General features: G+C 38.0%; 18 protein-coding genes, 1 non-coding gene and 3 pseudogenes across 22 annotated transcripts; 9 read left to right on the top strand and 13 right to left on the bottom strand.

The window, feature by feature from the left end:
- The first annotated feature begins 9,654 nt into the window (after positions 1-9,654).
- Positions 9,655-13,709, top strand: LOC114732504 (zinc finger protein GAI-ASSOCIATED FACTOR 1). Its single transcript, XM_028919778.1, has 4 exons — positions 9,655-10,934; positions 11,021-11,417; positions 11,526-11,803; positions 12,316-13,709. Exons 1-4 carry the CDS (start codon positions 10,811-10,813, stop codon positions 13,104-13,106), a joined length of 1,590 nt encoding a protein of 529 aa, XP_028775611.1. The 5' UTR covers positions 9,655-10,810; the 3' UTR covers positions 13,107-13,709.
- Positions 13,710-18,292: 4,583 nt separating this feature from the next.
- On the top strand, positions 18,293-22,083 carry LOC114732505 (probable protein phosphatase 2C 55). Of its 2 annotated transcripts, none has more exons than XM_028919779.1 (5): positions 18,293-18,531; positions 19,399-19,801; positions 20,027-20,351; positions 20,805-20,954; positions 21,583-22,083. In XM_028919779.1, the coding sequence occupies exons 2-5, from the start codon at positions 19,428-19,430 to the stop codon at positions 21,871-21,873; spliced, it is 1,140 nt and encodes a 379-aa protein (XP_028775612.1). In that variant the 5' UTR covers positions 18,293-18,531; positions 19,399-19,427; the 3' UTR covers positions 21,874-22,083. The 2 variants fall into 2 exon arrangements, with proteins under 2 accessions (XP_028775612.1, XP_028775614.1); XM_028919781.1 differs by having other exon boundaries at positions 18,294-18,531; positions 19,421-19,801.
- A 1,853-nt stretch (positions 22,084-23,936) lies between these two features.
- Positions 23,937-26,765, bottom strand: LOC114732526 (vicilin-like seed storage protein At2g18540). Its single transcript, XM_028919811.1, has 3 exons — positions 26,124-26,765; positions 24,406-25,437; positions 23,937-24,317 (listed from the first exon to the last, which is right to left on the bottom strand). Exons 1-3 carry the CDS (start codon positions 26,763-26,765, stop codon positions 23,937-23,939), a joined length of 2,055 nt encoding a protein of 684 aa, XP_028775644.1.
- A 98-nt stretch (positions 26,766-26,863) lies between these two features.
- LOC114732524 (vicilin-like seed storage protein At2g18540) lies at positions 26,864-28,453 on the bottom strand. The gene is made up of 4 exons (XM_028919810.1): positions 28,153-28,453; positions 27,549-27,724; positions 27,353-27,433; positions 26,864-27,181 (listed from the first exon to the last, which is right to left on the bottom strand). Exons 1-4 carry the CDS (start codon positions 28,451-28,453, stop codon positions 26,864-26,866), a joined length of 876 nt encoding a protein of 291 aa, XP_028775643.1.
- A 2,807-nt stretch (positions 28,454-31,260) lies between these two features.
- Positions 31,261-33,864, bottom strand: LOC114732523 (vicilin-like seed storage protein At2g18540). Its single transcript, XM_028919809.1, is given in 6 exon segments — positions 31,261-31,841; positions 31,844-32,351; positions 32,447-32,746; positions 32,927-33,007; positions 33,123-33,298; positions 33,564-33,864. Coding segments are annotated over 6 exon segments (1,947 nt in total).
- Positions 33,865-36,457: 2,593 nt separating this feature from the next.
- Positions 36,458-40,049, top strand: LOC114732522 (scarecrow-like protein 15). Its single transcript, XM_028919808.1, has 2 exons — positions 36,458-36,539; positions 38,761-40,049. Exons 1-2 carry the CDS (start codon positions 36,458-36,460, stop codon positions 40,047-40,049), a joined length of 1,371 nt encoding a protein of 456 aa, XP_028775641.1.
- Positions 40,050-44,391: 4,342 nt separating this feature from the next.
- On the top strand, positions 44,392-72,605 carry LOC114732506 (aminopeptidase P1). 3 transcript variants are annotated; one of them, XM_028919783.1, is made up of 18 exons: positions 44,392-44,396; positions 46,371-46,375; positions 64,964-65,085; positions 65,249-65,312; positions 65,814-65,953; positions 66,046-66,330; positions 66,501-66,623; positions 67,293-67,607; positions 68,053-68,139; positions 68,279-68,346; positions 68,542-68,677; positions 69,698-69,832; positions 69,918-69,998; positions 70,189-70,243; positions 70,334-70,438; positions 70,549-70,620; positions 71,153-71,277; positions 72,171-72,605. In XM_028919783.1, the coding sequence occupies exons 3-18, from the start codon at positions 64,993-64,995 to the stop codon at positions 72,330-72,332; spliced, it is 2,046 nt and encodes a 681-aa protein (XP_028775616.1). In that variant the 5' UTR covers positions 44,392-44,396; positions 46,371-46,375; positions 64,964-64,992; the 3' UTR covers positions 72,333-72,605. The 3 variants fall into 3 exon arrangements, with proteins under 3 accessions (XP_028775616.1, XP_028775615.1, XP_028775617.1); XM_028919782.1 differs by lacking the exons at positions 44,392-44,396; positions 46,371-46,375 and having other exon boundaries at positions 64,769-65,085; XM_028919784.1 differs by lacking the exons at positions 44,392-44,396; positions 46,371-46,375 and having other exon boundaries at positions 64,771-65,085; positions 68,611-68,677.
- Positions 45,121-46,959, bottom strand: LOC114732508 (homeobox-leucine zipper protein ATHB-40). The gene is made up of 3 exons (XM_028919785.1): positions 46,785-46,959; positions 46,359-46,669; positions 45,121-45,562 (listed from the first exon to the last, which is right to left on the bottom strand). Exons 1-3 carry the CDS (start codon positions 46,867-46,869, stop codon positions 45,335-45,337), a joined length of 624 nt encoding a protein of 207 aa, XP_028775618.1. The 5' UTR covers positions 46,870-46,959; the 3' UTR covers positions 45,121-45,334.
- Positions 56,280-58,691, top strand: LOC114732507 (probable NAD(P)H dehydrogenase (quinone) FQR1-like 2; annotated as a pseudogene).
- Positions 72,606-74,338: 1,733 nt separating the features above from the next.
- LOC114732521 (UDP-glycosyltransferase 72E2-like) lies at positions 74,339-75,777 on the bottom strand. Its single transcript, XM_028919807.1, has one exon. It carries the CDS (start codon positions 75,773-75,775, stop codon positions 74,339-74,341), a length of 1,437 nt encoding a protein of 478 aa, XP_028775640.1. The 5' UTR covers positions 75,776-75,777.
- A 5,960-nt stretch (positions 75,778-81,737) lies between these two features.
- On the bottom strand, positions 81,738-83,728 carry LOC114732541 (anthocyanidin 3-O-glucosyltransferase 5-like). Its single transcript, XM_028919823.1, has one exon. The coding sequence runs from the start codon at positions 83,495-83,497 to the stop codon at positions 82,049-82,051; it is 1,449 nt and encodes a 482-aa protein (XP_028775656.1). The 5' UTR covers positions 83,498-83,728; the 3' UTR covers positions 81,738-82,048.
- A 3,193-nt stretch (positions 83,729-86,921) lies between these two features.
- LOC114732539 (anthocyanidin 3-O-glucosyltransferase 5-like) lies at positions 86,922-88,757 on the bottom strand. The gene has a single exon (XM_028919821.1). It carries the CDS (start codon positions 88,546-88,548, stop codon positions 87,019-87,021), a length of 1,530 nt encoding a protein of 509 aa, XP_028775654.1. The 5' UTR covers positions 88,549-88,757; the 3' UTR covers positions 86,922-87,018.
- A 6,457-nt stretch (positions 88,758-95,214) lies between these two features.
- Positions 95,215-97,010, bottom strand: LOC114732520 (UDP-glycosyltransferase 72E2-like; annotated as a pseudogene).
- Positions 97,011-99,643: 2,633 nt separating this feature from the next.
- LOC114732544 (uncharacterized) lies at positions 99,644-102,232 on the top strand. Its single transcript, XM_028919827.1, has 2 exons — positions 99,644-101,681; positions 101,801-102,232. The coding sequence occupies exons 1-2, from the start codon at positions 101,436-101,438 to the stop codon at positions 102,122-102,124; spliced, it is 570 nt and encodes a 189-aa protein (XP_028775660.1). The 5' UTR covers positions 99,644-101,435; the 3' UTR covers positions 102,125-102,232.
- A 373-nt stretch (positions 102,233-102,605) lies between these two features.
- LOC114732545 (anthocyanidin 3-O-glucosyltransferase 5-like) lies at positions 102,606-103,330 on the bottom strand. The gene has a single exon (XM_028919828.1). It carries the CDS (start codon positions 103,328-103,330, stop codon positions 102,929-102,931), a length of 402 nt encoding a protein of 133 aa, XP_028775661.1. The 3' UTR covers positions 102,606-102,928.
- Positions 103,331-106,525: 3,195 nt separating this feature from the next.
- Positions 106,526-108,744, bottom strand: LOC114732519 (uncharacterized). Its single transcript, XM_028919806.1, has 2 exons — positions 108,651-108,744; positions 106,526-108,423 (listed from the first exon to the last, which is right to left on the bottom strand). Exons 1-2 carry the CDS (start codon positions 108,742-108,744, stop codon positions 106,526-106,528), a joined length of 1,992 nt encoding a protein of 663 aa, XP_028775639.1.
- LOC114732518 (anthocyanidin 3-O-glucosyltransferase 5-like) lies at positions 108,744-109,714 on the bottom strand. Its single transcript, XM_028919804.1, has 2 exons — positions 109,444-109,714; positions 108,744-109,408 (listed from the first exon to the last, which is right to left on the bottom strand). The coding sequence occupies exons 1-2, from the start codon at positions 109,712-109,714 to the stop codon at positions 108,744-108,746; spliced, it is 936 nt and encodes a 311-aa protein (XP_028775637.1).
- A 2,184-nt stretch (positions 109,715-111,898) lies between these two features.
- LOC114732543 (BES1/BZR1 homolog protein 2-like) lies at positions 111,899-114,021 on the bottom strand. The gene is made up of 2 exons (XM_028919826.1): positions 113,632-114,021; positions 111,899-113,078 (listed from the first exon to the last, which is right to left on the bottom strand). Exons 1-2 carry the CDS (start codon positions 113,854-113,856, stop codon positions 112,344-112,346), a joined length of 960 nt encoding a protein of 319 aa, XP_028775659.1. The 5' UTR covers positions 113,857-114,021; the 3' UTR covers positions 111,899-112,343.
- Positions 114,022-116,243: 2,222 nt separating this feature from the next.
- LOC114732540 (uncharacterized) lies at positions 116,244-120,331 on the top strand. The gene is made up of 5 exons (XM_028919822.1): positions 116,244-116,311; positions 116,409-116,583; positions 118,106-118,729; positions 119,166-119,341; positions 119,571-120,331. Exons 2-5 carry the CDS (start codon positions 116,492-116,494, stop codon positions 120,170-120,172), a joined length of 1,494 nt encoding a protein of 497 aa, XP_028775655.1. The 5' UTR covers positions 116,244-116,311; positions 116,409-116,491; the 3' UTR covers positions 120,173-120,331.
- Positions 120,332-121,922: 1,591 nt separating this feature from the next.
- Positions 121,923-121,994, bottom strand: TRNAD-GUC (transfer RNA aspartic acid (anticodon GUC)). Its single transcript has one exon. It is a non-coding gene; the product is annotated as a tRNA-Asp (tRNA).
- Positions 121,995-124,228: 2,234 nt separating this feature from the next.
- On the top strand, positions 124,229-125,920 carry LOC114732542 (UPF0496 protein At2g18630-like). The gene is given in 3 exon segments (XM_028919825.1): positions 124,229-124,259; positions 124,567-125,423; positions 125,426-125,920. Coding segments are annotated over 2 exon segments (1,131 nt in total). The 5' UTR covers positions 124,229-124,259; positions 124,567-124,591; the 3' UTR covers positions 125,725-125,920.
- A 3,186-nt stretch (positions 125,921-129,106) lies between these two features.
- LOC114732537 (UPF0496 protein At2g18630-like) overlaps positions 129,107-129,883 on the top strand; it is a 1,673-nt pseudogene continuing 896 nt past the window's right edge.

Here is a 129,883-nt window from a genome sequence, read left to right as displayed (position 1 = left end):
ATTGGGGTTGGCTCAACATTAGAACTACTTTCGGTGCTTATAATTTTGATGGGCATTTTCAATTTATCATATATGAATTATTCATATTTCATTTAGATAGTCAGAATTTGATTTTTTCTATTTTTATTTGTTTAAAATAATTATTTTAATATAGATAAGTTTAAAATAAAGATAATCTCTTAACTATTATTTTTTCAAAAAATAATTTTTTATATTTATAATAATTGACTAAAGATTTTAAATCTAAATCGTTCAAATCAGATATAGATAGTCCAAATTTAATGAGTTTAGGGTACTCACAACCAACGAGTGCTAAAAGTAATTCGTAGTGAAGAATATACTGCTGCTACAGCACAAATAATTACAAATGTGGGCCATAGTTGAAACTAACTAGGGTAACCCAGCATCTCATTAAAAGGGGAAAAAAAAAAAGGAAAAGATAATAATCAAAATCATCATAATGGAATGTCGTCCCATTTTCAAAAGAGTTTGCAAAACATGGCCATGCTTCTCACCGTCCACAGGACATCTCCACTCTCATCCGCCATCTCCCTGGTGGGGGAGCTTCGCTCGTGAATGCGATTGACTGGTCCTTCCCATATCATATCCTTTTAGGCAGCTTCTGACCTGGAAATAAAAATTAAATTAAAGCGAATGTGAAAAAGGCGATAGGAAAGGGACGTTGCTGCCCACACAAATTCGATCGCCTTATATCAGTTTCATCTTTCTTTCTTTCTTCTCCCACGATTAATTGTCATACTTGGAAAGGAAGGAAGAGGACATATTCACAACAAAGTGAGAGTGATGATAACAACAGAGAAAAGATGTTCATGATCTAATGATAGCCTCAACGCAATAGTTAGTCATCAAAGCTGTGACAGAATTTACTGATACCTCTTTTGGCAAGCTAAAAGGAAAATAAAGGCAGGCATTTTTCTGCATATATCTATATGCTATTCTTCACTGGTACCTGGTAGGCCAGTGTTTTTGAAATGGATTGTACGTTGGGGGAGGTTATTAATTAAAATCAATCATGTTCTGTGGCGTGCTAGAGTAAGAAAGGGACCCTTGAAATTAGTAGCATCCGATTCTCAAAACCAAGTCCAGATGGCTCCATTCATTCTTTACATGTCGTTGTAAGAGGAGTGCCCAAAACTTGCACACCTACGTTTCCTTGTAAAGTTTGAACTTTTCCTCCTCTGTGTTCCTATTTTCTCGAGATAAATAACGTTGATAATGATGAGGCTCCAGAATTTTCTTCGTTATGCTAAAAGGAGTTCGTTGGCAATTGCCCCCACATTTCCTGCGCCTACCCCAAGGCTGCGTGCGTGATTTTTACAACAACCGAGTACATGTTTATGGAGCCCAGATTTTATATATCTGCATATGAATCAGATATCTTCTCATCAGATTATTTTATGAATTCAGGAGATTGGTAGGATCCAAAAAGAAAGACGTGAAACTAACGAGGATATGTTACTTTAATTTAGTTTGCATCCGGCTTTATAGATAAAGAATCCAATCTGTGTATCCATATATAAAAGTAGAGATGATGCGTTGCTACTAAGATGTTCAGCCACGTCATCCTGTCCACGTGGCATACATGTGGAGCCCATCGTAGCATGGCCACCACTCATCATGATATGAGATTTAATCATATTGAATTTGAATATGATCCGAATTTATCTTTTCTAGTTCTATATTAATCCAATGTGTATAAATTAGAAGCCTAAAAGTCCACAGTGTTGTATACTTGTATGTATGGAACTGCACCAGATCTTTTTTCACCAAGGCCTTAATTAATTTTGAGTACGCGTGTATACAATATACGCATGTACGTAAATAAGAAAATGATAACTCATTAAAAGATTTGATAACAAATAGATGTTTCGATATTATTGAACGTGATCATTTTACAGTTGACGTATATTGTATTTTCTTTTAAAAAAATAATTTCACTGGATACAGCAAGATAAATCGGAAGGTTGTCACGTCATGCAAAAAATAATAATGCGGTGTTTGAACTATAAAAGAAATGCTATTTCTATTTATGTATACAAGTCAACGATAACATGATGAAGCATGCAGACAGGAACGGGAGGGAAAAAAATTGAAGACGAAAAATAAAACATAAAATAACAAATGTGCCGGCCTTTTTGGTTTTACTAATATTAAAACTTAAAATCATCAATCTCTCTCTCTCTCTCTCACTCAAACCTCGTTTTTGTTTTAGTGTGATTTTTTTTTTCTTTTGCTATTTCAAACAAGTAATGAATATTCAGCCAGCTTACATTTATAGTAGCACTTGTGTGACGTATCGATGAGTGGAGAATAATATATTTTTGGCATAAAACGTCAAGCGCACCACAAAAGCACTCGCCACCTGCTAGGTTCTTTAAAGTGACCAAATGCAGCGAACTAAGGGTTACAAGGGGCTTGAAAAAGACAATTAAACCGACCCGAGAGGTGCAGTCCCAATATTTAAATTTAACCTTCTTAATTTAAAGAAAAAACTGATAAGCCCTGTTCATGTTTGTTCAGTTGGTCATCGTGAAGACGCTAGTCGAGGTGCTTCTGATCACAAAATATGCTGCAACTAACTCGTTTTCCCTCTCTTGCTCTTTACCTTTTTATAACTAAGCGTGGTATTTTATATGTCGATATTGTTTTGCATTGTTATTGATTTTTTTTTTCTTTTTTTTTTTGTATGTGCTAGATTATCAAGTATAGTAAAACTTGAGACTAATTATTCAAGCCTTGGAAAGAAGGTTGAAGTCTTGGTAAATTCAAATTTAAATTCACATCCTGTATGGTACTCTTATAATTACTTAATTAGCATGAGTAGATTAAAAAATTAAATAAATTATTTAATTCTAAAAAATGTGACATGATTGCTCGAAAACATTTTTTATAACATTGTATTATATATCAGTTCATAAATTAAATAAATTAATTTGAAAAGTAATAAATATAAAAGAGAAAATGAATGAGAATGTTATATTTATAACGAAATCGATAAATAAGAGTTAAAAAGAAATTTTAACTTGGCGGGCAGAAATTTGATGTTCTGTATAGGCTGCAGCAAATTGAAGTGATGAAGTGTGCCTGTCGATCACTACGCACAAAAACAAAATGCTCCGTCGACTTGATGGGAGAGTGTGATCTTGTAGCCTCTATTAGTGCCTCAATGTCATCCGGATTCTTTTAATAGAATAAATAATCTGTCCCCTCTTTTGATCCTTTTTCCCCCCCTAAAAACGGTTTAATTAATTTGGTCGTTAAATGACTATGTAATCATTCAATTTTTTTTTGCAAAAAAACTTTAGTCTGATCTTCGGAAGTTGTCCAAATGATCTCTAAAAAATAGTTGCATACACGTTTAGAATAGCGGTTTCAAATTAAAAAATAAATAAATAGATGAATTTTTCTAGCAACAAAGGATTAAGAGAATGTTATTCCTGTGTGAATTAAATATAGGGAAAATCCTAACTAAATCCTGCTGAAATACTTAAATTTAAATTGAGGCCTACACTTTTAACAAATTCTTAATCAGGACATAAGACCTAATTAAGAATTGCTGAATATTGTTAAATAACTATAATGCCCCTCTTTAGTTAAAAATAAAAATTATTTATTTATCCCTCTAAAGTGGTTCATCATCTCTTATTATTAATATTTAGCAAAAAAATATAAATATTTGTTTAGTGTTTGAAATTTTGTAATATAACTAAAATCTTCAAAATATTTTCATAAAACATTTCAAATTATAATATAAGTAATCTTTAAATAAATATTTTTTTCGGGTCGTAAATATTTATTTTAAAATTTTAAAATATTTTAATTATAATAAAAATTTAATATTAAATTGTAATCATTTACGTTTTCAGTTGGATCCAACATTGTTTAAATAAACAAAACTAACGTAAATTATAAAAACTGAAAATTTAAAAAATTTATTTAAACTTTACTTATATTTGTAATTTAACATGTTTTATTAAAATATTTTTAATAGTGTAAGTTATATATACAAATTTCAAACATTGTAAAATTACTTATATGTTTTTTGGTCTAAAAAAAATCATAAGAGATGAGGAATTACCTGGGAGAAGTATATTAATCAAATTTTCTTTTTAATTGAAGAAGGGCATTCTGGTTATTTAACAACATTTAGAAATCCCTAATTAGGTCTCATGGCCTGATTAGGAATTTGCTAAAAGTGTAGGCCTAAATTTGAATTTAGGTATTTCGGCTGGATTTAATTGGGATTCTCCCTTAAATATAATTATTTTGTCTGATGTAAAATTAAGAAAGACATTCAATTATAGGGTGTTTTTTTTTTAAATATCCCACTGCCCGTTTCAAAATACTACCTCCGGTCCTTAATATAAAACCATGTCTGACTTTTAGTTTGATCCTAAATATAAGACCCCAATCCACTTTGTCTCTCATATTTATACATTTTTTTCAAAGTAACCCTTCTAACAATAATAGTTCTAGTCAATACATTTGATTAGCAAAGATATTTTAGAAAAGACAACACCTATTTAGGACAAATAACTAACTCAACTTACTTCCTTAATCTCCTCAAATTAGTTAACTGGTTCTTATAATTAGGATAGGAGGTGTTAGTAATTATTATTGTTTGTTATTATACTGGAGAGAATATTAACCATGAAAGAAAGGCTATCGTCATCCTTTTTCTAGAAAGTGGAAAAAAGACTTTTGATAATACTATTAATCGTGAAATAACGCGGGTTATTTGATCCATCGCACTCACAGTTCTCAAGCACTGTAGAGGCTTGGGGATGGGATTAAGAGGTGTAATTACCTGTACTTAACATCATTAAAGTAGTAATGATAGCCCGCTGGGCATGTAAATGCCACTGTATTTGAACTAAATGCATCAATATGTTACATCTGGCCATAAATAGAAGATATTATTTATAATCAATAAACAAGAACTGAAAATAATGCTTTCAATGTCTAACAACTATTTTAAAATATCTTCGAAATTGTATATAGGCTGGTAGCTGCTTATGGTTTAATGACTTAGAGCTAGTTTGGATAAACGATATAAGCATTTATAAATATTTTTATACAAGTTGAGATAAAATTTTTTTTTATATATATAGTTTGTATTCCATTTCAAGAAACCATTTCGAAACTACCTATATTTTTTTTTTCAAATTTTAATTTGGCACCTATGTATTTTACTCCTTAGTTATATAATTAATATTATTTTATTAACATCATTAATCCTTATATAGACACTAAAAACACTAATAGAATAAAGTTATAAAAGCTAATGCTGCTAAAAAATAAAATTAAAATATTTAATTAAAAAAACACATAATATCAAATTAAAAATTTAAAAAAAAAGTATAATATGCTTTTATCAGTTGTCTCCAACAAATGTGTGGCTCTAAAGTACGCCAATAAGTCATTGGCCACCTTCCAAATAACGTACAATAGCATATCTCTGCAACTTGGGGCCACCCATTAAATATGTTGTGGCCTACTTCTCCGTGCCGGCCAACTGGACCACCCACACTTGCTTGAATTTCCCAAAAAAAAAAATCCAAAACAATCAGATTAAAAAAAAAAAAAATCATGTAACTCACTACCGCGCATTCTCGGATATCCCCTCCAGTCCCACAGGGTCCAGGTACAGGCACAATGACAAGTCGATTTAAACACCGGCCGTCAATTGAAAAGCTTGTTAAAATATGTTTGATTTTTATTTTGATATTAAATATAAAATTTTAATTTAATTTATTTTTTATATTTATTTATTTTTTTAAGATAGTCTTATAGTGATAGTAATTCTAGTCAATACACTTGATTAGTAAATATATTTTAAAAAAAACAACACCTATATATTACAAATAACTAATTTAACTAATTTCTTAAGAGACATTTGGTATTAGACAAAAGTGCTTTTATTTAACTTATTCAAATTAATTAACTAGTTTTTATATTAAAAATCAGTATGTATATTTATAAAAACTCAATTGTGGGTTTTTTTAAAATATAAATAGACTATTGTTCCATTTTAAAGAACTCATGGAGTGTTTGAATTACCCAATAAGTGTTTTTAAAAAAAATATTTTTTTATAAATTGAGATAAATTTTTTTACATATTTATTTCATATATCATAAAAACACTTTTAAAATTATAATTAAATCAACTTACATCTCTTATCACCGGAGCATTTTTTTTAAAGAAAACAACTCTTGTGATTCACATAACACCAACATTCTTATACTGTAATTATCTTTAAAAATTACTTTCACACTCTACAAAATAAAAATTATTTTCACTTAGAAAATAATTTTCATATTGTTAGATTACAAGAATTTAGTAAAATAAGTTAAACCAAACGCCCATGTTCCCAGCAACATATATTTATATATTCTGGAGCATAATCTTTCTCGTGTTGACTTTCTCCCTCCGTTGGGATTTCATGTACGGTTTACAGTGCACGCAACAAAAATTATTTAACTGGCATTACGTGCTCTTCCATGACAAGTTTAATCAGTAGTTGAAAATTAGATTTAAAAAATATATGTGAAAAATTTTTTGTCTTCATTTACATATAAAATATTTATTAAAATTGTTTTTAAGAATTAAGAGTAACTAACCATCCTTTTTAGGAGGTGTTTGGCAATTGCCAAGAACATTTTTTAAAAACACTTTTTTGTAAAACGAGATAAATTTTTTTATATATCTGTTTTGTAAATTATAAAAACACTTTTAAAGATTTATATCCAAACACTTTTTTAATTTCTAATTCAAAACATAGTCCCAGACACAGGCAGTAAGATGGCAGAAACCCATGTGCCAAAGAGGCTGACAAATAGTGAGGCACTCATGGTTACCGCGAGCCTTGCAAAGGAAGGGTCAATTTCAACCACGGTCCAACTGAACCGGGTCGGCGCCCCCTTCCTGAGGGACGCGGTAAAACGTAAAACGCCCCTATTCCATGAAGAACAAACTCTATTACAGAACGTTTGACACAATTTTCACCGCAAAAAAATTATGATTACGAATGTTTCTACTAGCGTCAATTTTTATGGTAAACTGTGAAAATCTTGGCCCCAGCCTACACGGTTAAAATGGTTCACGTGCGGCGGTGAATGATTAGTGAAAAGCCCATTCAACTCGACTCGGCGGTTTGGACATGTTGGACTAATAAATTGGTCTGAGTTGGAATTATTAAGTGCTGTCTCCTTCTTAAAGGGGCTTCTTCCTTCCTTCCTTCCTTATGACAACACCAACCAGGACGACCTCCTTTTGAATATATAAATATATATATCCCATAACGTTCTCTAAATTAATTAGTATTAGTAGAATTTTAAAAAGCAGATAAATTCCCTAGGTGTATAGTCCTCATTAAAAATTTATTATGAGGGTGAATGAGAATTTATATTAAAGACTAAATTAAAATTCTAAAACAAGTTTTATACTACTGCTTCCGGTTTTTAATATAAGACGTTTTTTTACTTTTATTTTAATCATAAATATAAGACCTCAATTCACTTTGTCTCTTATTTTTATGTATTTTTTTCAAGATGATCCTTATAACAATAATAGTTTCAGTCAATATACTTGATTAGCAAGAATATTTTAAGAAATAGAACACCTATTTATTACAAATAACTAACTTAACTTCTTTTTTTAATATATCAAATTAATCAATTAGCTTTTATAATTAATTATTTAAAATCTCTCTATATACGTGGGACTATGAATTTTTCCGATAAGAGTATGGGACTATGAATACTCTGGGGCTAACAAGGCAGCTAGTTTTTGCTGGTGAGGAGGGGAAAAAAAAAGGTAGCTAAAACCAGTGCACTGCATAAAACCAGCAAATCAAATCAAAATAAAAGTAAATATAGATGGTATAATTACGTCACTTATAAGTTAAATTTAGTAATTTAATATTTATGGGTTAAACTTTCAAATTATAAGACAACTACATGTAATGCATAAGTCAAGTTTATAAATACTCATTGCTGTTGCAATTCATATAATTCAAGACAAATAAATTTGTTAAGATTAGTTCATGATCTTGAAACTGTCATATACGTAAAAAAAAAAAAATTAAGTGCACTAAATTCTAACTAATATTAATCACATCTTGTGGTCACTTTTTTCACTGTAATTACTCAAAATCACCTGCATCTGCGGTGCTATAAAAAAAATATTACTCGTTTGATAAATTTTGTAAAATTATTAATACTGCCCCACATTAATTCCATCGTGGTAAGGTAAAGTCATGCGATCAGTGTAGGAAGGTAATTTAGTTACAATCTTAGAAAGAAAATGGAAATATCTTGCCGAATCTTTCATTTCATATATGAAATGTTAGCTCTCCTCCCACTGTATTGCAGTTTCGCCTAATCTTCAGCGCTTCAGAATAAATTAACACGGATATTTTTGAAAACGTGCTATAGATGTTATATCAGGAGCAACACAAAATTATGAAAACCAAAAACAGACCCGTAAATGAGAATGTATATAATATAAAATATTACTTCCACCATTAAATTTCACAATGGCGTGTTAACAATGTACTAACGATAAAAATGAAAAATAATTATGTGTTCATTATTGAAACCAAAAAGAGGACAGTTAACATGGGATACGAAACTTAATATAAGAGGAATTGTAGCGTGTCAAATTTTGGTTACATTCAACAGACGTGCATGCGTCTGTCAAAAACAAACTCCAGATTATTTAGAAAAAATCACAAAAAAAGATATTAAAAATTTAAAAAATGCATACAGGGATCTATTTATAAAAATTGTTGTCAAAATCCATATTAATATTAGAATAGGTTTTTATTTATAATTTTTTTTAATTTTTAAGATCTTTCTTTTGTGATTTTTACAATTATTTATTGTATTTTTTTTTCAACAGCAATAATGTTACGTACTTTTTCTACAAAAAAAAAAAAGAGTGAAAAGATATAACGTGACTTTATTATTTGAATTTAATGGGAGATGGACACACCAGACCAGTCAGTCATCTACACATCCTCTGGTGGAAACAGGCGTGGAGCAACGGAATTGTCCACCTCATTAATTTTAATGTTTTAAATATATTTTTATTGACTTATTTAGTGTGCATAATAAGATGAATATTGGGAAAGTAAATTTCCTTTTTTTTTTGTTTTTCTTAAAATAAAGAAAGGAGAACCCGTTCTGCAAGAGACAGAGCAGAACACTGCCAGCTGCCTGGCTCATTGAAGGATCCGGATCATGTCGGACGCGACTTAGTGTGTCAATTGCCTTATTTTCCTCCGTTCGATTGATCTGAAGGTTTGAAGGACCAGAGATTTTTCCTTCCTAAAACAACACCGCGCCCCTGGTCAACCTTCTAGAAAGAGGAAAACGCTTTTGCCCAACCTCCAGTGTAATAAAAATAAACCCTAATATTATTCAAATATTAATTTTTGTCTTTAATTTTAATGAGCCTGGGTTTTAAAATGAGAAATAAGATAGTACCAAGAACAAATGGGGATCAAGGTAAAGGAAAAGAAAAAAGAAGAAGAAGAACACATGGTGAAAAATGGCGGCTTCCATAAAATAGCCAGTCATTCGGACCAATCTGATGGAGGAGAACCAAGCAATTCACACACTCGCCATTTCTTGCATTTACATTGATCCGCCAAAAAAACAAACAGGGTACTGCAAGAAAAAATGAAAGAGCACGAGAAGCAAGGGCACGAGGGCAAATCCTGACTGAAAAGTTTATATTATAGATTAAAGTTCTTTGACTTTGTGTTCCTCTAATAAAAATTGAAGCTGATTTAATCTTATTTTTTTATTCATGCCCTCGGAATGGCCCTGTCGGTTTCCACAGGAATACGGATTCAAACAAAACGCTAAACGACAAGCATCGAAGCAAGCAGTCGTCCGACACTGTGCTATGTTGCGTACCTAAGGACGAAGTAAGAACCATTCCATCGGCCTCGACATGTGATGTGGAGGATACGAACTTGGACACGAAAAGTTCCAGCTAACCTCGCCAGTCGCCACTCCATTTTCCAAAACTCGGTCCCCAAGAATGCGCACTCATCGATCACCACCCTTACTTTAACCATAACCACGCTCTTTTCCGCTAATTAAACTCACGTAATAGTTAAACATCTATAATTTTATTGGCTTTGCGACTTTCCCATTTTATCATATCTTCGTCTGCCGTCTGAAAAGTTGAGAACTTGGAAAGAGAAAACAAGAAAGAGATTGAGCTCAACCCCAGCCGCTTGAGCTAGGCACACACTGTCTCGGTGACGCATAAAGCCAGACGGCCCCAGCGATTTCCGCCGGGATCTCTTTATTTGGGCTTTTTTTCCGGTTCAAGTTTTGTGGATGATTTGTTCGTCAATTTGACGGTTAGATCACAGGTCATTTGCCGGCGAGAGTTTTCTGGTGGGTATGATGTGGGTCTGACTTTCGTTTTGTTTTCTGAGCCGAGAAAGCTTTATTTTAAGGTATTGGCCTATTGGGTTTAATCATTGAGTTCTTTGGTTAATGTGAATTTTGGTCAGACACCCATAAGAGCTGTTAGGTGGTGGGTTAATGAGATAAAGGTGAGGGGAAAAAATTTCAGATTGACTGGTAGATGTAGAGAGGGAGAGCCAGAGAGAAGCTGAGATAGAGGAGAAACCCTAAGGAAAAAAAGGGAAGAATTAGAACTTCATTCCCAAAAGGTTGCTTTGCAACTCTGAGGTAAATCCCTAAGATTTTCCCTCTTTGTCCGCTAGATTGATTTCGTAGCAACCCAGAGAAATTTTCGGTCCCCATGCCAGTTGATTTGGATAATTCTTCAACAGCTTCAGGGGAAGCTAGCGTCTCTTCCTCTGGCAATCAGACTGCTCCTCCAAAGTCCACTGCTAAGAAGAAGAGAAATCTTCCTGGAATGCCAGGTAGGAACAAATAAACTATCTGTGATTTAAATATCTGTCCGTTACCTTTTCTTTAACTGAATCTTCGGTATTTGGGGATGATTCAGATCCAGACGCGGAGGTGATTGCACTGTCTCCGAAAACCCTTTTAGCGACGAACCGATTCGTGTGCGAAATCTGCAACAAAGGATTTCAAAGGGATCAGAATCTTCAACTACATCGACGGGGCCATAATCTGCCATGGAAGCTGAGGCAGAGGTCCAGCAAGGAGGTGAGGAAAAGAGTCTATGTCTGTCCCGAGCCAACCTGCGTTCATCATGATCCCTCCAGAGCTTTGGGTGATCTCACCGGAATAAAGAAGCATTTCTGTAGAAAACATGGTGAAAAGAAGTGGAAATGTGACAAGTGTTCAAAGAAATATGCGGTTCAGTCAGATTGGAAGGCTCACTCGAAAATTTGTGGCACCAGAGAGTACAAATGCGATTGTGGGACTTTGTTTTCAAGGTTTTTGGGGCTATCCTTGCTCTTATTCCTCTCTCTGTTTTCTGCCGTCACTTTTTGAGATTTGGGGTTTGTGAATCTTTTTCTATGGTTGGTTTTGATTTTTTGAAGGAGGGATAGCTTCATCACACACAGGGCATTCTGTGATGCGTTGGCAGAGGAGAGCGCAAGAAATCAGACTCAGCCTCAGACTCAAACCCAGACGCAAGCTCCTGAGAAGCCTAATTCAGAGTCAGACCCAAAAATGATGAGCGGCGATTCATCCCCTACAGTTCCTGCGCCGGCGCCGGCGCCACCGCCACCGCCGCCTCCCCCACCACCTACATCCCCGCCTCCTGCTCCTCAGTCGAATAGTGCCATCCCATCTACCTTGCGGACGAAAAATCCAGGTAGGTATAAACCGATTTTGGATAATATACGATCGTTTTGGTCCGCTTTCGTCTGATGTGATTTAGTTAAACCAGACAACAGAACATTTGTTGTTTGTTTCTCTCGAAAACCTTTGGAGTTTAGTAGTTTTTGTCTGTTATCGTCCTTTGTTTTCATCTGTATATCTATCATAACAGTGGAGTAGGTGATCTGAGATTCGGAAAGCTATTAAGTAACAAAAACGAACTGCCAAAATACGCTGTTCGGAACTGTGATCTAAACTATGCAATTGTTGACAAAGGAACTCAAAAGATTTAAAAGTTAAAAAGAGAAAAGCCTTGTTTTTGTGGGGAGAGGGGGAGTGGGTTTTTATTAAAGGAAACTATTATTTGTTCGTTTCTTCTGAACTTTAACATATAAAAAACAAAGGCTTAACCTTTTCCAAACTTGTACGTTCCCGGTGGCCGCTTTTGCTCCTCTCTTTTCTCTGTTGTTCATCAGTCGTAACTTTAATGTGGTTATGGTTTTTCAGAGATGCCAGAAAATCATTCACAGATCATAGAGGAACCACAGGCCACTACTGCACTAAATGGTAGCTGTAGCAGCAGTACTAGCTCAACCAGCAATGGCGGCACCAGCAGTACTGTATTTGCAAGTTTGTTTGCTTCCTCCACTGCATCCGGAAGCATGCAACCTCCTCAACCTCAAGCTCCTCCTGCATTTACTGACCTAATACGGGCCGTGGCTCGCCCAGATCGTCCTGCAGAGCTCTCAGGGCCTTCATCTTCAGAACCCATTTCTCTCTGCCTCTCCACTAGCAATGGGTCGTCAATCTTTGGAACAGGAGGGCAAGAACGTCGCCAGTATGCCCCACCACCACAGCCAACTATGTCCGCCACTGCCCTACTACAGAAAGCCGCCCAAATGGGTGCGGCAGCAACAAATGCTTCATTGCTTCGCGGGTTGGGTATAGTGTCATCGTCCTCGCCGCCTTCATCATTAAGCTTGCAAGATAACGTGCCATGGGGTCAGAGGCAAGTAGAGCCAGAGAATGCCTCTGTTCACGCAGGGCTTGGGCTTGGACTCCCATGTGATGGTGGATCTGGACTGAAGGAGTTGATGATGGGAACGCCCTCCATGTTCGGTCCAAAGCACACGACCCTAGACTTTCTGGGATTGGGGATGGCTGCTGGTGGTGGCACCCCTACCGGTGGCTTGTCAGCACTCATCACTTCTATTGGCGGTGGTCTGGATGTGTCTGCCACAGCAAGACCCTTTGGTGGCGGAGAGATTTCAGGTAAAGATATTGGGAGGAGCTCGTGACATTTTCTGTTTGTAATCTTCCTACAATCTGGGGTAAAGATAAGATGTGATGTGATATGCCCCAAAAGCTGGAAAGGACTGTGTTCATAGTAAATGAAAACGGCCAGATTACTAAGTACGGTGGATTGCGGATTTGTGCAAGCTTATATAAAAACCCGATTGTGTTTAAGTGTTTTTGCAACAATAGGGCATCTCTGATGATCAGGTCTACTCCATATGTATGATGGGCATCTGCAATTTTGGTCATTTTGTGAATGCCAATAATGAATCATTTGGTACATAGCTGTAGCTTTGTAGGCATAAAATCAGGAAACTTTGATGATGTTAGTTTCCGCCAAGTGTTGATTATTGTTGTCACAAGGTGGATTTGGACGTATGCCCATTGGCGGTAAGTGTTTTAATAATTATTTTGCTGGAGAATGCGCCCTGTCATCATCTAGTGTGATAGAGACTTTGTATAGCATTGAGCTTCTGTTGCCTTTTTTTCCTATTTCAATTTTCCCAGGGAAAGAGAAAAAGAAAGGCAAGACTGATGTGAGCTTTCTCCCTTCTCTGCATGTTTTGCTTCATCATCAATAAAGCTGTTAAAATGTTAATGGAGTCTTTGACCTGCAGTGTCTCCTGTGGAACACACAGCTTCGTTCTCTTGCCTTTAGCCTGATTCAGTGCACCAGGGATGTGTGCATCCAAAGTGCATTTAAGAATGATGATGATGATAAAAAAAAGTAGAGAACATTTAGTTCCTTCAATTGACGACACATTCCTTCATATTTGCTATACTCGAGTGCTAAAGAAAAATGAGGAATCTTTTTAAAATGATATAAAACGGGAAACTTTTGAACTTTTGAATGAAATCAGTCTGCACTCCATGTAATTCTGCGAAAATGACTAAATCCATGGGTCTGCAAATTAAAGGATCGAATGCGAGTTCAAATATCGATCCTAATAACTGGTCAGGGAGTTAACCACTGGCAGAAAAATTCGATGGGTGAATTCATCGAATATTATAATTAATTAACAGTTATATTTAGGTGCTATTCTTTTTTCCTTCTTGGTTATACTAATAGAATATTAAGCTATTCAATCGTGTGATAAGGTCATAATGGGGAGGAGGCCGGTGATCGTTGTTTTGTTCTCATAATAAAGTCATATTCAATCTCTTCTGCTTGTTGGTAAAAAAAAAAAAGGTCAAAAAAAAAATCTTCAGCGTTCCCTTTTTTCGCCGCTTTGATGGTTTGGTGTTAGAAAATGGTTTACCCTTTCACAAGTCTATCGTTCCTAATTTTAATAGCTATGGTTAAAGAATGAAAATGACAGTGAAATGGGAGGCATTTAATTGGTGCAATTATTAATATTAATTTTTCAACTTTAACCCGTGGTCTAATGGTTGAGAACAACGAGGCATACAATCGTTTTCAGTAACAGTTAAGTTTCCCCAATGATGCAATTCCATGTTGTATAACTATAAGGCAGCATTTGCCAGGATAAACATCGTTATTTTTTAACGTTTGGAGGTGGTAACCGGAAAATTGCACGGACCAGAGCTGGGAAAAGGGGAGATTGAAGAACAAAAGGAGAAGGGAAACAACCATGGTTGAACAGAGCATGCCGCCAAGGGAAAAATAAACAGGGATTGTGATGGGTGATGAACCTTGGAACGGGCATGCCCTTTATTCCAACCTCCTTATTCTTCATTTGACGTACAATAATAACTACTAATGTTTCATAGTCTAATTTCAACTGCTTGAACTTACCAATCCAGCTCTTTTTTTTTTTGGGGGGGGGGGGGGACAAAAAGGAAACATGATGTTATAGAGGGGAAGGCATTCTGGTGTGGGTAGCCACCAAATGAGTTGTATCTGACTGATGGATTTTTAATGCCACATGTGTTCACATAACAAGCAATATGAAAGGGAGAAGAATTTTGCATGGTCACGCCTCTTCTTTTCTTGTGTACTACTCCTACTTTTCTACTCGCACCATATCTGGTCGCAATCCCTCTTTCACCGGACTAAACTTAATTATAGTCCAACATTAGTAACGTGCCAACTTAAAATACCTCTGATATGTTGTGTTTTGTTAGGTCAGAGTATATCCATTTTACACTCACAGACAATATAGTTCCAACCTATGGCACTTCTCGACGCATCACGTGCAAAACCATACGTATAATTTTTTGTTCGGAGTTCTCATGTCGATTGTTGCGAAAGAAACAAAAGTGCGTATAATAATATTCACAAAGTGAATGGACTGCCTTTGCGGTTTGCACTACCCAGGATGTGGTCGATATTTTATTATTGTCGACGTGCCACTTCGATATTGACAAGAGCTTCTTTTTTCTTTGACGGGCATAAATGCTCACATGGCAAGTTGGGCTCCTTTTTGATGCGGTTGAGGCCTTAAAATAATCTCCCCATCCAACAAAACTTAAATAAAATATACTTAAATACAGAAAATATTGTAATTTATTGCACAGCGTCCTACTATTCCAATGGCTATATCTGATGCAAAGCGGTGCTTTGAAAACCGAATTAGTCATTAGTCTAGCTTGAAGATCAAATTTGTTTAAATATGCGTGGAATAATTCAAATAAATAATTTTAAACTATGTTTAAGATTAAGGAAATACAAACTTTTAGGATTTCATTGTGTTCATTAGATCATATTATAAGTAGAGTTAAAGTACATTCCCCCCCCCCCCCGACATTATTCCCAGACAAGTTATGGGAACACTAAAGAAGTTACACAGCGATGTAACATAAAAAAAAAGTATTGGATAAAGAAAAGTGTTTTGACTAGTATTAATAATTAACTCGATGTGGTAAAAAAAAATCATTAACTCGATTGTAGCTGTTGTAAAAAAGGAAACGTTCTATCAATTTTTAAAGATTATGTTATACACTGCTCAATCTTTTTTCAGATGCTCATAAATTTTCGGTGATGCTTTCAAATTAAAAATATCAAAGTTACACCAATAAGGGTTGGATCTAGTGAAAGGGGTTAGTTTCTCACAATGTGGCGAACCGAAGTTCAAATTTCCACTAGAAGAGGTGTTCATATTTAGTGCCTGACAATGCTTTGAATAGGGCTGCCTCTAATAGAAAAATACCTATGTTTAAACAAAACAAAAAAAATCAATGTTACGCCTTAAAATCATATCCATAGTCTACAAGAAATAACAATATTTCCAAATCGTTGCTCTTCTTTGCTTTGCATAGCATTTTAATATCATTTTGATCTTTATTATATACTACCTCCGGTCCTAATTATAAGAGCCAGTTGACTAATTTGAGGAGATTAAGAAAGTAAGTTGAGTTAGTTATTTGTCACAAATAGGTATTGTATTTCCTAAAATATCCTTACTAATCAAGTATATTGACTAGAATTATCATTATTAGAAGAGTTACTTTGGAAAAAAATATATAAATATGAGAGACAAAATAGATTGGGATCTTATATTTATGATCAAAATAAAAGTCAAACAGGATTTTATATTTAGGACCGGAGGTAATATATATAAAAAAAATACCGCACCTTGCTCCAGGCCCATTGTATTTTGGGCAATTGCGCCTCATATACTATTTGGGCTTCTTAGGCATTTGATGGGCTTATTCAGTGGGGGCCCAAAAAATGCTTTTATTTATTCTTCCCATGAAAAATAAATAATTGTAACTAACAAGAGTTAGTCTAGTTGACAAAGAGTCAGCTCATAACCCATAAGATCGTGAGTTCGAATCCCACTACTGATGTGAGGACTTTGTTGGTGGGCGATTTATAAATATATCTGTAAGTGCTCTTTGAGCCTGGAGGTATGTCTTGGTCCTGGTGAGCTCTCGGGACCCAACTCATATAAACTTTTTTTTACCAAAAAAAAAAATTGTAGATCCAGTGAATTTAATGATCAACTAGCGACATTCGGAAAAAAAACTTGATCGCAACTGAAATATGGATTCCAGCGTGTACATGTATTATTTTATTGAACTTAGTACAAATCTTCAGGAAAAATAGATCCATGATAATATTTCTTACTTAAAAAATTTTAATATCAAGAAAGGATAAAATAATCAAAATTAACACGGGTATAATTTTTAAAAAATAAAATATTTATATCGAGAAAGTATAAAATATTTTATGAATCATAGAAGAGTTGACAGTATGTCTTTTATTCTATGATAATAGAAAACATATTTCCTTAGTGTCCATTTATGGGACACGCTTTATTTACACGAGAGAAGTAGAAATTTTTTTAATAACTGAAATGATGTCCACTAAATATATCAGGATAAGGAAAGCCTCTCACATATCCCATTTTTCAAATCTCGTCTTAATGCACTGTGTGTAAGAGGAGGACAAAAAATGAGATAGTCATATCCGAAATGAATCGAGCTGTCAAAGGATCTTAATACGACTGTGTTCACCATTTTGCCCAGTTAAAACTGAACATATATTTCACGCAGTTCAGTGGCTACCACCTTTTATATCGGCTACAAAAGATTCCAAAATCTGGTGATTCGTCACAATCACGGCAGTCAGAATTTCAAGGAAACAATATTCCAATCCCATCTAACTTCTAAGCATACCATTGGTCAGAATTTCAGATTTTATTATGGATAAACATAATACATAGGAAAAATTGTAAATAAAGACCCCTTAATATGTAACATTATGATTTGGGACTCTAAATTTAAAAAATAAAAAATAAGGACCGGGTCTTATTTTTACAAATATGAAATGTAAGTGAAATGTCTAAAATGTCCTCAATCAAATTGTGATTTGGTTTATTAAAGTAAACTTGTCATTTCTTATAATCAATTTGTTACTTGGCATATCCTCAGCTAAGTTGTGATTTGATCTACTGAAGTTGTCATTCACTAAAGTGAACTCGTTATTTGGCTGATGGATATTTCAGACATTTTATCATGATTTCATATTTGTAAAAAGAAAGATCGGGTCCTTATTTATTATTTTTTAAATTTACAATCCCAAATTATAATTTTATATATTAGGAGGTCTTTATTTGTATTATTTTCCTAATACATGTCAATTTTCCAACCAACAGAAGAAGGAGGAGGGCTTTGAAGTTTGTCAATGCGTACTCCATGAGGGGACAGGCCAAGAGAAGGAAATGTTTTTGAGAATCGAATTATTGTATTTTTTACGGTGGAAATGGGAATTATATCCCGATAAATGATAATGGGACAATTGGGCGGCACACACGACGCGAGACACGAAGGAAATAGCGACGTAGGCACCATTCAATTGAAACTTGAAACTCTTATCTCCCTCCCATTTTTTCGTTTCGGCGTCTGTGGACCTAGCGAGGTGCAGGAGATTAAGAAGATCCAGTTCTGCCTATCTTCGAAGCTTTCTTCCGAAAATTCCCTCTTCTGCTCTATTTATAGCGCGTTTCCTCACTTCCTTATCTGGTAAGCCTACTCATCACTCTTCAAATTCCCTCTCAAATCCTCTCCTCCACTGTTCTTGCATAAAGTTGCTTTCTTCCCTCATTAGCTTCTTTTTATTTGATGCTACTCATTACTTATTTCCCTCTTGATACATTGCGTTTTTCTTTATCCATCTTGCTTTTTATTTATGAGAATTTCGCTTCCATAAACAGCAGTCGGTGTAGGAATTATGAAGTGATTTTATCGGGCACAATACATTATAAATGAAACAGTGCCATTTCAAAATTACGCGGATAGAAATTGAAAGGAAAGGAATTGTAGTAGATTCTTAGCTTAGCTGAACTCTCGAAACTTTTGCCCCCCGTGGGCAATGAATTCTTGGAAACTAACTCTAAATAAATCCAAATACTTGGCACTTTTTCCTCTCCAAGAATGGTGAAATCCTATTAAAGTACTAGCATCACAAGTTCAAGTTCAAATCCTATAAAATACCAATGAATTAACATCAATTTTCATTGGTCTTGACAATTAATAAAATTTAAATTCTCCCAAAAATAGGTCAGAACACTTATATATTTTTCCTCTTTTTCCTGAATTGGACGATTGAAATTCTCCTGGTAAGGCCTGGTGGGGAGTTTCCGACTTGGGAAGGGAAAGATAGAATGAAAGACATTGCGGTCTAAGTAACACACAAGGTTTGGAGAGAAACTGAATTAAGAAAAACTTTACACAAGGAAAAAGATGACTCCTGGCATTCTCTCAGCCTAAATGCTACCTTTTACTATTGTATTCAAAAAGCAATAAGTTGGCATCAAGCGGTGCTAGGATCGTTGTGCAGAAATTCAGCCTTTTCTCTTTTCTTACTACATTCACCTTCATTCTTATCAGACATTACTTGCTGTCCTTCAAGAGAATCAATGGCTGCTTCAACTTCCAAAGCTTTCTTGGGTGATATCTACGTGGATGATATCGCCACAAGTTGCAGCAGTGCACTGGACATCGTCACAAAGCATACTGGTGTTTACTTCAAAGACAGAAGCCGTAAAGGTTGCCTGCGAGCTAATGTCGATATTAGAAGGCCAGAACCGTTGTATCGTCCTCTAAGTTCTCGATATTCTGTTTTTCATGCTAATTGGAGGAAGCAGAACTCTAGCTTGCGTCATGGGCCATGGCTGAAGAATTTCTCTGTTACCTCTCCTGCTTGCTTCTCAGCAGGGCCGGCACAAGAAGTGTCATGTGATGGCAGCACTCCTGATGACCAGCTTGCAAATTCTTCCCTTTCTCTTGAGCAGTATGTGATCTTTTACTCTTTACTTTTTGCTGACTCTTTAAGTGATTTTCCATGGGAGTGCAACATGCTTTATGTTAAATTGTGACCAGTTAAATGCGTGGCTTCGTCAATGAAGGAAGAATGCTGTGATTATCCCCCCCCCCCCCCCCCAAAAAAAAAAAAGAAACACACACACACACAAAGGCACTGTCAAAACTGACATGTTCTGAGAGATTTTACTTTCAGACCCATTGGAAGAGAGAGGACCTTGAAGCTGGTTTCAGGATCATGCTACCTACCTCATCCAGCTAAGGAGGAGACGGGTGGAGAGGATGCTCATTTTATTTGTTCAGACAGACAAGCAATCGGTGTTGCAGATGGTGTAGGAGGCTGGGCAGATGTTGGAGTTAATGCAGGAATTTTTGCCCGTGAACTTATGTCTAATTCAGTAAGAGCAATTCAGGAGGAACCACAAGGTTCTATCAATCCGTTGAGGGTGTTGGAGAGGGCTCACTCAAGTACAAAGGCCAAGGGTTCATCAACAGCTTGTATCATTGCCCTTACTGAGGAGGTTTGATTTTATATATACATGTGTGTGTGTGTGTGTTTGCATACGCTTTCACAAGCCGTATGTTCTCCATTTTTTTCTTGAACAAATTAACGAGACTACAAATGGGGAGGAATGAGAGCATTTTTAGCTTTTTTATACTAGAGATAAAAAATGAACCCAAGAACAATATGCATGCATGAAGAAAGCAAAATTTTTTTAGAGTAACAACAGAAGCATAATGGAACTAATACAGGGCGAGCATAAAAAGAGAATGACTGCATACGCATAATCTAATATGCTTAATTTCTCAAGATTGATTAATCATGTTGAGTCTGCGTCTTGACTGACTGAAGAGCATTTATTCCGGCGTTCCATCAGATTATATTTACAAGTAAACTGGGGCAGTGTCTTTTCTTGAGTTAAAAGAGTAACATCAGCTGATTTATTCTTATCATGTTTGGCTTCATGGTCCAGGGACTACATGCTATTAATCTGGGTGACAGTGGATTCGTTGTGGTTAGAGATGGACACACCATTTTCAAGTCCCAATTTCAACAGCATGGCTTTAATTTTACATATCAATTGGAGAGTGGCAATGGAGGCGATCTACCTAGCTCTGGCGAGGTAAACTCACCGGCTAGCATCACTCTTGAGATTCACCTTTTGTTGGCTTGACTTCTGTACTATTTTTAGGGAGTATTGTACACATTACCGATACAAATTTTCATTGCATTATTTCCATGGCACGGGCCGCTGTCATTATGGAGCACAGTAACCCAACTCTTTGACCAATGTCATGGTTAGTAGTTAATATATGGAGGAAACCGAGGAAAAAAATTTGGCATGTAAGATGATAGTCTTTTGGATAAGAATTTTTCTTTTGGAGGCTAGTCTGTGTCTGGTGGGACGGGTGGAAACTAGAGAGAGGAGTGACATTGTAAGACATTTCAATTGATAGAAGTAAGGTGCATCTCATTTATAATTATCCCTCGCTACCACCGTTCCAAGTACGTATGAGATGATTATTATTTCAAATCTCAAATGAGCTCTAGTCTTTTTCGCCCAGTATAGTTTCCCCCGTACAGAACAGACCCTTAAGATACCGTCTGAGGAGCTCTGGTTTGCTCCCAGGAACTATGATCCTACGGTTATCCCCTAAGAGGCCCTGCAGCGAGATGAAGCTTATGTCTTCCTAAAATTTGGGGAATATTTGACACTGAACTTAGCATATCTTCTGCAATAATGTATCCAGGTTTTTACGATCCCTGTTGCCCCGGGAGATGTTGTCATTGCTGGTACCGATGGACTGTTTGACAATTTGTACTACAATGAGATTACTGGGATTGTTGTAGAGGCAGTAAGGGACAGGCTAGAACCCCAAATTGCTGCTCAGAAGATAGCAGCACTAGCTCGTCACAGGGCACTGGACCAGAATCGGCAGACACCATTTTCGGCTGCCGCTCAAGAGGCTGGGTTCCGCTATTATGGTGGCAAGCTTGATGACATTACAGTTGTTGTATCGTACATAACAGAGCACAATTAGTGCGTGAGTATATCTCTAATCCTTACTTTTACCTTAGCCTGTATAGTCATATATGTTTAGTTGCTATTCAGCTAGCCCAGTCCAACATTAGTTTCCCCTTTTGACCTGCATGGTCCTCTCTACTTGTATTTTTTCACTTGAATTGGAGTTGCTAGTGTTGAACATGAACAATTTTGTTGTTTAATTTCTTGAAAGGCCGTTACGTTTCATGCCCTTCTCTGATCCCGCCGCATGCTAGAAAAACTGCAACGGAAGCTTAGTTATACTATTATGCACTAATTTCCTGTGGGCAAGTAAGCAGACTGCCTAAACTAGATACTGGATCCCGTGCGTCTGACTATATCCAGAGTAAAACTTTTTTGACACAGGCCAAGGAGCTAGGTAGTTGATAGACTTGAAGGGGATAAAAGTTTTCTAATCTTTTTCAGGTACCTCATTTTTGCAGACGTCTTGAGTATTTGATTTGAAAAGAAGCTGAACATCTATATTCCATTACGTTGACATGTTACTAAATTGAAGGAAAATATAATTTTTAGTTCTCAAACTCTCCCCTCATTATCCATTTAGTTTGTGAACTTTGATTTTTTTAGGATATGTATCATTCTATTAGAGATATCGTCGGGTACTAATTGTAAGTGCTTTTTTTAATAGGCATTCGAATATTGATTTGATATATTGTGAGTAATTAGCCTTTTCTGCTAAATTCAACCCCGTTAGTGTGAACTTTGATTTATTATGACTGAATCATAATTTTATCGAGTCAAGTAACAATAGGGATTGAGTTTTGAGTTAAGAAAATATAAAAAATACAAGGAATGAGTTGTTTTGAGTTTAAAAGTTAAATCAATCGCCGAGAAAAGATATTCTTTCCCTTTAATTTTGTTAAGTAATATTAATTTATTTTTGACATTTGAGTTATCGCTTGTAATTCCTATCCTAGTATGTCTATATCCTTAATAAAAGAATATTTCGAAACACTAATAATAAATTTAAAGAATCATTTTGAAATGTTTAATAATAAATACCCCACATACTAAAAGGTAAAAAAATAATTAAAACAAATGAATTTGAGGAACAAGTTGACCCCAAAAAAAATTACTGTTAAATTTTAATCATCTTAGTGAACAAACTAGTATAAATTTCTTAGTTTCCTTAGAATTTTGAGGATTTACGAAATGCGTGTACTCTCAAATATATAATGAACGTCAGTCAGTATTACTTATTTGGACACCAAAAATCAAGAAATCTTGCATTTATATGTTAGACTATGTCTATCTTTTATAATCCCCTGAAATCTCGTTGTTTTTCATGCTCTACTATGACTCGCATCACATGCCATGACCCTAAATAAAAATGAAATAGACAGTTAATATCAATAGAAAAGAAGCGGTATAAACCGCACAGTTAATTCTTCTATTACTTGCAATGCATGAAACCACCCAAACCTAGTAATAACAATATATGATGCATTTATCTCAGCTTCATTTTTTATTTATTTTTTTATCTTGCTCTTGTTAACCTTCCTGCTTCTCCATCTTCTTGCTGTCTTCTAGCTTGTTTATGTTCCTTTTATGCTTCTTTTTTTATACCTCCTTTTTCTTTCTTCATGGTCCTTTCTAGCGTGCTTATGCTCCTTTTTTGCTTTCACTTGTTGCTGTCCCATAGCTTGCTCTTGCTCCTCTTTTGCTTCTTGACGATGCCTTCTTTCTTCTTCCTCTCTGACTTGCTTTTGCTTCTTGCTGGCTCCTAGCTTATGTTGCTCCTCTTCTACATCTTATTGTTGACGCTTCTTTTCCCTTCCTTCTTGTTCCTTTCTACCTCACTTTTGCTCCCTTTTTTTCTTCTTCTTATTGTCTCTTAATTTGCTCTTGCAGTACCTCTTGTTCTTCTTCCTGTTGCTGCCTTCTTTCCTTTTTCTTCTTCTTCCTTTCTAGCTTGTCCTTGCTCCTATTCTGCCTTTTCTTCTTACTGTCTGCTAGATTGTTCTTTCCCCAACTCCTCCTCTTGTTGACGCTTTCTTTCTCTTTCTTCTTGTTCTTTTTTAAACTGTTCCTTCTCTATTTCTACTTCTTCTCGCTTTCTTCTAGCCTGCTCTTCTTCAATTTTAGCTTGTTTTTGTGAACGTCTCCTTTTCTTTTCTCCTTGTTCATTTCTGGCTTGCTCTTGCTCCTTCTCTGCTTCTTCTTGTTGTTGCCTTCTGGCTTATTCTTACTCCTCTTTTGCTTCATCATGTTGATGCCTCCTTTCCCTTTCTTCTTGTTCCTTTCTAGCTTGCTTTTGCTCCTTTTCTGCTTCTTCTTCACGTTGTCATTTGTCTTGCTCTTGCTCTTCTTTTTGACATGTCCTTTCCCTTTCTTCTTGTTCCTTTCTAGCTTGGTCTTGCTCCTTTTCCGCTTCCTCTTCTTGCTGTCTTCTGGCTTGTTCTTGCTTCTCTTTTGCTTCTTCTTGTTGATGCGTCCTTTCTCTTTCTTTTTGTTCTTGTCTAGCTCGCTCTTGCTCCTTTTTCAATTCCTTTTCTTTGTATCCCCTTGCTTGTCCTTGCATTTGTTTTGCTTCTTCCTTTTGTTGCCTCCTTTCCCTTTCTTCTTGTTCTTTTCTACCATGCTCTTGTTCCTCGGTTGCTTCTTCTTCTTGATGTCTTCTCACTTGTTCTTGCTCTTCTTCTACTTCTTCTGTTTGATGCCTCCTTTTTCTTTTTTCTTTTTCTTTTCTACCTTGCTTCTGCTCCTTTTTTGCTTCTTCCTCTTGTTGTCTCCTAGCTTGTTCTTGTAGCTCTTCTTCTTCATCCTGCTGACGCCTTCCTTCCTTTTCTTTTTGTTCCTTTCTAGCTTGCCCTTGCTCCCTTTCTGCCTTTTCTTCTTGTCGTTTGCTAGCTTGTTCTTTCTTTTCTTCTTCTTCTTGTTGCTGATGCTTTCTTTCCCTCTCTTCTTGTTTCTTTTTAGCTTGTTCCTGCTCTATTTCTGCTTCTTCTTCTTGCTCTCCTCTAGCTTGTTCTTCCTTATCTTTAGCTTTTTCTTGTTGATACTTCCTTTTCCTTTCTGCTTGTTCCTTTTTAGTTCGTTCTTGCTCTCTTTCTGCTTCTTCTTCTAGCTCTTTCCTAACTTGTTCTTCTTCTCTTTTAGCTTGTTGACGCTTTCTTTCCTTTTCTTCTTGTTCCTTCTCCCTTTTTGCTTCTTCTTCTTGTTTTCTGGCTTGTTCTTGCTCCTCTTTCACTTCTTCTTGTTGATGCCTCCTTTCCCTTTCTTCTTGCTCTCCTCTAGCTCGTTTCTGCTCTATTTCTGCTTCTTCTTCTTGCTTTCTTTTAGCTTGTTCTTCCTCCTCTCTAGCTTCTTCTTGTTGATACTTCCTTTCCCTTTCTTGTTTCTTTTTAGCTCGTTCCTGCTCTATTTCTGCTTCTTCTCCTTGCTCTCTTCTAGCTTGTTCTTCTTTTTTAGCTTCTTCTTGTTGGTGCTTTCTTTTCATTTCTTCTTGTTCCTTTTTAGCTCGTTCCTGCTCTGTTTCTGCTTCTTCTTCTTGCTCTCTTCTAGCTTGTTCTTCCTCCTCTTTAGCTTCTTGTTGTTGACGCTTTCTTTTCCTTTCTTCTTGTTCCTTTTTAACTTGTTCTTGCTCTTCTTTTGACGCCTTCTTTCTTTTTCTTCTTGTTCCTTTCTAGCTCGCTCTTGCTCCCTTTCTGCTTCTTCTTGTTGATCTCTCCTTTCCCTTTTTTGTTCCTGTCTAGCTCGTTTCTGCTCTGTTTCTGCTTCTTTTACTTGCATTTTTTTAGCTTGTTCTTCCTCCTTTTTAACTTCTTTTTGATACTTTCTTTCCCTTTCTTCTTGTTCCTTTTTAGCTTGCTCCTCTTCCATCTTTGCTGCTGCTTCTTCCTCTCTTCTAGCTTGTTCTTCCTCGTATTTTACTTCTTGTTGACACTTCCTTTCCCTTTCTTCTTGTTTCTGCTCCTTTTTTGCCGCTTCTTCTTGTTGTCTTTTAGCTTGTTCTTGCTCTTCTTTTTGACGCCTTCTTTCTCTTTCTTTTTGTTCCTTTCTAGCACGCTCTTGCTCCCTTTCCGCTTCTCCTTTTTTCCGTCTTCTGGCTTGTTCTTGCTTCTCTTTTGCCTCTTCATCTTGTTGCCTTCTTTCCGTTTCTTTTTCCCTCCTTCTTTCTTCCTCCTTTTTTTCTTGTTTTCTCTTTGCCTCTTCTTGCTCTTTCTTTGCCTTTTCTTCTTCTTTTTCTCTTCTCTGATCTTCCTTCCTTTTTTGCTTTTCTTCTGCCTGTCTCTTAGCTTCTTCCTCCTCTCTCATTTTCTCTTGTTCTTTCCTTTGGGCTTCCTCCTCTGCTCTCTTTTTAGCTTCCTCTTCCGGTCTTCTTTTCTCCTCTTCTCTTTTTCTCGCTTCCTCCTCTTGTCTCTTTTTTTGCTCTTCTTTCCTTTTAGTTTCCTCTTCACCCCGTCTCCTGTCCTGCTCTTCTCTCCTTATTTCCTCTTCCCTCTCTTTGGCTTCCTCTATCATGATCTTTTCCTCTTCCTCTGCACATGATCCACACTCTAATATGATGGGTCCTTCCTGAGAATGCAAAAGTTGCTTTATTGTTGTGTCGCTCACATTGAAAGATGCAGCCAATATGTGCTTATCTATGGTCTGTAGCACTGATCTCTTTCCCGCCAAAAATTGAGGATAGGTCTTCTTCGTTGTGGTACTAAAGCCCAGAAAAACGAGAGAGTCATTGTTGAAAGACATCTGAGCCATTGGACGAAACCTAGGTACCATGAAAAAATCACCCTGCTTCACCTTAAACCTTGTGTTTTGGCATTTAAACTTGTCCATATTGCTGCTCCCGCATACCACACGAACCATGCCTTCCCCTTCCAATACCACTGCTATCTCTGTTGCCAGTGGATTCCAATGTGGCCCCATCATTGCTCCCTTGTTTATTAATTGTCACCCAGAATTTTAGTTAACATTAAAATAAAAAAAAATCAAACACAAAAGTTCAACCGAAAAGGAAAACCAAATTAAGTTGAACCACTAACCGCGGTCAAATTCACCATCAGGAAGCCAATGTTGATATGTTTTAATGATTTCAAATGTTTTTGGGTCACCATGAGGCTCCATCCATAACGGTTTTTAAAATCAGGTTGTTTGTCAAAAACGTTATATTTCCCGGGTTTATTGTTGTTGGAGGACACGTCAATGGCAGTCTCACCACCAAATACTCCGTTTAGAATCCAAGCCTCCAATTTCAATATATTGTTCTTCTCCTTCGAAACAGCATGCACTATTGCAGGGGTCTTAGTTTTCTCTGAAATTTCTGCAGCCAGTTCTTCCGGCACCTTCCCAAAAAAAAAAAAAACACCACCAACGATTGCCCGTGATTAACAACTGTGCCAGCTCATGTGAGAATAGACTACTTGTGCTCTGCTAGAACTTAATAAAAATCTGTATTTAAATTTTCCTTTCTGCTTTTTGATTAATTCAATTTAGAGATTTAGTTATATAGATACCCCAAAAGCTGCTTGCATGATTTTCTGATCGAAGCCTCCGACCAGTTCACTGATTCTGGAATAAGCACCAATTGCTGGGTCCTGTGTTCACGGTTCAGGTTAAAGAAACAGCTAACAAAGCATTAGGGACTTCGTTAGTAGAATTTATGTAAGTTCAATTAAATGACGTCTGGACAACTTGAGAAGCCGATCTTACGTAATGGTTATGAATGGAGTTGGGGAAAATTGCGAAAATCCGAAGTCTCTGTCTTTGTGCCTCCAAGTTGCTCTGTAAATAGAAAACAAAACCTGCTCCAAGCATGCAGATGTCACCTTGACGTAGATTTATCGTTTTACTATTGCCATCATATGCCCAAATCAGCCTTCCACTCCCTGAAACTCAGGCAAATCAACGTTGTGATGAGGTTAGTTCATGCCATGTCTCGTGCTCTTGAAAAGGGGCCGAGTTCTTCTATTTTGCCTTTGGCAGGTATCAAAGCCGTCACTATCTTCATCCAAATGAGATTACTGAGTTTCGGAGTTCAAGTTCGTGGTAACGATACTAGCATATCCTCAAAAACAAGTCTTTCGTGCAAAAAATGAGAGTTCTACTGAATTAAAATTGTATTATCAGTAAATGTCAGTCGTTATTACCGGTTGGCAATTTTAGATCACTGAAGTCCAAACATTGTTGACTGTTTTAGTAAAGAAAAAAGCTTAGAATATTATTTGGGTATGAGTGAAGAATGAAATATGCCCAAAGGAAGATAGATAAAAGCAAAATTAGGATGAAAATAAAGAGCCTAAATCGAGGAAGGTACCTGTGTGAACATAGAAGAGCATGTCTGCATGAAGAAGAACAGGAAGGAAGAGAGAGTTGGGTTCGAGTTTAAAGAACTGAAGATGGAAGGGTAGTCTGTGTCCATCTTTGACGTCAATGGCAGACACCTCACCATATTCAGTGCTTGTTATTGTTCTCCACTCAGATTTCCCCATCACTGGACTCTCGTCCTTCGCGGAATTATCAGAACTCGAAACCTTCCCATAAAAGGAAAGGGTGAGTAGCAAGAAGAACCAGAGAAATGAAAATGGCGAAGCCAGGAAAGCTCTTTGATGCTTCATTTCTGAAATTCAGTTTGCTTTCGGGCTTACCAAAAGTAGCATGCTCTATATAGGAAGAGTGTCAGAATTTTGAATGGCACGTGTTCTTGTTGCTCGACACGTACAAATAGATTGTACAAATGGCAGACTGCATGCCTATACTGCATGAGTCCAACTTACATTTTTCCTTGCCATGCCGTCTGTGAATTCAAGTTGTTGAGTTTACTCACTGTGATCCCAAATCTAATCTAATTTATGGATTAGCTTCCTGACGATATTCTGAACAACTCATTATAACATCGCTGGAATTATTTAAAAAACAAAAAACAAAAAACCGAGGTAACCATGAAATTTCGTACCCTCAGTTATAACTTGATGAAATTAAGAAAGGAACAGACCTTGAATATTGACAACTCAAGGCGCAAAAACTTGAATCTGTCATTTTCATGGGTGCGACTGGGGAGGGTAGTCCATTTAGGATGCCAGTCCAGTTGTTTCATCCCATATTTTCTGTTTGCAGAACAATATTGTGGATATATACAATTTCTTAATCTTTTTTTCCCCCCCTAAAACAAGTATGCAGAGGAGAAAAGGAAAGCTACATGATAAAAGCCAGGCTCCTCAAACTACGTAGGAGAAATCTTCTATCAAGAGGAAAGTGAAGAGATAAAGTGAAGATCTTGAGGCACCCGCCTGTCAAGTGTCAAGTAACAGCTTCGTAATGAAGATCTTTGCTCTTTGCTTGATTTTTTCCAAAATAAATAAGTTTAAATACAAATTTAGAATAGCGTAACGACTAATTCATAATTTTCTTTCAATGGATTTATTCATAAATTTTGATTCAGTACAATTCATTCTTAATAATTTATTGAAGAGTTCAAGAATTATAGAAACGAAGTTAGAGTAAGTTAAAAGACCGTAAGAATTGAATTGTTTCAAGTTAATATTTAAGGACGGAATTAGTAATTCAAATCCAAATATAATAATAATACAAGGACGGAATTAATAATTCAAACCCAAATATAATAATAATACAATAAGTTTCATATTTCTATAAATAAATATATGATTGTTGATTAAATAATACATTCATCATACTATTATTAGAAATAACTAAAGTGTTGAAACTTTGTTAATAAAATTTCAAGGAGATAAAATCAGGTGAATTCCATCTTCAGCATGTGAGGTTGACTTATCCGGCTATAGAATTGATTTCCAAGAATGGCTGGTAGTCTCCCGTTCATGTCCCATGTGTGAATCATGATAGGAAAAAAGAACTTGCAGACCTCTTAGGTTCTCGAGCTTGCAGACCACTTAGGTTCTCGAGCTTGCATATAGGATTTGGGAAATACTTGGTTGCGTATGTTGATGAAGACAGGGACAAATCATCACTGTTTCAAGAGGTCATGGATAAGTTAGACAAAATGCTCCAAGCTTGAGAATCTTTGTTACTGCCCCAAGCAGGAAAATTAGCCTTGATAAAGCCGATTTTAACTTCTGTGCTACTATATCCCATGTCCTGATATGCTTCCCTGGTGCCATGCCATCGACATGAAAATGGCCATTTTTTCTACGATAGCTATAGAATTAATCTTTTACGTCGGAGGAAGTTGCGTTATGATAAGAAAATAGGAGGCTTGGATCTTGATGATACTCAGCGCATTAACAAAGCTATTTTGGCTGCAAAGAGTCTCATACGGCGTCGGCTTCTACCATTAAACCAAAATATCTGTCACCTTTGCTTGATATTTCTCTGTAACAGCAATCATGCTCATGAAGGGTGTTGATCTAACGACTCAAAGATTAGGCCGGGGAATAGGCAATGGCAAGAGCACTTCTGTGTTTAGTCACCTGTGATGGCTAATGTAGTCAGGTTAGCCTGATTCTTATACTGCATGAATATGAGAAGTGGAATGAGAACATTTTGAATTCTTGTAGTCCAAAAATTATGGTGGACTAATTCTCATATTGCCCTTTTCATTTCGATGCTCAAGGGTCCAGAGAACGGCTTAATATAACCATACTGCATAAGAAAAGTGAATTATGATGGTGGTCCTCAATTAATTCCCACAACGTCTCTTGCTGGGTGGTTTAATGTCATGCGTTTATTAACAAGGTTGGGAGAATGGATTGTTTAATTTTGGTCAAAATCAAAATGAACAAAGAGCTATTGACAGAAATTTTCCGTAGATTGAGAGCACAGTGAGTGGCAGTTAGGTGAGCTTTGGTTATCATTCATAGATGGCACCGTAATCCTTCACTCCCGTCCCACTTCATCGGCATTAGGTTCGGGAAGCAGAGGTATGTTAAGATCTGAAAGGCCAGATCTGTGGTGTCTTGCCCATCCCGTCCCCAGCAGCTCAGGTCATTGATCATATTAGATTTTGACTTTAATGGTTTGGTTTCTGACACTTCACTCTATAGACGTGTGCTTCTTGTCCATCGTCTGGGTGTTGAACTTCTTGTAATTGGAAAAACATGAAAATATGCGTATAATCTTAATTATAAGATTTCGTTTATACGTAAGACCAAGACCGGGAGTAGTATTAAACTTAAATCCACATCTCCTAATCAAGCTTAGACTGACCGACTTTATGAAAGCCCAAATCACAGCAACAGCATAATGCATAATTAATTATAGAAACTTCGGGTTAGTGTCATCGCCACATAGAGTGGATAGAAGATACCCAACTACCATCTCTTTCTTAAAATTTAAACATTCATTGCATCCTCTCTCTCTCTCTCGCGCGCGCGCGCACACACGAGCACACACCAGGCTTATTTGTTTGTTTATTTCAATTTCGGAGTGGAGTACAGTGGAGACCTCCTTAAACCCTCTTAATTCCTCTATTGCAATTAATACAGACGCATCCTTCTGATTTCTTCCTCTCCTTCACTTCCTGGGCCTTCCTCCTCCTCTCTCCTTCTGGCTTCTTCCTCTGCCTCTCTCCTTGCCTCCTCTCTCTCCTTCTGGCTTCTTCCTCTGCCTCTCTCCTTCTGGCTTCTTCTTCCTCTCTCCTTGCCTCCTCTTCTCTCCTTCTGGCTTCTTCCTCTGCCCCTTTCCTTGCCTCCTCTTCTCGTTTCCTTGCTTCCTCCTCCTCTCTCCTTCTAGCTTCTTCCTCTTCTCGTTTCCTTGTTTCCTCCTCCTCTCTCCTTCTAGCTTCTTCCTCTTCTCTTTTCCTTTCCTCCTCTTCTCGTTTAGCTTCTTCCTCTTCTCTTTTCCTTGCTTCCTCCTCCTCTCTCCTTCTAGCTTCTTCCTCTTCTCTTTTCCTTTCCTCCTCTTCTCGTTTAGCTTCTTCCTCTTCTCTTTTCCTTGCTTCCTCCTCCTCTCTCCTTCTAGCTTCTTCCTCTTCTCTTTTCCTTGCTTCCTCCTCCTCTCTCCTTCTAGCTTCTTCCTCTTCTCTTTCCTTTCCTCCTCCTCTCTCTTTTTCTCCTCTTCTCGTTTCCTTGCTTCCTCCTCTTCTCTCCTCTTCTCCTCTTCCCTCCTTTTGGCTTCTTCTATCATGATCCTTTCCTCTTCCTCTGCGCATGATAGACACCCCAATATGATGGATCCCGCCTCCGATTTCAAAAGCTGCTTAATCGTTCTGTCACTCACATTGAAAGACGTAGCCAGTATGCGCTTATCTATAATGTGCAGTACCGACCTCTTTCCCAATAAAAATTGAGGATATGTCTTCTTCATTGTGGTGCTAAAGCCCAGAAAAACCAGAGAGTCATTGTTGAAAGACATCTGAGCCATTGGATGAAACCTAGGAACCATGAACACATCTCCCTTCTTCACCTTGAACCTCATGTTTTGGCATTTCGACTTGTCCATGTTGCTGTTCCCACATACCACACGAACCATGCCTTCCCCTTCCAATACCATTGCTATCTCCGTTGCCAGTGGATTCCAGTGTGGCCCCATCATTGCTCCCTTGTTTATATAGTCATTACCCAGAAAATGAGTTAATTAATATAACAAAAACAAACAGCCTGAAAGCTTAACACAAATGAATGTGAATCACTAACCGCCGTCAAATTAACCATCAGGAGGCCAATGTTGATCTGCTCCAATGATTTCAAATTTTTTTGGGTCACCATGAGGCTCCACCCATGACAGTTCTTAAAATCAGGATCTTTGTCAAAAACGTTAATTGTACGAGGTTTATTATAGTTGGAGGACACGCCAGTGCCAATCTCACCACCTAAGACTCTGTTTAGAATCCAAGCCTCCCATTCTAACATTTCCTTTTTCTTAGTTGACACTGCATGCACTATTGCAGGGGTCTCAGTTTTGTTTGAAATTATTGCGGCCAGCTCCTCCGGCACCTTCAAAAATTAAAAAACGCCAACGATCGCGGTTTTGATCAATAACTAAGCCAGCTCCTGAGAAATATAACAATAGACTACTTGTTTCCTTTGCTAAAGCTTGATAAAATCTGTATCTGAATATTTACTTTGTGCATTCTCATCAGCTCTATTTTTAGAGATTTAGTTATATTTATATACCCCAAAAGCTGCTTGCATGATTTTTTGGTTGAAGCCTCCGACCAGTTCATTGATTCTCGAATAGGCACCGATCGCTGGGTCCTGCGTTCACGGTTCAGGTTGAACAAACAGCTAACAGCGCTTAGGAACTTCATCAGTACAGAAATGTGACTTCAATGAAAGGACATATGTGGACACTATGAGAAGCTGATCTTACGTAATGGTTATCAACCGAGTTGGGGAAAGCTGCGAAAATCCGAAGTTTCTGTCTTTCTGACTCCGAGCTGCTCTGTAAATAGAAAACAAAACCTGTTCCAATCATGCAGATGTCACCTTGACGTAGATTTATGGTTTCGGTATCACCATCATATGCCCAAGTAAGCTTTCCACTCCCTGAAACTCAGACAATCACCAACGTGGGGGTCAGGTTAATTCATATCATGCCACACGCTCTGAAATGGGGATTGAAAAATTAAAATATTGTTGTACAGTGCACAATGAAAGGCAAAGAGGAACTTCTTTCTGCTACTATAACAGTAAAGAAATTAAAAGAGCTTAGAATATTAAATTAGCGTACGAGTGAAAAATGAAATGCGCCCGAAGGTAACAACTAGAGGAAAACAAGTTCAGAATAGAGAACCAAAGTGGAGGAAGGTACCTGTGCGAACATAGAAGAGCATGTCCGCATGGAGAAGAACAGGGAGGAAGAGAGAGTTGGGTTCGAGCGTAAAGAACTGAAGATGAAAGGGCGATCTTTGTCCATCTTTGACGTCAATGGCAGACACCTCTCCGTATTCAGTGCTCGTTAATCTTCTCCACTGAGATTTCCTCATCACTGGACCCTCTTCTTCCTTCGTGACATTCTCAGATCTCGAAGCCTTCCCATACAAGGAAAGGACGAGTAACAAGAAGAACCAGAGAAATGAAAATGGCGAAGCCAGCAAAGCCCGATGCTTCATAGCTGAAATCAAGTCAATGTGCCTTTCGACATGCCATGGCTACGTAGCTGCTACCTCTTTATAGGAGGCGTCAAGATTTTGAGTGGCACGTGTTTTTGTTACTCGACACGTGTAAGGACATTGTACAGATGGCAGAGTGCATGCCTATCCTGGATGAGTCCAACTTTTTTTTTTAAAAAAAAAATCTGGCTATAGATGCATCCAATTTGTTGAGTTCACTTGGTCTGATCCCAATAACAGGTTCTCAGCAAGTTACGAAATTCGTGCTCACGAGTTCAAAATTGGTGATATTATGAATGAACCGAACTCGAGTTTGACAAATCAGGAAGGAAAAAAAAACTTGAATTTGTGAATTTGATGACTGCCCCGAGGGAGCGTAGTCCATTTGTATGTCAGGTGAGCTGTTTCACCCCTATTTCCTGTTTGCGGAGCCGTGCTACATTTGGAAAGTAGAAAAGTTGTTTCTTTTGAATATTGCTTTTCTTCTTCTCAATTATGTATTATTCATCAAATAGTGAATTAAATGTTGTGGGTACATTTTCCTTAAGATAGAGGGAAAAAACAGTTGTTTGGAATATGGATTAACGGATTCAATCCCCAGACTTCTTTTACGATTCTCTTTGGGCTTCTGTAGTTGACTGGTGTCGGGCCCAGAGCCGTTAACGAGTATTAATGAGCCCGACTTTTATTTGGGCTTAGCCCTCTCTTGTACCCCAAAAAAAAGCTTCCTGTCTTCCAGCTTGTTCTACTGGCTTCTTTCCTAATGTTTGTAATTCTTTTTTTCTTTGAAGTAATTATATTTCAGGCACTGTCAATTACTAAATGTGAGCATCTCTTTCAATAAGAATTCAAACCTTAACCACCCATAGAAGAAATAGCGTTCCGCTATGCTCACGTTGGTATTTTCATTCATGTAGTTAAATTGTATGTATTTGTAATTGGTGGAAGCCCGGCATTGTGATGTATGTATAAATAATAATGATAAAGCTTGGGGGCGGCGTGGAGTGGATAGAAGATCCCCCACCAGCCCTTATTATATTAATTATTTTATTTGGGTGGGAGACGTCTTTAGTTGTATGATCCCATCCTCTCGCCCTTTTGTGTTCCTCAAGCTTTCCCTCCCTCTTGCTCTCCCTTAGTCGCTAAGTATATGCATCCCTCTTTTATATTACTATTTGTTATGTGACATTAATAATATATACATGTCACATGATTTTCACACTTCCTCGTGTAATCAAATACGATTATACATGTAGGCTACATATGTTCGCAAGCAAAAAACGTATAACCATGAAATTATTAATTAATATGCTTGCGTGCAAGTTCCGGAAGCAAATATGGATGTAAAGACGCTTTATTTATTTATATTTTGGTTGGGTGGCCAAACTTTATTATACTCATAAAGTGGCCATCAACATAATACTCCTCGATCCTTAATATAAGACCCATTTAACTAATTTAATTAGATTAAGGAAGTTAGTAAGTTAGTTAATTATAAGAAATATGACACGTAAAATTAATCATATTTCTTAATACCTCATCTATATTAAGGACCGGAGGAGTATATAATAGACGGTTTTAGATAGAATATATTCTTTCGGTCTATAAGAGTCTTATATTTAAAATAAGAAGAGTGTGGTTTTCTCTTGTCTAGGCAAATCAAAGGACGTATTTGTGTAACGTTTGGGACTGATTCCTTCTTTGGCCTGTTGGGACGTGTTCTCCACGCTCTCCCATGAAAGCTCCGCCTCACAACTTTAGCCTTCCATGCATATCCGACAATAACCCGTCAAGTGGGGTCCATCTTGGAGCCACCTTAAGAGTCGTTACGTCATTGTGCCACGTCAAATGCCAGGTCCCGCTAAAGTTTGTTCTCGGCGGAACCCGAGAGAAGATGATAGTGCCGCGTGTGTTTATTCCAAACATATTTTGAAAAACAAAACAAAACGAATTCATGTTCTTTCTTTCTCTATGCCATGCCTTCATTTTCACTTGGAATTTTCATATTTGACTGGAAATGAATTTTTAAGATGGGATGCATACAATTATTCTTGTTACATTCATCACAGGGATGTTGAAGCTCTTGATCCCTTTTATATTTTGTATATTATATATATGTGCATATGTATCTATGTTTGGTTCAAGTTACCGCTTTGTTTCCCCAAATTTCATTCTTATCTCGATTTAGAGCAGCTCGCCATCGACCATTCAAGAATTTGTCAATAGTTATGAGATTTTGCCAATAATTTTGGTCTATTTGTCAATAACTAAGGAATTGCTTTACTGACATTTCAGATGATTTGTCAACAATTGTCCCTTAAGAGGAGTAACATAACTTCATGAAACTTGCGTAAAATAAATGAAATTTGAGGGAGCAGGAGTTTCATTATTTCTTCATTTTAATAAAATCATGTGACATGAGGTATAGTTATGATATTCTTAATTTAATTTAAGAAAGGCATTCAGAATCTCAGGAAGACATTATCAACAACCTTAACTTAATCGTGCAAATACAACTAAAAAATAATAAATCTTCATATAATATAGTTGGCTTTACATCTATCGCATAACCAAATAATTGAAATGATCAATTATGGCAAAAAAGAAAAAAGTGACTGATCATAGAGTTTTGAGCTTGCACTTGAAGAAGTGCTCTCACTGCTCATCATCATCACGTAATGATGAATAACAACTTGTTTCAAATCTAAATACCACCTGCAGTCCTTATATTACATGGTCTTTCTGAAATATTTATATGTATTATTAGATTATATATTAATCTATAAGTCAAACAAATTAGTTTGGAGAAAAATAATAAATATAAATATTTTAAAGTAATTTAGTTAGCTTCTTTAATCTCTACAAATCTGGGAAGTAAGCCTTATGTCAAGGGTGATAGGTGGTATATATAAATTGTAGATCATGTGGGGTAGTTGTTTTTTGGACAATGAGAATTGTAAATGATAAATTTGAGTGATAGCTTAGTTGCAAGCCAGAGGTGGTCTTTCTCACGTTAATCCTTTGAGTCATAATTAAATCTCTAATCCCATGCTGATAGAAGTTTAATTAATAGCATATCACGGCAAGAGAGTATTGTAAAAGTCGCTAAAAAGGGCAAGGGTGCAAATTAATCAACTAAAATTTGAAATTAGTTAAAGAAAATTACCTGGGATTCGTGTTTGTGTATGTTAGTTACAAGAGAGAGATCAGTGTGGTTTGACAATTATTTCACGAAACGGTGAGACTGAGAAAGGCCTTCCAGTGAGAGGGCCGAGCTGGAAAGAGAAAGGCGAATATGTATGGAGTGTTTATTTAAAAATGCTGCGCTATTTGCTATCCGTGAAAAGTGGGGGCTTCTTTATAAATACCAGTGTGAACAGGCTTCGTCAATCTTGGATGCAGCAGCAGCAGTATTATATAATTAACGTGGATACGATGACGTGTTTCTGAGGCAAAAGTAATACTCGAAACTTTGACCTTGACAGAATTAGAGGCATCTAAATGTCAAACGAGGGCAACGAAAAAGCTACCGACTAATAACAATACGCAAATTCACCAGAAACTGACACAGAGACATAGGAGAAAGAATAATTAAGCAGCTGGTAATTAACTATTTTTTGGATTTTTCTCCCGTATCCCACATCCAAAGGATGCAGACAATCCGGAATCGCCCCTAGACAGGGACTTCCTAGGATTCGAGCCCAAAACATGGTGAGTACGCGGGACCTTGCCTTCCCCTTATTGAACAGTCGAACTAGTCAGACCAACCCTCCTGAGCTGGTAATTAACTTTCCTGCTTCTTCCATGCACCGGATTTTAGTTTTTTTTCTTTATAGAAGGCATGCATGTATATATCCAACTGATCGATATGATTCAATGGAACATGCACAGGCAAATATAATCTAAGGTGATTCGAATTTTCGGGATACAGATTCCCTACAATCTTATACATGCTTCTCTCTGAATATATAAATCCCAGTGAGTGAAAAGTCGCCTGATTCGTGAAGATTGGGAGCCCCTTTTGTTACTTGTGGTGGGTTCTTTTTCACCTGAATTGGAATTAATTAGTAGCAAAGGAATAGCAGAAAACTTTCCATGAGACGGAGAGCTAAAGTCAAGCAATTAAGCTCCTCACAAGGATGTTAATCATGGACCTTTCTGTAAGCTTTTGTTGAGGATCAATAAAAGCATTGGTGGCTCTAGGTTGTTTTGGGGCCCGTTGAAAACTTTTGTGGGTCCTACATTTTTCAATATGGAAGCGACCTAACTAGGTCCATATATGGGGCTTTAAGCCTTTAACTCCCCTTCCCTGACCTCTTTTATTTTGTCGTTTTACAGTCGCAAAAGTCCTCTGATATGTTAACGGCTGCCTTTTGTTTTTATTCTTGTTCATAGATGCACCAATGGCCAGGCTACGCGTGATTCCTCCGGCCTTTAATTTATTATAAACTCAGCTAAACTGAGCAATCAAAGAACATAGGAATAATAAAATAACAACTGACCAAGATATAACTTGAATAACACTTCCGTACATGCTCCCTCAAATGACACGTACTGTCTTAATTTGATTCAGTGCATATATTCAGTTGAATTAATTGACTTGAAAATGAATGTGTTTTCCAATTGCTTAATCAAATTAATGATTGAAACGTGAATTTATAGCTGATCATGTCAAAGGAGCTCATAACCTTGGAGCTTTAAACCGAGAAAAGCAAAGAGAAAAGGTAAGGTAATTAAACCAGTGTCTTCGTCTTCAAGCTTTCGAAAGGCGAAAACGCTCTCTCTTTCCGTCTCACTCATGCTGAGATGGTCATGCATGCAATATCATGCATGCCATATGACTGTACCCGGTAACCCCACCACCAGCTTTACAGGCGCACACGCAAAGATAAAAAGGGCCACAACCAAAACGACCAAAAGCCTCCTTCTCCAAATCCTTACTTTCATCTCTGGAGTGGGACGAACATGCCTTGCACAGTCTGGATTGGGATTCCATCATGAAGGATGGGGGTTTACATGATGACTCTCTTGCTAACGTTTTGAAGAGTACTGTTCCACAATCAAACCCATGTGACCCTCACGTCCCACATCTTCCGGAATTCCCCAACTCTCAGGAGGTCCCTTTTGATCAAGCCCCAGATTTGAGTCTCTCAGATGTTTATATGAGTCAAAATATGGGTTGCAATTACAAACAACTCCTTGATCATTTGGTTCAGCAGTTCAATCATGGCCATAGTTGGCAAAGCAACGGGTTTGATATGATCAAGGAACTTATTCGAGCAGCCGATTGCTTCGACACGAGCCAGCTACAGCTCGCCCAGGTGATATTGGATCGGCTCAATCAACGTCTGCGATCCCCCGTCGGAAAACCCCTCCACAGAGCTGCGTTTTATTTCAAAGACGCTCTCCAGTCTCTTCTCTCCTGTTCGAACCGGACCCCACGTCTTTCTTCCTTAGTGGAAATCGTTCAGAGCATCAGAACCTTCAAAGCTTTCTCAGGAATTTCTCCAATTCCCATGTTCTCCATCTTCACCACCAACCAAGCACTCCTGGAAGCCCTTCACGGATCATCTTTCATGCACATCATTGACTTCGAAATCGGTTTAGGCATTCAATACGCTCCTCTTATGAAAGAGATGGCAGAGAAGTCGGAGTCCTGTAAAATCAACTCGCCAGTCCTTCGAATCACAGCGGTCGTGCCAGAAGAATACGCCGTGGAAAGCAAATTGATCAGGGAGAACCTGAACCAGTTCGCCAGCGATCTCAGGATCCGAGTCCAAATCGAGTTCGTGCTGTTCAGAACCTTCGAAACTTCGTTGCTGAACGCCGTCAAGTTCATGGAGGGAGAGAAGGCCGCCGTTCTGCTAACCCCGACTATCTTCCGCCGGCTGGGATCAACAAAAAACATAGCCGCATTTCTAGGGGATATTCGGAGGGTTTCTCCAAGCGTGGTTGTATTCGTAGACGGCGAAGGGTGGGCTGACGACGCTACAGCGACGTCGTTTCGTCGGAGTGTTGTGAACAGCCTAGAATTCTACTCGGTCGTGTTGGAGTCGTTGGATGCGTCACTTGTGGGAGGGTGTGGGGAATGGATAAGGAGAATAGAAATGCTCCTGTTGCGACCGAAGATATTGGCAGCGGTGGAAAGCGGAGGACGGCGGGTCCCGGCATGGAGGGACATATAAAATGTTATATTAATATTAGGCAAATCAAATGGCAATCATACTGGGCAAAGGCAACTTATCATCAGTTACAATAAACAGGAAAGGTGCATATCCAAGGGGATGCCTCTTGTTTCTCTAGCAGAAGCAGTGATGTTTTCTTCACCCCAGAACATAATTGAGCTCTGGTGCTGTTTTGCAACTAAAATAGATAGAAAGAAAGTCTACAGGAGTTGAGAAGATTCATTGTATTGCATGGCAGAGGAGCTCTGGTTATTCCTGAATCCTCAATCATTGTAACTCGCTTTCAACCTTTTCTGAGTCTCTCTTATATCTCTGTTTAAAAGGGGTGACCAAAAAAAAAACAGAGAAACAGAGATAGCCGGCGTCGTATGTACAAATTTACCAACGGTACAATAACAAAGAGGATGCAGAGAGAAGGGATGAGACCTGCTCCTTCTCTTGATGTGTTTTTTATGGTAATCATTAAATGAATAATATATTTAGTTTAATGTTATAATTAGTAATGTTACACCGTCAAATGAAGTCCACATTAATATAGATGACAATGATATTGAGTAGGCAGAGATGGAATAAAAATGGCAAATTTTGTGGACTACCTAGTCAAACAATGGTGAAAAGAGGGAGTGATCTCAAAACTTGCTTGGATTAACTTCAAAATCAATAAATACTATGATACCGGTGGGGTGAGGAGCAGGCGAAGCAACAATTGGGGCCAAAAAAAAAAAGGTCGGTGGGTGGCTCCAAAAGCATAATAAGCCTAGATAAGAAGCCGAATTGTTAGTTAACTTTATTTACTTGCAGGAAACCTTTCGTAATATAGAAGCCAGTGAAACAAATTCATCTCGAAACCCCCCCCCCCAACCTGCACAGAGCTGGACCAATCAGGGTATGAGGGTGTTGTTGGCATCTCCTGTTAATGTAAAAAGAATGCTGAGAGATAGGAAGGATCAATAGAAGTAAAACGTGAAGGACACAGAAGGAAAAGAACCTGAGTTGTAGAAGCTTGTTTGGATGGTTTAGGCGTGCTCTCTTCCCCTATCCGCATCTAGACCAGTTCAGACAAACTGTCCTTTCATAAAATCAACTCAAAGACGTGGAAGTCATTAAATCACCTTAAACAGCCACACATATCAGCAAACAACACTATGATTTCAAAAACATAAAATCACACACATATAATAGCACCAGGTCAGTCAACAACAACTGTCAAATCAAACACGTAATAGATATATGCAAATGAGGTCAAGACATAGCTTTGAGTGGCATCTCATCCAAAGAAATGGGTAATTGAGCACTTGCTTTACAATCAAGAAATTGACATCGACGAAAAGAAGCCCACCCCTTGAAGGGATCTGATTAATTATCTATTGAAAATTGTTATCAAATCAGACCCAAAATATGAAAGAGAAAATACAATTGCAAAAAAAAAAAAAAGAATCCTAACTAATGAGTTATTAGTTGAGATGGTAAGCGATCTACTTTCGTTAAAAAGAACATAAGTTTATGCCCCGTTTGGTAGCATGGAATTGGAGGGAGGGAAGTGGAAGTGGAAGTGGAATCCAATTTAAGATGTTTGGTATGCTGGAAGCCACTTCCATGGAACTCCCACTTCCATCAAATCGGTGGAACTCACTTCCTTGGTTCCCCACCAGGAACCCAGTTCCACTTCTCATGGAACTGGCTCTGTGACTATTTTGCCCCCCATCCCCACCCTTCCCACTGTTCAACACCCCGCGAGCATGATGGCAGACGGCGATGATTCCGGTGAGCACGATGATGGACGGCGTCGACGCCATTGACCACTCGGTAGACGCCTCTTCTTCTTACCGAGGTTCACAGATTCCTCAAAGCCTCCAGCGATGCTCCTACTGGCATGAGATCTGGAGCATAGAGGACGGCGGCAGAGGAGTGGTGCGGATTTCATCTCTACTCTTTTCCTCCATGGCTACTTATTCTCCACCAGATCTCATCTTCTCCCTTCGACTTGTCTTCTTCCTTCCACTTTCTTTTCTTTGATTTTCCATTTGTAATGACTAAAGCTTGCGAATCTTGAAACAAAGCTTACAATGCAAATGTTGAGCTCATGAATCTCCCCAAACAAGAACCTTGTACAGATTTGCTTGCTTTGAGAAGTTTTTGGTCTCGACTTGGAGCACGATTTTGGTCTTTTCGGGGTTAATCTCCAGTACTTCGATCAATTCTACGATTTTCATTGATTTCCTTCTCAACTAGAATGTTGTTGTGTCTTTTAATCATTCAATTGTGTAATTTGTGATTCATATCAATGTTTCTTTTTTTACTGGATATGTTTTATGGTGATCATTGGTTCTTTCGACTGTGCTGATGGTTCTTGGTGGATGGTTGCATCTGGTGTGGAGAGGATTTTTGAAACGGTGGAGTTCTTCTCTCTGCCGAAGGGTATTTTGGTATTTCACATTACAATAATGTATTTAATTAAATTATATCCCACTTCCATGGTTACACCAACATGTTTTAAAACTCATTTCCTCTTCCACTTCCACTTCTATTCCACTTCCCTTCTACTTCCACTTCCATCAAAACTCTTCTTCCATCGTACCAAACGGGGCATAAATCCTGAAAATGTATTTGTTGGGAGGGTTTAAATTTTAACGCTCTTTGTCAAACAGAAATTAGTCTCAAATCCCAAATACTTGAGGATTCTTTGAGTTATAAAAAAAAATCCTATAAAATATAAATGCATTCATGCGCCAACTGCGGACTCCTGGTGCTGTTCTAATTTATTTTGTATAGCACATCAAATTAATACAAGATAATTAAAAAATAAAATAAATGTTTAAAGGAAGGAAGAAAAGAGAATATATGTTAATGACATTATGATATGGGTCCGAGTTAAGGTTGTATTGTGAAGGAGTTATGCTTGCAGTTGCTGGTTGAGGTTGTAATCGGAGATGAAGCCCAAAGCACATTAACTTTGGGCTTGGGCTTGGGCTTGTTTGCCTCATTCCCTGTATATGGGCTTAGAGACTGTGTGAGGCACAGAAGACTCCCGCAGCATTGATATTTGGTTTTCACTCTCACGGCCTGTTAATTTGGACAATGGAGAGGCCGCGAAGGAACGCTGGGAGAACCCAAATGAAACGACCCTGCATATGAAGCAACGAGGGACGAGAAGTCATTGGAAGCAGTGGTGAAAGGGATCAAATAACACGCAGATATGAAGCAAAATTGCAGATTTTGAAGTTGTTAGTCCTTTTCTCCAGATTTATAAGCCATTCGGTCCTTTTGAGTTTGAACCAATTTTTACGAAGCGTGGACCTCGGAACCTGATACAAGTGTGCCTATCATCGCCATGAATTCTGATCACTCCTCCGGCCACTTAATTAGACAATTTTAAGTTCAATTAATCTTGATATTTTCCCTGAGATTTAGTTTAATTAGTTAATGCCCTTTGCTTTTTCCCTTTTCACACTTTCATTATTAATCAATGGCTAAGCATTATATTGTAATGAGCAGTGTGTGTTGAAGTTGGAACTCTTATAGTCTTTGTCCATTTGTCTTATAAAACGTAAAAGTGCAAGAGTAACCACAGCACGCTTATTTGCTCTTCCAGATAGTAGTACTCAATCACATGGATGATATATAATGCATAACGGCAGTGGAGATGGTTGTAATTACTTTCGAGTTTTAGTTTTCTCCCTTTGACTTGAAACAAAGAAAAAAGAGGTTTGAAAACAAACGAATGTATAGAGGATATCAGCCAAGTTAAATTTCGTTCACCTTTTGAACATGACTCCTATTCATTCAAACCCAGTTCCAATGTAAGAATCAAGCGTACTGCTTCCTTCTCGTAGGTCAGTATCTATCAAGTCCTACTTGCTTCATTCTTCCTAATCACAAAAGATTCCATGCCTCGCATCTTCATATTTAACAATGCTAATAAAAAGAGCATAACTTAGTATTCGAACAAAGATTGGAGATAATGTTATGGTAATGACATTGAAATTTCGCTAATAAAGTAAAAAGACCCTAGTCTATGAGAAATTCCGCTAAGAATATGAGAAATTCTTCAGCTACAATATTGGTAATATTTTCGTTGAAAGAACTCTTATCCTCTAACATTACATCGAGATAACTTTATATCAAATCAAAACAAAAATCGATTCTTCATGTTGAGGGGGGGGGTGTTGTGGAAAACGGGTGCTCTGCGAGTTGCTGGCAGCTGGTAGAAGTCAATTAACTTGATGTTTGAATCAATGAATAGAACGAGAAAGAGAAAGAAAAAGGAGGAAAAATAGATTCCAGTTAGACGCACTCCAGTCACCTCAAACAGGAACCATACACTTTTGTCCAAGTTCAAGGCTTCAAGTACTCCCACTCCCACCATCCATGTTCTTCGCGCGCGGGAATAGTTTAACTTTTTATTCTCTCTGTTCCTTCCTTATCTCTTTCCCCCTTTTCCTTGTCTAATTTCAGGAGTCAATTAGTAAAATAAGCATGCTAAAAGATATTGATATATTGATCCAAATGCTTAAAAATAGCAAATAAACTAGGCTTTTTTTTTGGGTAGCCGAAATATATAAACAAAAATGGCCAATTAATGAAGTACAATATAATGATCCTTATTACAAGTCCAGATAAATGTGTGTGATGATGAATCTATCATTAGTTAGTTTTGCTCAGCTTTATATGAATTAAAAAAGTGGCTGTCTTGGTTCTCCTGGGTATGTAGAACTATAGACATTATTTGAAAGCTTGATAAACATACACACATAAAGAGGATACTACTGCCAAGGTCAAAATATAAAACTCCTTATATCAGTATATTCAGTGAATTAAACCCGAAGAATCTCTCACGTCATTGCCGAAAATAAAACAGAGATAAGGTGGTGTTAAGCTAGTCTAGGAATAATGTATTACTAGTATTGTTCAAGCCCCCTTTCCACCTTACCAAGAGAACACAATGGAAGCTGACACGGCTAAGCTAATTATAGTCATGCGATGAGAAAACTCGGCACTGATACTCCCTCACAGGGCAACACAAATTTATGAACTTTAGGCAACAAACGGAGATATGATTCACGAATTAGGAGTCAAAGGGAAGTTTAATTATTAGGTCAATGACATAATTTTTCTCCAATTCATAGTCAAAAGCACACACTATAGCCAGCTTTTATAGCTATTAGCTAACGTACTTATCCCCAAGGGGGGCTGGAAATTAATTTACATGATTAGATCATTCACATTATCTACACAATACTGATACTAATTATAATGTGGTTTTGGTAATTATGGTGGCGTGATCATCATATGTATATCCACTCGTCCATGCCATTAATGTAATGGGTCTGTGGCATGTAAAACACATCATCGTCATAAGGCTCAACCCTAAGATCTCCCAGAAATGAAGGGTTCACAGCTTCCATCGACTGTGACGAAGTGGGACTGTTGCTGCTTGATACCCTATCGACCCGCTCCAGAAGCCGTTGGATATCTTTCTCTGCCTCTGAAAGCTGCTCCTTCAGCTTCAGTACCTGCATTTTCACCAAAATCTCAGTTAAAATATGTCACCTTCCTAGTTCCTCACAAGTGGGCCGTATTGAAGGCCCAAGACAACATTGTACGGATGCTCGACGATCACCACGTTGTGCTTTTTGTTGTCTCCTAAGGTGGCATTATGCTATTCCTTCTCTTTTCCCTTCTTTTTCCGCCTCACTTTTGTATGAATTTTAATGGAGAAGAATTTATGAGGACAATCCAGATATTTTCTTCGAGCCCGGAGCTCATATGGCCTTGTTGGGTCACTTTCTTATTTTGCATTTTGTTTGATTTTTTTTTTTTCCGGTTTCGTTCTTCGGTTCTTTTTGCCCCTCGGCTGTTGTTAGGACCGACTATGGGTGCAAGTGCAACGAAATTTTCAGTTCTCTTCTCTCTTTAAAATTTAAGGGACTGTAGAGCCAAACGGGCAAAAAAGTCAGGGAGAAGAAACGTCTGGACATGCTTGCCCGAAATAGACGTTATTGCGAGAACGAAAAATGGGACCGCGGTGCTGTTTGGATAGTAAGAAACCGATGGAAAACACGAAAAAGTCTTGCTTTGCGACTCTCTAGGTAGCTCACTCGCTAGCCCGCATCATCGCGCTTTGAAGTCGAGAAGACGATGAACTAAAACTCACTGATTTTGAGAGGCTCGGTTTGTCCTCTCAAAAAGATTTCTAAGCACAAGAATACGTAGGGGCCAATGAAACGAATCCGAGTAACTAAAAATATGGGGCAAAACTATCTCGGGAACGAAACAACGATAGATTAAACGGAAAAGAAAGAGAAGTACCTCGGTTTCAAGGCGGCATTTCTCGAGAATGGTGGACTCGTGGACTTTCTTAAGGCTAGAGTACTCTTCCTCCAACTTCTTGCTCTTCCAACGCGCCCTTCGGTTTTGGAACCAAACAGCCACTTGACGCGGATCCAAGCCCAGCTCCGACGCCAGCCGGTCCTTCCGTTCAGACTCCAATTTATGTTCGTTCCCGAAGTTTAGCTCTAGGAGATTCACTTGCTCTGCACTCAGCTTCCTCTTCTTTATTCCGCTATCTCCGTTTTCTCCTCCCTTGTTCTTCTTGCGACGTCGCCTCGGCTTTGTTCCCCCTGAATATATATATATGTGTGACCAAACAGAGAGACAAGTTCAGATTTAGTGATGCCTTGGAAGATGACCAATTCATAACATGCAAAACGCTGATAAAAATACAAAGATGGAAACCTTGTTGAGGAATTATTTGAGAGTAAGCGCCAGGGTATAGCTGAGAGACAAGCACCATGTGATCGTCAATAGGATGAGGATTCATGGTGTGGTAGTGGCCGATGTCTCTCTCCAATCCTCTTTCTCTCTCTATTCTTAGATCTTTTAGCTAGTGCGTGATAAGTCTCTTTCTCTCTCCCCCTTTCTCCCTCACTTATCTTTCTCTGTACGAGTTATGTTCTCCCACAAAGAGCGAAGTGTCTTTGGAGATACTCATACAACGAAGGCTTTCTTATTTATAAGTAAAACGATGTGCCCGTCTTGGTCATGAGTTTCTCTCGATGTGGATGATTGCCCTTTTACCGAAAATGCCCACAGCTTTGTCAAAATTTACAGATCAGTGCCATTGTGTCGTTTTTCCAATTGTTATTATAGCAGCAATTTGGTGTCCTCCAAAGCATGTACGTACAGATGTTACTCTAAGTAGGATATGAGATGCTAGAATACGTAATTCTCCAATCAATATTGAAGTTGAACAGCATGACATATTTTGCCCCCAACTTTTTACAAAAAGAAGAAAATGATAATTAAAGTTTGTATGGAAATAGAAATTTTTATTAGCGCACACATAAAATTAAGCAAATGAAAGGAAATGCCTATGAAGGTAATAGACGGGGACTGAATAATTAATATGATGAAGGACATTTAGTGTCATTGTGATATAATAATTAGCCCAAGAGGGGATGGCCATAGTGAAAGATTTGAAGACTAATGGAGTGAGATTGAAAGAGAAACGTACAGACATGGGAGAGTGTTTGGATTGAAAAGGAAAGTTAGGCTTTCCCAAACAAGAGACTAACAGAGAGAGAGAGAGAGAGAGGGTCATAATGGGGTATGAACAATAACTAATGGAGCTCAATTCCACGCTTATGAACCTTTTTTTGGTTTGTTTTGTTTAGTGTGAGTGGAGGAATAGTGAAAAACGGAAGAAGTTGAGATCCCAAAGCTGACGACCTCGAGAGAAATAAAGAAAGAGGGAAGGTTGGCCTCTGGATTTGAACATGTAAGTCACTTTTGTTGTCCAATTGGGTTGCAGCTATCCAAACTGCTCTCACCCAGCTCTGAGCTAAACCAACTTTCCGGCTTTGTGGTGAGGCCATGCGTGGCTCGAGATGAGATGAGTGAACCAATTTTGATTTCTTCTTCTTTTGAATTCAATTGCTTCATCAAAAACTCATTCAACGTCTCCTTTTCATGCCTTGTACTGAGTATATCATATTTGAATTATAACCCAGGTCAACCATGCAATGTTTAATGTTAACAACAACAACCAATAAAATTAATTAAAAACTTTTGTCAAAATTGAACAAAGCATCCGTATCAATCACCATTTAATGTATAAATATAATTTTTTTACATGGGAAGATGCATTCTTCTCAACGCACACTCCATGAGAAGCTAAGCATGAGAGTCATCCTGACTTTTATATATATATATATATATATATATATATATATATTCTTTCTAGCTACTAAATTTATGAAAGAGTATATGCCCTTTGGAAGGTCCTTCCTTTCTCTCCGGTCTAGCTCTCCTCTTTTTGGGTTTTCTTCTAAGTATTTATTAGGAGACAAAAAATAATTACAGACAAGATCTTATAATTATGACCCGAGATAGTATTAACTATAAATGATTCTCTCAGGATTTTTGACTGTTAATCAATCGAATACAATAAGTTCACTAACTTCAACGTTCATTTGGCATGGCACTGCACCTTCCTCTCATTTTCTCTCCAACCTAACAAACCTCATCCTCTAAGATCCATTATTCTAAATGTGAATATCGACTATTATATATTTTGTGCCCACGAGAATGAACAGCCGAGAAAGACGCTTCTTGACATATCGTCATCGTTGACGTCATCGCTCGTTGGCTACTGAAATTGTCGTTTGTCTGGAGCAGGTAGGTTTTTCTTATCGAGGAGAGCAGGACTCAGGTTAGTTTGAGGAATTTATGGAAGGAAGGAGACTGAGCCGCCCTCACATCCATGGCTGCAGCGCGTTTTTATTTCCTTTTTCTTATGCAGAGATATATAAATGGGAAGAGCTAGCTAGCCTTCGATTACGTTGATGGGTAACACGTGACATGTTCCTTTTTTTTCAAATAGTCATTTATATATAATCCATGAAAGGAATATAATGGGTGAAATCCCTTTTTTTCCCCCCCCCCTCTCTCTCTCTCTCACGCAAACTGATAGCACTATATATAAAGCTAGGAATAGTCATAATTATTGGAAATAAACTAAATGGAAATGTGACATTTTGTACGTACACATGGGTTGTGGCCAGTTATATAATGTTGTCTTTTCTAGTTAATTTCAGCAGCACATGTCTTTGTAAAATTTGAACTGGCAAAAAACAGATAACTAGGGTTTTTCGCCATATAGTCCAACGACTGAAGTAACAGGAAGGCTGGTTGTGTCATATCCAATGTCATGGCCACTTGAGTCTCTTGTGATATGTTTATTTGTTGTTTGTGTGTGCTCATGTGGCCGCACTTGCACTTGCACTTGGGATGATGATGATGGGGAGGAACATACATAATTGAAGGGAGCACGTGGCGGAAATCTGAAAGTGTTGGGACGAATATTCAGAGTCAATCCCCAGACAAGAAGTAAAGCTTGTCCACTTTGTCTGTCCTTGTGAAAAGAAAGAGTTGCGCATCGCAAGCAGGACCGGTGGAGTTTTTTTGGCGACGACAAAATGAAAAGCCAGCCTCCCTCTCTCATATTTTCCTTCCTATATCCATCGCCCGTCCGCTTCATAAAGCTTGTTCAGCATCAGTGGCCCTCAATGCCCCATCTGCTATATACATATATATGTGTATGTATATGTATGGCCATTCTTGCTGCTGGCTGCCACCTTAATTTAATTTCCACTATCTGAAATCGCAAGATATGAAACAAACCACGACGTACGGAATAATTAGACTTGGATGTTATCATAACCAGAGAACAATTTTTTCCAAAACAGAAAGTCTGAGATGCCTACGTAGTTGGCGGTTATTGGTTAACAAGAGACGTGGGTGCTATGATTTGAGGAGTTGGTGGAGTGTTTGAAAGGTCAAAGCAGCTTGAAGGGGGGACTTCAAAAGCATTGCCCTGCTACACTACTTGTCGTGATGAGTTGGAGAGGGCGAGGCATATATTAAATAGTAGGATATCTAGTCTTTAATATAATAATTAATTAATTAATTTAAATAAATTAAAAAATTTTGTTAAATTAATTATTTATAATAAATAAGTATTGTCTTTTCTAAAATACTAAAACAAGCATTTGATAAAATTTTAACATGTGTAATTACTACAATAAAAATTTTTTTAAAAATAAATTAAAATTTGAATTAAAAATTAACCAAATTCTTATATTAAAAATTAGAATTAAAATTAATAGTAACACATTAGTGGTCATCTCTGGCACTAAAAAGAGAGGCACATGGTGCGCAAACCCGAGGGTCGAACGCGTGGCACTTCCCCGCATGTGCCCGTGGGGACCACCCTTAGGACCCTCTCGCCACGCGTAGCTCTCCTATTCACTCTTCTTCTTCTTCCCCACCCCATCACCACCACGTGCCCCGGCCCCTTCCCGTCATCCCACCCCCGCCAAAACCACCCCATCAATGAGTGCCCCTTAAAACTACACGCCGTTTTAAGTCGCCCCTGATTAAAAACGAGAGAAAAAGATGCGCATTGTTTGCGTCGAAGACTGGTATAACGTGAAGAATTAACGAATGGGGTAAAAGTTTTGTCTTCCCCCATAAAGAAGCTAAAAGACCCTCTTTCGCAAAAGAAGCAAGATAGAAAGTCTGGCTGCCTCCCTGCAACTACGGTATAATGGACATTACATGCATGGAGGCTGGATTCAACGAACCACTGCAGAAAGCTATCGACAGAGAACTGAATTTTGTCAACTGTGTCAGGAGGTAAGCACAACTGATTGGGTCAGATCTTTTGTGTGTACATTATCCGCACACTTATTGCTATGTCCTACCCGTCGCTTTCATTCCAAAAGTGATCCGGAAAGCATTCGTATTTGGCACATACATCTATTATGGTGTTCTGTTTTCCGCCACTTGCGAGTGCAATTTAGGATTATCGTTACCATGACTTGTGTCCGGTAGACTCATTCTTGTTATTTCAAGTAAAATAAGATAAGCTCGCCCCAGTTATGCTCCTTCGACTTTACTATGGTAAGGTTACCTTGATTAAAGAACTGACAAAGTAGGTTGCAAGAGGATAAGGATGAAGCTATATGGCTGGGGGAGAGAGACGGAGAGAGATTCTCTCTTAAGTTACGAGCTGGCAGGTTAAGTCAATGTGTGCCCTAAACTGTGTGTGTTTTTTAATCAAGGAGGGGAAATTAAGAAATGGGTAAAGGAGGTGCGCGTGACACGGAAGGGATTCCTTTGGGTTATGCTTTTGAGTTGGTCCATCAGCTCTGATAACCTTAATTTTGATTAAACAAATCAACTAAGGGCCTTAAACAAATGGTTGTCATCTCTGTCCCGACACCTCCACCCCTTGCTTCCCATCTTCCAACTTTCGCTTTAGTTTGCTGATTATGGCACTCATCAAGAATTTCAGTCACACCCCCAACCTGGCTAATCAAAAGCATTTACTTGGTTATGGAATTTAATATCACAATCCTCCATATTTATTAGATCCACCCTCCCCCAGCATGTGGGATATCGAATTAAATCTAATCATACTTACCATTCTGATTTTATTCCCACTTCTTTCTGATAAAGAAACATGCGTGAGTGTGGTCCCTTTTATGAATATATATATATATATATATATATATATGACCAGAGTGCTAGTTGATTAGCTATGTATTTGGCCTTGCGGCCGAAATTCAAAGACGACGACTCAACCATGTGTGTGTACTCTTTTTATGAGCAGCCTTTTATGAAAACTTGATCCTCAGCCTTGAATAGAGACATATCATGATGTTTTAAGTAAATCTGGACCAAAAGAATCCCTAGCTAGCTAGCACTTCCCCGTACCCTGCTTCAATTTCTGTCAAGTACTTGTGTGCATTATTGTTAGATTGGTTGATGAACGATAATCATTGATCAGGGACGACGTCCCCCTCCGATCTTTGCAATTTTTCATTCTGGTCTTTTGTTTTGTAGAATATGCATTATCCAACTCTATGTATAGGCCATTTCCTACTTGCTTCCCATCGTCTCAATAACTAAAAGAAGAAAATGCATGGATAGGGATGCGTGTGAGATCAAATATCAAAAGATGGCGCAGTAGTCCATTCTCGTCAATTTTGTTCTTATTGTCAGCTCTCGCAGGACATTTCCATGTTTTACCACCTCCACAGTCCACACTAATATGATGCCCTTCACGCTTGACCCTCCAAATCCGTGCCCAATTAATTAATTAATTGATTAATTTCACTGGCTATCATTTTCAATGTAACTCGCGCGTGGCTTGGCTTGGGCCTACGTAATCCTGCACGTTTGTTTTCTTTCTTACTCTATTTGTTTATAGATTTCTTGAGAACTTACTAGTACATACACTCACACGTAGACGTAGATTTCAAAAACCCCTGAATTACGCCTGAATTCAGGCCATTGTGTAGCCTAGGCACTTATAAACTATGGCCAAAGTGAGCTCTAACTTCAAGGTCTAGTGGATAAGTGGCTCACGCACCCTAAACAACACGAGCCAATCACCCCACAACGCATGAACCCAAGCATGATGGTTGGTTGATGATGGCGAATGAAAAAGGGTTGAAGTCATCAGCGCGTGGCGTCATGTTTAGAGAAAGCGAGAAAACGATTAGATTAGTGGTTCACAATTACCCACTTGGTGAAAACGATGCACCGGTAAGTAATAATAGTCGAAAAAGCAGAAAGAGCTTCTCATTGGAAGGCAAAGCCTAAGCCAGTCCCTTTCATCAAAAGCTGAAAGTCCTAAGCTCCCTCCCACAAGGTGGATTAAAGCGAGAAATCTCTACACAGCTAAGCCAGTTTTTCTTCCAGGGGTTTGTGTTCTTAATTAAAAGATTCTATCTATTATAACTTCATTTAAACTACTTTAATTAATTAATTAATAACCCCCTATCTTAATTAATTGATTCACTGGTGATTAAACCGAGTGCAACCGTACGAAAGTGGCAGGCGGGCTAGTGGGGGTTGTGGATGCTGTGGCGTTGTTTCATTCCCTGGTTCCATTTTCTTTTCATCACATCCTTTAAGGGATTCCAACCTGGCTTTAGCACATGGTACCCACTGATGGTTGTTGTCTTCTTCTTTTCTTTTTTTTTGGGTTCCTTCACATTTTGAGTTTCCTTGATCGTAATTACTTTATTGGGATTGTGCTGGGGGTGTCCTAACATCCCATGCTTAATTAAAGTGGAGAGGCAGAAAGGCCAATGGGACATGTGATAGGCATCAATAGATACGGATTCTCGAAGCAAATTAAAAGGATAATATCCAGATTGATTTCTCAGATGTTGTTGAATCCGAAGACAGCGAAACAAAACTCCTCACCCACCCCTTTTCTTTATTTTCTATTTGTTTTCTTCCTGCGATACACATATGCATAATCCATTGTGGTCCTCTTGAGTTTAACTACTCAACCCTTCTCTTGCTTTATGGTTTGGCATAGGGTGGCTTATATGCGTATCTGCTTTATGGTATTTATTTTGGGCCATTTGGGTCAGCGATTACTTAATGATGTGATTTCTGGTGTGTGTGAACTGATTTTTAGTGCCTTTGTTCAGAAGTAACCTTTGGAATAGTAAAATATGGTGGGACGACCTTAGGACGTTTGAACTTTTATATTACTTATGGAAATCAGATTAGATAAACATCAATATCTAGAATATTTTTTTATACATGTAAACAGAGATTCGTAAAATGAGAATCACATTGTGGAATTAGCAAAATAATATCAAAGTCACATCCATCACGGGATTTTATTCATTCCTTTTATTTATCAAACACAACACAGGTCATGTAAGACTTCTCTTCTGTTCACTGCAACACGTGATGCTTTGGTTCATATGATCCATATTTGCTGGTTGGGAGGGAGTGTGCGAATTAATGAGTTGTGACCTGGAAAACTGATAGGAAAGGTAATGTCATGAGGAGTGAAAAATGGTATATGGCCGATTTCCTTCCCATTTAGACCGTGGCACGTGATTTATGGATAATGTCAGAACCAGACCACTATAAGCAAGGCAAGAGTCTCAACTAACTTCTTACCATTTATAACTGAAAAGCTCAAAACTGAAATCAATATACCATGCAAATGGCCGTGGAAGGAGTAAGCCATGAAATAGTTATATTTGTCGATCATGAATTATTATTGGCTCTGAGGTTTATGGACAGGCCGAGGAAGGTTAATGTAATTGTACATGAAAAATCATGTGATATAATATAGAGAAACACAGAATGACAGAAGACGATGCTAATTAATATAAACTTGTAGAACGACAGAAAATTACGAAATGATGGCTTTTTGAATGCGGAGTAAACGACAAATCCAACTGCGTTTTTCTTGAGGGTTATCTTCCAAAATGAGTTTAGCCATATACTCCTCCGGTCTTTAATATAGGACCCAATTGTTGAGTTGGTTTTGGTCCTAAATATAAGACCCTATAGATACAACCATAGTCATGGTATTTTAGAAAAAAACATGTCATTTCTTATAATTAACTAACTTACCTAACTTCCCTAATCTAATCAAATTAGTTAAATGGGTCTTATATTAAGGACCGGAGGAGTATGATTTAGGCTGTTGGTTTGTCTAAAATCCTAGGGCAAATAATGAGTTTGCTTTTGTTGGAGCCTGAGGGGCAAATAATGAAGGTTTTTTTTGGGGGGGGGGTTTCACAAATAATGAAGTTAATGATCCGAATGCACGGAAGTGGAGGTGTTAATGAAGTTAGGGCTCAACCAGGAGGCCCAACTCACAGGCCACCTATGTTTGGACATACGAGAATGGTTTCGACCTGCTGGGCACCGCATGCAGCTTTATTCATTCAAAATGGGACCAACGTCACAATTGTGCCCCCACCAAGGCCCAAGTGTAAACACACAATAGACGCAGCTTCCTTGGAGGGCATGACTACTAAACAAATACATGTACATATATAAAGAAAGCAGGGGGAAGAAAACTTGTGAAAAGGACCAAATATACCCAAGTATATAGCGGAAGATGATTTTTTGTTTTTTGGAATTTTGGCGGAAAAAGATTTGAAAACATATGATAGCTTCTTTCTTCAATTCTGTGTTCATTTTTAGCATTAGATATTTTAACCAGGAAGCGAAGTTGACTGGATTGCTGAGGAAATGTCTGTTAAAATTCGTCATCATACAGTAATACTACTTCCGATCCTAATTATAAGAGCTAGTTGACTAATTTCAGGAGATTAAGAAAAAAAGTTAAATTAGTTATTTGTAATAAATAGGTGTTTTCTTTCCTAAAATATCCTTGCTAATTAAGTGTGTTGGCTAGAATTATCATTGTTAGAAGGACTACCTTGAAAAAAAATATATAAATATAAAAGACAAAATAGATTGGGGTTTTATATTTAGGACCAAAATAAAGGCAAACAAAATCTTATATTAAGGACCGGAAGTAGTAACTAATAATAATGTTAACAGCTACTACAATAACAACTTTCCTTGGGTCGAGATTAGTCAATAATTTTAATGTGTTTATTATAAGTTTCAAATAATTAATTCATAGATAATAAACTAGTAATTAAAATTAGTTAAAAATAATAAATATATTTAAAATATATATTTTTTAAAATATATCTTTATAATAAATGAGAAAAAAGATGAAAGAGAATACATAAAAAATGTGATAAGAGGGTATAACAAAAGGAAGAAATAAATAATTAAAAAAATAAAAAAATGCATTAAATGTCTAGAAAATCTCGAAATGAAACTTATAAAATAAACATTATTTTTTAAAATTTGAAGTTTATAAACAGATCACATAAAATGCAGAAATTTACTGCGTTGGGCGCGATCAAAACATTAAAAAAAAAAAAAGTCTCCTGGTACGGTGTAACTTAGACCGAGACAACATAAACAAATGCAATCACAAAAAAAGCGGACCTTGCGAGGTTTTCAAACATGGAATGATGATTTGTTTATGTATTTGGCCAGAAACCATTGAATAATTAGTGTTTGTGCCGTGACTTTAGTACTTTGCTAAGCCGGTCTGTTAGTAAAATCGCTGTAGTTTGTGGAGGTCTCCTCACTTTCCACTCCAATCGACGCGTGGAAACTGACGGGGTCACTTGCTTCTAGAAGGCGTCACTCCCTCATAGTACTAGTAATTTCCCCCTTCCTCTCGTTTTTTCCCGCATGTCGTATAGCTGCGGTTAGAGGAACTAGGCATCAAAATGCTAGTTGTCGTATAGGTTTGGCATCCTCGTTCGTGTAGGGCCCGCACGGGAGTTACTAGGACGCGGTTTGCTTGTCCGAATGATCAGGGCCTGAGTGCTAGAGGCCCCTTCGACTTCGTGTATCTCCTCAAAAAGTGTGAAATTGTGAAATCCAGTACTGGTAAGCTCCCCAAATTCAAACCTTCACCTCCTCCTGGTAATCATTTCTCCACTTGTTAGGTCAAGTACAACTGACGTTACGCTTTTGAATTCAGCAGACACAGCTCATTGCTAATTATTAGTCCTGAATTGCAATTTAACCAACTTCGATCGGTAGTGTACTCTAAATTTGAATTCGGCTGGCATTTTCCCAAGTCTCGCCACTCCCACTGCCCTCCGAGTGGAATTTCTGGCTCGTGATGGGCAAAGGAGGAGGTTGCGTTCCCAGCAAGAAGAATGCACGCGACGCCGCCGGAGGATCCAGCAATAATGCGCCTATCGCTATTGAGGAGAGCGCTCACGCTGATAACCCTGCAGGTTCGCAGATTCAAGGAACGGCATCGCAGCCTGCTGCCAAGTTGAAGATTTTCATAGTGTTCTATTCCATGTATGGGCATGTTGAGGCATTGGCTCGGGGATGAAGAAGGGTGTGGATGGGGGGGGTGGAAGGAGTTGAAGGAGTTTTGTACAGGGTGGCGGAGATATTGCCCGACGGAGGTGTTGGAGGAGAGTGAGGGCGCGCGCCAAGAGCGATATAGAATCCCGGAAATAACGGCGGCTGAGTTGGCGGAGGCCGATGGGATTTTGTTCGTGGTTCCCAACGAGATATGGGTGGGTGCATGGCTGCGCAAATGAAGGCATTCTTCGATTCGACTGGGCAATTGTGGAAGGGACAAAAAAACTTGCAGGGAGCCCGCTGGGTTTTTTGTCAGTACTGGCACTCAGGGCGGCGGTCAAGAAACTACCGCGTGAGTACTGCTATTTGTTTGTAATTCCACCTGAAATTGAAATTTTTTGTGTATTGTCTAGTAGTTATGTACTTGTCAAAACTTAATGATGCGAACACAAAAAGGGAGAATTTTAATTTGCTAATTGATGCCACTTTGGATCTAGACAGACATTAATATTCCTGACTCTCTGCTCTGTCCAGGATTGTTAGTGTGACTGATTCATGATATAGTATAAGAATATAACTATAGAATGCAAATCTAATGTAAGAATATTAAATATCTGGGAACAAAAGAATTTGAAATTATGTTTACCCATAATTTGAAGTGTAATGTCATTTATGGGTGTAGTATTGACGTATAATTTAACGGGACAACATGCCATGTCTAATATTAGTTTTTCATATATGTAAATTTTTATTGTTTTCATCTCCTGTTTTGACAGTTCTTAAATTTTTAAACGCAACATTTATTTACCTGTGGCTGAATCCATGATTAGTATGAACAACGATTCTATTGCTAATTAAGAAGTATAAACTCTGGGAACAAAAGAATTTGAAATTAATGTTTACCCATAATTTGAAGTGTAATGTCATTTATGGGTGTAGTATTGACGTATAATTTAACGGGACAACATGCCATGTCTAATATTTTTTCATATATGTAAATTTTTATTGTTTTCATCTCCTGTTTTGACAGTTCTTAAATTTTAAACGCAACATTCTTTTAAGAAACAAACGAAGAGTTCACAACCTGTTGACAATTCATGCATGAAAACAGTTGCATTCCTATCCGATCTACTGGGAATGTTTCAAGCTCAATGTTCGTATTTGTCATTCAGCGTGGCGTTCAGTTGTTCTGCATTAGTTTAACTTTCCTATTCAACGGGAGAGATCTTGTTTTAAAATTTAGGAGGAGATTTCTTTTAATGCTTTTTTGGTCTATTATTCTCCGCATCATGAGGGGAATAAATAAGAGTAGGGAGAAAACAGCTCCGACGTGTTATCAAGGATGGTTTTCATTGAGCTTGAGACAGTAATATGCATTAATTCTGAAGGACCAATTCCATCGCGGTTGATATGTTTAGGTTTCTTCTGAAAAGAAGAACGTACCTGGTAAAAGTACAAATTTTCCTCTGTTGCTGATATACTTCTGCCAACTATTGTAAAACAATTTTAGCTCTTCAGAGGACGGAATCAATTACCAATTCTGGCAAAGATTCCAACCAAATCGGATAGTGACATTTAATGTCGGAAATCAGAAAAGAGGTTCTTAGAAAGTTGTTGCTTGCAGGGATAGAATGCTAATGATTCTGGGGTTTTGTTGCAGTTGGACAGCAATCACCCAGCTAGCGCACCACGGAATGCTGTTTGTTCCTATTGGATACACATTTGGAACAGGAATGTTCAAGATGGACTCCGCCAGAGGGGGCTCTCCATATGGTGCAGGTGCGTTTGCTGGCGATGGCACCAGAGAGCCAAGTGAAACAGAGCTCGCACTTGCAGAGCATCAAGGCAAGTATATGGCCGTAGTAGTCAGGAGGCTCGCCCGCTCTTAAGACTGTTCTCCAATAATCATATAGGAGAGAGAGTAAAGGAATTAAATTATGTTTAAAGTGTTTTTAAAAATATATATCAATTATTTAATTCAACTAATATTCTTAATTTATTCAAATTAACTAATTAATTTTTATATTAAATAGCGAAGAAGTACTAATATTAGTTCTTTTTAAGTTACGCTTCTTGTTGTGCCTCTTCTGTTGCGTGGGTGTCTTTTCCTCGCTATCAGCTTACGTTTTGGTGTAATGAAGTTGCTCATTTCTTTAGAAGACTTTCCGGAACTCGTTGATAATGACATCAAACTGATGGTTGAAATTATGTGATTTGCATTGAAAATTTATAAGCGCGGAATACAAACAAAAACCGATCTAAATAATTGAAGGATATCGATCATCTTAGTACTGAATTTATGTCATTAAACATTAGAACTGGACCGAACAATGAAATGCCATTAAAATATAAAATTTAGAAATTCTACTCACCCATAGATTTTTTTTTTTGGCCAAAAAACAAGTCCATTTTATTAATCACCATAGACTTGTACTTATTTAATATACAAATAAACGCAGAATAATTTATCAATGTATAAATAATATATGGGATAAAATAATAGTTTATAGGACCTTTTTAATTGAAATACATTGATTTTGAATAGAACTGTAATTAGAAGAGTCAAATTTAAATTTAAATAAAGAAATAGTTATGAGAGATCGAAATAATAGTTAAAAAAATAAAAGTAAAGAAGGGTTAGGGACTTAGCATAACTCACCAGACTTCTTAAAAGTTAATTGATTGATTAGAGAGCCAATCTTGCCAATTTTTAACTTTTGATATATATATATATATATATATGTATATAGATAATTAAGGTCTCATCCTATGAGTCAGATTTATGAATTTTTTTCTCTCAGCACCGCGGCAGCAGGCAACCGAACCTGCAACCTCTTAGCCCGGAAGCATTAAACCGGGGGTCTAAACAAAGAGCACCGGATTTGCCGATGAACTTTGCTATGGTTTCCGACTTACCCCTGTAAGTAGAGCCAGAAAAACAGACCAGTCCGTTTAGGTCTTGAAATTATGGGGACTGGGTTTAAAATTTTTCTTTTCAAATGGAAAATAGACCCCGAAGGGCTGGTTCTGGAGGGCTGAAGGTTTAAAAGGACTAGCCCTTAAGGGCCGAGGGCCGGCCCGTTTAAGCTCTTTTATATTCCTCCGATCCTTATTATAAGACCCAATTTGACTTTTTATTTGGTCCTAATTATAAGACTCCAATCCATTTTATCTCTTATATTTATGCATTTTTTTTCCAAGATAATCCTTCTAATAGTGATAGTTTTAGCCAATATACTTAATTAGCAAGGATATTTTAGGAATGACAATACTTATTTATTATAAATAACCAACTTAACTTACTTCCTTAATCTCCTCAAATAAGTCAATTGGGTCTTATAATTAGAACCGGAGGAGTATATTTTTTAAAATTGCAAAATTTAAAAGTAAAATTCTTATTAAAAAAAACTTGATATTTTTGTTACGAAAGAAAAGCATACTTATAAAGAAGAGTAATTGATTATAATAACGATGAAGTTTCAAAAGATTAATGATAATGCTTATTTATTGCATAATTGCATTATAGATAAAACTTTGGAATGGATGTTATTATTTTGTTAACGAATGTTTTAGATATTCTTGGATGTTGATGGATATTTATATATAATGATATTTTGTATTTGAGACTTAATTTTATTTATATTTATATCTTTTATTAACAATTTTATTAGTTTATTTTCATTTTTATTAAAAAATATGAGAAATATAAAAAATAGTATTTTTTTTAAAATGAGTCAAAAGCCTGCAGGCCGGCCCTTGCCCGTTAGCTTAAGGGCCGGACCTAACAAATTGGGATATTTTTAAAATTTCAGTCATGAAAGGCTGGTCTTGATTCCCACTTCTACCTGTAAGCCACTTCACTTCATATGGGAAATGAAAATAGCGATGTTAGTAACAAAAAAATCACAACGGAAAACTTTTAACCAAATAAAAAGAGAAGAAACAATTTCATGCTTATGTCAAATATTCATCTTTTTAGATTTGTATCGTTCATAACAAAACTTAATAAAGTAAATGTTTGATAATTTAATATTTTCATTTTGAAATATGTAGAATATAAAAAGTTTAAAATGTATCTGGCATTCCAAATTATTTTTTTAGATGCATGAATGTACATCTAGTACCTCAAAGTATTTTTTAGGTGTGTTTAGCACTATGAAGTTTTTTTTTTTTTACATTAGTACTGGATGCATAAAAAAGTATTTTTGGGTGCTGAACACACCTAAAAAAAATATTTTAGGGCCAAAAAATACTTCACGGTAAAAAAATATTTTAAAGTGTTGGATGCACCTGAGAAAATAAAATCTTAATTAGCTGGCTAAAAAAATAGAGTTTTATTTTTTATTTTTTGCCATACAAAGTTTTCAATATAAGAAATTATAAGAAAGCATAAATTAAAGAAAACTAAAATTCCTCGGAATTAAATCTTTAGATTTCAATAGAACCAGATCCTCTCAGTATCATTTTTCTTAGAATCCCTTAGCGTCCTAAAATCTGTCCGTTCAAATAATCTAAAAGCTCACAATTTGCCATGTCATCAGGTTATTAAAAATGAATTTGGCTGTGAACCAAGTCTCAGTCGCTACTCTCCTCCGGCCCTACCAACGTCTCTTGAAGATGGATTTCCGCGCTGTGCTCTTGATGAATCGTATGAGCTATTATTCACAGATTATATCCTCATTCACGTCATCAATCTATATAATGCTGAGCAGATCATGATGTTGTACAAGTCGTCGGAGTACGCACATCGCAGCCAGATCACGGAGAAGACCGAGGCATGGAGCTTTAGCGTCGTGATTTTGGAGATCTTAACGTGAAATTTTTTTATGAACTATTTGACTCAAAAGCATGACCCTAGTTCAAATCAGAGTGAGTTGGGTGAATAGAATGACAACAGAGAGGCGTACAAGTTGAAGTGTTTCATGTTGAAATGGAGGGATTGAAACTAGTAAGCGCAAATCGATGAAGCTTATTGAAAATTGGGCTGAGCTATTGTGAGAAAAATTGATACGGAGAAAGCTCTTGACAAGATTGAAGGGGGAAGGATGAGAATGGTGGAGGTTTTTCTTTGATTGTTAGCGGCGAACAGATACTTTTCAAGTTATATGATTAATGTTTTCAGATTTCTTGAGATTAAGAAGTTGGATAAGGGGGTGTTTGGATGAAATCTAACCATGGTTTAGAAAATAGCTTCTGGAAAATAGATTATAAGGAGAATAGATTCTGAAAAAAATAGATTTTCTGAAAAAGTAATTCTAATAAAATGAGAGTGTTTGGATAGTTGTTGTCAGAAATACTTTTCATATGTACAAATTACTAAAAAAAGCATACAAATATGATAATTATATAAAAGATATATTTTATAATATATTTTAATTTGAATGAATAAAATTGTTAATAATATATTTTTTTACCAAGATAATTAATAATATATAAGAAAATATAATTAATAAATAATTAATATGTGTATATATATTTATAAAAAAAGATTAAATATGTTTATAGAGAAATAAATTAAAAAGTGCTGTAATAATTAAGATGTTGCATTGATATGGAGCATTTATAATAAGTTTTTTTTTAAAACTACATATTACCAGTTTGGTCGAAGCTTTCCTTAATAAAAGTTTAAGACCTTGTCTACATATTAACTCTTCAATTAGGTTTTACATTAATGACCGGAATAATAATCTTACATTTAAGACCAATATTAACTTTTCAATTAGATCCTACATTAAAGATCGGAATAATAAATTTGTTAATTTTTTTTGCCAACATAATAAACAATGTATAAAAACATATATTAATTACTATATCTAGTTCTAAATGTAAGAACTTGTTAACTAATTTAAGTAGATTACAAAAATAAGTTAAGTTAGTTATTTGTAATAAATAGGTGTTGCCTTTCCTACAATATTCCTATTAATCAAGTTTATTGGTTATAACTTGAAAAATAATAGACAAATATGAGAAATAAAGTAGATTGGGGTTTCATATTTAGGACCAAATAAAAATCAAATGAGGTCTTATATTAAAGGCAAGATGTAGTAATTGTTAATATGTGTGTATGTAATTATAAAATATAAGATTATGCTTTTAGAAAAATAAATAATTGTTTTCAACAAAAAAAAATACTGTGGGGGTGGGGGGAGAACCGCTCAAAAAGCAATATTTTTTTGCTTATCACAAAACCTCGGTTTTGACAGGCAAACCATGGTTTTATTATAAAACCATGGTTTCAAAAAATTGATGGGTGTTTGGGTATTTTTTTTTCCAAACCATGGTTTGGGCAATCACCCAAACCCCCCCAAGTTGGTGAAATTCAACTCTGTTATGAAGATGAGAGGGAGGATGAAAGGTTGAAGACTGCCTTGTTGGGGTACTGGGACGTTAGATAGGAATCCGAAGATGTAAAATAGATAATAATTATATTTTAAAATCAAGCACAGGAAACATAGAAAATAAAAGGATAAAAAATATGATTTTCTTATTTTTTATGTCCGGGATTACATCCTAGATCATTAAATAGGAATCCAAAGATGAAAAAAGAAACAAAGAATATCACTACCGTGTGAACAAAGAATTTAGAGTAAGCATTACATAATGTCCAAGATCATTAAAAAAAGAAAGAGAAATTCTCCTATACTACACATGAGGATTCACATTGTAAAACTTATTTTGTCTTAAGAATTAAAATTATTAAAATTTGAATCTTTTTTTCGAATAAATTATGAATGTTTCTAAAACAGTTTTCAAATTAAAGTGTTATTGAAAACTTACAGCAGCTTGCCAAACAAAAGCTAAGAAAAAAAAGCGTACTAAGAAAAGAATATTTGCATTTTGTGATGGCCTGTTGATGACGTGGTGAACTGTGAGCTTTTAGATCATTTGGATGGGCAGGATTTCAAGACGCTGAGGGATTCTGAGAAAAATGATACTGAGAGGATCTGATTTTGATTTCACCTCGTACACATGATCCGACACGTCCTCATGTCATGCTCAGCGAATCGTTGCGCAGGGTATTCTCATCCTCCAAATGGTGTCGTTTGGTAGATGTAGCCTCTTCTCTCTTTTTTAAAACAATTTTTATTTTTGTTTTAGTTTAAGCTACGCTGAAGGGGTGTTTAGAGAGTCTAATAAACATTTTTTAGAAGAACTTTTTCACAAATCGAGATAACTTTTTTCACATATTTACTTCGTATACCGTAAAAGTATTTTTGAAACCATGATTTTGATTTTACCCAAACATCCTTTTAGTCTGCTAAAAAACGGCTCCTAATATTTTGAATTAATTAATTTTTAATATATTTAGTGTCTTAAAATATTTTTATAGTAGAATCTAATATCTCAAATTAATTAATATTTAGTACGTTTAGTTTCTTGAAATATTTTTCAGTAACATCTAATATCTCAATTAATTAATTATTTTTCCAATAACACCTATAATTATAAATTAATTATTTTTTAGTATAGTTAGTATCCTAAAATATTTTATAGTAGGACACAGTATTCTAAGTTAATTGATTTTTAGTGTATCTAGCATTTTGAAGTGTTTTTCAGTAACAACCGATATCTTAAATTAATTATTTTTTTACTTTATCTACAATCATAAATTATTTTTTTACAGAACCCAGTATTATAAATTAATTTTTAATTTATTCAACACCTTAAAACATTTTTCTAATAACACTCACTAGTTGAAAAAACTACTCTAATAACTAAGTGTTATTGAAATAAATTCTAAAGTGTTAAATACAAGTTAACTCAAATAAATAATAATAATAATAAAATAATAATAATAAAATTTTCAAAAAAAGCGGAAGTGGTTTCAGGGTTTAGGGATGCGCATTTCCTACTCATCGAATTCCACATAATCCTGAGCAAGAAATCCGATGAGGACAGGCAGGAGGATAACATTTTCGAAGGAATCTAATCTGATCGGGAAATCGATTCGGGGGTGTTAGAATAATTTTAACGAAGTACTCTAAGTATTTTTTGATTCCAAACACCCCTGGTGGTTTTTAAAGGAATCTCATCCTGCCTGATGTGAAAGCATTTTTAATAGTGATTTTTGTTGATTCCAAGCACCTCCAGTAGCGTGTGCATTCCTCCCTTCGATTTTGGCTGTGTATATAAAAGGAGGATTCTATCACTTATCACTCCCAAACTGAGAGTAATTGCAAAACTTATTACAGAAATGGCGGACACCCTCTCTGCCTTGAGGTCTCTAATGGCTTCCCACTCTCCGCCGCTTGATGCCTTGGTCGTACCCTCCGAAGATTATCACCAGGTTCCTCTTCGATCCTATCCATCACTGCTTACAAATTGCCTGCACTTCGTCAGATTGTTTAATTGGCGATATCAATATATTATAATCGTTATTTCTTCCGTGACTTACCCGATTGATGGTCAATATGATTCAAATCTCTTTCTTTCCGATACGTTGATCGCAGAGTGAATATGTATCTGCACGAGACAAAAGGCGCGAATTCGTCTCCGGATTTACTGGAAGTGCTGGTATATTTCAACATGATTAATTGCTTGTTGCATCTTAGTTTTAGTTGTACATGTATGCCCCCTTACCATCGTCGCGTCCTTCCTTTTTGAATTTTTCACGTATGGCATGTTGTTAAACTAGCTTGTTTGGCCTTGTTCTTTATCATTAATATTATTGTGGTTCATATTTCAAAAGAACTCATCTTCCCTAGCGAGCTGATCGTTCTCCATATGGTTGGTTTCTGGGGCTGGGTGATTTCATTGCGCGGTTTCAACGTAGTCTTTGTACCTGGTAAATAGTGATGAGTATCATTTCCTTGAGGAAAGTTATATAACAATTTTTTTTTTTATTCTGGTGGCTGCGAAGGATCAGTTCCTGATGTAAGATGGACTGTGACTGAAGTCTTCAACCGGTTGTTTGCCATGCAATATTGTTGTGTATTTTGGATCTGACAAAGTCAGCTACGTGCTTTTTTCCGTTGCTTCTAAGTTTTTTGAATTTTCGTCTAAACTTAAATTCAGGGCTGGCACTCGTTACAAAGAAAGAAGCACTGCTGTGGACCGATGGACGGTATTTTCTGCAGGCAGCGCAAGAACTTAGTGATCAGTGGAAGCTAATGCGTATTGGTGAAGATCCTGCTGTAGATATCTGGATGGCTGATGTTAGTTACAATTTTCTGCAAAATAGCTCGTAAATGTATACTATTATGTCTCATAATCATACTAATGGGTCGTTTCCATATCTTATTCCTAGAACCTGCCGAAAGATGCGTCCATTGGGGTTGACCCTTGGTGCATTTCAATTGATACAGCCCAAAGATGGGAGCGAGCTTTTGCAGCAAAACAGCAGAAGCTGGTTCAAACTACAAAAAATTTGGTAGATGAAGTATGGATTAACCGACCACCTGCAGAGGTTAATGCTGTTATGGTACACCCACTGGAATTTGCAGGTCGTTCTGTTGCAGATAAGTTGAAATTTTTGAGAGAAAAGCTCGTGGTTGAAAAAGCTCGTGGTATAATTTTCACTGTACTTGATGAGGTTAGTATATCCTTTCATTAACTCTTTTCGCTTTGTTTCTTTTCTTTTTTTCAAGTTATCTGAGCTTGAGGGTCCCCCCCCCCCCCAACCCTTTTCCCTGTCCTTGGCTTCCTTAAGATTGCAATCTTGGGATTTTCTTTTAAATGTTTGATAACTTGGCTGCCATCCAGGTTGCATGGTTGTACAACATTCGTGGGAGTGATGTGGCATACTGCCCCGTAGTTCATGCATTTGCTATTGTGACATCCAATTCAGCTTTCTTTTATGTGGACAAGCAAAAGGTGTCTGCTGAGGTTGGTTTGAGTCATGTGAATCTACATATTATGCATTTCTAATCAGTGAGTAATGTTGTGTTCACTATGGAAGTATAGAAAGATGCTATCCCGTTGCTATTGTTTTGAGTTACTATGGCCAGTATTTTTTTTTGCCCTTATTGGACATTAGAATAATCAGAGGGTCTCCTTTGTTGAGTTAGAGATTAGGATGTTATCTTCTGTTTCTGTTTTTCTTTTGAGAAGGATTTCCTTTCCTTTGTTTTTGTACCTCTGTGTAGCAGTAATTTCTTTCATCTAAAGAAAATCCTACTTGTCTGAGTGAGAATATTATCTGGGAGAATTGTTACATTGTAAATAGCCCTGTGGCCATATGCATATCCATAGAAGAGTTTGCCACTGTGACATTTAGTCAGAAATTATTTAGCTGTGGGAATTGTGAGGGTGCTATCCATGATATGTTTTTTTTCCTGGTTTATTGTCTAAGTAAAGTTTTCTGTGTGGGGAAGGGGGGAGTTTAAAACACCAAATGTGCTAACAATGGTGAGTTCTTTTCCTCTGTGTTGCTGATAAATGACCAAGTTAAAAGATAAATTCAGGTCCTGAATGTTATTATTTAGACGAACCAACATATCTCGTATTGTGGGAAGGCTTAATAAGTTCTGTGTTTCTTTTAACATTTCTGTACAGGTGAAAACTCATTTAGAAGTTAATGGAATTGAAATTAGAGATTACACGGCAGTGAGTTCCGATGTGGCATTGCTTGCAGTAGATGAGCTTGATGCTGTGTCTACTGTTAGAGGAACTTCAACTGAACTTACAGAGGAAGCGAGCAAAACCCTCAGTGAGACTGGCGTAAGAGTAAATGGTAGTTCTCAAGCAGATGGTTGTAATGACCTCATATGGGCTGATCCGGGTTCATGTTGCTATGCACTGTATTCAAAATTGAACTCTGATAAGGTTCACTTGCAGCAATCACCTGTGGCCTTGGCAAAAGCTTTAAAGGTTGTGTATATTTATTCAACTAATAAAAGGTCATATATTGTTGGTTCAACACGGCTGTTGGTGATTGGCCAGGACAAAAGGCATTGCTATTGGTTTGTTATTAAACAAACCTTGTATGAGAAACTAAGAAGCTGGTAGTGATGTCCCTTTAAGTTAACCGGCATAATACCACTTAAGTTAGTACTTTTAATTGGCTTCGGTCACTAAAAGACTTATGTTAAGGGGAAGTATGCTGTTGCAACTTCTATCATAATGTCATGTTGAGTGTACCGGTTTTTTATTTCTCCTGTGACAGATATACACGAAGAGTCATTCTTCTTAGTCCTGAGTTGATCTGACGGGCTGATCAGCTCTTTTAGAAGTCTTGCAAAGGACCTTGATTTGGAAATTGCTTTTGATTATTTTGTTGAGTGACTCTTATTTTATATTTCTCCAATATCTGTAGAATCAAGTGGAGTTGGAAGGTTTAAGAAAGGCACATATTCGGGACGGTGCAGCTGTTGTCCAATATCTTGTCTGGTTGGATGAGAAGGTTAATTTCTCTGAACATGGATTATTCTTTGGAAGTGGACATCCATATTTTTTAATCTCGCTCTCTACTTTTAGTATGCTTTTCTTAGGTTGAAGTACCAGATTTAAACATCAGCACATATGCCTGTTCTAATTTGCAGATGAAGGATAACTATGGCGCATCTGGTTACTTTGTGGAGGGTCATGAAGTGAACAAGGAAAAACATCTGTAAGTGTCTTCCGATCTTATGACTATAACATTGGAACCTTGTATTGATCACGGAAAACTTGACCAATTACTTTTACTTTCAGTTAACATGGAAAGTCATGAAATGAGTTCCCCACTTTTTAGTCTTATAGAAAATGAATCTCCCTGACCTGTCAAGAGGGTGACATTTCTAAATGGTTATTTAAACCGTTTCAGGATATTTCCCAGTGTGGTTAGCTCCTGTTGCATCACATCATTAGAATTTTTGAATCTCATGCTGTGCAGGAAGTCCTTGAAGCTGACTGAAGTGACTGCAAGCGACAAACTTGAGGGTTTTCGGGCATCAAAAGAGGTGCGTTCAATTTATCAATTAAATGCTATATTGTAATGTTTAAAGTGCATAATACGTGATTAAACATTTTGAAGCAGGGTGGGTTCGCCTGTACAGTGAGTAGGTTATATTTTATTGACTAAAATAACAGAAACATGATCATATGCATTTCCATTCCTTGTTTATATCATATGATTCTGAGTAGAATTTCTTAAGATAGGGGAGAATGGTTACGTGTTATGACATGGATCAGAAAGGTGACATCTGGTTCCTGGAGTTCTGACTCAAATAAGCACATTTATCTTGGCTTTGATACATGTTCAATCTGGCAGTTTTCTTTTTGCAATGGACTCTGGTGTGGTAGAGGTTAGGTAACTATTGTAATTTCTGTTCCTTTGGGAGTTAGTTATTCCTTGTCTATGTGTGTGTGTTAACTATCTCTTTCAAATTTAACTAGAAGTAAGTGTGGAGATTGCTATTGATGAGGTAGAGCTGAATTGCTGAAACTGTTTTCCTGGGTACATACATAAGTTTTTCATCTTTTGACATCATCAATAATATCCACAAGAAGTTGATCAGTAGTTAATAGCACTTGCTACTAAACAGTTCAGTTGATAGTGATGGATTGTGCGCACTCACCAACTTGTCTGGAGAAATATTGAACGAATGGATGCCCATTTTCCCTTCCTGTTATGGATCATGAGGATTGATACATTTATGGTAGTTCCTGCTTGGCCGAGGGCAATTGCATATTGCAACTCCATTTCTCGGTCATATTTCATAGCATGTGTCTAAGCGTAAAATATTAATATTAAAGGGAATGATAATAATGGGAGAAAAGGCGTAGGGTCCATTGCAATATATCTTTTTTCTTTCGGGGCAAATTGCAATGTATCATCTTAATACTTCTAGTTAGAATAAAAGAAAACTAACATTAAGCAAACAAATGCACCCTTTCGGTGAACTCAAAACTCCAGTTTTTGATAAATATATGTGTACCATTCTGTGTTCAATAAAGATTTTTTTTTTGTGGGGCCCCAGAATTTCAGAGGATTGAGTTTCCCAACTATTTCTTCAGTTGGACCAAATGCAGCCATCATCCATTATTGTCCACAGGCAGAAACATGTGCTGAGCTTGATCCAGACAAAATTTATCTTTTTGATTCTGGAGCCCAGGTTTGGCTACTATTCCTTATAAATTATTTATTTCGTGGGTGCGAAAGCATATTATGATTGTTAACTCTCCATTTTTCTTTTAAAGTATCTAGATGGAACAACTGATATAACACGAACAGTTCATTTTGGAAAACCTTCAACACATGAAAAAGCATGCTATACAGCAGTAAGTGCCTTTATATGCTGCCTCTGCAAATTAAATAGTCATGAAAATATAGTCTAATTCATTTGATTGCCAAATTCCTTAACTTTGTTGGATATATATGGAAATATGAAGTTATTTTTGGATACACCATTGCACCTTTTGTTTTTGGTTTGAAAGGCTTCAGACGCTTGATTTGCTGCATCTGGTGCAGGTCCTCAAGGGTCACATTGCTCTTGGGAATGCTACGTTTCCTAATGGGACAAATGGTATGCCCGTTTTTACCCTTATGTCAATTCTGCATTTGAGCTTGTTTTCATTTACATGCATTACTACTTTTCTTTTGTCAATACGTTTAGGTCATGCGCTTGATATTCTTGCCCGAGTTCCTCTGTGGAAAGATGGCCTTGATTATCGACATGGTACTGGGCATGGCATTGGGTCTTACCTGAATGTTCATGAAGGTGTTGGGACTGTTACTGTTTCCTTATTGTCTACAGCTTGAACTTGTTTTGCTTTCTTTAGCAGATAAGATTACATTGAGTTTTAATTCAATATCATATGGATTGAGCAGGACCACATTTAATCAGTTTTAGACCACAAGCCCGGAATGTGCCATTGCAAGCTTCAATGACTGTGACAGATGGTTAGTATAACATTGTCAAGCCCATGATATTAGAATTGCCACATCATCTCTCTTTCATCATTTCATCATTCTTCTATTGAATCATATCTCCTATTATTTTCTACTGCAAGTCGTTAGAAATTATTAGGACAAGTTTCTCCGTGATCGATTCTTAGCCACTGGTTAGGGAAGAGATGAATGTGTTTTATATTGTTGTGACGCATCTACATTTACTTCGATTCATAGGAGAGGATTTGGTGGTTTTCTAGATGCATGCTTTTCATGAACGCATGTTTCCCATTTAGACACTTACCCCTTTCATGGTTTTCATAGTTTCAGAATGAAAGTGCCCAAAAAAGTAAATACGCAAAGTTAGACTAGTCTATTTAAAAATTTCATGGTTATAATACAAATTTAGAGCCTGCCGTTAATTATTTCTGTTTGTGATAATTCTAGGTAGTGTTCAATCTATTTGTCAAGTCAAAGAAAAAAACATAATGCTTTGATTTAACTCTTTTCCTTATGGATTATGCTTTGGAATTGGAATTTTCAGAGCCTGGTTACTATGAAGATGGGAAGTTTGGGATAAGATTGGAGAATGTGCTTATTGTCAAAGAGGCTGATACAAAATTCAATTTTGGTGATAAAGGATATTTATCATTTGAACACATCACCTGGGTGAGTTCCTATTCTGTGTTACTTTATATTTTAGATTGATTTCTGAGTTTGGTATGAAGATATGGTATTTGTTCTGATGGGGTTGCTTCTATCCAAATCTCAGTTTTCTGAAGGCCCAGTATGGAGCTGATTTTAGGTCTAATTGTCATTGATTTGATTGTCTTACATTTCCTTTTGCTAGTTTCCTATTAATGTCTAGTTAATTTGCCGGTTCATGACAACTATTTCATAAGGGGCGTTACCGTGGTTCTGTTCTAGGTTCTACAAGCTACACTTTCCAGACCATAATATACGCTCCCTTCACCCTTTTATCCACTCGTTACTTGTTTGGTCTCTTCTCTAGTTTTTGCCGATCTTAGCTTTTGAACTTTGGTATATAGACTTCGAGATTTTCCTTTGCTGAAGTAAACTGCTCCTTCCTATCTAAAGATGCTAAAGTTACATGATGTTGAAAATTACATTCATCTTTCTTGAAATAAAAATATGTACTATTGTCAGAATACCCTTTTCACTTTTATGATATAACGAGTTGATTTTTTTTTGCTGCCAACAAGAATTGAATATGAATTGATTTATGTAAAATAAGCATTTGTGTAAATTTGAAATAGATTAAAGTTGTGGTTTTTAATACGAAAGAGATGACCTTGAGATATAAGTTTAAGAAATATATTTTCCAAATTTTTGTTCTTAATTAGAGAAATTAATTCTATTTTGAAGACATTTTGAACATTTTCTGACTCTGAGGGAGGTTTGTATTAATTTTCATGACGGGTATTTGAGCACCTCACATAAGAGGGAAGAGCTATTGTTTACTGTTAGAAGCATAATTCTAAAAATTATAACGCCTGTTGTTATTTTTTCATATTCTTGATTCTTGATGTTACGCTGTCCAGGCCCCTTACCAGAAGAAGTTGATTGACCCGAGCCTTCTTGCACCGGCTGAGATAGATTGGCTAGACTCTTATCATTCCAAATGTAGGGACATGCTAGCGCCATACCTGAGTGAAGCTGAAAAAGAATGGCTGAAGAAGGCCACTGAACCTATCAGTGTGTGAACTATGTATTTGGAATTTCAGCATCAAACTTGCTTCTTCTTAGCTTGTCTGCTATGTTCCCTCGAGTAATTATCTATTATTATTGGGAGTTTATGTGCATTACATGCTGACTGGCTTACCGTCCAGCGTCAGTTCTATTTCTATTTTAGTGTAAGGTGGTTTATTGTAGATAAGATGAACCATTTCAGCTTTGCCAGGTGAAGGAAATATTGTTCTGAGATAATTTAACCCTGCAGCTCACGATATGATTTGAGGCATGTTAAGCCTTTAGACCGCGTTGATGGTTCTTTATTGCATAGTGACACTACAGAAGGAAAGTTTAGGGTCAGTATCGTATGGATATAATTGGCATGATTTGGCATTGGGTGATGGGTGGAGAAGTGAAGCTTTTAAGAAAATAATTGACAGATCACACTTGCAAAATGACGTGTCCTTCGAATGGATCTCGATTCAAGGGTGTTTGTCTGAAAGTACTCTTTAAAAATATTTTTATATAAATCGAGATAATTTTTTTTATATAATTATTTTGTATGTCGTAAAATTATTTTTAAAATTATGATTTAGTTTTCATTCAAACACTCTCTCTAAGGCGCTCTCGCATGTGGGAGGAAGAGTTTAAACAACTTTGTTTTGAGTTGCTAAGGGGAATTTGAGTTGTGAAAATGCAATTGATCATGGCTTTTTTTTTTTGTTAAAGTATATTTTTAGTCCTTTAATTTTATATAAGGTTTTATTTTGGTCTTTTAACTTTAAAAAGTAAATTTTTAGTTTTTTAACCCTCAAACTATAAATAAAAAATGATGATATTGAGCTTTTGAATACTGATAAAACATTACTAAATGCTAGCACATTAAGTTTAATATTCAAAACAACTATGATTGTTACAAAAAAGAAGTATCATTTAAGACTAATAATTTTAGAATTAAATAATTAAAAATATACTTTTTAAAGTTGAAAGACTAAATTGAAACCTTATATAACCAAATATATACTTTAGTTTTTTTTTTACTTTGAAAAAAATTTAAGTGAATTAGTCCTAGGAGTCACAGTCGTTTTTTTAATTATTGTCTTCACAGTTCACACCCATTTCCAGCCTAATTACGGACCAGCATTTGAGGAATATTATGGAGGCTTCGATGTCGAGGTGAATGGTTTTGCCACTAAGACGGCGACTATACCACAAACATTAATGTTTCCTTCGGAAATAATGCACAATTTTTTCAAATTTGCACACATCTTTTTCTATGGTAAGATAATCTTATTCGAGGTGTAATGATGACTAGAACTAACTTGATGAAGAACCAGCTTTTTTAACTAAATGCAATCCTCCTTGGTAATTAACGCATAGTGCATTTTAGTTATACAAGACTTTACTGTTCCCCCGACTCTTGCTTGATGAGAATTTCTTGCAATGTGCAGAACTATTAATAATGCTCCACATGAGTAGAATTTACAGAGATGACAGAGTTCTTGATTGTAAGCTTCCATTAGCTGAACACAACGACATTGTGAACCAAATGTGGTCAGCCGAACTCACTTTTGAACAAAACACGGTTTTTAAAATCACAATGATTTAAACTTACGTTTGTCCAACCGAATTCAAACGGCATTTTGTCGGGCTACAGTCTTGAAGTCAACGACTCAATTTCGGTGCCATGTGCCACGAGGGAAAAATAACTGAGATTTGATTTGATTTTTTCTTTTCTACCATTTAAATCTCCCGCTCACGAACACAACAAAATCCTACGTCATCATGAAATGGAGAACATGGGGCTTAACATGTTCATATTGATTTAAACCGAGTTCGACAAAGCTATAGCTCTAGTATATTCTAGCATCTCTGATGTGGGAACTGATCATTTTGAACCACACGCAGAGAGACGATCGATAAAGACTCCTGCAAAGAGGCTGCCTGAATGAAAAGGCACAAACTAGACGAAAAAGCATGATTACTATAGCGATATTTTTTTTTTGGGGCCTAAATATGGATGTCTTTGAAGCCCCAGCTAGCAGACTTTTCCATTCATTTGATGGTTGAGACAGTGTCTGGTCATTCTACATAGTGACTGGTGAGAAGCCCCAAGCTGAGAGAGCGATTTCTCTGCACTCAACATCAGCTCCCTCGCTCTTCCCCTCATCGTCTTCCCTTCTTTCTCCCTCATTACTCTCCTCACCACCTTTCCTATCTCCTCCCTTGGCACCGCCGCTCCCTCCGGCCCTTTCATCCTCACGGCCACCTCAAGCTCCGCCGACAACATGCAGGCATTCATCTTCTGCTCTGCATACAGCGGCCACGCTACCATGGCCACTCCATGCACCACGCTCTCCAGCGTCGAGTTCCAACCACAGTGCGTCACGAATCCCCCTACCGAAGGGTGTCCCAATATCTCCGCCTGTGGGGCCCACATGGGGACCACCCACCCCACCCCGTGGTTCCTCCTCGCAAACCCCTCCGGCAAGTAATCCATGCACTCTTCTCGACCCTTCACGACATCAAAAAACGAGCCGCTAGCATCCTCTTCCTTGGGAGGCCGCACCACCCAAACAAACCTCTGCTCGCTCAGCTCCAGTCCCCAAGCCAGCTCCGTGATTTGAGCCGCCGACAGTGTTCCCCCGCTTCCGAACGATACGTAAATAACCGACTCCATTGGTTGATCGTCAAGCCACCGCAAAACCTCGTCTTTATGGTTGGCTTTCGAGTCGATGCTTCTCACCAAGGGCCCTACAAAATACACCGGACCTTTTGTGATCCCCCCTAAAATGTCTTTATCCATCAGTGCCTTTACGGTAGTCGGCTCTAGATCTTGCCACGTGTTCACCAGAATCCCGTCGGCGGATATTATGTCTTGCGCCGCCTTCAGAAAACCCTCGTACATCCACCCACCCCGGCGCAGGAACGGCTCGAGCGTGTCCTCAAAGGGAACCGGTTTGCAACCCGGGATCCGCAGCGGTTCGCGGTGGTTAACGTGCCTGTCTTCCATTTCCTTGTCGATGACAGGCAGATATATCGTTGCCGCGGCAAACCAAGCGTTGCAGGTGAATAACACGTAAGTCAACATCCGGAACTCGCGCGCCATGGGAAATGCTAGGGTACCAAAGATGTCCACGATAAGAACTATGGGACGAGGGTTCATCGATAAGATGGAAGAATGCAAAAGAGGGAGGGACCGAATCATGGTGAAGTTCATTCGAGCTTCTAGAGGAGGGTTAGGGCCAAGTTCTGTGGAGACATCTACAGGAGGGAATATAACAATGTTGAGGGAGGGTAGGTTCGAAGTGGATTTTAGGATGAGAGAGCGTGCGGTGGAGGAATCGGTGGTTACGACAAAGACGGTGACGAGAAAGTCATGATGGGTGTGGAGGCGCTTGGCGAGCTCGATCGCCGGAATGAGGTGGCCCATACCAGGGCTGGCAAGAAGGGCTGCGTGAGGTTTATTTGCCATTTACACAGCTAATACTTAGTCGTTCTCGTGGTATGCCTTAAAACCACAGCTACCTTCTCTTGCTTTTCATACATAGGTGGGAATGAGCGTGATGAGCAAATTTCCTCCGAATATTCGCAACTCAAGTCAATGGCCGCCAGCCATAGTTACTCCTCCTGCACAATTATTATTATTATTATATTATATTATATTATATTCATATATGTATGTTTGAAAACGCTTGAGGATCAGACAGGGCACGTTATTGCCAGATCAACTGATCAAGTACCGTCAGAAAGGTGGCAGTCTTTTTTTTTTTTTTTTGGACTCAAGAAAGGTGGCAGTCTGGCAGATGAGAACCAAAGCGCGCGCCGTAATTAACCGAAATTTATGGATGAAGTCCCACGGAAACGGCTCTAATTAACTACAGGGATTTTATTTTGTACGCCTGCGAGTGATCTTCGATGTGTTTCTCCCACTCTTTAATTTGAATATTCAATAGAGAAATCAAGTGAATGGCCAGCCAAGGTTGATTAATTAGTAGCTATACATACATTATACATATATGCCGTATACTTCAATCGCCTATCGGTCATGATAATGCGCTAATTACATAATACTCCCTCGGTTGAAAGGGATGTTTTGTTGAAAATGTTAATGTTGAGAAGCTGAGAAGGTATATGAGTGAGAGGCTTTCAATTAAATGATTGAGTAATCTATGTTACCGTTGTCAGATGCGGTGCCTCATTAATTGGTGCATTAGCTAAAATAAAAGGTGAATTCATAAAAAGAAATTTGAGATTAAATATTTAGAATTTAATAATTTTAAACTTAATTTTTCACTAAAATAAATGCGTCTCTGCTCTCTCATGCTGCTTCATAGGTGCCTATACAAAAGCCGTGTTGTATTTATTTGGCTTTGGGCCCCAACATAATTGTTTGTACCGCATCTGTAATTATTTGTCCGGAATCACCACCACCCTTGAATGCAAAGGTAGGCGTACATACCAGAATCGACCGGGGTTATTTTTGGAAGATTATTATTTTACTTGATGCGTTCAAGTAGATTTTTTAAGCCGTTGTCGCCGGTAAGCAGAGGCAATTAATTCGCGTTAAGCAATGGTAGATCATTTCCACTATGGCTGTTTATATTATATTATTAGTTGTGTAAGTCCGTAACTCATTCTGACATTTACACACTAAGAAAGACATTAAATTGATAAATTTTTTTAAATTTATTTTTATTAAAAAAATTTTCCTGCACTTACAAATCACTCTTACATATCTCTTATCTTTTTCTTTTTCCAGCAAGAATCAAATAAAGACAAAATAAGAAAGTAATCATAAATATCCTCCAAGTTATTTATATTCAGGACCATTTTTTTTTAACAAATGACTAATAATAAAGGTCAAAGTAATATTGTTTTAAAAGGTTAAAATGCATTCAACTTTAAAATATTATGTTGTAATTTTTGCTTATAATAATGTAATAAAAATGGTGGAATCTCACCTTTAATTTAACCGCCACAGGCGTCCGTCAGAAGTTGACATTAACCATTTCAATTTTTTGACTAGCTATGCTCTCTCTCTCTATCTTATCCCTTTCACCCTCCCTCTCTTATTCATAAAGTTGGCAAACAATGTTCACATGTTTAGGGCGTGTTTGGAAGTTATTTTTTTTCGATCTGACTTTTACATAAGTTAGATTAGATAAAAGTCAGATAGAGTGATGTGAGTTATGTTTGCATTAACTTTTGTAGGAAAGTCAGTTTGAAAAGCTAAAATTTATTTGGATAAATGATAAAAAAAAGTAAGTTTAGATACAAAATAATTGAAAAAGACATAAATTTTATTAAGTAATATGATAATAGTAAGTTCTAAGCAATAAAATAAAAACAAAAAGATATCTTTTTTTTACAAAAAAAAATAAACATTAAGTAAATAAATGAAAAAATAGCATGGTACTTTTTTTCCCCTTCAATTTTACGTTAGTATTTACTGTTGCAATAATTTATGTTCAGTATTTACTAAAAAAAATATTATCTTTAATTTATTGTTCCATTTTTATATTATAGCATGTGAATGTCAAAAAAAAAACTGTTCATGTCTAATATCATCATCTCTTCTCTTTCTTCTTTTCTTCTGTCTTGCACACCCTACCGTCCCTCACCCCCAACCGCTCCTCACTCTAAAAGCAAAAAAAATAGCTTCTGCCCAACAGTTTATTAGACCCTATAAGCCAATCACAAAAAGAAGTCAATCCAAAACAATTTCAAAATCCCAAAAGTAACTTTTACTGGTAGAGATGCACGTTTAGATCACGAAACGCGATGCCAAACACATCCTTAACCAGTTTCCGCCGTGTCGGTAGTCAAACAAAGCAATGGGTTTTCAAGGTTTAAATCAATCTTTTCTTGGGAATCCCCCTGTGCTTGTTAATCAAAAGAGATGGGTAAAGCCCAAAAAGGCCTCAAATTTGCAGTCACATGAAGAACCTCATCACCGCCAAAGCAATTTAATAAATAAAAAAAAAGATGTGCTAAGTCCCATCACCCATGAGCTCCGCCTTGCAAGTTGCAACACCGCCGTCACTCTCTGCCAAATCCCATCTTCTTCTGACAACGTTTCTCTCTCCTCCCTTCTCTTGCAACTATGGATCTTATCCCACCCACTGCCACGGCCATCCGCACCAGCAACACTCTCTAGCGAGCTTCTTTCCAACGCCAAAGTGGTTGCTTCGGCAGCCCAATGCATTTTCCGCCATGAATCTCACGAAGTCGACAAGGCCCAGCTCGCCCATGTCGCCGGTGATCTTCTTGAGGCAGCTTGTCACCGCGGCAAAATGGAAGACAAGTCCTTTGGGAAGTACGCTGACAAGGCCGATGATTACCTCCATAAGTACGGCAGCTCCTCCCACAACGCCGTCGACGACGTACATTCGGACCATCTGACCGCCGCCAGCTTGCACTCCACAAGACCGTATCATCAGTCACACAGGCACGAGGATTACTTGAAGATGGCTCAAGGTTCTTGGGATCGGGGCTCGAAAGCTGATTCTCACTAGTTAAACGAGCTCAGTCGGGAAGCGGCGGCGGCGGCGGCTATGAGGATTACTTGAAGTTGGCTCAACGCTTCTAGAAAAAGTGATGGATTTGTTTACGTAAACTCGGTGTGCAGTTTGAGAGTGGCGAAAGAACTTAATGAACTACTGATGGAGGGACGAGGGTGAGAAAGATGAGATGCAGGGGATAAAAGACAGCATGGTTACTCAGAATTAAAACAATTACTTCTAACCGACGTTTGGGGCTGTTAAATTAACGGTGAGATTGCACCATTTGATTACAGTAAAGGTGGTCTACCTTAACTCGTATTCTCTACTTCTATTCAATATCTATCGAAAATTTAGGGTAGTTGTTGATTTTATTTCCTATGTAGCATCTCTAAATTATTGGGTCGGGTACCCAATGGAAAATAGAGCAGCCACTGGAGCGTGGTCAGAACTCAGAACCAACGCTTCTCCTCATACATTGTAGTTATGAGAATTAATATTTAGAACCGGGAGAGTATTTAAGAAAAAGGCTATTGTTATGAGAATTAATATCTGACATTTTCACGACCCTTCTTTAACTGTGGCGGGGATTTTATTGTGAATTGATTGGATATCAAGTAAAAATAAAATCTCCGGCACTGCAACTAGAATCATATGTATGCTCGAATTATATAGTTAGTTTTTCTTTAAACTCGAATTCCAACCAGTCAGTGTAAACTGATACAAAAACCTATACATTTGTTCTCCTTAAAATGCAAATCCCTTTCAGTAGTGAAACCCATTAGCTTGTCTTTTTGCTCATTGCAATCAGTACACGTCATAGAAAAAAATAGACTATTTTCCTTATATTTTCTAATTTCTATATTGACTGTGTCAGCACCTGCAAGTCAAGGGGTGTACCGAGATACTATAAATCTGATGGAGGAGAACAAGAAGCAAACGGCGGACGTGTGGTGGAGACCAGAGAGGACGAGCGGTATGAAAAGCAAAACCTGTTAAGGAAGCTACGAAAGATAAGAGAGGGGGGAGACAAGTATTATTTGTCAATGGGTAAAGCCTCTTGCATGCCACATCATCTCTTATCATCGCGTTTCACCGCGTGTAGGGAAACGGAAGGACTATTGGACTAATCCTTTTAGCCTAACAAACTATAAGAATCCAGTAAAAAGAAATAAAAATATAACAACCTAATTCAAAATTATCCAATACAATTATAAAGACTGACAGATTAATTGTTTCTAAAATATAATAAATATTATCAAGTAATGATGAGATTGTCGCTTTTGAAACAGGGAACCTCTATTGGGTTGGAGTGGGTGTTTGGATTAATTTTTTAGAAATAATTTTATAATTTATGAAGTAAGTATATAAAAAAAATTATTTCATGAAAATAATTTTAAGATGCTAAAACAAAAACCTCTTAACAAGTGTACGTGAGTGTAAAAAGAGTCTGAGAATGTTTTTTTCCCCCTTTGCCATCAAAGTCTTTGAGAATGTTGCTTCTTATGATACTAATAATATTTGAATATTTTAACCCGACAGTATTATATTGAATTTAAGATCATTAGATGAAAAAAAGGTATGTGTGATCAATATTATATTTTTTGTTCGCGTAAAAGAGAAAGAAAAGGAAAAATTGCAATAAGGTTCTACCCAAGGAAATTAAATACAAAAAAGTTCCTTAAAATTATCAAATTATTTTAAAATCCCAAAGGATCTCATTGCAATAAATTTTATTTGTTTAATTACTAAATTACTCTTTTTTTTTTTTAAGTTTGTATTGACAATTAAAAAAGTAGTCGTTGACAACTTAAGGTATAAGGATTGACAACTATCACGGCAGGCATGGATAACTCATACATTACATTTTGTGATTTGTTGAGAAAATGTGTTGTCAGTGCTTGCTGCGATAGTTGTCAATCCTTACACTTTAAATTGTTAACGATTACTCTTTCAGTTATCAATACAAATTTAAAAAAAGAGACAATTTGGTAATTAAACAAATAAATTTTCTTGTAATAAGATCTCTTGAGACTTCAGAATAATTTGATAATTTAAAAAAAAAATTGCATTTAATTCTCTTAGATAGGATCTTGTTACAATTTTCCTAAAAGAAAACTACTCCCCTCACAAATCAAACGGGGTCCTCGGATATCCACTATCCAGGGATATCATCAGTAAGAAAGAAGGAAGAAACTAACCTGGCGTTTAATTTGGAATGAAGTTTATCATCGTTTAATTTCCTACTAAACAAAAATACTACCATTTACCTACTCGTTAAGTAGGCGGATTATTATTATTTTGCCAGTGAAGTAGGTGGATTATTTTGACGCGTGTGATTTGAACCAATATAGTTAAATAATAAGAAAATAGATAAATACTACATTCGGTCTTTAATATAAGAATATGTTTGACTTATATTTCATTCCTAAATATAAAACCCTAATTTATTTTGTTTCTCATATTTATCTATTTTTTTAAGATAATTCTTACAATAATAGTAGTTTTAGTCAATACATTTATTTAGTAAGGATATTTTTAAAAAAATAATATTTATTTATTACAAATAACTAATTTAACTAATTTTTCTAATCTATTTAAATTAGTTAAATAGTTTTTATATTAGTAGTAATTTATTTCCCGTCGTGTGAAAGCCAAGAAACCAATTTTCTAGTTTTGAAAGACAAGTGAATAAAAAGCAATTTTTCTCTCTATTTTTTTTTTTAATACACTGCCATTACTCCCATCAGTGACAATCTAATATTTGACGTTTCCGGCGGGAAAAACAATTTTCCAAAGTCAACGTCTGCTCTGTTCGATATATATTCATGAAGAGCCCCGCTCCCGATGTGGACGTTATGTCTTTATATATCTTGAATGCTGTGAGGGGCATAAATTCGGCCACACGCAAGTATGCACTACTTGCCGTCTTGCCTACGCAAAGTAAGAATGCCTTGTTATTTTATCAGCCGATAAATACGACTCCACTTTTTGTCTTCTTTTTCCCAATACTAGGAGGCCAGAGAGGATAAACAGAGAGAGTCTAGGTGACGAGCCTGTATGTTGAAAGCGATGCAGTAGACATTTACGGAGATCCACTGAAGACAGGCAACATCTGACATTCTAGGACAATCAAACTCAAATATTTTAAATATGAAATTGAAAACCAAAGCGAAACGGAAGCGCAAATATATTATCAAATATCAAAGCTGACGGCGACAGAGGCAGCAGAAGAAGACAAATGCCTAATTTGGTTTGTGGAGACGGTGCCAGCTTGCCACGCATTGTTCCGCGACGTCGTCCAGGGCAGTGCGAGACGAGCCGCCCCTCTTCGTAGCCATGGCTGCCCTCTCCTTCACCTCTCTCGCTCTCTCCCTTATGGGGTTAGGCTTCCCCTCCATTATCTCCCTCAACATGCTCGCTATCTCCTCCCTTCCTACCACCTTCTTCGCCGGCAACACCTTAGGCCTCACCCCCACCCTCAACTCCTCCGCCAGCAGCGTCGCGTTCATCCTCTGCTCTGCGTATAACGGCCAGCAGATCATCGGCACGCCGTTCGTTATGCTCTCCAGAGACGAGCTCCACCCACAATGCGACATGAATCCCCCCACCGATGGATGCCTCAATATGCGTGCTTGGGCCGCCCATTGTGGAATTAATCTCCCCATTTTCCGCGTTCTCTCTTTGAACCCTTCTGGCAAATAATTTGAAGGATCATCGTCCTCACGGCTGCCGTCCCCGGTGCTAAAGAACGCTGAGTCTGCGCGCCCTCTGTTTGGCGGACGCACCACCCACATAAATCTCAACCGGCTTAACTCCAAACCCCACGCAACCTCTATGGTCTGCTCATGCGAAAGCGTGCCACCACTCCCAAACGAGACGTAAACCACCGACTCACTGGGTTGCTGATCCAGCCACCCCAGCAACTCTATGGTTGAACTCGAGGGAGGTTCTGGCTCCCTCACCAGTGGTCCAATGGCATACACTGGAACTTTCAGCAACCCGCCCAATAAATTCTCGTCTCTCAGTGATTCAAGGTCTTTGTGTTGGAGTTCTTCCCACGTGTTCACCAATATCCCGTCGCCTTTTCGCACCCCCATCCCTATGCCGATGTACTCCTCATAATTCCGAGTGTTCCGGTCCAGCATGGGATCAACCACGTCTTCAGGACGAATTGGACTGCAACCTGGGATTTCGAGCGGTTCTTTCTGATCTACGAACTGGCATTGCACTTGCTTATCCAGGATGGGAGAGTATAAAGTCAGGGAGAAAAACCAGGCATTGGAAGCAACGTAAACGTACTTGAGCATGCGGAACTCTTCGGCTATGGACAAACATTCGGAACAGAAGATATCGACTACGAGCACAGAAGGAGGGGGGGCCATGTTAGAAAGCGCAGATCGAACAGCGCCCTTGGTTTCACGCATGACGACGCAGAGGCGTTCGACGATGGCAGCTTGGTTTTCGAGAAGGCCAGAGACGTCTGCAGGTGGGATTTCGAGGAAATCACAGAAGTTGATGGAGGAGATGGCTGATTTCAGAATGTGGGATTCGGCTTCGGAGGTTTGGGAAGTAACGGCGAGGATTGTGACCTTGAAACCGTGGTGGAGGGCAAGGAGCTTCCCCAGCTCAATCACAGGGATCAGATGGCCGAGGCCTGGGCTAGAAAGCAGAGCTACATGCAGCTTATGCATGGTCTCCGCACTGTGAGATTAGAGCTACGGAGCTAATGTTGAGTACGTAGTTGCGGCTGCAAGGAAGCCCTCGACATGAATTCATTTGGCTTTTGGGGTGGCTAGAGAGGATATATATACCCCCACCCCCCAAATGATTTGGCATAAAATATAAGTAATTTGAAGAGTTATTAATGCTTCCCCTCCCCACCCAAAAAAAAAAAAAAGATTTGGTATAAAATATAAATAATTTAAAGAGTTATTAATGTTTATTTATCAATTTTATTCCTACAACTAATACTGAAATATACTCATTGTATTCTTCTCTCTTGTTTGCACAGCTTCATTTAATATGGGTAAAGTTGTAAAAAAAATTCAATTTGAAGCACATTTAGTAAATTAAGTACCATTTCATTTTATTTATTTAGGACTGACTTGGGTAACAAAAGCATCATGCGTGCATGGGCCCCTCCCATGTTTTCCCCCTCGATCGACTTATTCGAGCCCGTATTTTAAAATAGGACAATGAGGGGGAAAATGAATATTAGCTGCAGGCTTGAGGTTTAACTCTCTCCCAAATTGGGCTACAACTCAGAATAAATCAACACTAACTCCCGTCCTAATTATAAGAACTTTTTTATAGATTGTAAATGAAGTTTTATAATTAAAACTGGAGGTAAAACTATCATAGAAGATATTGTTTCTTCGATTGGAGGGCTTAGCGTTGGAGAACAAAAAATGAGGGAAGATTAATAATGTTTTCAAATGTTGTAAATGTACAGCCTCTTAAACAAGTCAACCTTCCACTTTATGGTGATGTCCTGGAAAGTAATACAAGCATCTTCAAAGCTATGGTGATCATCAAATAGAAATCCCCCCGGGGGGGGACTAAATTGAAAGAAAATTTCACAACATGATCAAGGCGGCGGAATGAGAAGAGATTCTATCATATGGAGTCAAATTTGGAACAAAGTGCTTGAAAAATATGGATTGGACTAGCACAACGCTGGAACAGTACAGAACCTCTTAAGTCTTAACAAGTCGCTGACTGCGTGGCAGGATATTTCAGAAAGCGGAAAGGTAGATTATTGTAAATAAAGTAGAAAACGGAGCATTCACATCAGACTGGTGATCATAGTGCCGCTTATTGGATTTGGTGAGCCATCATTTTGTGAGATAAGCGACAAAAACTCGAGAGAGACTTGAATTATACGCAAACAACACGATTGATCCAGTAATTAAGTATGCTTTTTGCTTAATTAGACCGTTCAATTAAGAACGACACGATGATCCTCATACGATGATTAGATGTACGATGAGCTAAGAGAATATGGATAATGGGTGAGATATATCAGAGCAGCGAGAGAGTATGCGCATGTGGTGTTAAATGTGACCTGTGTGTATGTCGTTTTTTGGAGCGTGCGAAATGAACTTGGCTTTTCGGTTCAAAGGTTCCCTATGGGGCGGAGCCATACGTAATCATAAGGAGGCCAATATAGAAAAAAACGTAGTATGTGATAATATATATATATATATATATATATATATAAAATTTGCATAGATCTGAGCACTGAAAATTAAGTACACCTATTTAATAGTTAGAGATCTCTCATCTCTCTCAGTCGTGCCCACGTATTTGATAACCGCCGTCATCCAAAAGCCTAAGCATGTAACCCTTCCCATACCTTATGGTGACACCTCTCAGTACTTGAGCAATATAAGAACAGGCGGCCGCGTCCGCACACATGTATGTATATGCGTATATAAGCTTTTGTTTGTCCTGGTCCGCTAATTTTAGTCTTCGTCGCTGGTCCAAAAAAAAAAAGTCTTCGTCATTCCCGTCACTAGTAAACCAATTAATATACTACTACTCGTATTAAATTCTAGCTTGCGTGCCGCTAAAATGAGTTAGAATGCCTAGCTATACGTAGGCGCTTTGCTCAGCAATAAAGGACGCCCTTGCATAACCTCTTGAACTATTTGTACCCCCGGGGGGGGGCCAAAACCCAAATTTTCCTTTTAGCGACAGAACTTTTCCATGTATTCGTAATTTGCGGTCTGATTAAAAAACATTTTGCTTCAGAGGAGAGCAGCGGTGACAGAACGTCCCAAATAATCACCTTGTGTGCAAAGCAAAACCCTGTGAAATCTTGCCTTCCATTACATCTGAAAACGACTTGTAAATCCTTCATTGGTTATATGTCCGCTGATTATATTCCATAACCACAGAAGTGTATCCATGGCTTCTTTCTTCGTCTGATACATGTTAATTCCCCTTGGTGATGGCAACGATAAAAACGTCAGAAACTGAAAACACAAACTGACTAACGATACTAAATAATGACTAAATTAATCCGCAAATCAAAACGTGTACGCATTTAATTAGTTCGCAAAGTGGGGAAGACGGTCGTGATTAGTGACGTTTTACATATAACAAGCAGGGATTCTAATTCTGAGAGGCCTAGGAAGTGTTGGAGGTGGGTTGGGATAATGTGATTGTCAAGCTCAAACTGGACAAAGGAGACTTCAATGGGGAACTGATCACTTGCGGGGCGACCATTCCCAGGAAGGGAAGAAGTAAGCTCTGTTGGATATATTTATGAAGTGGCCCCGACGTATATAATTGGCTCCTTCTCGGGGTAAATTATTCGGAGAGGGTGATTTTTTTTTTTGGCCCCCCCTTTTGTCCGGTTTTGTAAAATTTTTAGCAAGGAGGAGATTCTGACTAAAATGCCCCCTAATTGTTCGAACCTATCTGGCTCGTTCCTCTCTTTCCCCAGATCCAGATTTGTTCAGCCTAGATCGTCCCTTCCCTCTAGTGTTTCTTTGCTTCTGGTTTGTTTTCTCTTCCTTGTCCTTTCCTCTTTCACCGTCCGGTCTCTTCCTCAGTAACATCTCTCATTTATTTTCTCTCCACCCGTGATAATAATTACTACTACTATTCCAAAAAAAAAAACGTGTATATTATGATTACAATATATCGAACAATGAAAGCCATCCCATGTGTCATATATATAAAGTATAATTATGATTATACACTCATAATTATAACTATGAATTATAATTTTATTTTTTTTCTGCATTGATAGTTATGTTAGTATAACCCAGTATATTAAAAATATTCATAATTATATTTGTTAAACATTCATATGAACTGTAAAGTGTGGAAAAAACAACATGCAGCTTAAATAAAATAATAGCACAGTTATTTTTGTATACCCTACCTTCCCCTCCTGAGTCAAACAAGAAGGTATTGAAATCTTTCCTTCACATCCTTTTTTTCCTTCCATAAAATCACACGGATCCTTGAGAATAATTAATATTTTTATTCAATCGCTCTTTCCACCTCAACAAGAAAGATTTGAGATTTCTATTCTTTCAGGTTTCAAATAGAAGAGAGGACGCAACATCAGATAATCTCAACTATATGCAGTCAAAGAGATAATTAAGTAAGCTAATTAAACAAGGAAGCTGAAATATATATATTTTAAAAGGAAAGCCGAAGCCAAGGCTAACCCGTGACATAGCAAAACACGGACAAATTATCTTTGCGTCCTCTGTGACAGGAGATTTGACGATACATGAGAAACAGAGGGAGACGTTAAAACTGATTGGTGCTCGTGGGTCTCGCACTCAGCTGCCCTCGCACAGCACAGGTTCGCTACGTGGTCCAGCGCAGTGCGAGACAAACCGTCTCTCTCCATTGCTTTAGCTGCACTCTCCCTCAGCTCTCTCGCTCTCTCCCTTATGGGGTTAGGCTTCCCCTCCATTATCTCCCTCAACATGCTCGCTATCTCCTCCCTTCCTACCACCTTCTTCGCCGGCAACACCTTAGGCCTCACCCCCACCCTCAACTCCTCCGCCAGCAGCGTCGCGTTCATCCTCTGCTCTGCGTATAACGGCCAGCAGACCATCGGCACGCCGTTCGTTATGCTCTCCAGAGACGAGCTCCACCCACAATGCGACATGAATCCCCCCACCGATGGATGCCTCAATATGCTTGCTTGGGCCGCCCATTGTGGAATTAATCTCCCCATTTTCCGCGTTCTCTCTTTGAACCCTTCTGGCAAATAATTTGAAGGATCATCGTCCTCACGGCTGCCGTCCCCGGTGCTAAAGAACGCTGAGTCTGCGCGTCCTCTGTTTGGCGGACGCACCACCCACATAAATCTCAACCGGCTTAACTCCAAACCCCATGCAACCTCTATGGTCTGCTCATGCGAAAGCGTGCCACCGCTCCCAAACGAGACGTAAACCACCGACTCACTGGGTTGCTGATCCAGCCACCCCAGCAACCCTATGGTTGAACTCGAGGGAGGTTCTGGCTCCCTCACCAGTGGTCCAATGGCATACACTGGAACTTTCAGCAACCCGCCCAATAAATTCTCGTCTCTCAGTGATTCAAGGTCTTTGCGTTGGAGTTCTTCCCACGTGTTCACCAATATCCCGTCGCCTTTTCGCACCCCCATCCCTATGCCGATGTACTCCTGATATTGCCGGGTGTTCCGGTCCAGCATGGGATCAACCACGTCTTCAGGACGAAGCGGACTGCAACCTGGGATTTCGAACGGTTCTTTCTGATCTACGAACTGGCCTTGCACTTGCTTATCCAGGATGGGAGAGTATAAAGTCAGGGAGAAAAACCAGGCATTGGAAGCAACGTAAACGTACTTGAGCATGCGGAACTCTTCTGCTATGGACAAGCATTCAGAGCCGAAGATGTCAACTATGAGCACAGAAGGAGGGTGGGCCATGTTAGAAAGCACAGAACGAACAGCTCCCTTGGTTTCACGCATGACGACGCAGAGGCGTTCCACAATGGCAGCTTCATTCTCAAGAAGGCCAGAGAGGTCTGCGGGTGGGAGTTCGAGGAAGTCACAAAAGTTGATGGAGGAGATGGCTGATTTCAGAATGCGGGATTCGGCTTCGGAGGTCTGGGAAGTAATGGCGAGGATTGTGACCTTGAAACCGTGGCGGAGGACGAGGAGCTTTCCCAGCTCGATTGTGGGGATCAGATGGCCGAGGCCTGGGCTAGAAAGCAAAGCTACGTGGGGACGATGCATGATCTCCATGGATGGAATTGAAGAATCAAGTCTGTGGCGATAAGCTCATGAGAAGGAACTAAGGATGTCCCTAGAAGCTTCTTTATCGGACTGAGATATTTTGTACACAAGGTCGTTATTATTTGTAAACCATTCTTGATTTAATTTAAATTAAATGAATATCACAGATTTATGAGGGATTCTGATTGAAGCATCCTTGTCGGCAGAAGCACTGGAGGGCCTAGTTTTTTTTTTACAAGATAACATTTATTTTTATCTAAATATTTAATATTTTTTTTATTTTACCGCATATGTTCTCTTTTTTATTTATTTATTGTATTTTTAAATTATTATTTTTATTAATAAGGACATATTTAAAAAGAAAAAATATATGCCTTACATATTTATTATTTTAAATTAATTTTAACTAATTTTTTAATAAACATAAATAGACAAAATTTACTTGATATTTTGAACGAGAAGGAATAATTGTCTAATCGTTTGTTAAAAAAAAAAAAAAAGAAAAGTAATTGTACAGAAGTCTAATGGGGGCCATACGAGACGACATCAATTATTTGTTGATAACATTGGGTCATATGAATTTTATTGGATAAATTCATATTAATACATGGATGTAAATGGCATTATTTGTGGCCTCCATTCAATGATGAAATTCCAGCGTCGGTTTGGGTACTATTTTTTAGATATTCTGAAACGTAAACTAAACCTATTAAAATAATTAAAAATAAAACAAATCAAATCTGAATGATTCAAAAGGATGAGTTTTGGGTACATTCCCGGTAATGTTTTCGTTGCAATCCTTGCCATTTCAAATTAAATTTCCGTTCTCATCTCTCTTTCTTGCCAGTCAATTACTCTTTTGCTCAGAAAAAGTTTAAATGACAATTTTCTTATATCCGTCGTCATCAGGGTATATTAATGTTTTTTTAAGATTTGATATTTTTAAGTCTGGTAAGAAAATAAACTAGTTTGAATCAAAATATTTATTAAAATTTTTTAATATTCGTTATACTATGTTAGAATCATGAGCCGAATTTAGCATAATTTAAAAAGTTAGCGGTTCTGCATTGCTTAAATATGATTGGAATGTTGTAATTAATATTAGTGTTCTAACATGACGTACGCGATTGATTTATCCAGACACCGGGTCATGAAAAGCAGGCAAATGCAAGACTTTAATAGGGATGAGTTGGGTCAGATACTTGGAAAGAGCAGGTCATGTCTCCACTTGATAATGGCTACAAAGGGCGGAAGGCGAACAGGGTGAAGAGGACGCAGGGTGCAGAAGAGGAAGACAGAGCATGAAAGCTATGGATGAATATCCTTTTCTGGGAAACCAAAAAGGGATGGCCCCAGACGCCGACACCTACGAAAGGCCTCCAGCCTCTTCATTGATATTTCCAGAAACAAGTGCCAAAACCTTGATCTCCTCAACCTAACACTAGTTAATTACAATGTTAGCAGCGCATTAATTGTCCAATTCGGGTTCAATGTCCTGCCAAAAAGGGGGGAAATCTGAAGATTATTATATTACTATTAACAAACAGACAGGTCTTATCTCTGTCGAGGGTGCTGATGTCCTTGGCTGCAACCACTTGGATATGAACATCACTTTCGAGCTGCTCTAACAACGAGTGACGATCATTAAACTTAATTAGAAGCGACCTATTAATTACACCTATTTAATAGTTAGGGATCTCTCATCTCTCTCAGTCGTGCCCACGTATTTGATAACCGCCGTCATCCAAAAGCCTAAGCATGTAACCCCCTCATAACAGGCGGCCGTGTCCGCGCACATGTATGTATGCGTATATAAGATTTTATTTTTCCTGGTCCGCTCATTTTAGTCTTCGTCATTCCCTTCACCACGTAGACCAATTAATATACTACTCTTAAATTCTAGATTGCGTGCCGCTAAAATGAGTTAGAATGCCTAGCTATATGTAGGCGCTTTGCTCAGCAATAAAGGATGCGGGATGCCCTTGCATGACCTCTTGACCCCCCCCCCCCAAAAACCCAAATTTTACTTCTAACGACAGAACTTTTCCATGTATTCATAATTTGCGGCCTGATTAAAAAACATTTTACTTCAAACGAGAGCAACGGTGACAGAACATCCCAAATAATCACCTTGTTTGCAAAGCAAAACCCTTTGAAATCTTGCTTTCCATTACATCTGAAGACAATTTGTAAATCCTTCATTGGTTATGTGTCCGCTGATTATATTCCATAACCACAGAAGTGTACGTATCCATGGCTTCTTTCTTCGTCTGATACATGCTAATTCCCCTTGGTGATGGTAATGATAAAAACGTCAGAAACTGAAAACACAAACTGACTGATGATACTAATAATGACTAAATTAATCCGCCAATTAAAACGTGTGCGCATTTACTTAGTTGGCAAAGTGGGAAAGGCGGTCGTGATTGATGACGTTTTACATATCACAAGCAGGGATTCTAATTCTGAGAGGCTTAGGAGGTGTTGGAGGTGGATTGGGATAATGTGGTTGTCAAACTCAAACTGGATAAGGGAGACTTCAACTGGGGAACTGATCACTTGGGGCGCAATCATCCGCTGGAAGGGAAGAAGTGATTTGAACTTTTTTAGTCGTCTTAGATTAAATAAAAAATAAAACTAAATTATACAGTAAAGCACAATTTGAGTAGTGTTTTTTAAGGAGCTTTTTATTAATTTTTAAGTTAACTAAGTGACAAAAGAATTAAAAAGGAGGAGTTTGAAAAAAGATTTTTCTTAATAAAACTGATTATGAAAATAAAGAAATAAATCTAAGCTACCTTTTTATTGGTATTTTTAATAAAGAGAGAATGAAAAATTCAAAATTAGGTTTTAGAAAATTAGTTATGAGAATGCTTCTTGAAAACAGAATATAGCTATCCTTGCTTAATAAAAATATGGGAGAAAAATTAATACACTAACTTAAAAAGCAACCCCAAACATGGTTTGGGTCAGGTAAACTTAACACTTGACTATGCTAAACACTAGATAGTAATCAAATTATTAAGCTACTTTTAAAAGTCACCTGATGTGTAATTTAAATTGAGTTAATAAAACTTGTTTTCATTTCAAAGAACACTCACAGAGACACTCAATTGCAATACATCTTAATCATAAAATCCAACATCACATCAGATAAAATAATTGTAATGAATACAAAAGAAATATATATAAATTTAAATCCCAAATAATATAAGTCAAATTAAACTGCAAAAACCCAATTGACAAAAATTATAACGCATAATTTTAGTCTCCAAAATAAATAAAAAGAATCCTAATGTGGGAAAAATCTAATAAAATCTAAGAGAAAATTAATTAGAAAACTAAATACTCTCTTAATTGAAGCTCCAAGCTCAAGCTATTCCTCCATCTTTAAGAAGCATAATGGTTTTAGCCTCTCATGGCCCTAGAAGAATCTACAATATATTTAAAGCAATGAGAATCCATGGAGGCTATGGAAAGAGTGGGTGCGGAAAATTTCTGCAAAAAGAAACAAGAAATAGTGGAGGCCGAAGGTGATGATGATGGTTATGGAAAGAGATGGACGATGATAATGAAGCCTATGGAATAAGTGGACAGCATGCCATTATTGGTGAGGCGTGTTTTTGGTCGAAGGGAAGATATGAGAATTGAACGCGTGCGCAGCTTGTGATTGTGTGAGAACTAGTGTTGACAGTGAATATATGGCTATAAAGGGTATGAAGGTGTGGCTATAAAGGGTATGAAGGTGTGTGTCCGGTCTTAAAAGACTAGTCCTTGAAGGGTCAGGACCTAAAAGGATTGGCCCTTTAAAACTCCATACCTTAAAAGTATCATGTTATTCCTCAAACGTGTGGGCTCAGGGCCTAAAAAGGCCGATCTTTTTATGTTATTTTTTAAATGTAAATTATTTCCAATTATTTTGAAATAAAAAATAAAACAATAAAACATCTAAAAAATTTTATTCAAATTATAATATTAGTAAAATAAACTAATGATATACAGAGAAAAACATCAAACAATGATGAATTAGTATCCAAACTAAAACAAAAACAAATAAAATAAAGAAAGCAAAAAGATAAAAATTAAGCAACTAAAGACTAATAACGTCAATATGATTATTATCTTCATCTTCATCACCATCATTGGGATTAACAATAATTGATTGTTTGTCACTAGAGGTGAACTCTTCTTCAATGATATAAATATTAAGGTTTTTGTTTTCATCACTTTTGTCTAAAATAAAACTATGTAATAGTTATGAGTACAAATAAGAGTCTAAATATTTGCTAGAATAAGAAAATTTCTATACATTGTTAAGACATATGAACCGATAGTAAAGAAAGATTCACTAGTTACTATAGTGATTGAAAGGCTAAGAATATCAACTGTCATCATTAAAAGAATTGAAAATTAATCTTAATTGTCTTTCCACTAGTTCAAGACATCTAATTATTTTTAAGTATTAATTCTTCTAAATAAATTTCTAATTTAAACTTATCCATAAAAGACTAATCCATAATTGTATAAACATCTTGATAATTAAAAAAAATAGACGGGTTTAAAAGGGTTGGCTCTTTTATTTCTGAACCCTAAAGGATTAACCTTTTTAAACCCAATTTCATTTTTAACCCCTTAAGATACAAGTCCGATGCTTCACTTAAAAAGATTTAAATAGATTGGTAGGATAGGCTTAGCCTGTTTTGACCGCTCTAGGTGCGTGAGCGCAGGCTGCCAGTGACATTGCGGCCTCATACATATAGGGCGATTAGGATACTGGCGTGTCGTATGCGGCCTCAGTATATCTTGCCATTGATGGATTTAATATATATCCTGCTATCTTTTCAAAATCCGTGCCTTCCATCTATTGGGTCTTTTTCTTTTTTTTTAATTCTTTTTTTGTTTCAGCTTTTTTTTTTTTATGTTTATTTTCTTTTCTAAGATTTGTAAAAAATAAATTGAGATACTATTATAAAACTCAAAATCAGTTATTTAAAAAGAGATAAAAATATAATAAGATTTTGTATTAAATTTTTAATTTCATGTAATCAGTATTTAATTCAAAATATTCATAATCAATTTAAATTATTTCACTTGATAAATATCCTTAAAAACATCTCAAATAATATATTAAAAATCAAGATTTATCAAGAAGTAAAGTTAGAAGGACGACAAGTCGCCGTCAACGAGGATAAGGCGCGCCTTGTTTCACGTGTGGAAATTGTTAAAGTGGAAAATAATGTGGATAACGCAATGGCTATGCATATGCCAAGTGGCATCGGTCTCCATCTCATATTGACGCACGCTCTTCTGTTGGATATTCTTATGAAGCGGCCCCGACGCAATTGGCTCCTTCTCAGGGTAAATTCGGAGAGGTATTTTTTTGATCTGGGCCCTCCCTTTGTCCGGTTTTGTAAAATTTTTAGCAAGGAGGACATTATGACTAAAATGCCCCCTAATTGTTCGAACCTATCAAGCTCGTTCCGCTCTTTCCCCAGATCCAGATGTGTTCAGCCTAGATCGCCCCTTCCCCCTCCTGTCTCTATGCTTCTCGCTTGTTTTCTGGCTTTTCGAGCCAAATGCTATAAACAGTAATTTTAATTACCAGGATGCTATATTATGAAAATTATTTATCAGCATACGACATCTAAAATCGTTCAAGGCAAGTGCGATTTTTTTTAGTTAAAATATAGGTATCTTTTTATTGGAAGTAATCCTATTCGAGGTACTGTCGGGCACTAAATGTGAACACCTCTTTTAACGAAGACTCGAATCTTATTTCGTCACGTTGTGAGGGACTAACTCTTTCTGCTAGATCCAACTTCATAAGGTAAGTGCGATTTTCAAAATACGCAGAACTCGCTCTTTGAAAGAGCGAGTTCTGCAGCTTCATTTTTTCTTAAATAATTTTTTTGGGGTAAAAATGCCTGCCGCCTACTCCCTATGGCTTGACCCTCCCTCTCCGCACCGCATCCCACTCCCCTCAAACGTTTTCCTTCCCCCATCAATTTTTTCCTCATTCTCTTGAATACACATGCACACACATCACAAATTATTATAATCTTAATTTATATAAAATATAATATATTTAAAAACTAAAATTAAATAAATTGATTAATACATATAATTCTTACTATAAGACCCAGCTAACTAATTTAAAAAAATTAAAGATATTACTAAAAATACATGTAATATATTCTAAAGATACATATATGTTATAATTAAATAATTTAACAATTTTCTTAATCATATAAGATATGTTATAATTAAATAATTAAATAATTTTTTTAATCTTAAATTGATATATAAGATATGCTTGATAAGAATTTCTTGCAATGTGCAGAACTATTAATAATGCTCCACATGAGTAGAATTTACAGAGATGCCAGTTCTTGATTGTAAGCTTCTATGAGCTGAACACAACGATGTTGTGAACCAAAAATTGTGGTCACAAAATACGTTTTTTAAAATCACAATGATTTAAACTTACGTTTGTCCAACCCAATTCAAACGGCATTTTGTCGGGCTATAGTCTTGAAATTAACACCTCAATGGTCGGTGCCATGTACCCCGAAGGAAAAATAACTGAGATTTGATTTGATTTTTTCTTTTCTACCCTTTAAATCTTCCACTCATGGACACACCAAAATCCAACGTCATCATGAAATGGAGAAGACGGGGTTTAACATATTCATATTGATTTAAACTGAGTTTTACAAAGCTAACTGTAGTATATCCTAGCATCTCTGATGTAGGAACTGCTCATTTTGAGCTGCACGCAGAGAGATCGATAAGAACTTCCGCAAAGAGGTGCCTGAATGAAAAGGCACAAACTAGACGAAAAAGCATAATTATTATATCGATAACTTCTTTTTGCCTAAATATGGATGCCTATGAAGCCCCGGCTAGCAGACTTTTCCACTCATTTGATGGTTGAGACAGTGTCTGGTCATTCTACACAGTGACTGGTGAGAAGACCCAGCCTGAGAAAGCGCTTTCTCTGCACTCAACATCAGCTCCCTCACTCTTCCCCTCATCGTCTTCCCTTCTTTCTCCCCCATTACTCTCCTCACCACCTTCCCTATCTCCTCCCTTGGCACCGCCTCTCCCTCCGGCCCTTTCATCCTCACGGCCACCTCAAGCTCCGCCGACAACATGCAGGCATTCATCTTCTGCTCTGCATACAGCGGCCACGCCACCATGGCCACTCCATGCATCACGCTCTCCAGCGTCGAGTTCCAACCACAGTGCGTCACGAATCCCCTACCGAAGGGTGTCCCAATATCTCCGCCTGTGGGGCCCACATGGGGACCACCCACCCCACCCCGTGGTTCCTCCTCGCAAACCCCTCCGGCAAGTAATCCATGCACTCTTCTCGACCCTTCACGACATCAAAAAACGAGCCGCTAGCATCCTCTTCCTTGGGAGGCCGCACCACCCAAACAAACCTCTGCTCGCTCAGCTCCAGTCCCCAAGCCAGCTCCGTGATTTGAGCCGCCGACAGTGTTCCCCCGCTTCCGAACGATACGTAAATAACCGACTCCATTGGTTGATCGTCAAGCCACCGCAAAACCTCGTCTTTATGGTTGGCTTTCGGGTCGATGCTTCTCACCAAGGGCCCTACAAAATACACCGGACCTTTTGTGATCCCCCCTAAAATATCTTTATCCATCAGTGCCTTTACGGTAGTCGGCTCTAGATCTTGCCACGTGTTCACCAGAATCCCGTCGGCGGATATTATGTCTTGCGCCGCCTTCAGATAACCCTCGTACATCCGCCCACCCCGGTACAGGAACGGTTCGAGCGTGTCCTCAAAGGGAACCGGTTTGCAACCCGGGATACGCAGCGGTTCGCGGTGGTTAACGTGCCTGTCTTCCATTTCCTTGTCGATGACAGGCAGATATATCGTTGCCGCGGTAAACCATGCGTTGCAGGTGAATAACACGTAAGTCAACATCCCGAACTCGCGCGCCATGGGAAATGCCAGGGTGCCAAAGATGTCCACGATAAGAACTATGGGACGAGGGTTCATCGATAAGATGGAAGAATGTAAAAGAGGGAGGGACCGAATCATGGTGAAGTTAATTCGGGCTTCTAGAGGAGGGTTAGGGGCAAGTTCTGTGGAGACATCTACAGGAGGGAATACAACGATGTTGATGGAGGGGAGGTTCGAAGTGGATTTTAGGATGACAGAGGCGGTCGAGGAGTCGGCGGTTACGACAAAGACGGTGACGAGAAAGCCGTGATGGGTGTGGAGGCGCTTGGCGAGCTCGATCGCCGGAACGAGGTGGCCCATACCAGGGCTAGCGAGAAGGGCTGCGCGAGGTTTATTGACACTGCTGGTACTCGTTCGTTCCCGGGGTAAACCTTAAAACCAAAGCTACTTTCTCTTGCTTTTCATATATAGCGGAACTGGGGTGTTTATGGATAAGACTGGACAAGACGTATCCCTGCTTAATACTAGTATGCTGCATTTTGCAAGTCGTTGCATTTTGCAACCCGTTGCTCTGCCCAATCCATGAAAACCCTAACTATTTTGAATTGGATAATAACAGGCTGACTAGGGTAGGTTTCTAAGCCTAAATGGTGATATTTTGATAAAAAAGTTTTTAGTTAAAGCAAGGGTATCTCATGACAATTATAAAGAAATAAATACTTGACAAACAAATTCAACAAAGCAATAGTTTTGATTTACCTTAAATCGATATATCTTTTAATACAATCTTACAAACATGAACATACTCCCCTTGAATATGAAAATTTTTCCAGCATCAAACATACCACCCTAACCATCATATTAATTAGAGTATTTAATTATGCTTTAATTCTTTAAGACAGTGGTTTAATGTTTGGAAACATCAAAAGAGAAAATTATAATCAGTCCAACAATTCAAATTTATAAGGCTTATGTCATCGCCACCAACACTACAAATCCCCATTACTTATTCTAGCATTTCAGCACTTAAGGTAGCTCCAAGTAAAAAGATGACAGCACATTCACAAAATTAAATTCCGTATTCGAATAATATGCTCCCATAATTCGCATAACACCAAACAATGGCATTATATTTAATCACATGCCACGCTATTCATTATCTATATAAGTTTTGACCCATGTCCTTCTATGACTATTTCACTACAGCACTGTCTTTCCTTGCTAAATCAGATTTTAAACATCATCTTCCTCCCCAAAACATCTCAGTTGAATGAAATAAGGATGAGAGTCGTTAAATGGAGAAAAATAATATATATTATTGTATATATATCATATTATTATTATATATTCTTGGCAAAAAAACTTATTATATATATATCACGGGCATGGCCAAATGGGTAAGGCAGCATACCCTACCCGCAGCCCAGTCCTGCCAGTGATATACCCAGCCCAAAAATACTCTTTTTTTTTCTTTTTCTTTTGGGCTGCTTTTTTTTGGGCTAGGTTGGGCATGGCAATTTTTTTCAGACTTGGGTAGGTATACCGGGTTAGCATGCTTGATAAACACCTCTAGGCGGAACGGATGTTCGGGTGAGCATCATGAGCAACTTTCCTTTGAATATTCACAACTCAAGTCAATGGCCGACAGCCATAGTTACTTCTCCTACGCAATTATTATATTCTTAGTTTCGATTCTAAATATAAGAGCTAGTTGACTAATTTAAATAGATTAAGAAAAAAATTAAATTAGTTATTTGTAATAAATAGGTGATGTCTTTTTTAAAATGTCCTAACTAATCAAATGTATTGGATAGAACTACCTTGGAACAAAATACATAAATATGAGAGACAAAGTGGATTGGATTCTTATATTTAAAACCAAGATAAAAAGTCAAACAAGATTTTATATTAAAGATAGAAGCTAGTATATTACTCCTACGGTCCTAAATATAAAATCCCTTTCATAATGTAAATTACATTACAAAAACAGTTTTATATTTAGAACCGGAAGAATATATCCGTACATCTATGTTTGGAAACGCCCAAGGATGAGACAAGGCACGCTATTGCCAGATCAACTGATCAAGTACCGTCAGAAAGGTGGCAGTCTGGCAGATGAGAACCAAAGCGCGCGCCGTAATTAACCGAAATTTATGGATGAAGTCCCACGGAAACGGCTCTAATTAACTACAGGGATTTTATTTTGTTTCTTCCTTAAACGCCTGCGAGTGATCTTCGCTGTGTTTCTCCCACTCTTTAATTTGAATTATTCAATAGAGAAATCAAGTGAATGGCCAGCCAAGGTTGATTAATTAGTAGCTATACATACATTATACATATATGCCGTATACTTCAATCGCCTATCGGTCATGATAATGCGCTAATTACATAATACTCCCTCGGTTGAAAGCGATGCTTTGTTGAAAATGTTAATGTTGAGAAGCTGAGAAGGTAAATGAGTGAGAGGCTTTCAATTAAATGATTGAGTAATCTATGTTACCGTTGTCAGATGCGGTGCCTCATTAATTGGTGCATTAGCTAAAATAAAAGGTGAATTTATAAAAAGAAATTTGAGATTAAATATTTAGAATTTAATAATTTTAAACTTAATTTTTCACTAAAAGAAATGCGTCTCTGCTCTCTCATGCTGCTTCACAGGTGCCTATACAAAAGCCGTGTTGTATTTATTGGCTTTGGGCCCCAACATAATTGTTTGTACCGCATTTGTAATTATTTGTCCGGAATTACCACCACCCTTGAATGCAAAGGTAGGCGTACATACCAGAATCGACCAGGGTTATTTTTGGAAGATTATTTTACTTGAAGCGTTCAAATACACTTGTTAAGCCTTTATAGCTGGCAGGCAAAGGTGATTAGTTCGCGTTAGGCAATGGTAGATAATTTCCACTATAGCCGTTTATATTTATTAGTTATTTGCAAGCTAGTTACTCAATCCCACATTTACATATTAAGAAACACATTAAATTGATAATTTTTTAAACACATTAAATTTATTTTTATTAAAACAATTTTCCTGCACTTGCAAATTACTCTTACATATCTCTTGTCCTTTTCTTTTTCCAACAACAATCAAATAAAGATAAAATAAGAAAATAATCATAAATATCCTGCAAGTTATTTATATTCAGGACCATTTGTCTTACAAATGACTTATCATAAGGATCAAAGTGATGTTGTTTTAGGAGGTTAAAATGCATTCAATATCCTAAATTTTCGCTTATAATGATGTAACAAAAATGCTGGAATCTCACTTTAATTTAACCGCCGCAAGCGTCCGTTAGAAATTGACATTAACCATTTCAATTTTTTGGCTAGCTATGCTCTCTCTCTCTTTCTCTCTCTCTCTATATATATATCTCATTCTTCCAACGCCGTCGACGCCGTACATTCGGACCATCCGACCGCCGCCAGCTTGCACTGCACAAGACCGGATCATCAGTCACATAGGCACGAGGATTACTTGAAGATGGCTCAAGGATTCTTGGGATCGGGGGCTCGAAAGCTGATTCTCACTCATTAAACCAGCTCAGTCAGGAAGCGGCGGCGGCGGCTATGAGGATTACTTGAAGTTGGCTCGAGGCTTGCTGAGAAAGTGATGGATTTGTTTCCGTGAACTCGGTGTGCAGTTTGGGAGCGGGGAAAGAACTTGATGAAACTACTAATGGGGGGACGAGGGTGAGAAAGATGAGATGCAGGGGATAAAAGATAGCATGGTTAGCCAGAAAACAATTACTTCTAACCGATGTTTGTGGCTGTTAAATTAAGGGTGAGATTGCACCATTTTATTAAAGTAAAGGTGATCTACTTTAACTTATATTCTAATTAGAGGCTAATGGTGATTTTATTAGCTTCTTCTCCTATTCAATATCCATCGAAAATTTAGGGTAGTTGTTGATTTTACTTCCTTTATAGCATCTCTAAATTATTGGGTCGGGTACCCAATGCAAAACAGCAGCAGCCACTGGAGCGTGGTCAGACCTCCGAACCAACGCTGCTCCTCATACATTGTATTTAAGAAAAAGGCTATTGTTATTAAAAAGTGTGCGCATTTAATTAGTTGGCAAAGTGGGAAAGACGGTCGTGATTGGTGACGTTTTACATATCACAAGCAGGGATTCTAATTCTGAGAGGCATAGGAAGTGTTGGAGGTGGATTGGGATAATGTGGTTGTCAAACTCAAACTGGATAAGGGAGACTTCAATGGGGGAACTGATCACTTGGGGCGCACTCATCCGCAGGAAGGGAAGAAGTAAAGTTAGAATGACGAAAAGTGGCCGTCAACGAGGATAAGGCGCACCTTGTTTCAAGTGTGGAAATTGTTAAAGTGCAAAATAATGTGGATAACGCAATAGCTATGCATATGCCAAGTGGCATCGGTCTCCATCTCATATTGACGCACGCTTTGTTGGATATATTTATGAAGAAGGCGTGTTTTAAAGACTTAGATTGGGCGGGACGGTTATGTGGTTGATGATGAAGATAAAGACCATTATGCAGGTCAAAATCCCACTGATAAATAGCAGTGACAGGATGGTGTGGTTGAAGAGCGGAAGTGGAGAATACATGGTAAAGCTTGGTTATAAAGTTGCCCTGAATAAACTGAAGAATAGTGGCACTAATAAGCCAAGTGAATCTTAAAAACCCTCTAATTAAATATCTATGGAGTGGGATCTGGAATATCAAACTACCTCCTAAGGTGCTACATTTCATGTGGAGGGCGGTGAATAGTGCTTTAGCAACTAAAGAAGCACTGTACAAAAAGAAGTGTTCGGCGAATCCTCTCTGTGAAATTTGCAAAACACATGTAGAAACTGTTGAGTATGTGTTGTTTCTGTGTCTATGGGCTAAACTGTGCTGGTTCGGCTCACCCCTATCCCTGAAATTTGAAGGAAAGGGAAATTCTTGCTTTGACAAATGGCTCGAGGACTGATTTGGTAGCAAGATGGGAAAGGATAAACAGAATTTAGCAGTATTTGCTGGAATTTGTTGGTGGATATGGAGATTCAGATGCAAGGCAGTGTTTGAAGGAGAAGATGTTGATGCCTTGGATTGTTTAGCAAAAGCAATGAGATTGGTTAGAGATTTTTTTGATGCTGCTGAAAGGGAGGGAAGGAAGGATGTGTGTAGAAAGAGCTGTGATAGAAACCAGAAGTGGTTGAAACCAGCTTCTAATATGATTACGGTTAATCTGTATGCTGCTTTTAGTCATAGTTCTAAGGAGGCTGCAATAGGAGTGGTGTGTAGAAATGGGAATGGAGATTTTATTGGAGGTATGAGGAAGAAGGTGGACTCATCTTCAACATTTATGACGAATGCCTAGCTCTTTTGTCTTCATTAGAAGTTGCTGAAGCTAGAAGCTGGGAAAATGTAGTCTTTGAAATGGACTGTCAGGAGCTTTATGGTCTATTGCAGAGGAAGGATGGGAAAAGGGAAGAATGGTGCTGTTCTGAAGTGGTGCAAAAGTGTATGGATGGCTTAACATTAATGGATTCGTGGAAGTTATCTTTGGTTGATAGAAAGGGAAACAAGGCTGCAGACTTTATTGCAGCTGAGGCTTTAAGGGGGCACGGCTTTGTGATTGTCGTTTTGATTAATGATGTGAGGTTTTGTGATCTGAATGGTGGGAACTGAATTGGTATAGGCTAAGAGGTCTTTTGTTTTTTTTGGTTTTTCTGTTTGAGTTTGTTTGTTTTTAGTTTTTTGTTTTGTTTAGTAAGGTTTGTGTGTTAGGTTGTACTCCAGGCTTTTTTAAGTGTCTGTTTTGACCTGCAGGCTATTGCTGTTTGTACATTTGCTTTTTGGTTATTAATAAAATTGACTTGTTTTGCCCAAAAAACAGATTGGACGGACGGTTGGATCATCACCCGGGAATAACAAGCAGGCTGTTTTTAGCATTGCTATTCGTGTTCGGATAGACGGGAGGAAAAAAACAGAGAGAAAATGCATGTAATGACAATTATATCCTTATTTAATTTTTAATCCATATTTTAAGTAATGTATAAAAAAAAGACTCAAATAAAAAAAATAACACCATCAAATTAAAGATTAAAGTCCAATTAAAATAAAATTATTTTTTAGATTGTATTTTAAGATCAAGATATTGAGCAAAATATTTCCTCACAAACTATTACGTCACTAGTTTAACCATGGCCCGTTTATATTTTCCATTTGATATCCGTGCCGTTCAAAACATTGCAGAGAGGGTTAAATATAGAGTACATGGGATCTCACTGATTAATGACGAGCCTGTTGACAGTTGATGCAGTGGGAATTAACACAGAAGAGATGACGCAACATGAGATAATCTAAACTATATGCAGTCAAAGAGATAATTAAGCAAGCTAATTAAACAAGGAAGCTGAAATATATATATTTATATTTTAAAAAGAAAGCCAAAGCCGAGGCTTACCCGTGACATAGCAAGACAAGGACAAATTATGCTTGCGTCCTCTGTGACAGGAGATTTGACGATACACCAGAAACAGAGGAAGACGTTAACTGCTGGGGGTCACACTCAGCTGGCCTTGCGCACCACAGTTTGGCCAGGTGGTCGAGCACAGTGCGAGACAAAATTGCTTTTGCTGCACTCTCCTTCACCTCTCTCACTCTCTCCCGTATATGGTTAGGCTTCCCCTCCATTATCTCCCTCAACATGCTCGCTATCTCCTCCCTTCCCACCACCTTCTTCGCCGGCAACATCTTAGGCCTCACCCCCACCCTCAACTCCTCCGCCAGCAGCGTCGCGTTCATCCTCTGCTCTGCGTATAACGGCCAGCAGATCATCGGCACGCCGTTCGTTATGCTCTCCAGAGTGGAGCTCCACCCACAATGCGACATGAACCCCCCCACCGATGGATGCCTCAATATGCTTGCTTGGGCCCCCCATTGTGGAATTAATCTCCCCCTTTTCTGCTTCCTCTCTTTGAACCCTTCTAGCAAATAATTTGACGGATCATCATCCCCACGGTTGTGTAATGCTCAAACGTAATGGCTGTAATGCAGAGCAATGTTTATTAAAGATATAGCGCAATACAGTATCTGTAATATGAAGGTACAGCCACAGATATAATGAAAAACAGGAAACTGCAGAGTATAACAGAAGGGAAGGAATGCAGAGAATGAAATATCCAGAGAGAAGAGAAGGTCCAGAGGGAGAAACCACGATTAGCCAGTACATGCACACCCTCTCTCTTTCCTCTAACTAACTTATATTCCTCATGCGTCCCTCAACTTCCACGGCAGGCGCCTAACACGTGAACTCTTACGCATTCCGTTAATATTGCACGCTGAATCACCCTCTCTGCCTTTCTCCTTTGCCACGTCATTGTCCATACCCGCTTGCTGCTCTTCTTGTGTCATCACATTGCCCCCCGGTACGAGAGAGACCTTGTCCCCAAGGTTGAAAGAGGGGTATTGCTGCTGAATGTCAGCAACTGATTCCCATGTATAATCGGGAATACCATCCCAGCGGATTAAAAGTTGAGAAATCCAATGATCCCCAACCTTAATAGTTCTTGCGTCCATGATCTCCTGCGGCTGTATGATAGGGCCTTCTGGTTCTGATAATAAAGGGAGAGGCACATAGGGTGTAATGTCCTGTCCTTCAAATCTTTTCAAGGCAGACACGTGAAACACCGGATGAATCCTAGCTGCCGGAGGCAATTGTAGTTGATAAGCAACAGAACCAATCTTTTTGGTCACAGGAAACGGACCAAAATACCGCATGGCTAGTTTGTGATGCTTCCTTAAAGCCACGAAATGTTGTCGATAGGGCTGTAATTTGACCAAGACTAGGTCACCGATCTCAAAGTGAACTTCAGTTCGCTTGCGGTCTGCAAACTTCTTCATACGGTGCTGGGCTTTTGATAAGTGGTGTCTAAGTTGAATCAACAACTGATCCCGAAATAGTAAATTGGAAGCTAAATCAGCATGCACTTCAGTAGAGGGAGCTGCAGGCAGTAACGAGGGTGGATTTCGCCCATACACGGCCTTAAAAGGCGTCATGGCAATTGCTGTATGAAAAGCAGTATTATATGAAAATTCTGCCCAAGGCAAAAAATCAACCCAGCGACGTGGGCAGTCAAACACAAAGCAACGAAGATACATTTCTAAGCATTTGTTGAGAATCTCTGATTGGCCATCTGTTTGAGGATGATAAGCGGAACTCATACGAAGTTCTGCCCCATGTAACTTCATGAGTTGGCCCCAAAAAGAACTAAGAAAAACCTTATCCCGATCTGATACTATAGTTTTGGGGAAGCCATGAAGCTTAACAACAGTTTGGATAAAGGCATCAGCGACCTGTTTTGCTGTATATGACGCCTTTAAGGGCATAAAATGAGCATATTTAGACAAACGATCAACCACAACAAAGATAACAGAATGGCCATGTACTAAGGGAAGTGACGTAATGAAATTCATGGCAATATCATCCCAAATATTATTGGGAATGGGTAATGGGGATAGCAACCCAGCTGGATGCGATTGGAGGGCCTTAGCCTGTTGACAAATCATACAACGACGCACAAAATCTTTGATATCCTGACGCATAGAACGCCAATAAAAATGAGTGGCGACTCTATGAAAAGTCCTCAAAACCCCTGCATGTCCCCCAATAGGAGAGGAGTGAAATTCAAGCAACAGCTTATGTATTATTTCAGAACAATCAGGAGGAAGGACCAAACGACCTTTCCAATACAGCAAAGACCCACTGACTTCATAACCAACCTTGGAAGTAGGGTCTGATTGAACTTTTTGTACCAAGCCCTGAATATAAGAAGATGTCTCCAACATAGGTAACAATTCAGCGAGAAAAGTGGAAGAAATGTGTAGCATGGACATATACATAACACGAGATAAGGAATCAGCAGCCAAATTTGATTTACCCGGTCGATATTCAATTGTAAAATCATATCCCAGCAGCTTTGGAAGGTGAGCTTCCTGCTCTGGGGTCTGAATAGTTTGCCCATTCAAATGCTTGAGGCTCTCTTGGTCAGTGCGAATAATAAAACGGTGGCCAAATAAATAATGACGGAATTTGGCCACTGCTTGCGTGATGGCATATAACTCGCGCACATAAGCCGATTGTGCTTGCATCCTATTCGACAATTGTTTAGAAAAATATGCAATAGGGTGACCATTTTGACTCAACACGGCACCAACACCAGAACCCGATGCATTAGTCTCCAATATAAAAGGATGAGCGAAGTCAGGTAATGCTAACGTAGGAGCATGTGTAAGAGCCAGCTTAAGTTGATCAAAGGCCTGTTGAGCTTCTATGGTCCAAACAAACGCATCTTTTTGTAATAATCTATTTAAAGGTCCAGCAAGTTGAGCATAATGTTTAATAAAACGCCTATAATAACCAGATAAACCCAAAAATCCTCTCAACTGTGTAACAGACGACGGAATAGGCCATTGTGTGACCGCCTGGACCTTGGACCCATCCATTTCAACCCCGGCTGCTGAAATAATATGCCCTAGATACTCCACTCGGTTGCTCCCAAAAGAGCACTTGGAAAGTTTAGCAAACAAACGATGATCAACCATCAATTGCAAAACCGTCTGAACATGCTGTAAATGTTGGGACCATGAGGCGCTGTATATCAGGATATCATCAAAGAAGATTAACACAAATTTCCGCAAAAAAGGTTGAAAAACAGAATTCATGAGGGCCTGGAAGGTGGCAGGAGCATTTGTAAGACCAAACGGCATAACAAGCCATTCATACAACCCTTGATGCGTACGAAAAGCCGTTTTTGCTCGGTCCACAGGACTCATCATAATCTGATGATAACCCGAGCGTAGGTCTAATTTAGAATAGAAAACAGAGCCCCCCAATTCATCCAATAATTCATCAACTGTAGGCATAGGAAAAGAATCTTTTAAAGTTACCGCATTAAGAGCTCTGTAGTCCACACAGAAGCGCCACGTACCATCTTTCTTTTTAACCAAAATTACTGGCGCAGAGAAAGGGCTGGTACTGGGTTGAATAAGACCCTCTTGGAGCAGCTCAGCAATCATCCGTTCAATTTAATCCTTTTGACTAAAAGGATATCGGTAAGGTCGCACTTTCACTGGCTGATCTCCATTAGTCAAGATAATGCGATGTTTGTGTCCTCTGCTCGGAGGTAACCCAGTGGGTTTCTCAAAGACTGTCCAATATTGTTGCAGCAAGTTCTTCATATCATCATGAATATCATTGGGCATACTTTGAGAAGGTACAGGATCAGGGGACGTAGCAAGTGTCATTAGGAAGAGCTCAGCAATAGCATCCGTACGCACCAACCTCTGTAACTGGTGAAACTCAGCTTGAGATACAGGAGGATGAGACAGACCATGTAGTGTAACAAATTCTCCATTGTTAAAAAATTTGATGCGAGGACTACCAATCGTATAGTCTGCTACATGCGGATCAAGAGTGGCTAACCAAGATGCACCAATCACCACATCAGACCCCGCAATTGGTAATACATAAGTTGGAAGAGTAATTGTATGCCCCTGAATCTGCAATGGAACGGCTCGAACGATACCTTCACCCGTCATGGCATACCTATCACCTATCATGACACGGATGTTGTGAACTGGTTCCACTGGGAGACGCAGATGATTAATGACCCTGGGATGGATAAAACTATCGGTACTACCACCATCAAGGAGCACCTGTACGGCCGACCCACAAATAGCACCCTGAAAACGAATGGTGGCGGTACCACGGTGGCCTTGAAAAGCATGGAGTGAGAGATGGTGAATGGTTGGCGCATCGTCGTGTGGTTCAGCCTCCAACACTGTCGCGGACTCTGTAGTTGAAGGGGAATCTGACTCTTCACAAAACATGACCATGAACTGCTTGTTAGCACAACGGTGAGCCGGTGAAAACTTCTCATCGCACGTATAACACAGACCTTTCTCTCTTCGGATAGCCATCTCTACTGCTGTCATTTTCTTAATCTGTGTAACTGGTTTCATGGCTGGCGTAGGTAGCAACGCCGCCTGAGAGCTCTTCGTGGATGAAGCTGATGATGAGAAACCAGAGAAGGGTTTAGAGAAAGCAGAGCTGCGACTTGAACCAGTGGTGTTCGGTTTAGGGGGCCCATCAAAGGGGCCCACAGATGTGTCAAACAATTTGGCCAGCTCTGTAGCTCGTAACAAGTTAAGTGGTTTTTGGGCCATAACGTCCTTCCGCAAGTAAGGTTTCAAACCTCCAAAAAAACAATCCAATAAGGCTGCATCAGAGACCCCCTCTGTGCGATTTGCGAGCGCCAAAAACTCCGGGCAATACACTTCCGCTGATGAGGACTGCATGAGTTTGAACAACCTGATGCGCGGCTGATCAAACAGAGAAGGACCGTACTCATCCTCTATGGCCTTGACAAGCGATAGCCAGTTAGTAATGACACGAGTTTTCTGCAACATTTGGAACCATGGAACGACATCGCCTTCAAAACTGACAGAAGCTACCAGTACACGTTGGTTGTCCGGCGTCTCATAATAAGAGAAATACTGCTCTGCACGAAAAATCCAGATCATGGGGTCAGAACCATCGAACTTTGGGAAATCTAACTTAATCGGGCGATATGAATTTTGGTACTGTTGACTGGAGGAAGAAACTCCAATAGAGCCAGGACCGCGATCGAGTTCACGAATGGAGGAAGAAATGCGACGAGACATTGATTCCATAGCGGCTTCCAAACTCGCAGTTGAAGCACGCCCCATAGCTTCGAGAGCACTCTGTAACTGATCCAGATGATTATTTGTTGATGTTTCCACACGGCCTACATACTCTGACAGAGATTTGAATTCTGTCTGCAGATCCTTAAAACGAGTTACGTCCGCCATGTCCGAGTCAATGAAAGCACCAAATGTAATGCTCAAACGTAATGGCTGTAATGCAGAGCAATGTTTATTAAAGATATAGCGCAATACAGTATCTGTAATACGAAGGTACAGCCACAGATATAATGAAAAACAGGAAACTGCAGAGTATAACAGAAGGGAAGGAATGCAGAGAATGAAATATCCAGAGAGAAGAGAAGGTCCAGAGGGAGAAACCACGATTAGCCAGTACATGCACACCCTCTCTCTTTCCTCTAACTAACTTATATTCCTCATGCGTCCCTCAACTTCCACGGCAGGCGCCTAACACGTGAACTCTTACGCATTCCGTTAATATTGCACGCTGAATCACCCTCTCTGCCTCTCTCCTTTGCCACGTCATTGTCCATACCCGCTTGCTGCTCTTCTTGTGTCATCACAGGCTGCCGTCCCCGGTGCTAAAGAACGCCGAGTCTGCGCGTCCTCTGTTTGGCGGACGCACCACCCACATAAATCTCAACCGGCTTAACTCCAAACCCCACGCAACCTCTATGGTCTGCTCATGCGAAAGCGTGCCACCGCTCCCAAACGAGACGTAAACCACCGAATCACTGGGTTGCTGATCCAGCCATCCCAGCAACTCCATGGTTGATCTCGAGGGAGGTTCTGGCTCCCTCACCAGCGGTCCAACGGCATACACGGGAACTTTTAGCATCCCGCCCAATAAATTCTCGTCTCTCAGTGATTCAAGGTCTTTGTGTTGGAGTTCTTCCCACGTGTTCACAAATATCCCATCGCCTTTTCGCACCCCGATCCCTATGCCGATGTACTCCTGATATTGCCGGGTGTTCCGGTCCAGCATGGGATCAACCACGTCTTCAGGACGAAGCGGACTGCAACCTGGGATTTCGAACGGTTCTTTCTGATCTACGAACTGGCCTTGCACTTGCTTATCCAGGATGGGAGAGTATAAAAGCAGGGAGAAAAACCAGGCATTGGAAGCTACAAAAATATACTTGAGCATGCGGAACTCTTCTGCTATGGACAAGCATTCAGAGCCGAAGATGTCAACTATGAGCACAGAAGGAGGGTGGCCATGTTAGAAAGCACAGAACGGACAGCTCCCTTGGGTTCACGCATGACGACGCAGAGGCGTTCCACAATGGCAGCTTCATTCTCAAGAAGGCCATAGAGGTCTGGGGGTGGGATTTGGAGGAAGTCACAAAAGTTGATGGAGGAGATGGCTGATTTCAGAATGCGGGATTCGGCTTCTGAGGTCTGGAAAGTAATGGCGAGGATTGTGACCTTGAAACCGTGGTGGAGGGCGAGGAGCTTTCCCAGGTGGATCGTGGGCATCAGATGGCCGAGGCCTGGGCTAGAAAGCAGAGCGACGTGGGGATGATGCATGACCTCTATGGGTGGAATTGAAGAATCAAGTCTGTGGTGATAAGCTGATGAGAAGGAACTAAGGCTGTCCCTCGAAGCTTCGTTATTGGACTGAGCATTTTGCGCACAAGATCGTTATTATTTGCATACCATTCTTAATTTAATTTAAATTAAATGAATATCACAGATTTCTGAGGGATTCTGATTGTCGGCAGTGGTGCTGGAGTGTTAATTTTTTTATAAGATAATATTTGTTTTTATCAAATTATTTAATAAGTTTTTTTTTAATTTTACCCCATACATTATCTTTCTTTTTTATTCATTTATTGTATTTTTTTACTTGTTATTTTTAGTAATAAAGATATATTTAAAATATATATACCTTACATATTTATTATTTTAAATTGATTTTAACTAATTTTTTAATAAATATAAATAGACAAAATTTATTTTATATTTTGAACACGAAGGAATAATTTTATAATAGGTTGTTGTCCAAAAAAATTAAAAAAATAAAAATAAAAATAATTGTGCAGAAGTCTAATGCGGGCCATACGAGACGACATCAATTATTTGTTGATAACATTGGGTCATATGAATTTTATTGGATAAATTCATATTAATACATGGATGTAAATGGCATTATTTGTGGCCTCTATTCAATAATGAAATTCCACCGTTGGTTTGTCTACTATTTTTTAGATATTCTGAAGCGTAAACTGTACCTTTTTTTTTTCGGACCAGAGACTGAAGGGAAAACCAAACTGTACCTATTAAAATAATTAAAAATAAAACAAATCAAACCTGAATGATTCAAAAGGGATGAGTTTTGGGTACATTCCCAGTAATGTTTTCTTTGCAATCCTCGCCATTTCAAATTAAAAGTCCGTTCTCATCTCTCTTTCTTGCCAGTCAACTACTCTTTCGCTCGGAAAAAGTTTAAATGACAATTTTCTTATATCCGTCGTCATCAAGGCATCTTAATTTTTAAAAAATTTTTTTTTGATATTTTTGAGTCTGTTAAGAAAATAAACTAGTTTGAATCAAAATATTCATTAATTTTTTTTAATATTCGTTATACTATGTTAAAATCATGAGCCGAATTTAGCATAATTTAAAAAAGTTAGTGGTTCTGCATTGCTTAAATATGATTGGAACGTTGTAACTAGCGTTAGTGTTGTAGCGGGACGTAATTGATTGATCCATACATTGGGTCATGAAAAGCAGGCAAATGCGGCTCACCGAGAGCAACAAAAAAAAAAAGGGCAAATGGGTCAGATACTTGGAAAGAGCAGAATGTCTCTACTTGATGATGGCTACAACGGGTGAAAGTAACAGGCACCATGTTTTTCGGTTTTTATTTAATGCTTAGCGTTGTGGCATATGAAAGATACTCGTGGCGGTGGCACAAAGCAATGGTGAAAGGCAAACAGGTTGAAGAGGACGCAGGGTGCAGAAGAGGAAGACAGAGCATGAAAGCTATGGATGAGTATCCTTTTCTGGGCAACAAAAAAAGGATGGCCCCAGACGCCGACACCTACGAAAGGCCTCCAGCCTCTTCATTGACATTTCCAGAAACAAGTGCCGAAACCTTGATCTCCTCAAGCTAACACTAGTTAATTACGATGTTCGCAGCGCATTAATTGTCCAGTTTGGGTTCGATGTCCTACCAAAAAGGGGGGAAATCTGAAGATTATTATATTACTATTAACAAATAGACAGGTCTTCATCTCTGTCGAGGGTGCTGATGTCCTTGGCTGCAACCACTCGGATATGAACATCACTTTCGAGCTGCTCTTAGCTCTAACAACGAGCGACGATCATTAAACTTAATTACAAGCGACCTATTAATTATACTATAGACCAAAATACAAGTAATTGGGTCTGACAGGCACAGGCGAGTCATCAGTTTGATAGAGCATACATGGCAAGCAAAAGTTGGCCAACGACAAGGAGAAATGAAATCAACGACAACTCGACCGGGGAAATAAAATCCGTAGCCTGATAGTAAGACTATCATATCAGATTATGAAATGGTTGGCACAAAATGTGTCTGCCATGTTTGTCATAGACTCGGGGCAGTTTCAATGTGATTTAACTTCTACCAAATGGACGCTCTCCAGGGTTCTTAACACAGTTTCTCTGGATGCTATAAGACGCAGACTAGCTACAAATAGAAAGAAATATAAATGCAAAGACACATGACAGTAAACGAAATGAAATTGTATTTGGATCGCTGGCATTACAACAGAAAGTTGATGACGAAAAGTAATAAAGCGTGACTTAAATATTGCAAATGGAGGCCAGGAGTAAATGCTCCGGTAAAGAAAATAGGCTGCCATTGGCGAGCTTTCCAATAATAATTGCATAGTTTACACATATGTCTCATCATGTTGCTAGTTTCTGGATATTCGACAACCCACCAAGTTTATGTAATTGCCCTGCCTGCCTGCTAATGCCTTATCCGGCTTTCTTTGTAAAGATGGGTATTGTCTATTTGTTGCCTCGTGAGACCCATCAATTTTGCCTGAGACTTCATTTCGTCAACCTACACCCCCTTCACCTTCCGGCTATTCTCAAGGCTCAATTCATTTTTAGTTCAATCAAAAACATAACACATTTCGAGGCAGTATTCAGTTTGGTTTTAACTTTATGCCTCTCCACACCCTAGAGTAAGCTCCAAATCATCCATTCCCACCTCCTGTACTATTATCTCGCCCTCCCACGGTTTGACTCTGCCGTTGTCAAACTCAAACCCTGATCCTCGCCCATTCTTTGCAGCTGGAGGTGGATTCCAATGCGTGCTTCCTCTCATATTTAAGCAATTCTGATGAGAAATTTGCTGTGCCACCGGTTTCATAAGATTAAAGGTGGGTGAAGGAGGAGCAACAGAAGCCCCCGTTGCTGCCTGAAAACTGACCCATCGACCAGAGTTCACTGGAGGAGCATCGGACTCGTTACATTCTGGAATAGTCGAAGCTACAACATTGTGACGGCGGGTAGGACTTGATGGGGCGGAGGCAGCAAAAAGCGGGTCACGAAAGGATTTAAGAGAGCCATTGGAGGGAGACTCAAAATCTGATTTTCGCTTTGAGCTTCTAGAGGACGGAGAAGAAAGAGGAGGGGTTACAGGAGCGCTGTTAGATATCTTGAGAGGGGGTAGGTTCGAAGGAATAGACGCTATGTTCTGAATGAATGGGAGCAGAAACGAAGAGGGATTTCCATCAATGCGAGTGGGGCTAGGGAAGGAGGATGAAGACGGGCTAGCATGGTAGGAAGGCATAGGACTAGGGAATGATGAGGATTGTGGGCTTGGCTGTATGGAGGAACAAGCACTGATATTAGCTGAAGTTCCTCCATTCTCAGTTGGAGGTGGCCTGCATCCCTGTGTAAAATGCATATCTTAATTAGATGTTAAACAACAAGCTTCATAAACACCGTCCTAATTGAATTCACACCTCTGAAAGGAAAACTAAAGCGTAATGATAAACGATATGAATCCGAAAAGCATAAAAGTCGATTCTATGGGGAAAAATTAGCATGCTTAAGAGAATTAATAACGACTTATCTGATTAATTTTACTATGGTGAAATTCTACATAAACAAGGCCATAACTCATTAACTGTTGCAGGATGGAAGCCCCTGAATGAATTTCATGTTCGATATTGAAAACAAGAACTCCTTGACAGCAATCTGGTCATTTTTCAATTTTCTCCAAATGAAACGAAACATTCGACATTAGTACTCCACGTAGTTCAGCAGCTCTGCTCGAGGTGGGAAAGGTCAAAAGGCAGGAAAAAAAGCGACATTGGAGGAAAACCTAAGCTACATGTAGATCCAGGGGATACCAGAGAAAGGAGTTCAAGTAATAATTTTAAAAGCAAATCTGCCGAGATCATAGGGGTACCGAGCAACAAAGGAAAGTGAAGGAAGCGAACCTTTCTATAGGTAGTTCCATCCTCCTCAACAATCCAACCAGCCTCAGCACAGAGAGCCTTTAAGACCTCGTTGTTGTCACAGTGCTTGGGAAGCTTATAGTTCCCCTGCGCTCTAAGGCCGGCATAGATCTGGGCAGCAATCGCCCTTCTGCGTCGTTCCCTCTTCTTGTTGTTTTCTCTCTCTTTCGAGGTGGGCATCCTCCCCGACGATCCTCCGCCTGTCATCGCTCCGGCCACTCTCAGCTTGCCAGATGGGGCCGGCTCTCAGTCTATAATTGTAACAGGGTTGCACGGGGCACTCTTCTCTCTCAATCAAAGACACGAGGACAGCGATTTATCCGTCCAGGTTTCTGCACAAGCAGGACGCGGCTTGCTTTTTAGATTCTTTGTTGGCACAATTTCTTTATTTTCCCCTCACTGGCAGGCGCATGAGGCGCAAATTTATTTTATTATTTCATCCAAAGTCTGGCTTTCCTCGTATAAAGCTCATAAAACCAAACTTCCACATTTTCTTTTCTCACCGCATCCGCAGATAACATATTTTATACTATCTCCGATCCTAATTATAAAATTTAATTGACTAATTTGAAGAGATTAAGAAAGTAAGTTAAGTTAGTTATTTGTAATAAATAAATATTATCATTTTTAAAATATCCTTGCTAATTAAGTGTATTGGCTAGAACTATCATTACTAAAAATACTATCTTGGAAAAAAATACATAAATATGATAGACAAAATGAATTGGGGTCTTATAATTAGGACCAAACTAAAAGTAAAATAAGATTTTATATTAAGAACTAGAGGTAGTATGCCGTTGTTTTTGCCTCCAGTATTAGTGAACTAAAAAAAGTATTCTTTTGTGCATCAGACACTACTATATTGATTGTAATAATCTAAGTGTTGGTAATATAATCAACGGGTTTAATAAAACTGGCTCTTTACGATTGTAGTCGAGAAATGTGTCTGTTGGGAAAAGGGGAGAGAGAAGAAATGTCTTTTTTTTTTTTTCCAACAAACACAGATATCTTTCTATTAGAAAAAAAATAGAAAAAGAAAAGAAAAGTCGCCAGCGAAGCCCACAACTGTTAGTCCTACAAGAAAAAAGAAACTTTTACCCCGCAAACAAGGGAGCGTCAGTGGGAACTGAAAAGAAGGAATAGGATTTTACATATGGTGCTCTAGAATGGATTTTACGATATGTCAATCTAATTACCATGGCTTGTATTTAATGAGCATTCATATCCACATTTATTATGATGTGGGCGAGCACACGGAACCAAATCCAAAAATAAGACGGGTCAAAGTGAGTGTTATTGCCGGAGGCTCGTCTTCATTCTTGATTGCAATTGGACTGACTGATGCTAAGCTCCCAAAAATAAGACGGGACAAAGTGAGGGTTATGAACAGAGTGAGTGAGGAAGAGATTCATTATTGGAGACTAAAGAGAGCGTCCCAAACAAACCAAATACGTGGAACGTGGGGACCACTGCGTCTGTCCTCTCCAGCCCTCTCCACGTGACTCGGGACCACCTCGGATGTCCAAACTCACTGTCTTCGCATGAACCCCGAGACCAGGCCACCCCATCATTTTGCCCGCCCAAATTAGCTTTTCTGCGTAAAGGGCAACACACCAGGGCTGGGGCATGAGCCCACGTTTGTTGGCCCAGACAACCAAAATTCACGAACTAATCATTAACAAAAAATTGTTGGTTGACAACGACGACATTGTTCATATTTGCGGTCTAAGTTACAAATTACGCATCATTTTAAAAAAAAAAAGGTCCCAGCTTGGCAAAACAAAAGGTCCATCATTTAAATCTTGTAGATTAAATTAATTTTCTGAGTAATGCTTAGACAAGCACTTTTTTTTTTGCTGGTCAAAAAGAAAAAGACAAGCAATTATTTTTAACTAACTTTAATATATATCTAAAAAGTAATTTTATGTAAAAAAATTGTGTGATTAGAAGAGAATGCAAACACACCCATATCATTAATAGAAAACAACTACTTGTATAAAAGACAAGTGTAACAGCGTTTACTCCTAAATAACTTAGTTTTTACCTTGGAAGCATTCTTTTAAATTAGGAGCACAATAGTAAATTTTTATTATAATTTCAATATTTTATTTTTGTTTGCATGCCACTTCTTTCTTTATATTACCTCCGCCCCTAAATACAAGAATTAATTGACTAATTTGATTAGATTAAGGAAATAAGTTAATTTAGTTATTTGTAATAAATAGATGTTGTCTTTCTTAAAATATCCTTATTGATCAAGTTTATTAGCCAGAATTATTTTAAGAAAAGATGAATAAATATGAAAGATAAGATAAATTATAATCTTATATTTAAAATTAAAATAAAAATTAAATAAAATTTTATATTAGAGACAGGAAGAGCTAGGATAATAAGAGTAGTGCCTCGGACATGGAAAATTGAAATTTAAGAGGAATTAATTACGTGAGAGAAACAGTAACGTGGCCCGTAAATTGGACGTCCCCCATATGTGACTGCTGCCGCAATATTAGAGTCATCGGCTTCAATATGACTGAAACAGGGAAACAGTACTGCACAGTACACACTTCTCCCTCCATTTTGGAAACTCAAGATGACATTGGATTTACGCTGCTTCTATACCTGTTAACCGCTAGGGAGGCGCTGTCCACTTCTTTCTTTCATGGTCTCTGCTCTCTCCTCTCCGATTCTGCCATTTTCTATGCATATTTCCTTTTGTCGTTTTAATTATTTCTTGTTTTTTTAAATAATATTGCTGACAGTTTATGCGGTAAAGCGCCAAACTACAAGGTGGAGTGAGAGATCCGCCATTGACGCTGGATTTTGAAGCCACAAACTGTTCCCGATGCATCTCACTCGGACTCCTAGACACCGTGGCGGCGCTTTTCTTCGGTCGGTTCTTCCGATTTACGGTCTCAGACGTTCTGAAACCATGAAGTGAGTTTTCCTTGCAGTTTCAACTTCTCTGATTTCTCGACTCTCTCTCTCTCTCTCTGTTTCTTTTCTCCCCTCTTTTCAAAGAGAAATCATCTCGTTTATTTTCCATATCTGTGCTTGCTTATATCATACCTTCTCCTTTTTTTGTTTGACTCTCTGCTACATTTACACCTTTCGCTGTCCATAATCGTGCAGCCTTTCTACCCTTTCTTAGTTTCTGTTGATGGCTTCAGCTTTTAAAATATGCGGACCTTTAACTCATTACCAACAAACAGAATCCAGTATTCAAGGGGATCATTTTACTAGATGCAGTGGGATCGAAAGAATTTTGTACGGACCCGGTGATAACGTTTGTTCAATTGAAAAACAAGTGTTTGGCCCAAGGTCAACGGGCAAAAGTTTAGCGCCTCCTCGCGGATTAAGTTTCTTCATACATTCTATATCATATATGTGGACCAATTAGTAGCTTTTATGCTAGGAAAGCTATAACCACGGGAAAGGCAACATCTGTTCATTCATGTCAATCTTTTATGTGGGGATACTATCTTCATAAAAAGCTACGGTCTAGGGGAACAAGAAACGGTTCAATTCAAAACATCAAATTAGAGCAACGAGACAATGTAGTCAGGAAAAGCAACTTCGTAATTCCCCAGTTTTCAACCTGTCTTTCTCTCCATTTACTCTGTTTTCTTAGGCCTGATAATCCATTTACTCTCCTCAAATTCCATGAAGAACAACTTCTAGATCTTTTTCGATGGGGAAACCAGTTTGCTACCCTGAAGCCTAAGTTATTTAATTTCTGGCCTGGGATACCAATAATGGTTCAGACAGATATCGAGGTAGTAACTTTTAACTTGTGTAGCTATCAATTATCCTATTGGAGGTTTGGTCTTTTTCTGCTAAACTTCCTAAGAGTATCAGGGAATAACGAAAGTACCAATTTAAGGTTGAGGTGGCATGACAACGTTTTCTTACATGTGACATTTATCAATCGTAATGTGCTAGAAAGAGAAAGGGATTCGTTCTTTTAAGTTAGCCTATGAAAATTTGTTTCTATTTTAGCAGTCTGTTACATGGAGTTCTTCAGGGGAACAAATGCCTCTTACGATAAAAAGCTTTCAAAGAACCAATCTCATTTGTTACAGTTGACAACAAAATTACTTATCCGATCATTTAGGGAGATGACTACTGGCTATAGAGTTTGGAATAAACTAAGCTAAGACATCAAGTAGTTCAGTCGATTCACGCATTTGGAATTTTGCTGAACGGTTTTTTCCTTAAAATGATTTTCTATGAAAATGAGGTCCTAGTCCCGCAGCATACTACCTTAAACCTTTATCTAATTTTACATGTTGTTCTGTGATTTTCTCTATTTCTTTCTTTCGGTGCCTGATGCCAAACGTTGATATGTCGTAATAGGTTATTGGTGCCTTTTCTTTCACTTTTTCTCTTATATTATGGGAGGTTTTTTTCGCTGCATTAACAATAATCTTTACCTTGGCCATACTATGCTTTTTAACAGAACAATACAGATTTTTGGTGTCTCCCTTTCTCTTATTCTGATCAACTTTGCTGCCATTATGGAGCGTGCTGATGAAAATCTCCTTCCATCTGTTTACAAAGAAGTTAGCGAAGCGTTTAATGCTGGACCATCTGATCTGGGCTACCTCACATTTATACGGAACTTTGTGCAGGGATTGTCATCTCCCTTGGCAGGTATACTTGTTCTAAATCATGATCGGCCTGCAATTCTCGCCATGGGAACTTTCTGCTGGGCTTTATCTACCGCTGCCGTGGGTGTTAGCCATGATTTTCTGCAGGTTGCATTCTGGAGGGCAGTAAATGGTTTTGGTTTGGCAATTGTGATTCCAGCCCTCCAATCCTTCATAGCTGACAGCTACAGTGATGCTGTGAGGGGAACTGGGTTTGGATTACTGAGCCTTATTGGTAATGTAGGAGGCATAGGAGGTGGTGTTTTGGCTACAGTCATGGCTGGGCAGCAATTTGGGGGCATACCAGGATGGCGATGTGCCTTCCTTTTAATGGCATCTCTGAGTGCATTAATTGGATTCTTGGTTTTAGTATATGTGGTTGATCCAAGGAAAAGAAATGTCACGGCTTCCGATGCCAGTCAGAGTTCAGATAGGTAATGACATTTTCAATTAACACTTAACAGTCTAATCCACCCATTTGGTCATATTACATTATGGTTGCGTTGACTGTTATCTTCATCATCGAATCCGTATTGATCCTTGGAAATTACATTTTAGATGACAGAATAATACTATGACAGTTAATATAGTTATATTTGTTGTAAAGTCAAGATGTAGAAGTGGAAGCCCGTGCCTCAGCATGAAAACTCTCACTTGTGGTACGAGCAATTGTTGGTAAAGTAAAATAGGACCCTCAAATGTATGTATCAGTAGAAAAACTTGTTTAATTCATTTCACCTTATAAATCTGTCGTCTGTCTTGCTGTTTTCATCCTCTAGTACAATAAATATGCAGGCAACTAAATGCATCGCTTTTTTTTTATAAAAAAAAATTGTAATAATTGGTAAATCAGCTGCATGTCTGAGGCAGGGATGAACTTATGGAAAAGGGCAACGCTAGTGCAGCATCAATTTGGATGGAATCTTGGGCTGCGATGAAAGCTGTCATGAAAGTGCAAACATTTCAAATCATTGTTTTACAGGGTATTGTGGGGTCACTGCCATGGACTGCCATGGTATTCTTCACAATGTGGTTCGAACTAATAGGTGAGCACAAAAGCAACTTTATTACAATAACCTCGTCACATGTTTTAGGATCAAGTGCCTATTACTGCACCAGAATCTTAAGCTGTAAGAGTGTAACTATAGCTTCTTTTTTGGAACTATAAAGCCAATGATTTACCTTACAAAATGAAACCTTTATCCTTTTTGGAAGCTTCACAATTGTTGAAAAGGTGACCCAACTAAAATGATGTATTTGATTACTTGATTGTAGGATTTGATCATAACAGCTCAGCAACACTCCTTAGTCTCTTTGCTATTGGATGTGCTGTGGGATCTTTTATCGGTGGATCAATAGCTGATAAGCTGTCTCGTGTATATCCTCATTCTGGGCGTATCATGTGTGCACAATTCAGTGCCTTTATGGGTATTCCATTCTCGTTGTTTCTTCTGAAGGTTATCCCTCAATCAGTAAGCAGCTTTGCCATTTTTGCCATCACTCTCTTGATAATGGGTCTATGTATAAGCTGGAATGCTACAGCCGCAAATGCTCCAATGTTCGCAGAAGTGGTCCCAGTAAAACACAGGACCATGATCTATGCGTTTGATCGTGCTTTTGAGGGATCATTTTCTTCAGTGGCAGCTCCCTTGGTAGGCATTCTTTCTGAGAAGATGTTTGGGTATGATTCTAAGTCTGTTGATTTTGCTAAAGGATCTGCTCCAGAGGCTCTTGCATTGTCCAAAGGCCTTCTTTCCATGATGGTCGTTCCATTTGGATTGTGTTGTTTGTGTTACACGCCATTATATTATATTTTTAAGCGAGACCGTGAGAAAGTTAGAATGCTCACCGTTTCGAAAGAGTCTGAGATGACATGAAAGAGTTTGTTTCTTTTAGTGAGCCGTGTTTCCTCCTTCCACTTGGTCTTATTTTGTTGTGATTCATAAATTTTTGTTGATGACAATTTAATGGCTCCTTTATAGTGAGGCTCACAAGATTTACCCAAAGACCCATTTAATGGATTCTTAGCGCATCAAAATATCTTTTTTTTGGGGGGGGGGTGTGTTGTTTTATTTCTTCTCTTTCATGACCTGTTTTTGCCCCCAGAATTTGAACATGTGAACAAGGGCCTGTTCCTCCTGTTCAATGATCTGCTTTTCTCCTGGCAATTTGAAAAACATATGCGAACAAAAGAAATTATTAGACTCTGAGGGGCTAAAGTTTTTTTAGTCAAGTTCCATTAATATTCTGGATGACTATGTTCCCTAAGTTTTTTTCTTTTCTTTCTTCCCCAGAAAAAACATAGTGGAATACTGAATTGTGAAGATATCCAAATAACAATTTCATTGGATAACCTATCACAATGAATTTTATGATATCATGTTTCAAGTTCATATATTTGAAGAGCTTTGGTGAATAGAGCAGAATGTGGAGAGGGTGAACGCCAGATTAAAAGTAGAATGTTGACAGAACCTTGAAGGCTCCCGCATCTCCGTAGAATGCTTACCAACGTAAATCCTAGATTTTACTGCAGCGTAGTTATGAAACTTCCAGAAGTACAAGAAGATACGTGTGCAACATAAAATTTAAGAGATACGATGATAATGTTCATTTATCTAATTTTTGTTTTGTGCCGGATGATTTTCCCGTAAAACAAGAGATACGAAATAAAAATTCGAACTAATAACTAGACGGGAGGAAAACCTTTGTGGAGACGCAGCTGTCCAGGCCAGCAGATTGCTTCTCAACAGGTGTTCTCACTTGCATTCTCTTGTAGCGCTGTCTCCTTTTCCATCGCTTTCTGCATTCTCTTAAACAGTATAATCGTAGTCCTACACTGGAAAAAACTAATCAATTCTTATCTCAACATACACTTTATAAAATACATGGAGTTATCTGGAGTTAAAAAGAGCATCTGAAAATGCAAATCAAGGGAATCAGAGATTATCATTCCAGGAGATAGGCAGGGTAAGCACACTGCCTGCTGTATACTGGCCAATAACTGTCCTTCAACTTAACAACTAATTGAAGCAAGCTTCTTTATGCACTTGACTTCACCCTTCTCTAGCATGAACCAGTTGATCGATCGGAAAGCCTTGACAGTAGGAAACACCATTCCAGGGTACTAAACAGGATACAGAATTTTGCTGTCAATAGTTTTAGATATATTCTTTATCATTACTCTCGTTACGCAATACATTCAGCTTTCTTTAATCAGATCATCTTTAGAAAGAGAAGATTCAAGAATGGGATACGATCCCTTGTTCAATGAACAACACAATAACATGACGACAAATTACTGAATCTGCGTTTGATGAGGTGACACGCACAGGATGACACGTGGTTTTGACAAGGAAGCAACATAAAAGAAGAAATAGCGCTACGAATTCCAGTCCCCCAGGCCTTGAGCATGAAATCGAAGGATGGAACCGGATTGCATAAAGAAATAGACGCAGAAGAACCGACAAGTGGGAATAGAGTGCGAAACAATTTAATATGCGAAGAAAAGGAAAAGGGGGAAGCGTAATCAAACGGAAGAAGCCCCAATCTCTGCCTCTTCGATTCTAATGCGAGAGAATGCCCCAGAATTTGCAGATTGCCGCAACACGATGAAGTGCAAAAAGACAGCGCCGTTGCCGGGGATCGAACCCGGGTCGCCCGCGTGACAGGCGGGAATACTCACCACTATACTACAACGACATGGGCGCATGTTTGCGAACGCAGTAATTAATTGTTGACTTTAAACTCTTCGTCAGCCAACCAAATCACGAACGATTTTGCGCTGCCTTGGAGCCTATTTGGGACTCTGGGTAACATCCCAAACCATAGTTTAGATAAAAAAAAATTACCAAACAGGGGGTAGGATTGATAAATTATGGTTTCAAAAAAGTAAATTCATTCTGCTTTTAGCTTAAATTAAAGAGTATGATTATACCTGTCAGAGCAGATTTCAACGTAATATGACTTTAATACCCCTTAATTTTTTTTTATAAACATATTTAATCTTATATTTTATAAATATATATACAAATATTAATTAATTATTAATTATATTATCTTATATGTCATTAATTATGTTGGTAAAAAATATATTATTAACAATTTTATTCATTCAAATTAAAATATATTATTAAATCGTCTTTTATGTGATTATCATATTAATTTATACTTTTTTAGTAATTAGCACGTGTAAAAAGTGCTTTTGATGATAGCTATTCAAACACTCTCACTTTATTATAATTACTTTTTGACAAAATCTATCTTCCAAGAATTTATTTTTCAAAGTTATTTTCCAAACTATGGTTTGGTTTTATCCAAACACCTCCCAATCTATGCACAAATTGCTATGGTTAGGAAATGTTCTTTTATGAGTGAAAAACTGAAGATACTTAGAATTTAGACTTCTGGAAAATTCTAAGGTGTGGATTTGATACTCTTCCATTTCTTTGTTTTTTTTTTTACTTTATTCCTACTGTTAAAATCAACCATTAAAATTTAATACTTCTCTGATCCTAAATATAAAATTTATTTTATAATATAAATTATACTATAAAATAATTTATATTTAGGATTGAAAGAGTATTTCAAAAATATTATTTTTTCATATGTTTATTTAGCCAATAGTTTTTTAATTAAAAAATTTATTTATTTTTATACAGTTTTATAATATTTATAAAGATATTAAATCACCATTATTCAATTTTTAATTCAAAAATAAAGATGAAACGAGGGCGAAAACAAGAGTGAGAAAGGATGAGTATATGATTAAAATTTTTAAAAAAAATCATGGTTGAATATGTTTTGTGCACAAAATTTAAACGATGAAAGGAAAAACATTAATTTTTCAAAGTTCTAGTTTTAAATTGATAAATAGATGTTATTAAATAGTAATCATAATATACTGAAGAATGTCCTCTAAATTCTTTTCTGTCGTTTTTCTTGCGTTTAACAAAAGTAAAAGCCCAAGGCCGAGTCGCCTTTGACTTTTGAGTTTGGAGGACCACAGCAACATGGGTGTTAGTCTCCGAAAAATCTTAAGAAAGAAGGTGATGAAAAATTTTGTTGAAATGGATAGAGTTAGCAATTTCGAAGAACTTTCAATTGTCTTAATTTAACCCATGGCTGGCATCACAGGTGTAAGACTGAATCAGTATCATATTTTGTTATTAGTGTTACGGGGTGATGTCACAACCTTTTTATTATACTACCTCCGGTTCTTAATATAAAATCTTATTTGATTTTTTATTTGGTCCTAATTATAAGACCTCAATATATTTTGTCTCTTATATTTATGCATTTTTTTCAAGATAGTCCTTCTAATAATGATAGTTCTAGCCAATACACTTAATTAGTAAAGATATTTTAGGAATGACAACACTTATTTATTACAAATAACTAACTTAATTTACATTTTTAATCCCTCAAATAAATCAATTAGGTCTTATAATTAGGACCGGAGGTAGTATATCGCATGCTTTCTAATTCTACCAGTATGGCAAGGACCTGGTAAAAAAAAAAAATCAGTATGGCAAGGACAATGAGCCCAACTTTGACCATGGAGTTAATCAGAGAAGAGTGGGAAAAAAAAAGTAAAAAACAAAGAAAGAAAAGCTGACGCGGGGAGCGCTTAGCCGCCAGTCAACGACTAAACATTGTCTCCTAGTTTTTTCCTTCCCCCTTGCTTGTCAGGCCAACTTCTTCCTCCCTCGAACTTTCCCAGTTTGCTGTCCCCACTCTCCACTTTAATACCAATTCTCAATCGGGATTTTATACTACCCCCTCTTTGACTCTCTTCCTTAGCATTGGCTTCCCAATCAGCTGCTTCGATTTAAGCATCAAGTCCCCGATTATCTTGATTTCTCCGTAATTGGGGATTTTCTTTCATCTCGGATTCCCACCGAAGTGGCTACTTGGCCTCGCTACCGCTGTTCGATTCGCGGCTGTGAAATCTCATCTTAATTCCAGGTATTTTAAACCTTATAGCGATTTCACCTGTACCTTTTCATTTTGGCTGTTTCAGTTTACATCACCTTCGGATCGGTTCCCTAGATCTAGCCAAAGTTAAATCGTCTGTCCTTTTCATTTCTCCAGCTTCTCACAGATCCGAGTTGCCCCATCCTTGAAAAGATTATATTTTTGGGGGCATTTGCTGAAATTCGAGTCTATTCTTAGTTAATTTGAGGAAAAGAGAGGAGAAATTGAATCCGAATTTTACTTATTACGCGTCCCGTTCTACCTTAGAAGTTTGGTGTTATCTTTTTGTGCTTCGCAGCTCCCTATTCGCACCAAAATTCGTTATGATGGGAGGGCAGTCCAGCAAGACGAGTAAGGCTGATGTGCCTTTGGCTGTCAGATTGGGTACCAATTCCCAGTTCGCAGCTGACTTGAAGTCGTACGAAACTGCATGTGTGGCCGACCCGAACTTACAATCCTTCGACGCCTCCATTCAAGAGCGAACTAACAGGGTGATCAACTCACTTGCCAATGGGGTTCAGGTTCGCTCCTTATCTCTTGATTCTCTGAGAGAAGTGACTGATACTCTGCTAGAAAATCACGAGGAAGTGGTCAGAATCTTTCTGGCATGCAAGAACGATATAATGAAGAACGAAGACCTATCCTCCTTGGTTGACGAGTTTTTTGAAAATAGCCTCTTGACATTGGATTTCTGTAATGAACTTCATCAGTGCTTGAGACGGGCACGTGATAACCAGGTAATAATTAAGTCAGCGCTCAACCATTTTGCGGTAGAGGGCGAAAATGGAGTGGAAGGGGCGAGGTATGTAGAAACGTTGCAGCAACTGAAGAAATTTACCGACGCTGGAGACCCCTTCACGCAAGAGTTTTACTTGTTGTTTGAGTCGGTTTATGCTAAGCAGGTATCAATGTTGGAGAAACTGCAAGCCAGAAAGAGGAAGCTTGATAAGAAACTGAAATCCCTCAAGGCATGGAGGAGGGTGGCAAATGCCATTTTTTTGACCGCATTTGTTTCTGTGTTGATTTTCTCGGTGGTGGCAGCTGTTGTTGTTGCACCACCTATAGTAGCGGCTTTAGCTGGCGCATTGACTGTTCCAATAGGCTCAGTAGGAAAATGGTGTAATTCACTATTTCAGGGATATGAGAAAGCCGTGAAAGCCAAAGGGAAGTGCTTAGCTCAATGGAGTTTCGTACCTATATCACATTACAGGACTTGGATAGCATTCGATCCCTGGTCAACAAATTGGAAATAAAGATTGGGTCAATGTTGCATAATGCTGATTTTGCTCTCAAGGATGAGGATGCTATGGAGCTTGCACTCGATGAGATCAAGAAGCAGATGGAACATTTTTCCGAGAGTATTGAGACTTTGAATGAGCATGCTGATAGATGTAGTCGGGAGATAAGGAAAGCTAGGACAGTGATTATACATAAGATAATCAAACCTCCACGTTGATAGTTCTTTGCTGTGTCTAGTGATGGCTTTTAATTTTTAGCTTACTATTCTGGACCATTTAAGACTTGCTGATTAAACACCTGGATTATTCATTGGGGTGCGTCAAAAGAAATACAGGGATGGTACTTGTGTATAACATTTCTGTGCTTGATGTGTATGGATCTCTTAAAGATATATATATTTATATACATACATATTTATGCACACTGATTATCACAATTTTTGTACTTTTAAGAGTTTCCGGTTATTTTAGCAGCTTAAACCCGTCAAAAGTATTCAATTCCCTGTGTGGGCAGATAGACTCAAACTTACTATAGGTTTCGACCCTCTGGCCATAGCCTCTCCCTCCCAGAGAAAGTTGAGGCTGCCTATGAAAAGTATTGAAAACATCACAAGGAATCTCTAGGGGGTTCTCATTTATTCTGCTGAAAAAGATTCTGGTTACCATCTGGTCCTCACATGCTGAACTCTCACTTTGAATCCTTCGTGGTTTTGGGAATATGTTTGGCAGTCATTTTGTGATCAAGTTGCTACAGATTATTTGATTAATCATGTTTTGTTGGTTTTGATTTGGGGATTGGAATTTTGTTTTATTTTCTCAGTTGCTTGGATAATGGTTATGTGCATCCGGATTAGCTAAGTGATGGCAATGGCTAGCAACCGATTATTGAAGGAGACCCTGGTTTTCGTCTGCTGGAGGATGTTCTGCTTCGGCCTCTTAGGGCCTTCTACCTGTCCGTCCCAAAGCGGGAAGCCTAATGGTTGAGCTATATTATTGTGAAAAATAATTCTTTCTTCTCAAAAGTAACATTAGAAAAAAAGAACTCTCAGGGGATTGTGGATGCCTCGAGGAAATTTTTGCGCTAGCTACTGATGTTAGGATTCGATGTGGGTCCATAAAAATGGTGTTTATGAACACACTTTTCCCTTAATATATTGCCCAAACAGCACTTACAGACAATGAACATAAAATATCGTATTATCTTGGATCTAGGATGTACCTCGTCATTTGATATATATATATATACACACACACACACACACACACACACACTGTTACTCAATCCAACATCTCCCGAAATTATATTTTGCTTCCCAAAGCATCTGCTGGTCACACATATTAAATGAAAGTTAATGTGAAAGTTTATGAATAAGACCAGTTTTTAATGCAAATGATAAAGATTTGTCTTAGAAAATCAACACCTATTTTTCATAAATGTTAATCTAACTTTTATATTTAAAATCAGAAAAAGAATATTTTTCAGCTTCTAGATTATTCTTCATTTCTTCACACTCTTTCGGTCTCGCACTGCCCAGATGGCGAGAGAGGTGATAACAATGGAGCATGAATTGGGGGCGGATTGGCAAATAATCTGGGTTTGAGAAAATATGTTAAAAAAGTGTTTAATGCGAAAGATTATTTGTTATTTGAAATTGGATAAACTTGCACGGCCATATAAAGGGAGTAGTATTACACATCTATATAGGATTGTCTAATCTCATTTAACAAGAAATTACTCATACGATTTTTTTTCAATTTCGTCTGAAAACCATCTAAGAAGGCTTTGAATTTAACTCTAATTATTTTCTTTAATGAAAATGAAAAGAAAATTGAAGAGGTAGTTACTGTGAGATGAATAAAATTTTAGCACAGGATCACAATATTTGAAGTAAGACATAAAAGTGTGTTTACATTTAAAAAAAAAAAAAAACACCTTTGACCTGCTTAACGTAAAGTCTCCCAAAAACAATGGGAGTTTGATAAGAACATTTTACCCCTCTTTGATTTATTTGGCCACTGGCTAGTCATTAAAGTATGGTATTAAAATGGGTGTATTCTTTGCGGACGGACCTCTTCATGCGTTTTGTTTAATTTCAAGAAAAGAAAACATGTTACTCCGTCCCATTTCAATAGTTTTTTATTAATCTTATGGGTGGTCGATCGCTGCTCTAATTTCATGACGCAGACAATGGGTCTCAGGTCCCAAAAACAAAAGAAGAAGAGACAATGGGTCCAACTTTGACGTTGGGAGCAATCGGCCAGTCGGAGAGAGGATCCTTCTTCCCTCGAACTTTCCCGGGTTGCCGTCCCGGTGCCCCGCTGAAGCCCTGTTCTCAACTTTCTGATTGGGGAAAATTTTATCATAGCCCCTCTTTGACGCGTCCCACGGCGTGCTCAGCGTTTTGAGTGCGGAGCAGTGTGGGGCTTTTTCTTTCTTTTTTCTTTTCGCTTTTTTCCCTTCCTGTTGATCAGAAGAAAAAAAAAATACTACTTTTAATTTTTAATATAAAAATTTATTTGACTTATTTAATTTTAAATATAAGATTCTAATTCACTTTATCTTTCATATTTATTTATTTTTTAAGGTAGTTATTATAATAATAGTAGTTTTAACTAATACACTTGATTAGCAGGGATATCTTAGAAAAGATGATATCTACTTATTACAAATAACTAATTAAAAGTTTTTTTAATATACTCACATTAGTTAACTAGCTCTTATATTAAGAAACGGAGATAGTACTACTATATATTGAAATTATTTTTGGACTAAGTTTCATCTAATACTCTAAAATATTTTTTACGTGATTCAATAAAAATAGTGGATGTATCTAAAAAAATAATTTAAAGTGTTGGATGAATCACAAAATATTTTTAGATATCAAATACATTTGACAAGTATTTCAAGATGATGGATAATAAACAAAATTATTTCTAGAATGCTGAACTTGCCTGAAAAATAATTTGAGATGATGGATAATTGTATCAAAAAACACTTTAAGATGTGTGACATATCTAAAAAAATATTTCAGCCTGCTAGATGAAATATAATATCTCAGGATAATAAATATATGTAAAAAAATATTTTAGGGTATTAGATAAAAATTAGGGAGAATGACAGAAAAAGAAATTACAAATATAAATCCCAAATTAGATTTGGTAACAGAATTTTATTTGATATTGACAAGTTTGAATTTGCAAATTATAACAGATTTTTTGTTAATATTTTTATTTGGTATTTACAAAATCCCAAGGTTTTTTTTGTCATTCTCCCTAAAAGTTAAACCAAAAATAATTTTAATGCATTTTTTTAAATAAAGAAGGTAAAAAAAAAAAAGCAGGGGTAAAAGCAAAAAAAAAAAAACTAAGGTCGCACGCTGCTCGGCACTAAAAAAGCCAGCGTTTTGGGCACTAAAAAAAAAAAAACTAAGGTCGCCGAGCACGGACGCGGACGCTTGACGCTTGACGCTTGACGCTTGACGCGCTGACTCCCATCCTTAGACTGGCTTCCAAATAAGTTGCTTCTCTTTAAGCACCAAGTCCCAGCTTATCAAGATTTCTCCGTAACTGGGGACTTCTGTTCATCTCGGATTCCACCTTAGCAGCTACTTGGCCTCGTTACCCCTGCTTTGCTTCAATTCGCGGAGTGAAATTGCCTCTTAATTCCAGGTATTTTAAACAATATAGCGATTTCACTTGTACCTTTCAATTAAGATTACCTTCCGATCTGTTCCTTAGATCTAGCCAAAGTTAAATCGTCTATCCTTCTTATTTCTCAAGCTTCTCGCACATCCGAGTCTCTCCGTCCTTGAAAAGTTCACATTTTTGGGGCATTTGCTGACATTCGAGTCTATTACTAGTTAATTTGAGGGAGAGAGAAAGAGAGAGGAGGAAGTGAATCCGAATTTTAATTTTACGCATTTCGTTCTGCCTTAGAAGTTGAGTGTTATATTTTGTGCTTCGCAGCTCCCTATTCGCGCCAAAATTCGTTATGATGGGAGGGCAGTCCAGCAAGACGAGTGAGGCTGATGTGCCTTTGGCTATCAGAACGGGTACCGATTCCCAGTTCGCGGCTGACTTGAACTCGTACGAAACTGCATGTGTGGCCGACCCGAACTTACAATCCTTCGACGCCTCCATTCAAGAGCGAACTAACAGGGTGATCAACTCGCTTGCCAATGGGGTCAGGTTCGCTCGTTATCTATTGATTCTCTGAGAGAAGCGACTGCTGCTCTGTTAGAAAATCACGAAGAAGTAGCCAGAATCTTTCTGGCATGCAAGAATGATATATTAAAGAACAAAGACCTCTCCTCCTTGGTTGACGAATTTTTTGAAAATAGCCTCTTGACATTGGATTTCTGTATTAAACTTCGTGAG

Source organism: Neltuma alba, unplaced genomic scaffold (genome assembly GCF_004799145.2).
Source record: "Neltuma alba isolate B1F8T4 unplaced genomic scaffold, ASM479914v2 tig00012917_pilon, whole genome shotgun sequence".
In the NCBI taxonomy this organism is placed as follows: domain Eukaryota; kingdom Viridiplantae; phylum Streptophyta; class Magnoliopsida; order Fabales; family Fabaceae; genus Neltuma; species Neltuma alba.
Note: the sequence above shows the minus strand (reverse complement) of the source record. Positions and strands in the feature narration are given on the sequence as shown.

Coding starts and splice junctions, on each gene's coding strand:
- LOC114732522 (XM_028919808.1), top strand. CDS start 36,458: ATGGCAAAAAAGAAAAAAGTGACTGATCATAGAGTTTTGAGCTTGCAC. Junction 36,540..38,760: donor TCACTGCTCATCATCATCAC/GTAATGATGAAT, acceptor AAAGATAAAAAG/GGCCACAACCAAAACGACCA.
- LOC114732519 (XM_028919806.1), bottom strand. CDS start 108,744: ATGACACAAGAAGAGCAGCAAGCGGGTATGGACAATGACGTGGCAAAG. Junction 108,424..108,650: donor GTGCAATATTAACGGAATGC/GTAAGAGTTCAC, acceptor TTCGTATTACAG/ATACTGTATTGCGCTATATC.
- LOC114732539 (XM_028919821.1), bottom strand. CDS start 88,548: ATGGAGATCATGCATCGTCCCCACGTAGCTTTGCTTTCTAGCCCAGGC.
- LOC114732544 (XM_028919827.1), top strand. CDS start 101,436: ATGGGAAAGGATAAACAGAATTTAGCAGTATTTGCTGGAATTTGTTGG. Junction 101,682..101,800: donor CTAATATGATTACGGTTAAT/CTGTATGCTGCT, acceptor TTCAACATTTAT/GACGAATGCCTAGCTCTTTT.
- LOC114732543 (XM_028919826.1), bottom strand. CDS start 113,856: ATGACAGGCGGAGGATCGTCGGGGAGGATGCCCACCTCGAAAGAGAGA. Junction 113,079..113,631: donor ATGGAACTACCTATAGAAAG/GTTCGCTTCCTT, acceptor CATTTTACACAG/GGATGCAGGCCACCTCCAAC.
- LOC114732521 (XM_028919807.1), bottom strand. CDS start 75,775: ATGGCAAATAAACCTCACGCAGCCCTTCTTGCCAGCCCTGGTATGGGC.
- LOC114732504 (XM_028919778.1), top strand. CDS start 10,811: ATGCCAGTTGATTTGGATAATTCTTCAACAGCTTCAGGGGAAGCTAGC. Junction 10,935..11,020: donor AAATCTTCCTGGAATGCCAG/GTAGGAACAAAT, acceptor GGGATGATTCAG/ATCCAGACGCGGAGGTGATT. Junction 11,418..11,525: donor TGTGGGACTTTGTTTTCAAG/GTTTTTGGGGCT, acceptor GATTTTTTGAAG/GAGGGATAGCTTCATCACAC.
- LOC114732526 (XM_028919811.1), bottom strand. CDS start 26,765: ATGGGGCCACATTGGAATCCACTGGCAACAGAGATAGCAGTGGTATTG. Junction 25,438..26,123: donor AGGAAGAAGCTAAGAGACAG/GCAGAAGAAAAG, acceptor AGGAAAAGAAAG/CGTCAACAACAAGAAGCTAA. Junction 24,318..24,405: donor CAAAACAAATGCAAGGACAA/GCAAGGGGATAC, acceptor CGCATCAACAAG/AAGAAGCAAAAGAGAAGCAA.
- LOC114732540 (XM_028919822.1), top strand. CDS start 116,492: ATGCATCTCACTCGGACTCCTAGACACCGTGGCGGCGCTTTTCTTCGG. Junction 116,584..118,105: donor AGACGTTCTGAAACCATGAA/GTGAGTTTTCCT, acceptor GCTTTTTAACAG/AACAATACAGATTTTTGGTG. Junction 118,730..119,165: donor GCCAGTCAGAGTTCAGATAG/GTAATGACATTT, acceptor TGTCTGAGGCAG/GGATGAACTTATGGAAAAGG.
- LOC114732541 (XM_028919823.1), bottom strand. CDS start 83,497: ATGCATAAGCTGCATGTAGCTCTGCTTTCTAGCCCAGGCCTCGGCCAT.
- LOC114732518 (XM_028919804.1), bottom strand. CDS start 109,714: ATGCATCATCCCCACGTCGCTCTGCTTTCTAGCCCAGGCCTCGGCCAT. Junction 109,409..109,443: donor ACGCCTCTGCGTCGTCATGC/GTGAACCCAAGG, acceptor TCTGTGCTTTCT/AACATGGCCACCCTCCTTCT.
- LOC114732508 (XM_028919785.1), bottom strand. CDS start 46,869: ATGAATCCTCATCCTATTGACGATCACATGGTGCTTGTCTCTCAGCTA. Junction 46,670..46,784: donor TCAAATAATTCCTCAACAAG/GTTTCCATCTTT, acceptor ATATATATTCAG/GGGGAACAAAGCCGAGGCGA. Junction 45,563..46,358: donor AATGCCGCCTTGAAACCGAG/GTACTTCTCTTT, acceptor GTGAAAATGCAG/GTACTGAAGCTGAAGGAGCA.
- LOC114732524 (XM_028919810.1), bottom strand. CDS start 28,453: ATGAAGCATCAAAGAGCTTTCCTGGCTTCGCCATTTTCATTTCTCTGG. Junction 27,725..28,152: donor GCTCTTCTATGTTCACACAG/GTACCTTCCTCG, acceptor CCTGAGTTTCAG/GGAGTGGAAGGCTGATTTGG. Junction 27,182..27,352: donor TCATGCAAGCAGCTTTTGGG/GTATCTATATAA, acceptor TTTTTTGGGAAG/GTGCCGGAAGAACTGGCTGC.
- LOC114732506 (XM_028919783.1), top strand. CDS start 64,993: ATGGCGGACACCCTCTCTGCCTTGAGGTCTCTAATGGCTTCCCACTCT. Junction 65,954..66,045: donor TAGATATCTGGATGGCTGAT/GTTAGTTACAAT, acceptor TCTTATTCCTAG/AACCTGCCGAAAGATGCGTC. Junction 70,621..71,152: donor TTCAATGACTGTGACAGATG/GTTAGTATAACA, acceptor TGGAATTTTCAG/AGCCTGGTTACTATGAAGAT.
- LOC114732545 (XM_028919828.1), bottom strand. CDS start 103,330: ATGTCGCATTGTGGGTGGAGCTCCACTCTGGAGAGCATAACGAACGGC.
- LOC114732505 (XM_028919779.1), top strand. CDS start 19,428: ATGGCTGCTTCAACTTCCAAAGCTTTCTTGGGTGATATCTACGTGGAT. Junction 19,802..20,026: donor TCTTCCCTTTCTCTTGAGCA/GTATGTGATCTT, acceptor TTTTACTTTCAG/ACCCATTGGAAGAGAGAGGA. Junction 20,955..21,582: donor ATCTACCTAGCTCTGGCGAG/GTAAACTCACCG, acceptor TAATGTATCCAG/GTTTTTACGATCCCTGTTGC.